This window comes from Opisthocomus hoazin, chromosome 4 (genome assembly GCF_030867145.1).
Source record: "Opisthocomus hoazin isolate bOpiHoa1 chromosome 4, bOpiHoa1.hap1, whole genome shotgun sequence".
Lineage (NCBI taxonomy): Eukaryota > Metazoa > Chordata > Aves > Opisthocomiformes > Opisthocomidae > Opisthocomus > Opisthocomus hoazin.
In genome coordinates, this window is record NC_134417.1 from 30,320,634 (window position 1) to 30,460,312 (window position 139,679).

Below are 139,679 nucleotides of genomic sequence, written 5' to 3' on the forward strand. Positions count from 1 at the left end.
AAACTTGAAATGTAGCTAGGGGTCCGTTCTGTGCGCCTCCGGCAGCCCTGCTCCGAAAATGCAACCGTCTGCTGGTAGCTCGCAGCCGTACCTGTCTAGCGGGGAAAGCTGTTGCTCTACCTCATGTGCCAATGGCACTGCTCACACAGAGGCAGAGAGACTGGGGCTGCTTGCTTGTCTTGTCACCTTAAACTTCAAACGTAGCTTTTGGGGGTCCGTGCCGGGAGCATCCAGCAGCCCTACTCTGAAAATGAAAACGTCTGCAGCTATCTCGCAGCCGTACGTGTCTAGCCTGGAAAGCTGTTGCTCAGCCTCATCTGCTCAAGGCACTGCTCGCACAGAGGCACAGAGACTGAGGCAGCTTGCTTGTCTTCCCTGCTCTAATGTCAAATGTATATAAGGGGGTCCGTGTTGGGGGCCTCCGGTAGCCCTGCTCTGAAAATGAAAACGTCTGCAGGTATCTTGCAGCCGTACGTGTCTAGCGGGGAAAGCTGTTGCTGAGCCTCACGTGCCAATGGCAGTGCTCGCACAGAGGCAGAGAGACTGGGGCTGCTTGCTTGTCTTGCCACCTCAAAATTCCAACATATCTTAGGGGGATCCTGCCTGGCGCCTCCGACAGCTGTGCTGCAAAAATTCGAATGTCTGCAGATAGCTAGAAGCCAGAAGGGGCTAGCCTGAAAAGCTGTTGCTCAGCCTCATCTGCCCATGGCACTGCTCGCACAGAGGCAGAGAGACTGGGGCTGCTTGCTTGTCTTGCCACCTCAAACTTCAAACGTAGCTTCGGGGAGGTCCGTACTGGGAGCCTCACGCAGCCCTCTGCTCCGAACATGCGAACGTCTGCAGATAGCTGGCAGCCAGAAAGAGCTTAGCCTGGAAAGCCGTTGCTCAGCCTCATCTGCCCATGGCACTGCTCGCACAGAGGCACAGAGACTGGAGCTGCTTGGTTGTCTTGCCACCTCAAACTTCAAACGTAGCTTTGCGGGTCCCTGGCGGGAGAAACCGGCAGCACTGCTCCGAAAATGCGAACGTCTGCAGATAGCTGGCAGCCAGAAAGAGCTAGCCTGGAAAGCTGTTGCTCAGCCTCATGTGCCCGTGGCACTTCTCGCACAGAGGCACAGAGACTGGGGCTGCTTGCTTGTCTTACCACCTCAAACTTCAAACGTAGCTTTGGGGAGGTCCGTGCTGGGAGCCTCAGGCAGCCCTGATCCGAAAGAGCTAGCAAGGAAAGCTGTTGCTCAGCCTCATCTGCCCATGGCACTGCTCGCACAGAGGCACAGAGACTGGGGCTGCTTGCTTGTCTTGCCACCTCAAACTTCAAACGTAGCTTTGGGGAGCTCCGTGCTGGGAGCCTCAGGCAGCACTGCTCAGAAAATGCGAACGTCTGCAGATAGCTGGCAGTCAGAAAGTGCTAGCCTGGAAAGCTGTTGCTCAGCCTCATGTGCCCGCGGCACTGCTCGCACAGAGGCACAGAGACTGGGGCTGCTTGCTTGTCTTGCCACCTCAAACTTCAAACGTATCTTTGGGGGGGGTCCATGGTGGTCACCTCCGGCAGCCCTGCTCTGAAAATGCGAATGTCTGCAGATAGCTGGCAGCCAGAAAGAGCTAGCCTGGAAAGCTGTTGCTCAGTCTCATGTGCCCATGGCACTGCTCGCACAGAGGCACAGTGACCTTGGCTGCTTGCTTGTCTTGCCACCTCAAACTTCAAACGCATCCTGGGAAAGGGGGGGTTCCCTGCCAAGCTCCTTCTGGCAGCCCTGCTCCAAAAATGCGAATGTCTGCAGATAGCTGGCAGCCAGAAAGAGCTAGCCTGGAAAGCTGTTTCTCTACCTCATGTGCCCGTGGCACTGCTAGCACAGAGGCACAGAGACTGGGGCTGATTGCTCGTCTTGCCACCTCAAACTTGAAACGTAGCTAGGGGTCCGTTCTGGGCGCCTCCGGCAGCCCTGCTCCGAAAATGCAACCGTCTGCTGGTAGCTGGCAGCCGTACCTGTCTAGCGGGGAAAGTTGTTGCTCTACCTCATGTGCCAATGGCACTGCTCGCACAGAGGCACAGAGACTGGGGCTGCTTGCTTGTCTTGTCACCTCAAACTTCAAACGTAGCTTTTGGGGGTCCGTGCCGGGAGCATCCAGCAGCCCTACTCTGAAAATGAAAACGTCTGCAGCTATCTCGCAGCCGTACGTGTCTAGCGGGGAAAGCTGTTGCTGAGCCTCGTGTGCCAATGGCACTGCTCGCACAGAGGCAGAGAGACTGGGGCTGCTTGCTTGTCTTACCACCTCAAACTTCAAACGTGTCCTCCGAATTGGGGAGTCCCTGCCAGGCTCGATTCGCAGCCCTGCTCCAAAGATGCGAACGTCTACTGGTAGTTGGCAGGTGAAGGGGCTAACATGGAAAGCTGTTTCTCAGCCTCATCTTCCAAAGGCACTTCTCGCACAGAGGCAGAGAGACTAAGGCTGCTTGCTTGTCTTGCCACCTCAAAATTCCAACATATCTTAGGGGGTACCAGCCTGGCGCCTCCGACAGCCGTGCTGCAAAATATCGAACGTCTGCAGGTAACTTGCAGCCAGAAGGGGCTAGCCTGGAAAGCTGTTGCTCAGCCTCATCTGCTCAAGGCACTGCTCCCACAGAGGCACAGATACTGGGGCAGCTTGCTTGTCTTCCCAGCACTAATGTGAAATGTATATAAGGGGGGGTCCGTGTCGGGGGCCTCCGGTAGCCCTGCTCTGAAAATGAAAACGTCTGCAGGTATCTTGCAGCCGTACGTGTCTAGCGGGGAAAGCTGTTGCTGAGCCTCACGTGCCAATGGCAGTGCTCGCACAGAGGCACAGAGACTGGGGCTGCTTGCTTGTCTTGCCACCTCAAACTTCAAACGCATCCTGGGAAAGGGGGGGTTCCCTGCCAAGCTCCTTCTGGCAGCCCTGCTCCGAAAATGCGAATGTCTGCAGATAGCTGGCAGCCAGAAAGAGCTAGCCTGGAAAGCTGTTTCTCTACCTCATTTGCCCGTGGCACTGCTAGCACAGAGGCACAGAGACTGGGGCTGATTGCTCGTCTTGCCACCTCAAACTTGAAACGTACCTAGGGGTCCGTTCTGGGCGCCTCCGGCAGCCCTGCTCCGAAAATGCAACCGTCTGCAGGTAGCTCGCAGCCGTACCTGTCTAGCGGGGAAAGCTGTTGCTCTACCTCATGTGCCAATGGCACTGCTCACACAGAGGCAGAGAGACTGGGGCTCCTTGCTTGTCTTACCACCTCAAACTTCAAACGCGTCCTCGGAATTGGGGAGTCCCTGCCAGACTCGATTCGCAGCCCTGCTCCAAAAATGCGAACGTCTACTGGTAGTTGGCAGGAGAAGGGGCTAGCATGGAAAGCTGTTTCTCAGCCTCATCTTCCAAAGGCACTGCTCGCACAGAGGCACAGAGACTGGGGCTGCTTGCTTGTCTTGCCACCTCAAAATTCCAACATATCTTAGGGGGTACCAGCCTGGCGCCTCCGACAGCCGTGCTGCAAAATATCGAACGTCTGCAGATAACTTGCAGCCAGAAGGGGCTAGCCTGGAAAGCTGTTGCTCAGCCTCATCTGCTCAAGGCACTGCTCGCACAGAGGCACAGAGACTGGGGCAGCTTGCTTGTCTTCCCTGCTCTAATGTCAAATGTATATAAGGGGGTCCGTGTCGGGGGCCTCCGGTAGCCCTGCTCTGAAAATGAAAACGTCTGCAGGTATCTTGCAGCCGTAAGTGTCTAGCGGGGAAAGCTGTTGCTGAGCCTCCTGTGCCAATGGCAGTGCTCGCACAGAGGCACAGAGACTGGGGCTGCTTGCTCGTCTTGCTACATCAAACTTGAAATGTAGCTAGGGTTTCGTTCTGGGCGCCTCCGGCAGCTCTGCTCCGAAAATGCAACGGTCTGCAGGTAGCTCGCAGCCGTACCCGTCTAGCGGGGAAAGCTGTTGCTCAGCCTCATGTGCACGTGGCACTGCTCGCACAGAGGCACAGAGACTGGGGCTGCTTGCTTGTCTTACCACCTCAAACTTCAAACGTAGCTTTGGGGAGGTCCGTGCTGGGAGCCTCAGGCAGCCCTGATCCGAAAGAGCTAGCAAGGAAAGCTGTTGCTCAGCCTCATCTGCCCATGGCACTGCTCGCACAGAGGCACAGAGACTGGGGCTGCTTGCTTGTCTTGCCACCTCAAACTTCAAACGTAGCTTTGGGGAGCTCCGTGCTGGGAGCCTCAGGCAGCACTGCTCAGAAAATGCGAACGTCTGCAGATAGCTGGCAGTCAGAAAGAGGTAGCCTGGAAAGCTGTTGCTCAGCCTCATGTGCCCGCGGCACTGCTCGCACAGAGGCACAGAGACTGGGGCTGCTTGCTTGTCTTGCCACCTCAAACTTCAAACGTATCTTTGGGGGGGGTCCATGGTGGTCACCTCCGGCAGCCCTGCTCTGAAAATGCGAATGTCTGCAGATAGCTGGCAGCCAGAAAGAGCTAGCCTGGAAAGCTGTTGCTCAGTCTCATGTGCCCATGGCACTGCTCGCACAGAGGCACAGTTACCTGGGCTGCTTGCTTGTCTTGCCACCTCAAACTTCAAACGCATCCTGGGAAAGGGGGGGTTCCCTGCCAAGCTCCTTCTGGCAGCCCTGCTCCAAAAATGCGAATGTCTGCAGATAGCTGGCAGCCAGAAAGAGCTAGCCTGGAAAGCTGTTGCTCAGCCTCATGTGCCCGCGGCACTGCTCGCACAGAGGCACAGAGACTGGGGCTGCTTGCTTGTCTTGCCACCTCAAACTTCAAACGTAGCTTTGGGGAGGTCCGTGCCGGGAGCCTGCGGCAGCCCTGCTCCGAAACTGCGAATGTCTGCAGATAGCTGGCAGGCAGAATGGGCTAGCCTGGAAAGCTGTTGCTCAGCCTCATCTGCCCATGGCAGTGCTCGCACAGAGGCACAGAGAATGGGGCTGCTTGCTTGTCTTGCCACCTCAAACTTCAAACGCATCCTGGGAAAGGGGGGATTCCCTGCCAAGCTCCTTCTGGCAGCCCTGCTCCGAAAATGCGAATGTCTGCAGATAGCTGGCAGCCAGAAAGAGCTAGCCTGGAAAGCTGTTTCTCTACCTCATTTGCCCGTGGCACTGCTAGCACAGAGGCACAGAGACTGGGGCTGATTGCTCGTCTTGCCACCTCAAACTTGAAACGTACCTAGGGGTCCGTTCTGGGCGCCTCCGGCAGCCCTGCTCCGAAAATGCAACCGTCTGCAGGTAGCTCGCAGCCGTACCTGTCTAGCGGGGAAAGCTGTTGCTCTACCTCATGTGCCAATGGCACTGCTCACACAGAGGCAGAGAGACTGGGGCTCCTTGCTTGTCTTACCACCTCAAACTTCAAACGCGTCCTCGGAATTGGGGAGTCCCTGCCAGACTCGATTCGCAGCCCTGCTCCAAAAATGCGAACGTCTACTGGTAGTTGGCAGGAGAAGGGGCTAGCATGGAAAGCTGTTTCTCAGCCTCATCTTCCAAAGGCACTGCTCGCACAGAGGCACAGAGACTGGGGCTGCTTGCTTGTCTTGCCACCTCAAAATTCCAACATATCTTAGGGGGTACCAGCCTGGCGCCTCCGACAGCCGTGCTGCAAAATATCGAACGTCTGCAGATAACTTGCAGCCAGAAGGGGCTAGCCTGGAAAGCTGTTGCTCAGCCTCATCTGCTCAAGGCACTGCTCGCACAGAGGCACAGAGACTGGGGCAGCTTGCTTGTCTTCCCTGCTCTAATGTCAAATGTATATAAGGGGGTCCGTGTCGGGGGCCTCCGGTAGCCCTGCTCTGAAAATGAAAACGTCTGCAGGTATCTTGCAGCCGTAAGTGTCTAGCGGGGAAAGCTGTTGCTGAGCCTCCTGTGCCAATGGCAGTGCTCGCACAGAGGCACAGAGACTGGGGCTGCTTGCTCGTCTTGCTACATCAAACTTGAAATGTAGCTAGGGTTTCGTTCTGGGCGCCTCCGGCAGCTCTGCTCCGAAAATGCAACGGTCTGCAGGTAGCTCGCAGCCGTACCCGTCTAGCGGGGAAAGCTGTTGCTCAGCCTCATGTGCACGTGGCACTGCTCGCACAGAGGCACAGAGACTGGGGCTGCTTGCTTGTCTTACCACCTCAAACTTCAAACGTAGCTTTGGGGAGGTCCGTGCTGGGAGCCTCAGGCAGCCCTGATCCGAAAGAGCTAGCAAGGAAAGCTGTTGCTCAGCCTCATCTGCCCATGGCACTGCTCGCACAGAGGCACAGAGACTGGGGCTGCTTGCTTGTCTTGCCACCTCAAACTTCAAACGTAGCTTTGGGGAGCTCCGTGCTGGGAGCCTCAGGCAGCACTGCTCAGAAAATGCGAACGTCTGCAGATAGCTGGCAGTCAGAAAGAGGTAGCCTGGAAAGCTGTTGCTCAGCCTCATGTGCCCGCGGCACTGCTCGCACAGAGGCACAGAGACTGGGGCTGCTTGCTTGTCTTGCCACCTCAAACTTCAAACGTATCTTTGGGGGGGGTCCATGGTGGTCACCTCCGGCAGCCCTGCTCTGAAAATGCGAATGTCTGCAGATAGCTGGCAGCCAGAAAGAGCTAGCCTGGAAAGCTGTTGCTCAGTCTCATGTGCCCATGGCACTGCTCGCACAGAGGCACAGTTACCTGGGCTGCTTGCTTGTCTTGCCACCTCAAACTTCAAACGCATCCTGGGAAAGGGGGGGTTCCCTGCCAAGCTCCTTCTGGCAGCCCTGCTCCAAAAATGCGAATGTCTGCAGATAGCTGGCAGCCAGAAAGAGCTAGCCTGGAAAGCTGTTTCTCTACCTCATGTGCCCGTGGCACTGCTAGCACAGAGGCACAGAGACTGGGGCTGATTGCTCGTCTTGCCACCTCAAACTTGAAACGTAGCTAGGGGTCCGTTCTGGGCGCCTCCGGCAGCCCTGCTCCGAAAATGCAACCGTCTGCTGGTAGCTGGCAGCCGTACCTGTCTAGCGGGGAAAGTTGTTGCTCTACCTCATGTGCCAATGGCACTGCTCGCACAGAGGCACAGAGACTGGGGCTGCTTGCTTGTCTTGTCACCTCAAACTTCAAACGTAGCTTTTGGGGGTCCGTGCCGGGAGCATCCAGCAGCCCTACTCTGAAAATGAAAACGTCTGCAGCTATCTCGCAGCCGTACGTGTCTAGCGGGGAAAGCTGTTGCTGAGCCTCGTGTGCCAATGGCACTGCTCGCACAGAGGCAGAGAGACTGGGGCTGCTTGCTTGTCTTACCACCTCAAACTTCAAACGTGTCCTCCGAATTGGGGAGTCCCTGCCAGGCTCGATTCGCAGCCCTGCTCCAAAGATGCGAACGTCTACTGGTAGTTGGCAGGTGAAGGGGCTAACATGGAAAGCTGTTTCTCAGCCTCATCTTCCAAAGGCACTTCTCGCACAGAGGCAGAGAGACTAAGGCTGCTTGCTTGTCTTGCCACCTCAAAATTCCAACATATCTTAGGGGGTACCAGCCTGGCGCCTCCGACAGCCGTGCTGCAAAATATCGAACGTCTGCAGGTAACTTGCAGCCAGAAGGGGCTAGCCTGGAAAGCTGTTGCTCAGCCTCATCTGCTCAAGGCACTGCTCCCACAGAGGCACAGATACTGGGGCAGCTTGCTTGTCTTCCCAGCACTAATGTGAAATGTATATAAGGGGGGGTCCGTGTCGGGGGCCTCCGGTAGCCCTGCTCTGAAAATGAAAACGTCTGCAGGTATCTTGCAGCCGTACGTGTCTAGCGGGGAAAGCTGTTGCTGAGCCTCACGTGCCAATGGCAGTGCTCGCACAGAGGCACAGAGACTGGGGCTGCTTGCTTGTCTTGCCACCTCAAACTTCAAACGCATCCTGGGAAAGGGGGGGTTCCCTGCCAAGCTCCTTCTGGCAGCCCTGCTCCGAAAATGCGAATGTCTGCAGATAGCTGGCAGCCAGAAAGAGCTAGCCTGGAAAGCTGTTTCTCTACCTCATTTGCCCGTGGCACTGCTAGCACAGAGGCACAGAGACTGGGGCTGATTGCTCGTCTTGCCACCTCAAACTTGAAACGTACCTAGGGGTCCGTTCTGGGCGCCTCCGGCAGCCCTGCTCCGAAAATGCAACCGTCTGCAGGTAGCTCGCAGCCGTACCTGTCTAGCGGGGAAAGCTGTTGCTCTACCTCATGTGCCAATGGCACTGCTCACACAGAGGCAGAGAGACTGGGGCTCCTTGCTTGTCTTACCACCTCAAACTTCAAACGCGTCCTCGGAATTGGGGAGTCCCTGCCAGACTCGATTCGCAGCCCTGCTCCAAAAATGCGAACGTCTACTGGTAGTTGGCAGGAGAAGGGGCTAGCATGGAAAGCTGTTTCTCAGCCTCATCTTCCAAAGGCACTGCTCGCACAGAGGCACAGAGACTGGGGCTGCTTGCTTGTCTTGCCACCTCAAAATTCCAACATATCTTAGGGGGTACCAGCCTGGCGCCTCCGACAGCCGTGCTGCAAAATATCGAACGTCTGCAGATAACTTGCAGCCAGAAGGGGCTAGCCTGGAAAGCTGTTGCTCAGCCTCATCTGCTCAAGGCACTGCTCGCACAGAGGCACAGAGACTGGGGCAGCTTGCTTGTCTTCCCTGCTCTAATGTCAAATGTATATAAGGGGGTCCGTGTCGGGGGCCTCCGGTAGCCCTGCTCTGAAAATGAAAACGTCTGCAGGTATCTTGCAGCCGTAAGTGTCTAGCGGGGAAAGCTGTTGCTGAGCCTCCTGTGCCAATGGCAGTGCTCGCACAGAGGCACAGAGACTGGGGCTGCTTGCTCGTCTTGCTACATCAAACTTGAAATGTAGCTAGGGTTTCGTTCTGGGCGCCTCCGGCAGCTCTGCTCCGAAAATGCAACGGTCTGCAGGTAGCTCGCAGCCGTACCCGTCTAGCGGGGAAAGCTGTTGCTCAGCCTCATGTGCACGTGGCACTGCTCGCACAGAGGCACAGAGACTGGGGCTGCTTGCTTGTCTTACCACCTCAAACTTCAAACGTAGCTTTGGGGAGGTCCGTGCTGGGAGCCTCAGGCAGCCCTGATCCGAAAGAGCTAGCAAGGAAAGCTGTTGCTCAGCCTCATCTGCCCATGGCACTGCTCGCACAGAGGCACAGAGACTGGGGCTGCTTGCTTGTCTTGCCACCTCAAACTTCAAACGTAGCTTTGGGGAGCTCCGTGCTGGGAGCCTCAGGCAGCACTGCTCAGAAAATGCGAACGTCTGCAGATAGCTGGCAGTCAGAAAGAGGTAGCCTGGAAAGCTGTTGCTCAGCCTCATGTGCCCGCGGCACTGCTCGCACAGAGGCACAGAGACTGGGGCTGCTTGCTTGTCTTGCCACCTCAAACTTCAAACGTATCTTTGGGGGGGGTCCATGGTGGTCACCTCCGGCAGCCCTGCTCTGAAAATGCGAATGTCTGCAGATAGCTGGCAGCCAGAAAGAGCTAGCCTGGAAAGCTGTTGCTCAGTCTCATGTGCCCATGGCACTGCTCGCACAGAGGCACAGTTACCTGGGCTGCTTGCTTGTCTTGCCACCTCAAACTTCAAACGCATCCTGGGAAAGGGGGGGTTCCCTGCCAAGCTCCTTCTGGCAGCCCTGCTCCAAAAATGCGAATGTCTGCAGATAGCTGGCAGCCAGAAAGAGCTAGCCTGGAAAGCTGTTTCTCTACCTCATGTGCCCGTGGCACTGCTAGCACAGAGGCACAGAGACTGGGGCTGATTGCTCGTCTTGCCACCTCAAACTTGAAACGTAGCTAGGGGTCCGTTCTGGGCGCCTCCGGCAGCCCTGCTCCGAAAATGCAACCGTCTGCTGGTAGCTGGCAGCCGTACCTGTCTAGCGGGGAAAGTTGTTGCTCTACCTCATGTGCCAATGGCACTGCTCGCACAGAGGCACAGAGACTGGGGCTGCTTGCTTGTCTTACCACCTCAAACTTCAAACGCGTCCTCCGAATTGGGGAGTCCCTGCCAGACTCGATTCGCATCCCTGCTCCAAAAATGCGAACGTCTACTGGTAGTTGGCAGGAGAAGGGGCTAGCATGGAAAGCTGTTTCTCAGCCTCATCTTCCAAAGGCACTGCTCGCACAGAGGCACAGAGACTGGGGCTGCTTGCTTGTCTTGCCACCTCAAAATTCCAACATATCTTAGGGGGATCCTGCCTGGCGCCTCCGACAGCCGTGCTGCAAAAATTCGAACGTCTGCAGATAGCTTGAAGCCAGAAGGGGTAGCCTGAAAAGCTGTTGCTCAGCCTCATCTGCCCATGGCACTGCTCGCACAGAGGCAGAGAGACTGGGGCTGCTTGCTTGTCTTCCCACCTCAAAATTCAAACGTAGCTTCGGGGATGTCCGTACTGGGAGCCTCAGGCAGCCCTCTGCTCCGAACATGTGAACGTCTGCAGATAGCTGGCAGCCAGAAAGAGCTTAGCCTGGAAAGCCGTTGCTCAGCCTCATCTGCCCATGCCACTGCTCGCACAGAGGCACAGAGACTGGAGCTGCTTGCTTGTCTTGCCACCTCAAACTTCAAACGTAGCTTTGCGGGTCCCTGGCGGGAGAAACCGGCAGCACTGCTCCGAAAATGCGAACGTCTGCAGATAGCTGGCAGCCAGAAAGAGCTAGCCTGGAAAGCTGTTTCTCTACCTCATTTGCCCGTGGCACTGCTAGCACAGAGGCACAGAGACTGGGGCTGATTGCTCGTCTTGCCACCTCAAACTTGAAACGTACCTAGGGGTCCGTTCTGGGCGCCTCCGGCAGCCCTGCTCCGAAAATGCAACCGTCTGCAGGTAGCTCGCAGCCGTACCTGTCTAGCGGGGAAAGCTGTTGCTCTACCTCATGTGCCAATGGCACTGCTCACACAGAGGCAGAGAGACTGGGGCTCCTTGCTTGTCTTACCACCTCAAACTTCAAACGCGTCCTCGGAATTGGGGAGTCCCTGCCAGACTCGATTCGCAGCCCTGCTCCAAAAATGCGAACGTCTACTGGTAGTTGGCAGGAGAAGGGGCTAGCATGGAAAGCTGTTTCTCAGCCTCATCTTCCAAAGGCACTGCTCGCACAGAGGCACAGAGACTGGGGCTGCTTGCTTGTCTTGCCACCTCAAAATTCCAACATATCTTAGGGGGTACCAGCCTGGCGCCTCCGACAGCCGTGCTGCAAAATATCGAACGTCTGCAGATAACTTGCAGCCAGAAGGGGCTAGCCTGGAAAGCTGTTGCTCAGCCTCATCTGCTCAAGGCACTGCTCGCACAGAGGCACAGAGACTGGGGCAGCTTGCTTGTCTTCCCTGCTCTAATGTCAAATGTATATAAGGGGGTCCGTGTCGGGGGCCTCCGGTAGCCCTGCTCTGAAAATGAAAACGTCTGCAGGTATCTTGCAGCCGTAAGTGTCTAGCGGGGAAAGCTGTTGCTGAGCCTCCTGTGCCAATGGCAGTGCTCGCACAGAGGCACAGAGACTGGGGCTGCTTGCTCGTCTTGCTACATCAAACTTGAAATGTAGCTAGGGTTTCGTTCTGGGCGCCTCCGGCAGCTCTGCTCCGAAAATGCAACGGTCTGCAGGTAGCTCGCAGCCGTACCCGTCTAGCGGGGAAAGCTGTTGCTCAGCCTCATGTGCACGTGGCACTGCTCGCACAGAGGCACAGAGACTGGGGCTGCTTGCTTGTCTTACCACCTCAAACTTCAAACGTAGCTTTGGGGAGGTCCGTGCTGGGAGCCTCAGGCAGCCCTGATCCGAAAGAGCTAGCAAGGAAAGCTGTTGCTCAGCCTCATCTGCCCATGGCACTGCTCGCACAGAGGCACAGAGACTGGGGCTGCTTGCTTGTCTTGCCACCTCAAACTTCAAACGTAGCTTTGGGGAGCTCCGTGCTGGGAGCCTCAGGCAGCACTGCTCAGAAAATGCGAACGTCTGCAGATAGCTGGCAGTCAGAAAGAGGTAGCCTGGAAAGCTGTTGCTCAGCCTCATGTGCCCGCGGCACTGCTCGCACAGAGGCACAGAGACTGGGGCTGCTTGCTTGTCTTGCCACCTCAAACTTCAAACGTATCTTTGGGGGGGGTCCATGGTGGTCACCTCCGGCAGCCCTGCTCTGAAAATGCGAATGTCTGCAGATAGCTGGCAGCCAGAAAGAGCTAGCCTGGAAAGCTGTTGCTCAGTCTCATGTGCCCATGGCACTGCTCGCACAGAGGCACAGTTACCTGGGCTGCTTGCTTGTCTTGCCACCTCAAACTTCAAACGCATCCTGGGAAAGGGGGGGTTCCCTGCCAAGCTCCTTCTGGCAGCCCTGCTCCAAAAATGCGAATGTCTGCAGATAGCTGGCAGCCAGAAAGAGCTAGCCTGGAAAGCTGTTTCTCTACCTCATGTGCCCGTGGCACTGCTAGCACAGAGGCACAGAGACTGGGGCTGATTGCTCGTCTTGCCACCTCAAACTTGAAACGTAGCTAGGGGTCCGTTCTGGGCGCCTCCGGCAGCCCTGCTCCGAAAATGCAACCGTCTGCTGGTAGCTGGCAGCCGTACCTGTCTAGCGGGGAAAGTTGTTGCTCTACCTCATGTGCCAATGGCACTGCTCGCACAGAGGCACAGAGACTGGGGCTGCTTGCTTGTCTTACCACCTCAAACTTCAAACGCGTCCTCCGAATTGGGGAGTCCCTGCCAGACTCGATTCGCATCCCTGCTCCAAAAATGCGAACGTCTACTGGTAGTTGGCAGGAGAAGGGGCTAGCATGGAAAGCTGTTTCTCAGCCTCATCTTCCAAAGGCACTGCTCGCACAGAGGCACAGAGACTGGGGCTGCTTGCTTGTCTTGCCACCTCAAAATTCCAACATATCTTAGGGGGATCCTGCCTGGCGCCTCCGACAGCCGTGCTGCAAAAATTCGAACGTCTGCAGATAGCTTGAAGCCAGAAGGGGTAGCCTGAAAAGCTGTTGCTCAGCCTCATCTGCCCATGGCACTGCTCGCACAGAGGCAGAGAGACTGGGGCTGCTTGCTTGTCTTCCCACCTCAAAATTCAAACGTAGCTTCGGGGATGTCCGTACTGGGAGCCTCAGGCAGCCCTCTGCTCCGAACATGTGAACGTCTGCAGATAGCTGGCAGCCAGAAAGAGCTTAGCCTGGAAAGCCGTTGCTCAGCCTCATCTGCCCATGCCACTGCTCGCACAGAGGCACAGAGACTGGAGCTGCTTGCTTGTCTTGCCACCTCAAACTTCAAACGTAGCTTTGCGGGTCCCTGGCGGGAGAAACCGGCAGCACTGCTCCGAAAATGCGAACGTCTGCAGATAGCTGGCAGCCAGAAAGAGCTAGCCTGGAAAGCTGTTGCTCAGCCTCATGTGCCCGTGGCACTTCTCGCACAGAGGCACAGAGACTGGGGCTGCTTGCTTGTCTTGCCACCTCAAACTTCAAACGTAGCTTTGGGGAGGTCCGTGTTGGGAGCCTCAGGCAGCCCTGATCCGAAAGACCTAGCCTGGAAAGCTCTTGCTCAGCCTCATCTGCCCATGGCACTGCTCGCACAGAGGCACAGAGACTGGGGCTGCTTGCTTGTCTTGCCACCTCAAACTTCAAACGTAGCTTTGGGGAGCTCCGTGCTGGGAGCCTCAGGCAGCACTGCTCAGAAAATGCGAACGTCTGCAGATAGCTGGTAGTCAGAAAGAGCTAGCCTGGAAAGCTGTTGCTCAGCCTCATGTGCCCGCGGCACTGCTCGCACAGAGGCACAGAGACTGGGGCCGCTTGCTTGTCTTACGACCTCAAACTTCAAACGTGTCCTCCGAATTGGGGAGTCCCTGCCAGACTCGATTCGCAGCCCTGCTCCAAAAATGCGAACGTCTACTGGTAGTTGGCAGGAGAAGGGGCTAGCATGGAAAGCTGTTTCTCAGCCTCATCTTCCAAAGGCACTGCTCGCACAGAGGCACAGAGACTGGGGCTGCTTGCTTGTCTTGCCACCTCAAAATTCCAACATATCTTAGGGGGTACCAGCCTGGCGCCTCCGACAGCCGTGCTGTAAAAAATCGAACGTCTGCAGATAACTTGCAGCCAGAAGGGGCTAGCCTGGAAAGCTGTTGCTCAGCCTCATCTGCTCAAGGCACTGCTCGCACAGAGGCACAGAGACTGGGGCAGCTTGCTTGTCTTCCCTGCTCTAATGTCAAATGTATATAAGGGGGTCCGTGTCGGGGGCCTCCGGTAGCCCTGCTCTGAAAATGAAAACGTCTGCAGGTATCTTGCAGCCGTAAGTGTCTAGCGGGAAAAGCTGTTGCTGAGCCTCCTGTGCCAATGGCAGTGCTCGCACAGAGGCACAGAGACTGGGGCTGATTGCTCGTCTTGCCACCTCAAACTTGAAACGTAGCTAGGGGTCCGTTCTGGGCGCCTCCGGCAGCCCTGCTCCGAAAATGCAACCGTCTGCTGGTAGCTGGCAGCCGTACCTGTCTAGCGGGGAAAGTTGTTGCTCTACCTCATGTGCCAATGGCACTGCTCGCACAGAGGCACAGAGACTGGGGCTGATTGCTCGTCTTGCCACCTCAAACTTGAAACGTAGCTAGGGGTCCGTTCTGGGCGCCTCCGGCAGCCCTGCTCCGAAAATGCAACCGTCTGCTGGTAGCTGGCAGCCGTACCTGTCTAGCGGGGAAAGTTGTTGCTCTACCTCATGTGCCAATGGCACTGCTCGCACAGAGGCACAGAGACTGGGGCTGCTTGCTTGTCTTGCCACCTCAAAATTCCAACATATCTTAGGGGGATCCTGCCTGGCGCCTCCGACAGCCATTCAGCAAAAATTCAAACGTCTGCAGATAGCTTGAAGCCAGAAGGGGCTAGCCTGAAAAGCTGTTGCTCAGCCTCATCTGCCCATGGCACTGCTCGCACAGAGGCACAGAGACTGGGGCTGCTTGCTTGTCTTGCCACCTCAAACTTCAAACGTAGATTTTGGGTGTCCATGGTGGTCATCTCCAGCACCCCTGCTCTGAAAATGCGAATGTCTGCAGATAGCTGGCAGCCAGAAAGAGCTAGCCTGGAAAGCTTTTGCTCAGTCTCATGTGCCCATGGCACTGCTCGCACAGAAGCACAGAGACTCGGGCTGCTTGCCTGTCTTGCCACGTCAAACTTCAAACGTAGCTTTGGGGAGGTCCGTGCCGGGAGCCTGCGGCAGCCCTGCTCTGAAACTGCGAATGTCTGCAGATAGCTGGCAGGCAGAATGGGCTAGCCTGGAAAGCTGTTGCTCAGCCTCATCTGCCCATGGCAGTGCTCGCACAGAGGCACAGAGAATGGGGCTGCTTGCTTGTCTTGCCACCTCAAACTTCAAACGTAGCTTTGGGGGGGTCCATGGTGGTCACCTCCGGCAGCCCTGCTCTGAAAATGCGAATGTCTGCAGATAGCTGGCAGCCAGAAAGAGCTAGCCTGGAAAGCTGTTGCTCAGTCTCATGTGCCCATGGCACTGCTCGCACAGAGGCACAGTGACCTGGGCTGCTTGCTTGTCTTGCCACCTCAAACTTCAAACGCATCCTGGGAAAGGGGGGGGTTCCCTGCCAAGCTCCTTCTGGCAGCCCTGCTCCGAAAATGCGAATGTCTGCAGATAGCTGGCAGCCAGAAAGAGCTAGCCTGGAAAGCTGTTTCTCTACCTCATGTGCCCGTGGCACTGCTAGCACAGAGGCACAGAGACTGGGGCTGATTGCTCGTCTTGCCACCTCAAACTTGAAACGTAGCTAGGGGTCCGTTCTGGGCGCCTCCGGCAGCCCTGCTCCGAAAATGCAACCGTCTGCTGGTAGCTCGCAACCGTACCTGTCTAGCGGGGAAAGCTGTTGCTCTACCTCATGTGCCAATGGCACTGCTCGCACAGAGGCACAGAGACTGGGGCTGCTTGCTTGTCTTGTCACCTCAAACTTCAAACGTAGCTTTTGGGGGTCCGTGCCGGGAGCATCCAGCAGCCCTACTCTGAAAATGAAAACGTCTGCAGCTATCTCGCAGCCGTACGTGTCTAGCGGGGAAAGCTGTTGCTGAGCCTCGTGTGCCAATGGCACTGCTCGCACAGAGGCAGAGAGACTGGGGCTGCTTGCTTGTCTTACCACCTCAAACTTCAAACGTGTCCTCCGAATTGGGGAGTCCCTGCCAGGCTCGATTCGCAGCCCTGCTCCAAAAATGCGAACGTCTACTGGTAGTTGGCAGGTGAAGGGGCTAACATGGAAAGCTGTTTCTCAGCCTCATCTTCCAAAGGCACTTCTCGCACAGAGGCAGAGAGACTAAGGCTGCTTGCTTGTCTTGCCACCTCAAAATTCCAACATATCTTAGGGGGTACCAGCCTGGCGCCTCCGACAGCCGTGCTGCAAAATATCGAACGTCTGCAGGTAACTTGCAGCCAGAAGGGGCTAGCCTGGAAAGCTGTTGCTCAGCCTCATCTGCTCTAGGCACTGCTCCCACAGAGGCACAGACACTTGGGCAGCTTGCTTGTCTTCCCAGCTCTAATGTCAAATGTATATAAGGGGGTCCGTGTTGGGGGCCTCCGGTAGCCCTGCTCTGAAAATGAAAACGTCTGCAGGTATCTTGCAGCCGTAACTGTCTAGGGGGGAAAGCTGTTGCTGAGCCTCATGTGCCAATGGCAGTGCTCGCACAGAGGCACAGAGACTGGGGCTGCTTGCTTGTCTTGCCACCTCAAAATTCCAACATATCTTAGGGGGATCCTGCCTGGCGCCTCCGACAGCCGTGCTGCAAAAATTCGAACGTCTGCAGATAGCTTGAAGCCAGAAGGGGTAGCCTGAAAAGCTGTTGCTCAGCCTCATCTGCCCATGGCACTGCTCGCACAGAGGCAGAGAGACTGGGGCTGCTTGCCTGTCTTGCCACGTCAAACTTCAAACGTAGCTTTGGGGAGGTCCGTGCCGGGAGCCTGCGGCAGCCCTGCTCCGAAACTGCGAATGTCTGCAGATAGCTGGCAGGCAGAATGGGCTAGCCTGGAAAGCTGTTGCTCAGCCTCATCTGCGCATGGGACTGCTCGCACAGAGGCACAGAGAATGGGGCTGCTTGCTTGTCTTGCCACCTCAAACTTCAAACGCATCCTGGGAAAGGGGGGGTTCCCTGCCAAGCTCCTTCTGGCAGCCCTGCTCCGGAAATGCGAATGTCTGCAGATAGCTGGCAGCCCGAAAGAGCTAGCCTGGAAAGCTGTTTCTCTACCTCATTTGCCCGTGGCACTGCTAGCACAGAGGCACAGAGACTGGGGCTGATTGCTCGTCTTGCCACCTCAAACTTGAAACGTACCTAGGGGTCCGTTCTGGGCGCCTCCGGCAGCCCTGCTCCGAAAATGCAACCGTCTGTAGGTAGCTTGCAGCCGTACCTGTCTAGCGGGGAAAGCTGTTGCTCTACCTCATGTGCCAATGGCACTGCTCACACAGAGGCAGAGAGACTGGGGCTGCTTGCTTGTCTTACCACCTCAAACTTCAAACGTGTCCTCGGAATTGGGGAGTCCCTGCCAGACTCGATTCGCAGCCCTGCTCCAAAAATGCGAACGTCTACTGGTAGTTGGCAGGAGAAGGGGCTAGCATGGAAAGCTGTTTCTCAGCCTCATCTTCCAAAGGCACTGCTCGCACAGAGGCACAGAGACTGGGGCTGCTTGCTTGTCTTGCCACCTCAGAATTCCAACATATCTTAGGGGGTACCAGCCTGGCGCCTCCGACAGCCGTGCTGCAAAATATCGAACGTCTGCAGATAACTTGCAGCCAGAAGGGGCTAGCCTGGAAAGCTGTTGCTCAGCCTCATCTGCTCAAGGCACTGCTCGCACAGAGGCACAGAGACTGGGGCAGCTTGCTTGTCTTCCCTGCTCTAATGTCAAATGTATATAAGGGGGTCCGTGTCGGGGGCCTCCGGTAGCCCTGCTCTGAAAATGAAAACGTCTGCAGGTATCTTGCAGCCGTAAGTGTCTAGCGGGGAAAGCTGTTGCTGAGCCTCCTGTGCCAATGGCAGTGCTCGCACAGAGGCACAGAGACTGGGGCTGCTTGCTCGTCTTGCTACATCAAACTTGAAATGTAGCTAGGGTTTCGTTCTGGGCGCCTCCGGCAGCTCTGCTCCGAAAATGCAACGGTCTGCAGGTAGCTCGCAGCCGTACCCGTCTAGCGGGGAAAGCTGTTGCTCAGCCTCATGTGCACGTGGCACTGCTCGCACAGAGGCAGAGAGACTGGGGCTGCTTGCTTGTCTTACCACCTCAAACTTCAAACGTAGCTTTGGGGAGGTCCGTGCTGGGAGCCTCAGGCAACCCTGATCCGAAAGAGCTAGCAAGGAAAGCTGTTGCTCAGCCTCATCTGCCCATGGCACTGCTCGCACAGAGGCACAGAGACTGGGGCTGCTTGCTTGTCTTAACACCTCAAACTTCAAACGTAGCTTTGGGGAGCTCCGTGCTGGGAGCCTCAGGCAGCACTGCTCAGAAAATGCGAACGTCTGCAGATAGCTGGCAGTCAGAAAGAGCTAGCCTGGAAAGCTGTTGCTCAGCCTCATGTGCCCGCGGCACTGCTCGCACAGAGGCACAGAGACTGGGGCTGCTTGCTTGTCTTGCCACCTCAAACTTCAAACGTATCTTTGGGGGGGTCCATGGTGGTCACCTCCGGCAGTCCTGCTCTGAAAATGCGAATGTCTGCAGATAGCTGGCAGCCAGAAAGAGCTAGCCTGGAAAGCTGTTGCTCAGTCTCATGTGCCCATGGCACTGCTCGCACAGAGGCACAGTGACCTGGTCTGCTTGCTTGTCTTGCACCTCAAACTTCAAAGGCATCCTGGGAAAGGGGGGGGGTTCCCTGCCAAGCTCCTTCTGGCAGCCCTGCTCCGAAAATGCGAATGTCTGCAGATAGCTGGCAGCCAGAAAGAGCTAGCCTGGAAAGCTGTTTCTCTACCTCATGTGCCCGTGGCACTGCTAGCACAGAGGCACAGAGACTGGGGCTGATTGCTCGTCTTGCCACCTCAAACTTGAAACGTACCTAGGGGTCCGTTCTGGGCGCCTCCGGCAGCCCTGCTCCGAAAATGCAACCGTCTGCTGGTAGCTCGCAGCCGTACCTGTCTAGCGGGGAAAGCTGTTGCTCTACCTCATGTGCCAATGGCACTGCTCGCACAGAGGCACAGAGACTGGGGCTGCTTGCTTGTCTTGTCACCTCAAACTTCAAACGTAGCTTTTGGGGGTCCGTGCCGGGAGCATCCAGCAGCCCTACTCTGAAAATGAAAACGTCTGCAGCTATCTCGCAGCCGTACGTGTCTAGCGGGGAAAGCTGTTGCTGAGCCTCGTGTGCCAATGGCACTGCTCGCACAGAGGCAGAGAGACTGGGGCTGCTTGCTTGTCTTACCACCTCAAACTTCAAACGTGTCCTCCGAATTGGGGAGTCCCTGCCAGGCTCGATTCGCAGCCCTGCTCCAAAAATGCGAACGTCTACTGGTAGTTGGCAGGTGAAGGGGCTAACATGGAAAGCTGTTTCTCAGCCTCATCTTCCAAAGGCACTTCTCGCACAGAGGCAGAGAGACTAAGGCTGCTTGCTTGTCTTGCCACCTCAAAATTCCAACATATCTTAGGGGGTACCAGCCTGGCGCCTCCGACAGCCGTGCTGCAAAATATCGAACGTCTGCAGGTAACTTGCAGCCAGAAGGGGCTAGCCTGGAAAGCTGTTGCTCAGCCTCATCTGCTCAAGGCACTGCTCGCACAGAGGCACAGATACTGGGGCAGCTTGCTTGTCCTCCCACCACTAATGTGAAATGTATATAAGGGGGGTCCGTGTCGGGGGCCTCCGGTAGCCCTGCTCTGAAAATGAAAACGTCTGCAGGTATCTTGCAGCCGTACGTGTCTAGCGGGGAAAGCTGTTGCTGAGCCTCCTGTGCCAATGGCAGTGCTCGCACAGAGGCACAGAGACTGGGGCTGCTTGCTTGTCTTGCCACCTCAAAATTCCAACATATCTTAGGGGGATCCTGCCTGGCGCCTCCGACAGCCATGCTGCAAAAATTCAACCGTCTGCAGATAGCTTGAAGCCAGAAGGGGCTAGCCTGAAAAGCTGTTGCTCAGCCTCATCTGCCCATGGCACTGCTCGCACAGAGGCACAGAGACTGGGGCTGCTTGCTTGTCTTGCCACCTCAAACTTCAAACGTAGATTTTGGGTGTCCATGGTGGTCATCTCCAGCACCCCTGCTCTGAAAATGCGAATGTCTGCAGATAGCTGGCAGCCAGAAAGAGCTAGCCTGGAAAGCTTTTGCTCAGTCTCATGTGCCCATGGCACTGCTCGCAGAGAAGCACAGAGACTCGGGCTGCTTGCCTGTCTTGCCACGTCGAACTTCAAACGTAGCTTTGGGGAGGTCCGTGCCGGGAGCCTGCGGCAGCCCTGCTCCGAAACTGCGAATGTCTGCAGATAGCTGGCAGGCAGAATGGGCTAGCCTGGAAAGCTGTTGCTCAGCCTCATCTGCCCATGGCAGTGCTCGCACAGAGGCACAGAGAATGGGGCTGCTTGCTTGTCTTGCCACCTCAAACTTCAAACGCATCCTGGGAAAGGGGGGGTTCCCTGCCAAGCTCCTTCTGGCAGCCCTGCTCCGAAAATGCAAATGTCTGCAGATAGCTGGCAGCCAGAAAGAGCTAGCCTGGAAAGCTGTTTCTCTACCTCATTTGCCCGTGGCACTGCTAGCACAGAGGCACAGAGACTGGGGCTGATTGCTCGTCTTGCCACCTCAAACTTGAAACGTACCTAGGGGTCCGTTGTGGGCGCCTCCGGCAGCCCTGCTCCGAAAATGCAACCGTCTGCAGGTAGCTCGCAGCCGTACCTGTCTAGCGGGGAAAGCTGTTGCTCTACCTCATGTGCCCATGGCACTGCTCACACAGAGGCAGAGAGACTGGGGCTGCTTGCTTGTCTTACCACCTCAAACTTCAAACGCGTCCTCCGAATTGGGGAGTCCCTGCCAGACTCGATTCGCAGCCCTGCTCCAAAAATGCGAACGTCTACTGGTAGTTGGCAGGAGAAGGGGCTAGCATGGAAAGCTGTTTCTCAGCCTCATCTTCCAAAGGCACTGCTCGCACAGAGGCCCAGAGACTGGGGCTGCTTGCTTGTCTTCCCTGCTCTAATGTCAAATGTATATAAGGGGGGGGTCCGTGTCGGGGGCCTCCGGTAGCCCTGCTCTGAAAATGAAAACGTCTGCAGGTATCTTGCAGCCGTAAGTGTCTAGCGGGGAAAGCTGTTGCTGAGCCTCCTGTGCCAATGGCAGTGCTCGCACAGAGGCACAGAGACTGGGGCTGCTTGCTCGTCTTGCTACACCAAACTTGAAATGTAGCTAGGGTTTCGTTCTGGGCGCCTCCGGCAGCTCTGCTCCGAAAATGCAACGGTCTGCAGGTAGCTCGCAGCCGTACCCGTCTAGCGGGGAAAGCTGTTGCTCAGCCTCATGTGCACGTGGCACTGCTCGCACAGAGGCACAGAGACTGGGGCTGCTTGCTTGTCTTGCCACCTCAAAATTCCAACATATCTTAGGGGGATCCTGCCTGGCGCCTCCGACAGCCGTGCTGCAAAAATTCGAACGTCTGCAGATAGCTTGAAGCCAGAAGGGGTAGCCTGAAAAGCTGTTGCTCAGCCTCATCTGCCCATGGCACTGCTCGCACAGAGGCAGAGAGACTGGGGCTGCTTGCTTGTCTTCCCACCTCAAAATTCAAACGTAACTTCGGGCATGTCCGTACTGGGAGCCTCAGGCAGCCCTCTGCTCTGAACATGTGAACGTCTGCAGATAGCTGGCAGCCAGAAAGAGCTTAGCCTGGAAAGCCGTTGCTCAGCCTCATCTGCCCATGGCACTGCTCGCACAGAGGCACAGAGACTGGAGCTGCTTGCTTGTCTTGCCACCTCAAACTTCAAACGTAGCTTTGCGGGTCCCTGGCGGGAGAAACCGGCAGCACTGCTCCGAAAATGCGAACGTCTGCAGATAGCTGGCAGCCAGAAAGAGCTAGCCTGGAAAGCTGTTGCTCAGCCTCATGTGCCCGTGGCACTTCTCGCACAGAGGCACAGAGACTGGGGCTGCTTGCTTGTCTTGCCACCTCAAACTTCAAACGTAGCTTTGGGGAGGTCCGTGTTGGGAGCCTCAGGCAGCCCTGATCCGAAAGACCTAGCCTGGAAAGCTCTTGCTCAGCCTCATCTGCCCATGGCAGTGCTCGCACAGAGGCACAGAGACTGGGGCTGCTTGCTTGTCTTGCCACCTCAAAATTCCAACATATCTTAGGGGGTACCAGCCTTGCGCCTCCGACAGCCGTGCTGTAAAAAATCGAACGTCTGCAGATAACTTGCAGCCAGAAGGGGCTAGCCTGGGAAGCTGTTGCTCAGCCTCATCTGCTCAAGGCACTGCTCGCACAGAGGCACAGAGACTGGGGCAGCTTGCTTGTCTTCCCTGCTCTAATGTCAAATGTATATAAGGGGGTCCGTGTCGGGGGCCTCCGGTAGCCCTGCTCTGAAAATGAAAACGTCTGCAGGTATCTTACAGCCGTGTCTAGCGGGGAAAGCTGTTGCTGAGCCTCCTGTGACAATGGCACTGCTCGCACAGAGGCACAGAGACTGGGGCTGCTTGCTTGTCTTACCACCTCAAACTTCAAACGTGTCCTCCGAATAGGGGAGTCCCTGCCAGGCTCGATTCGCAGCCCTGCTCCAAAAATGCGAACGTCTACTGGTAGTTGGCAGGTGAAGGGGCTAACATGGAAAGCTGTTTCTCAGCCTCATCTTCCAAAGGCACTTCTCGCACAGAGGCAGAGAGACTAAGGCTGCTTGCTTGTCTTGCCACCTCAAAATTCCAACATATCTTAGGGGGTACCAGCCTGGCGCCTCCGACAGCCGTGCTGCAAAATATCGAACGTCTGCAGGTAACTTGCAGCCAGAAGGGGCTAGCCTGGAAAGCTGTTGCTCAGCCTCATCTGCCCATGGCACTGCTCGCACAGAGGCACAGAGACTGGGGCTGCTTGCTTGTCTTGCCACCTCAAACTTCAAACGTAGCTTTGGGGAGGTCCGTGCTTGGAGCCTCAGGCAGCCCTGATCCGAAAGAGCTAGCAAGGAAAGCTGTTGCTCAGCCTCATCTGCCCATGGCACTGCTCGCACAGAGGCACAGAGACTGGGGCTGCTTGCTTGTCTTGCCACCTCAAACTTCAAACGTAGCTTTGGGAAGCTCCGTGCTGGGAGCCTCAGGCAGCACTGCTCCGAAAATGCGAACGTCTGCAGATAGCTGGCAGTCAGAAAGAGCTAGCCTGGAAAGCTGTTGCTCAGCCTCATGTGCCCGCGGCACTGCTCGCACAGAGGCACAGAGACTGGGGCTGCTTGCTTGTCTTGCCACCTCAAACTTCAAACGTAGATTTTGGGTGTCCATGGTGGTCATCTCCAGCACCCCTGCTCTGAAAATGCGAATGTCTGCAGATAGCTGGCAGCCAGAAAGAGCTAGCCTGGAAAGCTTTTGCTCAGTCTCATGTGCCCATGGCACTGCTCGCAGAGAAGCACAGAGACTCGGGCTGCTTGCCTGTCTTGCCACGTCGAACTTCAAACGTAGCTTTGGGGAGGTCCGTGCCGGGAGCCTGCGGCAGCCCTGCTCCGAAACTGCGAATGTCTGCAGATAGCTGGCAGGCAGAATGGGCTAGCCTGGAAAGCTGTTGCTCAGCCTCATCTGCCCATGGCAGTGCTCGCACAGAGGCACAGAGAATGGGGCTGCTTGCTTGTCTTGCCACCTCAAACTTCAAACGCATCCTGGGAAAGGGGGGGTTCCCTGCCAAGCTCCTTCTGGCAGCCCTGCTCCGAAAATGCAAATGTCTGCAGATAGCTGGCAGCCAGAAAGAGCTAGCCTGGAAAGCTGTTTCTCTACCTCATTTGCCCGTGGCACTGCTAGCACAGAGGCACAGAGACTGGGGCTGATTGCTCGTCTTGCCACCTCAAACTTGAAACGTACCTAGGGGTCCGTTCTGGGCGCCTCCGGCAGCCCTGCTCCGAAAATGCAACCGTCTGCAGGTAGCTCGCAGCCGTACCTGTCTAGCGGGGAAAGCTGTTGCTCTACCTCATGTGCCAATGGCACTGCTCACACAGAGGCAGAGAGACTGGGGCTGCTTGCTTGTCTTACCACCTCAAACTTCAAACGCGTCCTCCGAATTGGGGAGTCCCTGCCAGACTCGATTCGCAGCCCTGCTCCAAAAATGCGAACGTCTACTGGTAGTTGGCAGGAGAAGGGGCTAGCATGGGAAGCTGTTTCTCAGCCTCATCTTCCAAAGGCACTGCTCGCACAGAGGCACAGAGACTGGGGCTGCTTGCTTGTCTTGCCACCTCAAAATTCCAACATATCTTAGGGGGGACCAGCCTGGCGCCTCCGACAGCCGTGCTGTAAAAAATCGAACGGCTGCAGATAACTTGCAGCCAGAAGGGGCTAGCCTGGAAAGCTGTTGCTCAGCCTCATCTGCTCAAGGCACTGCTCGCACAGAGGCACAGAGACTGGGGCTGCTTGCTTGTCTTCCCTGCTCTAATGTCAAATGTATATAAGGGGGGGGTCCGTGTCGGGGGCCTCCGGTAGCCCTGCTCTGAAAATGAAAACGTCTGCAGGTATCTTGCAGCCGTAAGTGTCTAGCGGGGAAAGCTGTTGCTGAGCCTCCTGTGCCAATGGCAGTGCTCGCACAGAGGCACAGAGACTGGGGCTGCTTGCTCGTCTTGCTACACCAAACTTGAAATGTAGCTAGGGTTTCGTTCTGGGCGCCTCCGGCAGCTCTGCTCCGAAAATGCAACGGTCTGCAGGTAGCTCGCAGCCGTACCCGTCTAGCGGGGAAAGCTGTTGCTCAGCCTCATGTGCACGTGGCACTGCTCGCACAGAGGCACAGAGACTGGGGCTGCTTGCTTGTCTTGCCACCTCAAAATTCCAACATATCTTAGGGGGGACCAGCCTGGCGCCTCCGACAGCCGTGCTGCAAAAATTCGAACGTCTGCAGATAGCTTGAAGCCAGAAGGGGTAGCCTGAAAAGCTGTTGCTCAGCCTCATCTGCCCATGGCACTGCTCGCACAGAGGCACAGAGACTGGAGCTGCTTGCTTGTCTTGCCACCTCAAACTTCAAACGTAGCTTTGCGGGTCCCTGGCGGGAGAAACCGGCAGCACTGCTCCGAAAATGCGAACGTCTGCAGATAGCTGGCAGCCAGAAAGAGCTAGCCTGGAAAGCTGTTGCTCAGCCTCATGTGCCCGTGGCACTTCTCGCACAGAGGCACAGAGACTGGGGCTGCTTGCTTGTCTTGCCACCTCAAACTTCAAACGTAGCTTTGGGGAGGTCCGTGTTGGGAGCCTCAGGCAGCCCTGATCCGAAAGACCTAGCCTGGAAAGCTCTTGCTCAGCCTCATCTGCCCATGGCAGTGCTCGCACAGAGGCACAGAGACTGGGGCTGCTTGCTTGTCTTGCCACCTCAAAATTCCAACATATCTTAGGGGGTACCAGCCTTGCGCCTCCGACAGCCGTGCTGTAAAAAATCGAACGTCTGCAGATAACTTGCAGCCAGAAGGGGCTAGCCTGGGAAGCTGTTGCTCAGCCTCATCTGCTCAAGGCACTGCTCGCACAGAGGCACAGAGACTGGGGCAGCTTGCTTGTCTTCCCTGCTCTAATGTCAAATGTATATAAGGGGGTCCGTGTCGGGGGCCTCCGGTAGCCCTGCTCTGAAAATGAAAACGTCTGCAGGTATCTTACAGCCGTAAGTGTCTAGCGGGGAAAGCTGTTGCTGAGCCTCCTGTGACAATGGCAGTGGAGGCACAGAGGCACAGAGACTGGGGCTGCTTGCTTGTCTTACCACCTCAAACTTCAAACGTGTCCTCCGAATAGGGGAGTCCCTGCCAGGCTCGATTCGCAGCCCTGCTCCAAAAATGCGAACGTCTACTGGTAGTTGGCAGGTGAAGGGGCTAACATGGAAAGCTGTTTCTCAGCCTCATCTTCCAAAGGCACTTCTCGCACAGAGGCAGAGAGACTAAGGCTGCTTGCTTGTCTTGCCACCTCAAAATTCCAACATATCTTAGGGGGGACCAGCCTGGCGCCTCCGACAGCCGTGCTGCAAAATATCGAACGTCTGCAGGTAACTTGCAGCCAGAAGGGGCTAGACTGGAAAGCTGTTGCTCAGCCTCATCTGCCCATGGCACTGCTCGCACAGAGGCACAGAGACTGGGGCTGCTTGCTTGTCTTGCCACCTCAAACTTCAAACGTAGCTTTGGGGAGCTCCGTGCTGGGAGCCTCAGGCAGCACTGCTCCGAAAATGCGAACGTCTGCAGATAGCTGGCAGTCAGAAAGAGCTAGCCTGGAAAGCTGTTGCTCAGCCTCATGTGCCCGCGGCACTGCTCGCACAGAGGCACAGAGACTGGGGCTGCTTGCTTGTCTTGCCACCTCAAACTTCAAACGTATCTTTGGGGGGGTCCATGGTGGTCACCTCCGGCAGCCCTGCTCTGAAAATGTGAATGTCTGCAGATAGCTGGAAGCCAGAAAGAGCTAGCCTGGAAAGCTGTTGCTCAGCGTCATGTGCACGTGGCACTGCTCGCACAGAGGCACAGTGACCTGGGCTGCTTGCTTGTCTTGCCACCTCAAACTTCAAACGCATCCTGGGAAAGGGGGGAGTTCCCTGCCAAGCTCCTTCTGGCAGCCCTGCTCCGAAAATGCGAATGTCTGCAGATAGCTGGCAGCCAGAAAGAGCTAGCCTGGAAAGCTGTATCTCTACCTCATGTGCCCGTGGCACTGCTAGCACAGAGGCACAGAGACTGGGGCTGATTGCTCGTCTTGCCACCTCAAACTTGACACGTAGCTAGGGGTCCGTTCTGGGCGCCTCCGGCAGCCCTGCTCCGAAAATGCAACCGTCTGCTGGTAGCTCGCAGCCGTACCTGTCTAGCGGGGAAAGCTGTTGCTCTACCTCATGTGCCAATGGCACTGCTCGCACAGAGGCACAGAGACTGGGGCTGCTTGCTTGTCTTGTCACCTCAAACTTCAAACGTAGCTTTTGGGGGTCCGTGCCGGGAGCATCCAGCAGAACTACTCTGAAAATGAAAACGTCTGCAGCTATCTCGCAGCCGTACGTGTCTAGCGGGGAAAGCTGTTGCTGAGCCTCGTGTGCCAATGGCACTGCTCGCACAGAAGCAGAGAGACTGGGGCTGCTTGCTTGTCTTGCCACCTCAAACTTCAAACGTGTCCTCCGAATTGGGGAGTCCCTGCCAGACTCGATTCGCAGCCCTGCTCCAAAAATGCGAACGTCTACTGGTAGTTGGCAGGAGAAGGGGCTAGCATGGAAAGCTGTTTCTCAGCCTCATCTTCCAAAGGCACTGCTCGCACAGAGGCACAGAGACTGGGGCTGCTTGCTTGTCTTGCCACCTCAAAATTCCAACATATCTTAGGGGGTACCAGCCTGGCGCCTCCGACAGCCGTGCTGTAAAACATCGAACGTCTGCAGATAACTTGCAGCCAGAAGGGGCTAGCCTGGAAAGCTGTTGCTCAGCCTCATCTGCTCAAGGCACTGCTCGCACAGAGGCACAGAGACTGGGGCAGCTTGCTTGTCTTCCCTGCTCTAATGTGAAATGTATATAAGGGGGTCCGTGTCGGGGGCCTCCGGTAGCCCTGCTCTGAAAATGAAAACGTTTGCAGGTATCTTGCAGCTGTACGTGTCTAGCGGGGAAAGCTGTTGCTGAGCCTCATGTGCCAATGGCAGTGCTCGCACAGAGGCACAGAGACTGGGGCTGCTTGCTTGTCTTGCCACCTCAAACTTCAAACGTAGCTTTGGGGAGGTCCGTGCTGGGAGCCTCAGGCAGCACTGCTCCGAAAATGCGAACGTCTGCAGATAGCTGGCAGCCAGAAAGAGCTAGCCTGGAAAGCTGTTGCTCAGCCTCATTTGCCCGTGGCACTGCTCGCACAGAGGCACAGACACTGGGGCTGCTTGCTTGTCTTGCCACCTCAAACTTCAAACGTAGCTTTGGGGAAGTCCGTGCTGGGAGCCTCAGGCAGCACTGCTCCGAAAATGCGAACGTCTGCAGATAGATGGCAGTCAGAAAGAGCTAGCCTGGAAAGCTGTTGCTCAGCCTCATGCGCCTGTGGCACTGCTCGCACAGAGGCACAGAGACTGGGGCTGCTTGCTTGTCTTGCCACCTCAAACTTCAAACGTAGCCTGGGAATGGGGGTGTTCCCTGCCAGGCTCATTCCAGCAGCCCTGCTCCGAAAATGCAAACGTCTGTAGATAGCAGGCAGCCAGAAGGGTCTAGCCTGCTAAACTGTTGCTGAGCCTAATCTGCCCATGGCACTGATCGCACAGAAGCACAGAGACTGGGACTGATTTCTTGTCTTGTCACATCAAACTTCCAACATAGCATAGTGGGTCTGTGCCATGTGCATCTAGCAGCCCTGCTCCGAAAATGCGAACGTCTGAAGATAGCTGGCAGCCAGAAGGGGCTAGCTTGAAAAGCTGTTGCTCAGCCTCATCTGCCCATGGCACTGCTCGCACAGAGGCACAGAGACTGGGGCTGCTTGCTTGTCTTGCCACCTCAAACTTCAAAAGTATCTTTGCGGGTCCGTGGCGGGAGCAACAGGCAGCCCTGCTCCGAAAATCCGAACGTCTGCAGAGAGCTGGCAGCCAGAAAGAGCTAGCCTGGAAAGCTCTTGCTCAGCCTCATCTGCCCATGGCACTGCTCGCACAGAGGCACATAGACTGAAGCTGCTTGCTTGTCTTGCCACCTCAAACTTCATAAGTATCTTTGCAGGTCCGTGGCTGGAGCAACCGGCAGCCCTGCTCCGAAAATCCGACGGTCTGCAGAGAGCTGGCAGCCAGAAAGAGCTAGCCTGGAAAGCTCTTGCTCAGCCTCATCTGCCCATGGCACTGCTCGCACAGAGGCACAAGAGACTGGGGCTGCTTGCTTGTCTTGCCACCTCAAAGTTCAAACGTAGCTTTGAGGTTTTCCGTGCTGGGAGCCTCAGGCAAAACTGCTCCGAAAATGCGAACGTCTGCATATAGCTGGCAGCCAGAAAGAGCTAGCCTGCAAAGCAGTTGCTCAGCCTCATGTGCCCGTGGCACTGCTCGCACAGAGGCACAGAGACTGGGGCTGCTTGCTTGTCTTGCCACCTCAAACTTCAAAAGTGACCTGGAAATGGGGGTGTTCCCTGCCAGGCTCCTTTCGCAGCCCTGCTACAAGAATCCGAACGTCTGCAGATAGCTGGCAGCCAGAAGGGTCTAGCCTGGAATGCTATTTCTCAGCCTCATCTTCCAAAGGCACTGCTCGCACAGAGGCACAGACTGGAGCTGCTTGCTTGTCTTGCCACGTCAAACTTCAAAGGTAGCTTTGGGGGATCCCTGCCACGCTCCTTTCGCAGCCCTGCTCTGAAAATGCGAATGTCTGCAGATAGCTGGCAGCCTGCAAGAGCTAGCCTAGAAAGCTCTTGCTCAGCCTCATGTGCCCGTGGCACTGCTCGCACAGAGGCACAGAGACTGGGGCTGCTTGCTTGTCTTGCCACCTCAAACTTCAAACGTAGCATGGGAATGCGGGTGTTCCCGGCGAGGCTCCTTCCGGCAGCCCTGCTCCGAAAATGCAAACGTCTGCAGATAGCAGGCAGCCAGAAGGGTCTAGCCTGCTAAACTGTTGCTGAGCCTAATCTGACCATGGCACTGCTCGCACAGAGGCACAGAGACTGGGGCAGCTTGCTTGTCTTCCCAGCTCTAATGTCAAATGTATATAAGGGGGTCCGTGTTGGGGGCCTCCGGTAGCCCTGCTCTGAAAATGAAAACGTCTACAGGTATCTTACAGCCGTACGTGTCTAGCGGGGAAAGCTGTTGCTGAGCCTCATGTGCCAATGGCAGTGCTCGCACAGAGGCACAGAGACTGGAGCTGCTTGCTTGTCTTGCCACCTCAAACTTCAAACGTAGCTTTGCGGGTCCCTGGCGGGAGAAACCGGCAGCACTGCTCCGAAAATGCGAACGTCTGCAGATAGCTGGCAGCCAGAAAGAGCTAGCCTGGAAAGCTGTTTCTCTACCTCATGTGCCCGTGGCACTGCTAGCACAGAGGCACAGAGACTGGGGCTGATTGCTCGTTTTGCCACCTCAAACTTGAAACGTAGCTAGGGCTCCGTTCTGGGCACCTCCGGCAGCCCTGCTCCGAAAATGAAAATGTCTGCAGCTATCTTGCAGCCGTACGTGTCTAGCGGGGAAAGCTGTTGCTGAGCCTCGTGTGCCAATGGCACTGCTCGCACAGAGGCAGAGAGACTGGGGCTGCTTGCTTGTCTTACCACCTCAAACTTCAAACGTGTCCTCCGAATTGGGGAGTCCCTGCCAGGCTCGATTCGCAGCCCTGCTCCAAAAATGCGAACGTCTACTGGTAGTTGGCAGGAGAAGGGGCTAGCATGGAAATCTGTTTCTCAGCCTCATCTTCCAAAGGCACTTCTCGCACAGAGGCAGAGAGACTGGGGCTGCTTGCTTGTCTTGCCACCTCAAAATTCCAACATATCTTAGGGGGTACCAGCCTGGCGCCTCCGACAGCCGTGCTGAAAAATATCGAACGTCTGCAGATAACTTGCAGCCAGAAGGGGCTAGCCTGGAAAGCTGTTGCTCAGCCTCATCTGCTCAAGGCACTGCTCCCACAGAGGCACAGATACTGGGGCAGCTTGCTTGTCTTCCCAGCTCTAATGTGAAATGTATATAAGGGGGGGTCCGTGTCGGGGGCCTCCGGTAGCCCTGCTCTGAAAACGAAAACGTCTGCAGGTATCTTGCAGCTGTACGTGTCTAGCGGGGAAAGGTGTTGCTGAGCCTCATGTGCCAATGGCACTGCTCGCACAGAGGCACAGAGACTGGGGCTGCTTGCTTGTCTTGCCACCTCAAAATTCCAACATATCTTAGGGGGATCCTGCCTGGCGCCTCCAACAGCCCTTCAGCAAAAATTCATACGTCTGCAGATAGCTTGAAGCCAGAAGGGGCTAGCCTGAAAATCTGTTGCTCAGCCTCATCTGCCCATGGCACTGCTCGCACAGAGGCACAGAGACTGGGGCTGCTTGCTTGTCTTGCCACCTCAAACTTCAAACGTAGCTTTGGGGAGGTCCGTGCTGGGAGCCTCAGGCAGCACTGCTCAGAAAATGCAAACGTCTGCAGATAGCAGGCAGTCAGAAAGATCTAGCCTGGAAAGCTGTTTCTCTACCTCATGTGCCCGTGGCACTGCTAGCACAGAGGCACAGAGACTGGGGCTGATTGCTCGTCTTGCCACCTCAAACTTGAAACGTAGCTAGGGCTCCGTTCTGGGCTCCTCCGGCAGCCCTCCTCCGAAAATGCAACCGTCTGCAGGTAGCTCGCAGCCGTACGTGTCTAGCGGGGAAAGCTGTTGCTGTACCTCATGTGCCAATGGCACTGCTCGCACAGAGGCACAGAGACTGGGGCTGCTTGCTTGTCTTGCCACCTCAAACTTCAAACGTAGCCTGGGAAAGATAGTGTACCTGCCAGGCTCCTTTCGCAGCCCTGCACTTGAAATGCTAATGTCTGCAGATAGCTGGCAGCCAGAAGGGGCTATCCTGGAAAGCTGTTGCTCAGCCTCATCTGCCCATGGCACTGCTCACACAGAGGCACAGAGACTGGGGCTGCTTGCTTGTCTTGTCACCTGAAACTTAAAACGTAGCTTTGGGGGGTCCGTGCCGGGAGCATCCAGCAGCCCTACTCTGAAAATGAAAACGTCTGCAGCTATCTCGCAGCCGTACGTGTCTAGCGGGGAAAGCTGTTGCTGAGCCTCGTGTGCCCATGGCACTGCTCGCACAGAGGCAGAGAGACTGGGGCTGCTTGCTTGTCTTACCACCTCAAACTTCAAACGTGTCCTCCGAATTGGGGAGTCCCTGCCAGACTCGATTCGCAGCCCTGCTCCAAAAATGCGAACGTCTACTGGTAGTTGGCAGGAGAAGGGGCTAGCATGGAAAGCTGTTTCTCAGCCTCATCTTCCAAAGGCACTGCTCGCACAGAGGCACAGCGACTGGGGCAGCTTGCCTGTCTTCCCAGCTCTAATGTCAAATGTATATAAGGGGGTCCGTGTCGGGGGCATCTGGTAGCCCTGCTCTGAAAATGAAAACGTCTGCAGGTATCTTGCAGCCGTACGTGTCTAGCGGGGAAAGCTGTTGCTGAGCCTCTTGTGCCAATGGCAGTGCTCGCACAGAGGCACAGAGACTGGGGCTGCTTGCTCGTCTTGCTACATCAAACTTGAAATGTAGCTAGGGTTTCGTTCTGGGCGCCTCCGGCAGCTCTGCTCCGAAAATGCAACGGTCTGCCGGTAGCTCGCAGACGTAGCCGTCTAGCGGGGAAAGCTGTTGCTCAGCCTCATGTCCACGTGGCACTGCTCGCACAGAGTCAGAGAGACACTGGCTGCTTGCTTGTCTTACCACCTCAAACTTCAAACGTAGCTTTGGGGAGGTCCGTGCTGGGAGCCTCAGGCAGCCCTGATCCGAAAGAGCTAGCAAGGAAAGCTGTTGCTCAGCCTCATGTGCCCATGGGACTGCTCGCACAGAGGCAAAGAGACTGGGGCTGCTTACTTGTCTTGCCACCTCAAACTTCAAACGTAGCTTTGGGGAGGTCCGTGCTGGGAGCCTCAGGCAGCACTGCTCCGAAAATGCGAACGTCTGCAGATAGCTGGCAGCCAGAAAGAGCTAGCCTGGAAAGCTGTTGCTCAGCCTCATGTGCCCATGGCACTGCTCGCACAGAGGCACAGAGACTGGATCTGCTTGCTTGTCTTGCCACGTCAAACTTCAAACGTAGCTTTGGGGGATCCCTGCCACGCTCCTTTCGCAGCCCTGCTCTGAAAATGCGAATGTCTGCAGATAGCTGGCAGCCAGAAAGAGCTAGCCTAGAAAGCTCTTGCTCAGCCTCATGTGCCCGTGGCACTGCTCGCACAGAGGCACAGAGACTGGGGCTGCTTGCTTGTCTTGCCACCTCAAGCTTCAAAGGTAGTTTGAGGGTCCGTGATCGTCACCTCCGGCAGCAGCGCTGTGAAAATGCGAATGTCTGCAGATAGCTGGCAGGCAGAATGGGCTAGCCTGGAAAGCTGTTGCTCAGCCTCATGTGCCCGTGGCACTGCTCGCACAGAGGCACAGAGACTGGGGCTGCTTGCTTGTCTTGCCACCTCAAACTTCAAACGCAGCCTGGGAATGCGGGTGTTCCCGGCGAGGCTCCTTCCGGCAGCCCTGCTCCGAAAATGCAAACGTCTGCAGATAGCAGGCAGCAAGAAGGGTCTAGCCTGCTAAACTGTTGCTGACCCTAATCTGCCCATGGCTCTGCTCGCACAGAGGCACAGAGACTGGAGCTGCTTGCTTGTCTTGCCACCTCAAACTTCAAACGTGTCCTCGGAATTGGGGAGTCCCTGCCAGGCTCGATTCGCAGATTCAAACGTAGCTTTGGGGAGGTCCGTGCTGGGAGCCTCAGGCACCTCTCTGCTCTGAAAATGCGAACGTCTGCAGATAGATGTCAGCAAGAAAGAGCTAGCCTGGAAAGCCGTTGCTCAGCCTCATCTGCCCATGGCACTGATCGCACAGAGGCACAGAGACTGGATCTGCTTGCTTGTCTTGCCACATCAAACTTCAAACGTAGCTTTGGGGTGGTCCGTGCTGGGAGCCTCAGGCAGCCCTGATCCGAAAGACCTAGCCTGGAAAGCTCTTGCTCAGCCTCATGTGGCTGTGGCACTGCTCGCACAGAGGCACAGAGACTGGGGCTGCTGGCTTGTCTTGCCACCTCAAACTTCAAACGTAGCTTTGGGGAAGTACGTGCTGGGAGCCACAGGCAGAACTGCTCCGAAAATGCGAACGTCTGCAGATAGATGGCAGTCAGAAAGAGCTAGCCAGGAAAGCTGTTGCTCAGCCTCATGCGCCTGTGGCACTGCTCGCACAGAGGCACAGAGACTGGGGCTGCTTGCTTGTCTTGCCACCTCAAACTTGAAACGTAGCTTTGGGGTGTCCATGGTGGTCACCTCCGGCAGCCCTGCTCTGAAAATGCGAATGTCTGCAGATACCTGGCAGCCAGAAGGGTCTAGCCTGGAAAGCTGTTGCTCAGCCTCATGTGCCCGTGGCACTGCTCGCACAGAGGCACAGAGACTGTGGCTGCTTGCTTGTCTTGCCACCTCAAACTTCAAACGTAGCCTGGGAATGGGGATGTTCCCTGCCAGGCTCCTTCCGGCAGCCCTGCTCCGAAAATGCAAACGTCTGCAGATAGCAGGCAGCCAGAAGGGTCTAGCCTGCTAAACTGTTGCTGAGCCTAATCTGCCCATGGCACTGATCGCACAGAACCACAGAGACTGGGACTGATTTCTTGTCTTGTCACATCAAACTTCCAACATAGCATAGTGGGTCTGTGCCGTGTGCATCTAGCAGCCCTGCTCCGAAAATGCGAACGTCTGAAGATAGCTGGCAGCCAGAAGGGGCTAGCTTGAAAAGCTGTTGCTCAGCCTCATCTGCCCATGGCACTGCTCGCACAGAGGCACAGAGACTGGGGCTGCTTGCTTGTCTTGCCACCTCAAACTTCAAAAGTATCTTTGCGGGTCCGTGGCGGGAGCAACCGGCAGCCCTGCTCCGAAAATCCGAACGTCTGCAGAGAGCTGGCAGCCAGAAAGAGCTAGCCTGGAAAGCTCTTGCTCAGCGTCATCTGCCCATGGCACTGCTCGCACAGAGGCACAAGAGACTGGGGCTGCTTGCTTGTCTTGCCACCTCAAACTTCAAACGTAGCTTTGGTGGGGTCCGTGGTGGTCACCTCCGGCAGCCCTGCTCTGAAAATGCGAATGTCTGCAGATAGCTGGCAGCCAGAAAGAGCTAGCCTGGAAAGCTGTTGCTGAGCCTCATCTGCCCATGGCACAGCTCGCACAGAGGCACAGAGACTGGGGCTGCTTGCTTGTCTTACCACCTCAAACTTCAAACGTAGCTTTGGGGAGGTCCGTGCTGGGAGCCTCAGGCAGCCCTGATCCGAAAGAGCTAGCAAGGAAAGCTGTTGCTCAGCCTCGTTTGCCCATGGAACTGCTCGCACAGAGGCAAAGAGACTGGGGCTGCTTGCTTGTCTTACCAACTCAAACTTCAAACGTGTCCTCGGAATGGGGGAGTCCCTAACTGGCTCGATTCGCAGCCCTGCTCCAAAAATGCAAACGTCTGCTGGTAGGTGGCAGGAGAAGGGGCTAGCCTGGAAAGCTATTTCTCAGCCTCATCTTCCAAAGGCGCTGCTCGCACAGAGGCACAGAGACTGGGGCTGCTTGCTTGTCTTGCCACCTCAAACTTCAAACGTAGACCGCGATTGGGGGGGGTTCCCTGCCAGGCTCCTTCCGGCAGCCCTGCTCCGAAAATGCAAACGTCTGCAGATAGCAGGCAGCCAGAAGGGTTTAGCCTGCTAAACTGTTGCTGAGCCTAATCTGACCATGGCACTGCTCGCACAGAGGCACAGAGACTGGGTCTGCTTGCTTGTCTTGCCACCTCAAACTTCCAACGTAGCTTTGGGGAGGTCCGTGCTGGGAGCCTCAGGCAGCAATGCTCCGAAAATGCGAACATCTGCAGATAGCTGGCAGCCAGAAACAGCTAGCCTGGAAAGCTGTTGCTCAGCCTCATGTGCCTATGGCACTGCTCGCACAGAGGCACAGAGACTGGGGCTGATTGCTCGTCTTGCCACCTCAAACTTGAAACGTAGCTAGGGGTCCGTTCTGGGTGCCTCCGGCAGCCCTGCTCCGAAAATGCAACCGTCTGCTGATAGCTCGCAGGCGTACCTGTCTAGCGGGGAAAGCTGTTGCTCTACCTCATGTGCCAATGGCACTGCTCGCACAGAGGCACAGAGACTGGGGCTGCTTGCTTGTCTTGTCACCTGAAACTTCAAACGTAGCTTTGGGGGGGCCGTGCCGGGAGCATCCAGCAGCCCTACTCTGAAAATGAAAACGTCTGCAGCTATCTCGCAGCCGTACGTGTCTAGGGGAGAAAACTGTTGCTCAGCCTCGTGTGCCCATGGCACTGCTCGCACAGAGGCAGAGAGACTGGGGCTGCTTGCTTGTCTTACCACCTCAAACTTCAAACGTGTCCTCCGAATTGGGGAGTCCCTGCCAGACTCGATTCGCAGCCCTGCTCCAAAAATGCGAACGTCTACTGGTAGTTGGCAGGAGAAGGAGCTAGCATGGAAAGCTGTTTCTCAGCCTCATCTTCCAAAGGCACTGCTCGCACAGAGGCACAGAGACTGGGGCTGCTTGCTTGTCTTGCCACCTCAAACTTCAAACGTAGCTTTGGGGAGGTCCGTGCTGGGAGCCTCAGGCAGCACTGCTCCGAAAATGCGAACGTCTGCAGATAGCTGGCAGCCAGAAAGAGCTAGCCTGGAAAGCTGTTGCTCAGCCTCATTTGCCCGTGGCACTGCTCGCACAGAGGCAGAGAGACTGAGGCTGCTTGCTTGTCTTGCCACCTGAAACTTCAAACGTGGCCTGGAAATGGGGGTATTCCCTGCCAGGCTCTTTTCGCAACCCTGCTACAAGAATCCGAACGTCTGCAGTTACCTGGCAGCCAGAAGGGTCTAGCCTGGAAAGCTGTTGCTCAGCCTCATCTGCCCATGGCACTGCTCGTACAGAGGCACAGAGACTGGGGCTGCTTGCTTGTCTTGCCACCTCAAACTTCAAACGTAGCTTTGGGTATCCCTGCAACGCTCTTTTCGCAGCCCTGCTCTGAAAATGCGAATGTCTGCAGATAGCTGGCAGCCAGAAAGAGCTAGCCTGGAAAGCTGTTGCTCAGCCTCATGTGCCCGTGGCACTGCTCACACAGACGCACAGAGACTGGGGCTGCTCATCTTGTCACCTGAAACTTGAAACGTAACTAGGGGTCCGTTCTGGGCTCCTCCGGCAGCCCTGCTCCGAAAATGCAAACGTCTGCAAGTAGCTCGAAGCCGTACCTGTCTAGCGGGGAAACTGTTGCTCAGCCTCATCTGCCCATGGCACTGCTCGCACAGAGGCAGAGAGACTGGGGCTGCTTGCTTGTCTTACCACCTCAAACTTCAAACGTGTCCTCCGAATTGGGGAGTCCCTGCCAGACTCGATTCGCAGCCCTGCTCCAAAAATGCGAACGTCTACTGGTAGTTGGCAGGAGAAGGAGCTAGCATGGAAAGCTGTTTCTCAGCCTCATCTTCCAAAGGCACTGCTCGCACAGAGGCACAGAGACTGGGGCTGCTTGCTTGTCTTGCCACCTCAAACTTCAAACGTAGCTTTGGGGAGGTCCGTGCTGGGAGCCTCAGGCACCTCTCTGCTCCGAAAATGCGAACGTCTGCAGATAGATGGCAGCCAGAAAGAGCTAGCCTGGAAAGCCGTTGCTCAGCCTTATCTGCCCATGGCACTGCTCGCACAGAGGCACAGAGACTGGATCTGCTTGCTTGTCTTGCCACATCAAACTTCAAACGTAGCTTTGGGGTGGTCCGTGCTGGGAGCCTCAGGCAGCCCTGATCCGAAAGACCTAGCCTGGAAAGCTGTTGCTCAGCCTCATGTGGCCATGGCACTGCTCGCACAGAGGCACAGAGACTGGGGCTGCTTGCTTGTCTTGCCACCTCAAACTTCAAAAGTAGCTTTGGGGAGGTCCGTGCTGGGAGCCTCAGGCAGCACTGCTCGAAAATGCGAACGTCTGCAGATAGATGGCAGTCAGAAAGAGCTAGTCTGGAAAGCTGTTGCTCAGCCTCATCTGCCCATGGCACTGCTCGCACAGAGGCACATAGACTGGGGCTGCTTGCTTGTGTTGCCACCTCAAACTTCAAACGTAGCTTTGGGGAGGTCCGTGCTGGGAGCCTCAGGCAGCACTGCTCAGAAAATGCGAACGTCTGCAGATAGATGGCAGCAGAAAGAGCTAGCCTGGAAAGCTGTTGCTCAGCCTCATGTGCCTGTGGCACTGCTCGCACAGAGGCACAGAGACTGGGGCTGCTTGCTTGTCTTGCCACCTCAAACTTGAAACGTAGCTTTGGGGTGTCCATGGTGGTCACCTCCGGCAGCCCTGCTCTGAAAATGCGAATGTCTGCAGATACCTGGCAGCCAGAAGTGTCTAGCCTGGAAAGATGTTGCTCAGCCTCATGTGCCCGTGGCACTGCTCGCACAGAGGCACAGAGACTGTGGCTGCTTGCTTGTCTTGCCACCTCAAACTTCAAACGTAGCCTGGGAATGGGGGTGTTCCCTGCCAGGCTCCTTCCGGCAGCCCTGCTCCGAAAATGCAAACGTCTGTAGATAGCAGGCAGCCAGAAGGGTCTAGCCTGCTAAACTGTTGCTGAGCCTAATCTGCCCATGGCACTGATCGCACAGAAGCACAGAGACTGGGACTGATTTCTTGTCTTGTCACATCAAACTTCCAACATAGCATAGTGGGTCTGTGCCGTGTGCATCTAGCAGCCCTGCTCCGAAAATGCGAACGTCTGAAGATAGCTGGCAGCCAGAAGGGGCTAGCTTGAAAAGCTGTTGCTCAGCCTCATCTGCCCATGGCACTGCTCGCACAGAGGCACAGAGACTGGGGCTGCTTGCTTGTCTTGCCACCTCAAACTTCAAAAGTATCTTTGCGGGTCCGTGGCGGGAGCAACCGGCAGCCCTGCTCCGAAAATCCGAACGTCTGCAGAGAGCTGGCAGCCAGAAAGAGCTAGCCTGGAAAGCTCTTGCTCAGCCTCATCTGCCCATGGCACTGCTCGCACAGAGGCACATAGACTGGGGCTGCTTGCTTGTGTTGCCACCTCAAACTTCAAACGTAGCTTTGGGGAGGTGCGTGCTGGGAGCCTCAGGCAGCACTGCTCGAAAATGCGAACGTCTGCAGATAGATGGCAGCAGAAAGCGCTAGCCTGGAAAGCTGTTGCTCAGCCTCATGTGCCTGTGGCACTGCTCGCACAGAGGCACAGAGACTGGGGCTGCTTGCTTGTCTTGCCACCTCAAACTTCAAACGTAGCCCGGCAATGAGGGTGTTCCCGGCGAGGCTCCTTCCGGCAGCCCTGCTCCGAAAATGCAAACGTCTGCAGATAGCAGGCAGCCAGAAGGGTCTACCCTGCTAAACTGTTGCTGAGCCTGATCTGCCCATGGCACTGATCGCACAGAAGCACAGAGACTGGGACTGATTGCTTGTCTTGTCACATCAAACTTCAAACGTAGATTTTGGGAGGTCCGTGCTGGGAGCCTCAGGCAGCCCTGATCCGAAAGACCTAGCCTGGAAAGCTCTTGCTCAGCCTCATCTGCCCATGGCACTGCTCGCACAGAGGCACAGAGACTGGGGCTGCTTGCTTGTCTTGCCACCTCAAACTTCAAACGTAGCTTTGGGGAAGTCCGTGCTGGGAGCCTCAGGCAGCACTGCTCCGAAAATGCGAACGTCTGCAGATAGATGGCAGTCAGAAAGAGCTAGCCTGGAAAGCTGTTTCTCAGCCTCATGCGCCTGTGGCACTGCTCGCACAGAGGCACAGAGACTGGGGCTGCTTGCTTGTCTTGCCACCTCAAACTTGAAACGTAGCTTTGGGGTGTCCATGGTGGTCACCTCCGGCAGCCCTGCTCTGAAAATGCGAATGTCTGCAGATACCTGGCAGCCAGAAGGGTCTAGCCTGGAAAGCTGTTGCTCAGCCTCATGTGCCCGTGGCACTGCTCGCACAGAGGCACAGAGACTGTGGCTGCTTGCTTGTCTTGCCACCTCAAACTTCAAACGTAGCCTGGGAATGGGGGTGTTCCCTGCCAGGCTCCTTCCGGCAGCCCTGCTCCGAAAATGCAAACGTCTGTAGATAGCAGGCAGCCAGAAGGGTCTAGCCTGCTAAACTGTTGCTGAGCCTAATCTGCCCATGGCACTGATCGCACAGAAGCACAGAGACTGGGACTGATTTCTTGTCTTGTCACATCAAACTTCCAACATAGCATAGTGGGTCTGTGCCGTGTGCATCTAGCAGCCCTGCTCCGAAAATGCGAACGTCTGAAGATAGCTGGCAGCCAGAAGGGGCTAGCTTGAAAAGCTGTTGCTCAGCCTCATCTGCCCATGGCACTGCTCGCACAGAGGCACAGAGACTGGGGCTGCTTGCTTGTCTTGCCACCTCAAACTTCAAAAGTATCTTTGCGGGTCCGTGGCGGGAGCAACCGGCAGCCCTGCTCCGAAAATCCGAACGTCTGCAGAGAGCTGGCAGCCAGAAAGAGCTACCCTGGAAAGCTCTTGCTCAGCGTCATCTGCCCATGGCACTGCTCGCACAGAGGCACAAGAGACTGGGGCTGATTGCTCGTCTTGCCACCTCAAACTTGAAACATAGCTAGGGGTTTGTTCTGGGCGCCTCCGGCAGCCCTGCTCCGAAAATGCAACCGTCTGCTGGTAGCTCGCAGCCGTACCTGTCTAGCGGGGAAAGCTGTTGCTCTACCTCATGTGCCAATGGCACTGCTCGCACAGAGGCACAGAGACTGGGGCTGCTTGCTTGTCTTGTCACCTGAAACTTCAAACGTAGTTTTGGGGGGCCCGTGCCGGGAGCATCCAGCAGCCCTACTCTGAAAATGAAAACGTCTGCAGCTATCTCGCAGCCGTACGTGTCTAGGGGGGAAAGTTGTTGCTGAGCCTCGTGTGCCCATGGCACTGCTCGCACAGAGGCAGAGAGACTGGGGCTGCTTGCTTGTCTTGCCACCTCAAAATTCCAACATATCTTAGGGGGTACCAGCCTGGCGCCTCCGACAGCCGTGCTGCAAAATATCGAACGTCTGCAGATAACTTGCAGCCAGAAGGGGCTAGCCTGGAAAGCTGTTGCTCAGCCTCATCTGCTCAAGGCACTGCTCGCACAGAGGCACAGAGACTGGGGCAGCTTGCTTGTCTTCCCTGCTCTAATGTCAAATGTATATAAGGGGGTCCGTGTCGGGGGCCTCCGGTAGCCCTGCTCTGAAAATGAAAACGTCTGCAGGTATCTTGCAGCCGTACGTGTCTAGCGCGGAAAGCTGTTGCTGAGCCTCATGTGCCAATGGCAGTGCTCGCACAGAGGCACAGAGACTGGGACTGCTTGCTCGTCTTGCTACATCAAACTTGAAATGTAGCTAGGGTTTCGTTCTGGGCGCCTCCGGCAGCTCTGCTCCGAAAATGCAACGGTCTGCAGGTAGCTCGCAGACGTACCCGTCTAGCGGGGAAAGCTGTTGCTCAGCCTCATGTGCACGTGGCACTGCTCGCACAGAGGCAGAGACACTGGGGCTGCTTGCTTGTCTTACCACCTCAAACTTCAAACGTAGCTTTGGGGAGGTCCGTGCTGGGAGCCTCAGGCAGCCCTGATCCGAAAGACCTAGCCTGGAAAGCTCTTGCTCAGCCTCATCTGCCCATGGCACTGCTCGCACAGAGGCACAGAGACTGGGGCTGCTTGCTTGTCTTGCCACCTCAAACTTCAAACGTAGCTTTGGGGAGGTCCGTGCTGGGAGCCTCAGGCAGCACTGCTCCGAAAATGCGAACGTCTGCAGATAGATGGCAGTCAGAAAGAGCTAGCCTGGAAAGCTGTTTCTCAGCCTCATGCGCCTGTGGCACTGCTCGCACAGAGGCACAGAGACTGTGGCTGCTTGCTTGTCTTGCCACCTCAAACTTCAAACGTAGCCTGGGAATGGGGGTGTTCCCTGCCAGGCTCCTTCCGGCAGCCCTGCTCCGAAAATGCAAACGTCTGTAGATAGCAGGCAGCCAGAAGGGTCTAGCCTGCTAAACTGTTGCTGAGCCTAATCTGCCCATGACACTGATCGCACAGAAGCACAGAGACTGGGACTGATTTCTTGTCTTGTCACATCAAACTTCCAACATAGCATAGTGGGTCTGTGCCGTGTGCATCTAGCAGCCCTGCTCCGAAAATGCGAACGTCTGAAGATAGCTGGCAGCCAGAAGGGGCTAGCTTGAAAAGCTGTTGCTCAGCCTCATCTGCCCATGGCACTGCTCGCACAGAGGCACAGAGACTGGGGCTGCTTGCTTGTCTTGCCACCTCAAACTTCAAAAGTATCTTTGCGGGTCCGTGGCGGGAGCAACCGGCAGCCCTGCTCCGAAAATTCGAACGTCTGCAGAGAGCTGGCAGCCAGAAAGAGCTACCCTGGAAAGCTCTTGCTCAGCGTCATCTGCCCATGGCACTGCTCGCACAGAGGCACAAGAGACTGGGGCTGATTGCTCGTCTTGCCACCTCAAACTTGAAACATAGCTAGGGGTTTGTTCTGGGCGCCTCCGGCAGCCCTGCTCCGAAAATGCAACCGTCTGCTGGTAGCTCGCAGCCGTACCTGTCTAGCGGGGAAAGCTGTTGCTCTACCTCATGTGCCAATGGCACTGCTCGCACAGAGGCACAGAGACTGGGGCTGCTTGCTTGCCTTGTCACCTGAAACTTCAAACGTAGCTTTGGGGGGCCCGTGCCGGGAGCATCCAGCAGCCCTACTCTGAAAATGAAAACGTCTGCAGCTATCTCGCAGCCGTACGTGTCTAGGGGGGAAAGCTGTTGCTGAGCCTCGTGTGCCCATGGCACTGCTCGCACAGAGGCAGAGAGACTGGGGCTGCTTGCTTGTCTTGCCACCTCAAAATTCCAACATATCTTAGGGGGTACCAGCCTGGCGCCTCCGACAGCCGTGCTGCAAAATATCGAACGTCTGCAGATAACTTGCAGCCAGAAGGGGCTAGCCTGGAAAGCTGTTGCTCAGCCTCATCTGCTCAAGGCACTGCTCCCACAGAGGCACAGAGACTGGGGCAGCTTGCTTGTCTTCCCTGCTCTAATGTCAAATGTATATAAGGGGGTCCGTGTCGGGGGCCTCCGGTAGCCCTGCTCTGAAAATGAAAACGTCTGCAGGTATCTTGCAGCCGTACGTGTCTAGCGCGGAAAGCTGTTGCTGAGCCTCATGTGCCAATGGCAGTGCTCGCACAGAGGCACAGAGACTGGGGCTGCTTGCTCGTCTTGCTACATCAAACTTGAAATGTAGCTAGGGTTTCGTTCTGGGCGCCTCCGGCAGCTCTGCTCCGAAAATGCAACGGTCTGCAGGTAGCTCGCAGCCGTACCCGTCTAGCGGGGAAAGCTGTTGCTCAGCCTCATGTGCACGTGGCACTGCTCGCACAGAGGCAGAGAGACTGGGGCTGCTTGCTTGTCTTACCACCTCAAACTTCAAACGTAGCTTTGGGGAGGTCCGTGCTGGGAGCCTCAGGCAGCACTGCTCCGAAAATGCGAACGTCTGCAGATAGCTGGCAGCCAGAAAGAGCTAGCCTGGAAAGCTGTTGCTCAGCCTCATGTGCCCGTGGCACTGCTCGCACAGAGGCACAGAGACTGGGGCTGCTTGCTTGTCTTGCCACCTCAAACTTCAAATGTATATTTGCGGGTCCCTGGCGGGAGCAACCGGCAGCCCTGCTCCGAAAATCCGAACGTCTGCAGAGAGCTGGCAGCCAGAAAGAGCTAGCCTGGAAAGCTGTTGCTCAGCCTCATGTGCCCGTGGCACTGCTCGCACAGAGGCACATAGACTGGGGCTGCTTGCTTGTCTTGCCACCTCAAACTTCAAACGTGTCCTCGGAATTGGGGAGTCCCTGCAAGGCTCGATTCGCAGATTCAAACGTAGCTTTGGGGAGGTCCGTGCTGGGAGCCTCAGGCACCTCTCTGCTCCGAAAATGCGAACGTCTGCAGATAGATGGCAGCCAGAAAGAGCTAGCCTGGAAAGCCGTTGCTCAGCCTCATCTCCCATGGCACTGCTCGCAATGAGGCACAGAGACTGGATCTGCTTGCTTGTCTTGCCACATCAAACTTCAAACGTAGCTTTGGGGTGGTCCGTGATGGGAGCCTCAGGCAGCCCTGATCCGAAAGACCTAGCCTGGAAAGCTGTTGCTCAGCCTCATGTGGCCATGGCACTGCTCGCACAGAGGCACAGAGACTGGGGCTGCTTGCTTGTCTTGCCACCTCAAACTTCAAACGTAGCTTTGGGGAGGTCCGTGCTGGGAGCCTCAGGCAGCACTGCTCGAAAATGCGAACCTCTGCAGATAGATGGCAGTCAGAAAGAGCTAGCCTGGAAAGCTGTTGCTCAGCCTCATGCGCCTGTGGCACTGCTCGCACAGAGGCACAGAGACTGGATGTGCTTGCTTGTCTTGCCACCTCAAACTTGAAACGTAGCTTTGGGGTGTCCATGGTGGTCACCTCCGGCAGCCCTGCTCTGAAAATGCGAATGTCTGCAGATACCTGGCAGCCAGAAGGGTCTAGCCTGGAAAGCTGTTGCTCAGCCTCATGTGCCCGTGGCACTGCTCGCACAGAGGCACAGAGACTGTGGCTGCTTGCTTGTCTTGCCACCTCAAACTTCAAACGTAGCCTGGGAATGGGGGTGTTCCCTGCCAGGCTCCTTCCGGCAGCCCTGCTCCGAAAATGCAAATGTCTGTAGATAGCAGGCAGCCAGAAGGGTCTAGCCTGCTAAACTGTTGCTGAGCCTAATCTGCCCATGGCACTGATCGCACAGAAGCACAAAGACTGGGACTGATTTCTTGTCTTGTCACATCAAACTTCCAACATAGCATAGTGGGTCTGTGCCGTGTGCATCTAGCAGCCCTGCTCCGAAAATGCGAACGTCTGAAGATAGCTGGCAGCCAGAAGGGGCTAGCTTGAAAAGCTGTTGCTCAGCCTCATCTGCCCATGGCACTGCTCGCACAGAGGCACAGAGACTGGGGCTGCTTGCTTGTCTTGCCACCTCAAACTTCAAAAGTATCTTTGCGGGTCCGTGGCGGGAGCAACCGGCAGCCCTGCTCCGAAAATCCGAACGTCTGCAGAGAGCTGGCAGCCAGAAAGAGCTAGCCTGGAAAGCTCTTGCTCAGCGTCATCTGCCCATGGCACTGCTCGCACAGAGGCACAAGAGACTGGGGCTGATTGCTTGTCTTACCACCTCAAACTTGAAACATAGCTAGGGGTCCGTTCTGGGCGCCTCCGGCAGCCCTGCTCCGAAAATGCAACCGTCTGCTGGTAGCTCGCAGCCGTACCTGTCTAGCGGGGAAAGCTGTTGCTCTACCTCATGTGCCAATGGCACTGCTCGCACAGAGGCACAGAGACTGGGGCTGCTTGCTTGTCTTGTCACCTGAAACTTCAAACGTAGCTTTGGGGGGGCCGTGCCGGGAGCATCCAGCAGCCCTACTCTGAAAATGAAAACGTCTGCAGCTATCTCGCAGCCGTACGTGTCTAGGGGGGAAAGCTGTTGCTGAGCCTCGTGTGCCCATGGCACTGCTCGCACAGAGGCAGAGAGACTGGGGCTGCTTGCTTGTCTTGCCACCTCAAAATTCCAGCATATCTTAGGGGGTACCAGCCTGGCGCCTCCGACAGCCGTGCTGCAAAATATCGAACGTCTGCAGATAACTTGCAGCCAGAAGGGGCTAGCCTGGAAAGCTGTTGCTCAGCCTCATCTGCTCAAGGCACTGCTCGCACAGAGGCACAGAGACTGGGGCAGCTTGCTTGTCTTCCCTGCTCTAATGTCCAATGTATATAAGGGGGTCCGTGTCGGGGGCCTCCGGTAGCCCTGCTCTGAAAATGAAAACGTCTGCAGGTATCTTGCAGCCGTACGTGTCTAGCGGGGAAAGCTGTTGCTGAGCCTCATGTGCCAATGGCAGTGCTCGCACAGAGGCACAGAGACTGGGGCTGCTTGCTCGTCTTGCTACATCAAACTTGAAATGTAGCTAGGGTTTCGTTCTGGGCGCCTCCGGCAGCTCTGATCCGAAAATGCAACGGTCTGCAGGTAGCTCGCAGACGTACCCGTCTAGCGGGGAAAGCTGTTGCTCAGCCTCATGTGCACGTGGCACTGCTCGCACAGAGGCAGAGAGACTGGGGCTGCTTGCTTGTCTTACCACCTCAAACTTCAAACGTAGCTTTGGGGAGGTCCGTGCTGGGAGCCTCAGGTAGCCCTGATCCGAAAGAGCTAGCAAGGAAAGCTGTTGCTCAGCCTCATGTGCCCATGGGACTGCTCGCACAGAGGCAAAGAGACTGGGGCTGCTTACTTGTCTTTCCACCTCAAACTTCAAACGTAGCTTTGGGGAGGTCCGTGCTGGGAGCCTCAGGCAGCACTGCTCCGAAAATGCGAACGTCTGCAGACAGCTGGCAGCCAGAAAGAGCTAGCCTGGAAAGCTGTTGCTCAGCCTCATGTGCCTATGGCACTGCTCGCACAGAGGCACAGAGACTGGGGCTGCTTGCTTGTCTTGCCACCTCAAAATTCCAACATATCTTAGGGGGTACCAGCTTGGCGCCTCCGACAGCCGTGCTGTAAAAAATCGAACGTCTGCAGATAACTTGCAGCCAGAAGGGGCTAGCCTGGAAAGCTGTTGCTCATCCTCATCTGCTCAAGGCACTGCTCGCACAGAGGCACAGAGACTGGGGCAGCTTGCTTGTCTTCCCTGCTCTAATGTCAAATGTATATAAGGGGGTCCGTGTCGGGGGCCTCCGGTAGCCCTGCTCTGAAAATGAAAACGTCTGCAGGTATCTTGCAGCCGTACGTGTCTAGCGGGGAAAGCTGTTGCTGAGCCTCCTGTGCCAATGGCAGTGCTCGCACAGAGGCACAGAGACTGGGGCTGCTTGCTCGTCTTGCTACATCAAACTTGAAATGTAGCTAGGGTTTCGTTCTGGGCGCCTCCGGCAGCTCTGATCCGAAAATGCAACGGTCTGCAGGTAGCTCGCAGACGTACCCGTCTAGCGGGGAAAGCTGTTGCTCAGCCTCATGTGCACGTGGCACTGCTCGCACAGAGGCAGAGAGACTGGGGCTGCTTGCTTGTCTTACCACCTCAAACTTCAAACGTAGCTTTGGGGAGGTCCGTGCTGGGAGCCTCAGGTAGCCCTGATCCGAAAGAGCTAGCAAGGAAAGCTGTTGCTCAGCCTCATGTGCCCATGGGACTGCTCGCACAGAGGCAAAGAGACTGGGGCTGCTTACTTGTCTTTCCACCTCAAACTTCAAACGTAGCTTTGGGGAGGTCCGTGCTGGGAGCCTCAGGCAGCACTGCTCCGAAAATGCGAACGTCTGCAGACAGCTGGCAGCCAGAAAGAGCTAGCCTGGAAAGCTGTTGCTCAGCCTCATGTGCCTATGGCACTGCTCGCACAGAGGCACAGAGACTGGGGCTGCTTGCTTGTCTTGCCACCTCAAAATTCCAACATATCTTAGGGGGTACCAGCTTGGCGCCTCCGACAGCCGTGCTGTAAAAAATCGAACATCTGCAGATAACTTGCAGCCAGAAGGGGCTAGCCTGGAAAGCTGTTGCTCATCCTCATCTGCTCAAGGCACTGCTCGCACAGAGGCACAGAGACTGGGGCAGCTTGCTTGTCTTCCCTGCTCTAATGTCAAATGTATATAAGGGGGTCCGTGTCGGGGGCCTCCGGTAGCCCTGCTCTGAAAATGAAAACGTCTGCAGGTATCTTGCAGCCGTACGTGTCTAGCGGGGAAAGCTGTTGCTGAGCCTCCTGTGCCAATGGCAGTGCTCGCACAGAGGCACAGAGACTGGGGCTGCTTGCTCGTCTTGCTACATCAAACTTGAAATGTAGCTAGGGTTTCGTTCTGGGCGCCTCCGGCAGCTCTGATCCGAAAATGCAACGGTCTGCAGGTAGCTCGCAGACGTACCCGTCTAGCGGGGAAAGCTGTTGCTCAGCCTCATGTGCACGTGGCACTGCTCGCACAGAGGCAGAGAGACTGGGGCTGCTTGCTTGTCTTACCACCTCAAACTTCAAACGTAGCTTTGGGGAGGTCCGTGCTGGGAGCCTCAGGTAGCCCTGATCCGAAAGAGCTAGCAAGGAAAGCTGTTGCTCAGCCTCATGTGCCCATGGGACTGCTCGCACAGAGGCAAAGAGACTGGGGCTGCTTACTTGTCTTTCCACCTCAAACTTCAAACGTAGCTTTGGGGAGGTCCGTGCTGGGAGCCTCAGGCAGCACTGCTCCGAAAATGCGAACGTCTGCAGATAGCTGGCAGTCAGAAAGAGCTAGCCTGGAAAGCTGTTGCTCAGCCTCATGTGCCTATGGCACTGCTCGCACAGAGGCACAGAGACTGGGGCTGCTTGCTTGTCTTGCCACCTCAAAATTCCAACATATCTTAGGGGGTACCAGCTTGGCGCCTCCGACAGCCGTGCTGTAAAAAATCGAACGTCTGCAGATAACTTGCAGCCAGAAGGGGCTAGCCTGGAAAGCTGTTGCTCATCCTCATCTGCTCAAGGCACTGCTCGCACAGAGGCACAGAGACTGGGGCAGCTTGCTTGTCTTCCCTGCTCTAATGTCAAATGTATATAAGGGGGTCCGTGTCGGGGGCCTCCGGTAGCCCTGCTCTGAAAATGAAAACGTCTGCAGGTATCTTGCAGCCGTACGTGTCTAGCGGGGAAAGCTGTTGCTGAGCCTCATGTGCCAATGGCAGTGCTCGCACAGAGGCACAGAGACTGGGGCTGCTTGCTCGTCTTGCTACATCAAACTTGAAATGTAGCTAGGGTTTCGTTCTGGGCGCCTCCGGCAGCTCTGCTCCGAAAATGCAACGTTCTGCAGGTAGCTCGCAGACGTACCCGTCTAGCGGGGAAAGCTGTTGCTCAGCCTCATGTGCACGTGGCACTGCTCGCACAGAGGCAGAGAGACTGGGGCTGCTTGCTTGTCTTACCACCTCAAACTTCAAACGTAGCTTTGGGGAGGTCCGTGCTGGGAGCCTCAGGCACCTCTCTGCTCCGAAAATGCGAACGTCTGCAGATAGATGGCAGCCAGAAAGAGCTAGCCTGGAAAGCCGTTGCTCAGCCTCATCTGCCCATGGCACTGCTCGCACAGAGACTGGATCTGCTTGCTTGTCTTGCCACATCAAACTTCAAACGTAGCTTTGGGGTGGTCCGTGCTGGGAGCCTCAGGCAGCCCTCATCCGAAAGACCTAGCCTGGAAAGCTGTTGCTCAGCCTCATGTGGCCATGGCACTGCTCGCACAGAGGCACAGAGACTGGGGCTGCTTGCTTGTCTTGCCACCTCAAACTTCAAACGTAGCTTTGGGGAGGTCCGTGCTGGGAGCCTCAGGCAGCACTGCTCGAAAATGCGAACGTCTGCAGATAGATGGCAGTCAGAAAGAGCTAGTCTGGAAAGCTGTTGCTCAGCCTCATGTGGCTGTGGCACTGCTCGCACAGAGGCACAGAGAATGGGGCTGCTTGCTTGTGTTGCCACCTCAGACTTCAAACGTAGCTTTGGGGAGGTCCGTGCTGGGAGCCTCAGGCAGCACTGCTCGAAAATGCGAACGTCTGCAGATAGATGGCAGCAGAAAGAGCTAGCCTGGAAAGCTGTTGCTCAGCCTCATGTGCCTGTGGCACTGCTCGCACAGAGGCACAGAGACTGGGGCTGCTTGCTTGTCTTGCCACCTCAAACTTCAAACGTAGCCTGGGAATGAGGGTTTTCCCGGCGAGGCTCCTTCCGGCAGCCCTGCTCCGAAAATGCAAACGTCTGCAGATAGCAGGCAGCCAGAAGGGTCTAGCCTGCTAAACTGTTGCTGAGCCTGATCTGCCCATGGCACTGATCGCACAGAAGCACAGAGACTGGGACTGATTGCTTGTCTTGTCACATCAAACTTCAAACGTAGATTTGGGGAGGTCCGTGCTGGGAGCCTCAGGCAGCCCTGATCCGAAAGACCTAGCCTGGAAAGCTCTTGCTCAGCCTCATCTGCCCATGGCACTGCTCGCACAGAGGCACAGAGACTGGGGCTGCTTGCTTGTCTTGCCACCTCAAACTTCAAACGTAGCTTTGGGGAAGTCCGTGCAGGGAGCCTCAGGCAGCACTGCTCCGAAAATGCGAACGTCTGCAGATAGATGGCAGTCAGAAAGAGCTAGCCTGGAAAGCTGTTGCTCAGCCTCATGCGCCTGTGGCACTGCTCGCACAGAGGCACAGAGACTGGATGTGCTTGCTTGTCTTGCCACCTCAAACTTGAAACGTAGCTTTGGGGTGTCCATGGTGGTCACCTCCGGCAGCCCTGCTCTGAAAATGCGAATGTCTGCAGATACCTGGCAGCCAGAAGGGTCTAGCCTGGAAAGCTGTTGCTCAGCCTCATGTGCCCGTGGCACTGCTCGCACAGAGGCACAGAGACTGTGGCTGCTTGCTTGTCTTGCCACCTCAAACTTGAAACATAGCTAGGGGTCCGTTCTGGGCGCCTCCGGCAGCCCTGCTCTGAAAATGCAACCGTCTGCTGGTAGCTCGCAGCCGTACCTGTCTAGCGGGGAAAGCTGTTGCTCTACCTCATGTGCCAATGGCACTGCTCGCACAGAGGCACAGAGACTGTGGCTGCTTGCTTGTCTTGCCACCTCAAACTTCAAACGTAGCCTGGGAATGGGGGTGTTCCCTGCCAGGCTCCTTCCGGCAGCCCTGCTCCGAAAATGCAAACGTCTGTAGATAGCAGGCAGCCAGAAGGGTCTAGCCTGCTAAACTGTTGCTGAGCCTAATCTGCCCATGGCACTGATCGCACAGAAGCACAGAGACTGGGACTGATTTCTTGTCTTGTCACATCAAACTTCCAACATAGCATAGTGGGTCTGTGCCGTGTGCATCTAGCAGCCCTGCTCCGAAAATGCGAACGTCTGAAGATAGCTGGCAGCCAGAAGGGGCTAGCTTGAAAAGCTGTTGCTCAGCCTCATCTGCCCATGGCACTGCTCGCACAGAGGCACAGAGACTGGGGCTGCTTGCTTGTCTTGCCACCTCAAACTTCAAAAGTATCTTTGCGGGTCCGTGGCGGGAGCAACCGGCAGCCCTGCTCCAAAAATCCGAACGTCTGCAGAGAGCTGGCAGCCAGAAAGAGCTACCCTGGAAAGCTCTTGCTCAGCCTCATCTGCCCATGGCACTGCTCGCACAGAGGCACATAGACTGGGGCTGCTTGCTTGTGTTGCCACCTCAAACTTCAAATGTAGCTTTGGGGAGGTCCGTGCTGGGAGCCTCAGGCAGCACTGCTCGAAAATGCGAACGTCTGCAGATAGATGGCAGCAGAAAGAGCTAGCCTGGAAAGCTGTTGCTCAGCCTCATGTGCCTGTGGCACTGCTCGCACAGAGGCACAGAGACTGGGGCTGCTTGCTTGTCTTGCCACCTCAAACTTCAAACGTAGCCTGGGAATGAGGGTGTTCCCGGCGAGGCTCCTTCCGGCAGCCCTGCTCCGAAAATGCAAACGTCTGCAGATAGCAGGCAGCCAGAAGGGTCTAGCCTGCTAAACTGTTGCTGAGCCTGATCTGCCCATGGCACTGATCGCACAGAAGCACAGAGACTGGGACTGATTGCTTGTCTTGTCACATCAAACTTCAAACGTAGATTTGGGGAGGTCCGTGCTGGGAGCCTCAGGCAGCCCTGATCCGAAAGACCTAGCCTGGAAAGCTCTTGCTCAGCCTCATCTGCCCATGGCACTGCTCGCACAGAGGCACAGAGAATGGGGCTGCTTGCTTGTCTTGCCACCTCAAACTTCAAACGTAGCTTTGGGGAAGTCCGTGCTGGGAGCCTCAGGCAGCACTGCTCCGAAAATGCGAACGTCTGCAGATAGATGGCAGTCAGAAAGAGCTAGCCTGGAAAGCTGTTGCTCAGCCTCATGCGCCTGTGGCACTGCTCGCACAGAGGCACAGAGACTGGGGCTGCTTGCTTGTCTTGCCACCTCAAACTTGAAACGTAGCTTTGGGGTGTCCATGGTGGTCACCTCCGGCAGCCCTGCTCTGAAAATGCGAATGTCTGCAGATACCTGGCAGCCAGAAGGGTCTAGCCTGGAAAGCTGTTGCTCAACCTCATGTGCCCGTGGCACTGCTCGCACAGAGGCACAGAGACTGTGGCTGCTTGCTTGTCTTGCCATCTCAAACTTCAAACGTAGCCTGGGAATGGGGGTGTTCCCTGCCAGGCTCCTTCCGGCAGCCCTGCTCCGAAAATGCAAACGTCTGTAGATAGCAGGCAGCCAGAAGGGTCTAGCCTGCTAAACTGTTGCTGAGCCTAATCTGCCCATGGCACTGATCGCACAGAAGCACAGAGACTGGGACTGATTTCTTGTCTTGTCACATCAAACTTCCAACATAGCATAGTGGGTCTGTGCCGTGTGCATCTAGCAGCCCTGCTCCGAAAATGCGAACGTCTGAAGATAGCTGGCAGCCAGAAGGGGCTAGCTTGAAAAGCTGTTGCTCAGCCTCATCTGCCCATGGCACTGCTCGCACAGAGGCACAGAGACTGGGGCTGCTTGCTTGTCTTGCCACCTCAAACTTCAAAAGTATCTTTGCGGGTCCGTGGCGGGAGCAACCGGCAGCCCTGCTCCGAAAATCCGAACGTCTGCAGAGAGCTGGCAGCCAGAAAGAGCTAGCCTGGAAAGCTCTTGCTCAGCGTCATCTGCCCATGGCACTGCTCGCACAGAGGCACAAGAGACTGGGGCTGATTGCTCGTCTTGCCACCTCAAACTTGAAACATAGCTAGGGGTCCGTTCTGGGCGCCTCCGGCAGCCCTGCTCCGAAAATGCAACCGTCTGCTGGTAGCTCGCAGCCGTACCTGTCTAGCGGGGAAAGCTGTTGCTCTACCTCATGTGCCAATGGCACTGCTCGCACAGAGGCACAGAGACTGGGGCTGCTTGCTTGCCTTGTCACCTGAAACTTCAAACGTAGCTTTGGGGGGGCCGTGCCGGGAGCATCCAGCAGCCCTACTCTGAAAATGAAAACGTCTGCAGCTATCTCGCAGCCGTACGTGTCTAGGGGGGAAAGCTGTTGCTGAGCCTCGTGTGCCCATGGCACTGCTCGCACAGAGGCAGAGAGACTGGGGCTGCTTGCTTGTCTTGCCACCTCAAAATTCCAACATATCTTAGGGGGTACCAGCCTGGCGCCTCCGACAGCCGTGCTGCAAAATATCGAACGTCTGCAGATAACTTGCAGCCAGAAGGGGCTAGCCTGGAAAGCTGTTGCTCAGCCTCATCTGCTCAAGGCACTGCTCGCACAGAGGCACAGAGACTGGGGCAGCTTGCTTGTCTTCCCTGCTCTAATGTCAAATGTATATAAGGGGGTCCGTGTCGGGGGCCTCCGGTAGCCCTGCTCTGAAAATGAAAACGTCTGCAGGTATCTTGCAGCCGTACGTGTCTAGCCTGGAAAGCTGTTGCTGAGCCTCATGTGCCAATGGCAGTGCTCGCACAGAGGCACAGAGACTGGGGCTGCTTGCTCGTCTTGCTACATCAAACTTGAAATGTAGCTAGGGTTTCGTTCTGGGCGCCTCCGGCAGCTCTGCTCCGAAAATGCAACGGTCTGCAGGTAGCTCGCAGACGTACCCGTCTAGCGGGGAAAGCTGTTGCTCAGCCTCATGTGCACGTGGCACTGCTCGCACAGAGGCAGAGAGACTGGGGCTGCTTGCTTGTCTTACCACCTCAAACTTCAAACGTAGCTTTGGGGAGGTCCGTGCTGGGAGCCTCAGGTAGCCCTGATCCGAAAGAGCTAGCAAGGAAAGCTGTTGCTCAGCCTCATGTGCCCATGGGACTGCTCGCACAGAGGCAAAGAGACTGGGGCTGCTTACTTGTCTTTCCACCTCAAACTTCAAACGTAGCTTTGGGGAGGTCCGTGCTGGGAGCCTCAGGCAGCACTGCTCCGAAAATGCGAACGTCTGCAGATAGCTGGCAGCCAGAAAGAGCTAGCCTGGAAAGCTGTTGCTCAGCCTCATGTGCCCGTGGCACTGCTCGCACAGAGGCACAGAGACTGGGGCTGCTTGCTTGTCTTGCCACCTCAAACTTCAAATGTATATTTGCGGGTCCCTGGCGGGAGAAACCGGCAGCCCTGCTCTGAAAATCCGAACGTCTGCACAGAGCTGGCAGCCAGAAAGAGCTAGCCTGGAAAGCTGTTGCTCAGCCTCATCTGCCCATGGCACTGCTCGCACAGAGGCACATAGACTGGGGCTGCTTGCTTGTCTTGCCACCTCAAACTTCAAACGTGTCCTCGGAATTGGGGAGTCCCTGCAAGGCTCGATTCGCAGATTCAAACGTAGCTTTGGGGAGGTCCGTGCTGGGAGCCTCAGGCACCTCTCTGCTCCGAAAATGCGAACGTCTGCAGATAGATGGCAGCCAGAAAGAGCTAGCCTGGAAAGCCGTTGCTCAGCCTCATCTGCCCATGGCACTGCTCGCACAGAGGCACAGAGACTGGATCTGCTTGCTTGTCTTGCCACATCAAACTTCAAACGTAGCTTTGGGGTGGTCCGTGCTGGGAGCCTCAGGCAGCACTGCTCGAAAATGCGAACGTCTGCAGATAGATGGCAGTCAGAAAGAGCTAGTCTGGAAAGCTGTTGCTCAGCCTCATGTGGCTGTGGCACTGCTCGCACAGAGGCACAGAGAATGGGGCTGCTTGCTTGTGTTGCCACCTCAGACTTCAAACGTAGCTTTGGGGAGGTCCGTGCTGGGAGCCTCAGGCAGCACTGCTCGAAAATGCGAACGTCTGCAGATAGATGGGAGTCAGAAAGAGCTAGCCTGGAAAGCTGTTGCTCAGCCTCATGCGCCTGTGGCACTGCTCGCACAGAGGCACAGAGACTGGATGTGCTTGCTTGTCTTGCCACCTCAAACTTGAAACGTAGCTTTGGGGTGTCCATGGTGGTCACCTCCGGCAGCCCTGCTCTGAAAATGCGAATGTCTGCAGATACCTGGCAGCCAGAAGGGTCTAGCCTGGAAAGCTGTTGCTCAGCCTCATGTGCCCGTGGCACTGCTCGCACAGAGGCACAGAGACTGTGGCTGCTTGCTTGTCTTGCCACCTCAAACTTCAAACGTAGCCTGGGAATGGGGGTGTTCCCTGCCAGGCTCCTTCCGGCAGCCCTGCTCCGAAAATGCAAACGTCTGTAGATAGCAGGCAGCCAGAAGGGTCTAGCCTGTTAAACTCTTGCTGAGCCTAATCTGCCCATGGCACTGATCGCACAGAAGCACAGAGACTGGGACTGATTTCTTGTCTTGTCACATCAAACTTCCAACATAGCATAGTGGGTCTGTGCCGTGTGCATCTAGCAGCCCTGCTCCGAAAATGCGAACGTCTGAAGATAGCTGGCAGCCAGAAGGGGCTAGCTTGAAAAGCTGTTGCTCAGCCTCATCTGCCCATGGCACTGCTCGCACAGAGGCACAGAGACTGGGGCTGCTTGCTTGTCTTGCCACCTCAAACTTCAAAAGTATCTTTGCGGGTCCGTGGCGGGAGCAACCGGCAGCCCTGCTCCGAAAATCCGAACGTCTGCAGAGAGCTGGCAGCCAGAAAGAGCTAGCCTGGAAAGCTCTTGCTCAGCGTCATCTGCCCATGGCACTGCTCGCACAGAGGCACAAGAGACTGGGGCTGATTGCTCGTCTTGCCACCTCAAACTTGAAACATAGCTAGGGGTCCGTTCTGGGCGCCTCCGGCAGCCCTGCTCCGAAAATGCAACCGTCTGCTGGTAGCTCGCAGCCGTACCTGTCTAGCGGGGAAAGCTGTTGCTCAGCCTCATGTGCCAATGGCACTGCTCGCACAGAGGCACAGAGACTGTGGCTGCTTGCTTGTCTTGCCACCTCAAACTTCAAACGTAGCCTGGGAATGGGGGTGTTCCCTGCCAGGCTCCTTCCGGCAGCCCTGCTCCGAAAATGCAAACGTCTGTAGATAGCAGGCAGCCAGAAGGGTCTAGCCTGCTAAACTGTTGCTGAGCCTAATCTGCCCATGGCACTGATCGCACAGAAGCACAGAGACTGGGACTGATTTCTTGTCTTGTCACATCAAACTTCCAACATAGCATAGTGGGTCTGTGCCGTGTGCATCTAGCAGCCCTGCTCCGAAAATGCGAACGTCTGAAGATAGCTGGCAGCCAGAAGGGGCTAGCTTGAAAAGCTGTTGCTCAGCCTCATCTGCCCATGGCACTGCTCGCACAGAGGCACAGAGACTGGATCTCCTTGCTTGTCTTGCCACATCAAACTTCAAACGTAGCTTTGGGGTGGTCCGTGCTGGGAGCAACCGGCAGCCCTGCTCCGAAAATCCGAACGTCTGCAGAGAGCTGGCAGCCAGAAAGAGCTAGCCTGGAAAGCTGTTGCTCAGCCTCATCTGCCCATGGCACTGCTCGCACAGAGGCACATAGACTGGGGCTGCTTGCTTGTGTTGCCACCTCAAACTTCAAACGTAGCTTTGGGGAGGTCCGTGCTGGGAGCCTCAGGCAGCACTGCTCGAAAATGCGAACGTCTGCAGATAGATGGCAGCAGAAAGAGCTAGCCTGGAAAGCTGTTGCTCAGCCTCATGTGCCTGTGGCACTGCTCGCACAGAGGCACAGAGACTGGGGCTGCTTGCTTGTCTTGCCACCTCAAACTTCAAACGTAGCCTGGGAATGAGGGTGTTCTCGGCGAGGCTCCTTCCGGCAGCCCTGCTCCGAAAATGCAAACGTCTGCAGATAGCAGGCAGCCAGAAGGGTCTAGCCTGCTAAACTGTTGCTGAGCCTGATCTGCCCATGGCACTGATCGCACAGAAGCACAGAGACTGGGACTGATTGCTTGTCTTGTCACATCAAACTTCAAACGTAGATTTGGGGAGGTCCGTGCTGGGAGCCTCAGGCAGCCCTGATCCGAAAGACCTAGCCTGGAAAGCTCTTGCTCAGCCTCATCTGCCCATGGCACTGCTCGCACAGAGGCACAGAGACTGGGGCTGCTTGCTTGTCTTGCCACCTCAAACTTCAAACGTAGCTTTGGGGAAGTCCGTGCAGGGAGCCTCAGGCAGCACTGCTCCGAAAATGCGAACGTCTGCAGATAGATGGCAGTCAGAAAGAGCTAGCCTGGAAAGCTGTTGCTCAGCCTCATGCGCCTGTGGCACTGCTCGCACAGAGGCACAGAGACTGGATGTGCTTGCTTGTCTTGCCACCTCAAACTTGAAACGTAGCTTTGGGGAGGTCCATGGTGGTCACCTCCGGCAGCCCTGCTCTGAAAATGCGAAAGTCTGCAGATACCTGGCAGCCAGAAGGGTCTAGCCTGGAAAGCTGTTGCTCAGCCTCATGTGCCCGTGGCACTGCTCGCACAGAGGCACAGAGACTGTGGCTGCTTGCTTGTCTTGCCACCTCAAACTTGAAACATAGCTAGGGGTCCGTTCTGGGCGCCTCCGGCAGCCCTGCTCTGAAAATGCAACCGTCTGCTGGTAGCTCGCAGCCGTACCTGTCTAGCGGGGAAAGCTGTTGCTCAGCCTCATGTGCCAATGGCACTGCTCGCACAGAGGCACAGAGACTGTGGCTGCTTGCTTGTCTTGCCACCTCAAACTTCAAACGTAGCCTGGGAATGGGGGTGTTCCCTGCCAGGCTCCTTCCGGCAGCCCTGCTCCGAAAATGCAAACGTCTGTAGATAGCAGGCAGCCAGAAGGGTCTAGCCTGCTAAACTGTTGCTGAGCCTAATCTGCCCATGGCACTGATCGCACAGAAGCACAGAGACTGGGACTGATATCTTGTCTTGTCACATCAAACTTCCAACATAGCATAGTGGGTCTGTGCCGTGTGCATCTAGCAGCCCTGCTCCGAAAATGCGAACGTCTGCAGAGAGCTGGCAGCCAGAAAGAGCTACCCTGGAAAGCTCTTGCTCAGCCTCATCTGCCCATGGCACTGCTCGCACAGAGGCACATAGACTGGGGCTGCTTGCTTGTGTTGCCACCTCAAACTTCAAATGTAGCTTTGGGGAGGTCCGTGCTGGGAGCCTCAGGCAGCACTGCTCGAAAATGCGAACGTCTGCAGATAGATGGCAGCAGAAAGAGCTAGCCTGGAAAGCTGTTGCTCAGCCTCATGTGCCTGTGGCACTGCTCGCACAGAGGCACAGAGACTGGGGCTGCTTGCTTGTCTTGCCACCTCAAACTTCAAACGTAGCCTGGGAATGAGGGTGTTCCCGGCGAGGCTCCTTCCGGCAGCCCTGCTCCGAAAATGCAAACGTCTGCAGATAGCAGGCAGCCAGAAGTGTCTAGCCTGCTAAACTGTTGCTGAGCCTGATCTGCCCATGGCACTGATCGCACAGAAGCACAGAGACTGGGACTGATTGCTTGTCTTGTCACATCAAACTTCAAACGTAGATTTGGGGAGGTCCGTGCTGGGAGCCTCAGGCAGCCCTGATCCGAAAGACCTAGCCTGGAAAGCTCTTGCTCAGCCTCATCTGCCCATGGCACTGCTCGCACAGAGGCACAGAGACTGGGGCTGCTTGCTTGTCTTGCCACCTCAAACTTGAAACGTAGCTTTGGGGTGTCCATGGTGGTCACCTCCGGCAGCCCTGCTCTGAAAATGCGAATGTCTGCAGATACCTGGCAGCCAGAAGGGTCTAGCCTGGAAAGCTGTTGCTCAGCCTCATGTGCCCGTGGCACTGCTCGCACAGAGGCACAGAGACTGTGGCTGCTTGCTTGTCTTGCCACCTCAAACTTCAAACGTAGCCTGGGAATGGGGGTGTTCCCTGCCAGGCTCCTTCCGGCAGCCCTGCTCCGAAAATGCAAACGTCTGTAGATAGCAGGCAGCCAGAAGGGTCTAGCCTGCTAAACTGTTGCTGAGCCTAATCTGCCCATGGCACTGATCGCACAGAAGCACAAAGACTGGGACTGATTTCTTGTCTTGTCACATCAAACTTCCAACATAGCATAGTGGGTCTGTGCCGTGTGCATCTAGCAGCCCTGCTCCGAAAATGCGAACGTCTGAAGATAGCTGGCAGCCAGAAGGGGCTAGCTTGAAAAGCTGTTGCTCAGCCTCATCTGCCCATGGCACTGCTCGCACAGAGGCACAGAGACTGGGGCTGCTTGCTTGTCTTGCCACCTCAAACTTCAAAAGTATCTTTGCGGGTCCGTGGCGGGAGCAACCGGCAGCCCTGCTCCGAAAATCCGAACGTCTGCAGAGAGCTGGCAGCCAGAAAGAGCTAGCCTGGAAAGCTCTTGCTCAGCGTCATCTGCCCATGGCACTGCTCGCACAGAGGCACAAGAGACTGGGGCTGATTGCTTGTCTTACCACCTCAAACTTGAAACATAGCTAGGGGTCCGTTCTGGGCGCCTCCGGCAGCCCTGCTCCGAAAATGCAACCGTCTGCTGGTAGCTCGCAGCCGTACCTGTCTAGCGGGGAAAGCTGTTGCTCTACCTCATGTGCCAATGGCACTGCTCGCACAGAGGCACAGAGACTGGGGCTGCTTGCTTGTCTTGTCACCTGAAACTTCAAACGTAGCTTTGGGGGGGCCGTGCCGGGAGCATCCAGCAGCCCTACTCTGAAAATGAAAACGTCTGCAGCTATCTCGCAGCCGTACGTGTCTAGGGGGGAAAGCTGTTGCTGAGCCTCGTGTGCCCATGGCACTGCTCGCACAGAGGCAGAGAGACTGGGGCTGCTTGCTTGTCTTGCCACCTCAAAATTCCAACATATCTTAGGGGGTACCAGCCTGGCGCCTCCGACAGCCGTGCTGCAAAATATCGAACGTCTGCAGATAACTTGCAGCCAGAAGGGGCTAGCCTGGAAAGCTGTTGCTCAGCCTCATCTGCTCAAGGCACTGCTCGCACAGAGGCACAGAGACTGGGGCAGCTTGCTTGTCTTCCCTGCTCTAATGTCAAATGTATATAAGGGGGTCCGTGTCGGGGGCCTCCGGTAGCCCTGCTCTGAAAATGAAAACGTCTGCAGGTATCTTGCAGCCGTACGTGTCTAGCGGGGAAAGCTGTTGCTGAGCCTCATGTGCCAATGGCAGTGCTCGCACAGAGGCACAGAGACTGGGGCTGCTTGCTCGTCTTGCTACATCAAACTTGAAATGTAGCTAGGGTTTCGTTCTGGGCGCCTCCGGCAGCTCTGATCCGAAAATGCAACGGTCTGCAGGTAGCTCGCAGACGTACCCGTCTAGCGGGGAAAGCTGTTGCTCAGCCTCATGTGCACGTGGCACTGCTCGCACAGAGGCAGAGAGACTGGGGCTGCTTGCTTGTCTTACCACCTCAAACTTCAAACGTAGCTTTGGGGAGGTCCGTGCTGGGAGCCTCAGGTAGCCCTGATCCGAAAGAGCTAGCAAGGAAAGCTGTTGCTCAGCCTCATGTGCCCATGGGACTGCTCGCACAGAGGCAAAGAGACTGGGGCTGCTTACTTGTCTTTCCACCTCAAACTTCAAACGTAGCTTTGGGGAGGTCCGTGCTGGGAGCCTCAGGCAGCACTGCTCCGAAAATGCGAACGTCTGCAGACAGCTGGCAGCCAGAAAGAGCTAGCCTGGAAAGCTGTTGCTCAGCCTCATGTGCCTATGGCACTGCTCGCACAGAGGCACAGAGACTGGGGCTGCTTGCTTGTCTTGCCACCTCAAAATTCCAACATATCTTAGGGGGTACCAGCTTGGCGCCTCCGACAGCCGTGCTGTAAAAAATCGAACGTCTGCAGATAACTTGCAGCCAGAAGGGGCTAGCCTGGAAAGCTGTTGCTCATCCTCATCTGCTCAAGGCACTGCTCGCACAGAGGCACAGAGACTGGGGCAGCTTGCTTGTCTTCCCTGCTCTAATGTCAAATGTATATAAGGGGGTCCGTGTCGGGGGCCTCCGGTAGCCCTGCTCTGAAAATGAAAACGTCTGCAGGTATCTTGCAGCCGTACGTGTCTAGCGGGGAAAGCTGTTGCTGAGCCTCCTGTGCCAATGGCAGTGCTCGCACAGAGGCACAGAGACTGGGGCTGCTTGCTCGTCTTGCTACATCAAACTTAAAATGTAGCTAGGGTTTCGTTCTGGGCGCCTCCGGCAGCTCTGATCCGAAAATGCAACGGTCTGCAGGTAGCTCGCAGACGTACCCGTCTAGCGGGGAAAGCTGTTGCTCAGCCTCATGTGCACGTGGCACTGCTCGCACAGAGGCAGAGAGACTGGGGCTGCTTGCTTGTCTTACCACCTCAAACTTCAAACGTAGCTTTGGGGAGGTCCGTGCTGGGAGCCTCAGGTAGCCCTGATCCGAAAGAGCTAGCAAGGAAAGCTGTTGCTCAGCCTCATGTGCCCATGGGACTGCTCGCACAGAGGCAAAGAGACTGGGGCTGCTTACTTGTCTTTCCACCTCAAACTTCAAACGTAGCTTTGGGGAGGTCCGTGCTGGGAGCCTCAGGCAGCACTGCTCCGAAAATGCGAACGTCTGCAGACAGCTGGCAGCCAGAAAGAGCTAGCCTGGAAAGCTGTTGCTCAGCCTCATGTGCCTATGGCACTGCTCGCACAGAGGCACAGAGACTGGGGCTGCTTGCTTGTCTTGCCACCTCAAAATTCCAACATATCTTAGGGGGTACCAGCTTGGCGCCTCCGACAGCCGTGCTGTAAAAAATCGAACGTCTGCAGATAACTTGCAGCCAGAAGGGGCTAGCCTGGAAAGCTGTTGCTCATCCTCATCTGCTCAAGGCACTGCTCGCACAGAGGCACAGAGACTGGGGCAGCTTGCTTGTCTTCCCTGCTCTAATGTCAAATGTATATAAGGGGGTCCGTGTCGGGGGCCTCCGGTAGCCCTGCTCTGAAAATGAAAACGTCTGCAGGTATCTTGCAGCCGTACGTGTCTAGCGGGGAAAGCTGTTGCTGAGCCTCCTGTGCCAATGGCAGTGCTCGCACAGAGGCACAGAGACTGGGGCTGCTTGCTCGTCTTGCTACATCAAACTTGAAATGTAGCTAGGGTTTCGTTCTGGGCGCCTCCGGCAGCTCTGATCCGAAAATGCAACGGTCTGCAGGTAGCTCGCAGACGTACCCGTCTAGCGGGGAAAGCTGTTGCTCAGCCTCATGTGCACGTGGCACTGCTCGCACAGAGGCAGAGAGACTGGGGCTGCTTGCTTGTCTTACCACCTCAAACTTCAAACGTAGCTTTGGGGAGGTCCGTGCTGGGAGCCTCAGGTAGCCCTGATCCGAAAGAGCTAGCAAGGAAAGCTGTTGCTCAGCCTCATGTGCCCATGGGACTGCTCGCACAGAGGCAAAGAGACTGGGGCTGCTTACTTGTCTTTCCACCTCAAACTTCAAACGTAGCTTTGGGGAGGTCCGTGCTGGGAGCCTCAGGCAGCACTGCTCCGAAAATGCGAACGTCTGCAGATAGCTGGCAGTCAGAAAGAGCTAGCCTGGAAAGCTCTTGCTCAGCCTCATGTGCCTATGGCACTGCTCGCACAGAGGCACAGAGACTGGGGCTGCTTGCTTGTCTTGCCACCTCAAAATTCCAACATATCTTAGGGGGTACCAGCTTGGCGCCTCCGACAGCCGTGCTGTAAAAAATCGAACGTCTGCAGATAACTTGCAGCCAGAAGGGGCTAGCCTGGAAAGCCGTTGCTCAGCCTCATCTGCCCATGGCACTGCTCGCACAGAGACTGGATCTGCTTGCTTGTCTTGCCACATCAAACTTCAAACGTAGGTTTGGGGTGGTCCGTGCTGGGAGCCTCAGGCAGCCCTGATCCGAAAGACCTAGCCTGGAAAGCTGTTGCTCAGCCTCATGTGGCCATGGCACTGCTCGCACAGAGGCACAGAGACTGGGGCTGCTTGCTTGTCTTGCCACCTCAAACTTCAAACGTAGCTTTGGGGAGGTCCGTGCTGGGAGCCTCAGGCAGCACTGCTCGAAAATGCGAACGTCTGCAGATAGATGGCAGTCAGAAAGAGCTAGTCTGGAAAGCTGTTGCTCAGCCTCATGTGGCTGTGGCACTGCTCGCACAGAGGCACAGAGAATGGGGCTGCTTGCTTGTGTTGCCACCTCAGACTTCAAACGTAGCTTTGGGGAGGTCCGTGCTGGGAGCCTCAGGCAGCACTGCTCGAAAATGCGAACGTCTGCAGATAGATGGCAGCAGAAAGAGCTAGCCTGGAAAGCTGTTGCTCAGCCTCATGTGCCTGTGGCACTGCTCGCACAGAGGCACAGAGACTGGGGCTGCTTGCTTGTCTTGCCACCTCAAACTTAAAACGTAGACTGGGAATGCGGGTGTTCCCGGCGAGGCTCCTTCCGGCAGCCCTGCTCCGAAAATGCAAACGTCTGCAGATAGCAGGCAGCCAGAAGGGTCTAGCCTGCTAAACTGTTGCTGAGCCTGATCTGCCTAATGGCACTGATCGCACAGAAGCACAGAGACTGGGACTGATTGCTTGTCTTGTCACATCAAACTTCAAACGTAGATTTGGGGAGGTCCGTGCTGGGAGCCTCAGGCAGCCCTGATCCGAAAGACCTAGCCTGGAAAGCTCTTGCTCAGCCTCATCTGCCCATGGCACTGCTCGCACAGAGGCACAGAGACTGGGGCTGCTTGCTTGTCTTGCCACCTCAAACTTCAAACGTAGCTTTGGGGAAGTCCGTGCAGGGAGCCTCAGGCAGCACTGCTCAGAAAATGCGAACGTCTGCAGATAGATGGCAGTCAGAAAGAGCTAGCCTGGAAAGCTGTTGCTCAGCCTCATGCGCCTGTGGCACTGCTCGCACAGAGGCACAGAGACTGGATGTGCTTGCTTGTCTTGCCACCTCAAACTTGAAACGTAGCTTTGGGGTGTCCATGGTGGTCACCTCCGGCAGCCCTGCTCTGAAAATGCGAATGTCTGCAGATACCTGGCAGCCAGAAGGGTCTAGCCTGGAAAGCTGTTGCTCAGCCTCATGTGCCCGTGGCACTGCTCGCACAGAGGCACAGAGACTGTGGCTGCTTGCTTGTCTTGCCACCTCAAACTTGAAACATAGCTAGGGGTCCGTTCTGGGCGCCTCCGGCAGCCCTGCTCTGAAAATGCAACCGTCTGCTGGTAGCTCGCAGCCGTACCTGTCTAGCGGGGAAAGCTGTTGCTCTACCTCATGTGCCAATGGCACTGCTCGCACAGAGGCACAGAGACTGTGGCTGCTTGCTTGTCTTGCCACCTCAAACTTCAAACGTAGCCTGGGAATGGGGGTGTTCCCTGCCAGGCTCCTTCCGGCAGCCCTGCTCCGAAAATGCAAACGTCTGTAGATAGCAGGCAGCCAGAAGGGTCTAGCCTGCTAAACTGTTGCTGAGCCTAATCTGCCCATGGCACTGATCGCACAGAAGCACAGAGACTGGGACTGATTTCTTGTCTTGTCACATCAAACTTCCAACATAGCATAGTGGGTCTGTGCCGTGTGCATCTAGCAGCCCTGCTCCGAAAATGCGAACGTCTGAAGATAGCTGGCAGCCAGAAGGGGCTAGCTTGAAAAGCTGTTGCTCAGCCTCATCTGCCCATGGCACTGCTCGCACAGAGGCACAGAGACTGGGGCTGCTTGCTTGTCTTGCCACCTCAAACTTCAAAAGTATCTTTGCGGGTCCGTGGCGGGAGCAACCGGCAGCCCTGCTCCAAAAATCCGAACGTCTGCAGAGAGCTGGCAGCCAGAAAGAGCTACCCTGGAAAGCTCTTGCTCAGCCTCATCTGCCCATGGCACTGCTCGCACAGAGGCACATAGACTGGGGCTGCTTGCTTGTGTTGCCACCTCAAACTTCAAATGTAGCTTTGGGGAGGTCCGTGCTGGGAGCCTCAGGCAGCACTGCTCGAAAATGCGAACGTCTGCAGATAGATGGCAGCAGAAAGAGCTAGCCTGGAAAGCTGTTGCTCAGCCTCATGTGCCTGTGGCACTGCTCGCACAGAGGCACAGAGACTGGGGCTGCTTGCTTGTCTTGCCACCTCAAACTTCAAACGTAGCCTGGGAATGAGGGTGTTCCCGGCGAGGCTCCTTCCGGCAGCCCTGCTCCGAAAATGCAAACGTCTGCAGATAGCAGGCAGCCAGAAGGGTCTAGCCTGCTAAACTGTTGCTGAGCCTGATCTGCCCATGGCACTGATCGCACAGAAGCACAGAGACTGGGACTGATTGCTTGTCTTGTCACATCAAACTTCAAACGTAGATTTGGGGAGGTCCGTGCTGGGAGCCTCAGGCAGCCCTGATCCGAAAGACCTAGCCTGGAAAGCTCTTGCTCAGCCTCATCTGCCCATGGCACTGCTCGCACAGAGGCACAGAGAATGGGGCTGCTTGCTTGTCTTGCCACCTCAAACTTCAAACGTAGCTTTGGGGAAGTCCGTGCTGGGAGCCTCAGGCAGCACTGCTCCGAAAATGCGAACGTCTGCAGATAGATGGCAGCCAGAAAGAGCTAGCCTGGAAAGCTGTTGCTCAGCCTCATGCGCCTGTGGCACTGCTCGCACAGAGGCACAGAGACTGGGGCTGCTTGCTTGTCTTGCCACCTCAAACTTGAAACGTAGCTTTGGGGTGTCCATGGTGGTCACCTCCGGCAGCCCTGCTCTGAAAATGCGAATGTCTGCAGATACCTGGCAGCCAGAAGGGTCTAGCCTGGAAAGATGTTGCTCAGCCTCATGTGCCCGTGGCACTGCTCGCACAGAGGCACAGAGACTGTGGCTGCTTGCTTGTCTTGCCACCTCAAACTTCAAACGTAGCCTGGGAATGGGGGTGTTCCCTGCCAGGCTCCTTCCGGCAGCCCTGCTCCGAAAATGCAAACGTCTGTAGATAGCAGGCAGCCAGAAGGGTCTAGCCTGCTAAACTGTTGCTGAGCCTAATCTGCCCATGGCACTGATCGCACAGAAGCACAGAGACTGGGACTGATTTCTTGTCTTGTCACATCAAACTTCCAACATAGCATAGTGGGTCTGTGCCGTGTGCATCTAGCAGCCCTGCTCCGAAAATGCGAACGTCTGAAGATAGCTGGCAGCCAGAAGGGGCTAGCTTGAAAAGCTGTTGCTCAGCCTCATCTGCCCATGGCACTGCTCGCACAGAGGCACAGAGACTGGGGCTGCTTGCTTGTCTTGCCACCTCAAACTTCAAAAGTATCTTTGCGGGTCCGTGGCGGGAGCAACCGGCAGCCCTGCTCCGAAAATCCGAACGTCTGCAGAGAGCTGGCAGCCAGAAAGAGCTAGCCTGGAAAGCTCTTGCTCAGCGTCATCTGCCCATGGCACTGCTCGCACAGAGGCACAAGAGACTGGGGCTGATTGCTCGTCTTGCCACCTCAAACTTGAAACATAGCTAGGGGTCCGTTCTGGGCGCCTCCGGCAGCCCTGCTCCGAAAATGCAACCGTCTGCTGGTAGCTCGCAGCCGTACCTGTCTAGCGGGGAAAGCTGTTGCTCTACCTCATGTGCCAATGGCACTGCTCGCACAGAGGCACAGAGACTGGGGCTGCTTGCTTGCCTTGTCACCTGAAACTTCAAACGTAGCTTTGGGGGGGCCGTGCCGGGAGCATCCAGCAGCCCTACTCTGAAAATGAAAACGTCTGCAGCTATCTCGCAGCCGTACGTGTCTAGGGGGGAAAGCTGTTGCTGAGCCTCGTGTGCCCATGGCACTGCTCGCACAGAGGCAGAGAGACTGGGGCTGCTTGCTTGTCTTGCCACCTCAAAATTCCAACATATCTTAGGGGGTACCAGCCTGGCGCCTCCGACAGCCGTGCTGCAAAATATCGAACGTCTGCAGATAACTTGCAGCCAGAAGGGGCTAGCCTGGAAAGCTGTTGCTCAGCCTCATCTGCTCAAGGCACTGCTCGCACAGAGGCACAGAGACTGGGGCAGCTTGCTTGTCTTCCCTGCTCTAATGTCAAATGTATATAAGGGGGTCCGTGTCGGGGGCCTCCGGTAGCCCTGCTCTGAAAATGAAAACGTCTGCAGGTATCTTGCAGCCGTACGTGTCTAGCGGGGAAAGCTGTTGCTGAGCCTCATGTGCCAATGGCAGTGCTCGCACAGAGGCACAGAGACTGGGGCTGCTTGCTCGTCTTGCTACATCAAACTTGAAATGTAGCTAGGGTTTCGTTCTGGGCGCCTCCGGCAGCTCTGCTCCGAAAATGCAACGGTCTGCAGGTAGCTCGCAGACGTACCCGTCTAGCGGAGAAAGCTGTTGCTCAGCCTCATGTGCACGTGGCACTGCCCGCACAGAGGCAGAGAGACTGGGGCTGCTTGCTTGTCTTACCACCTCAAACTTCAAACGTAGCTTTGGGGAGGTCCGTGCTGGGAGCCTCAGGTAGCCCTGATCCGAAAGAGCTAGCAAGGAAAGCTGTTGCTCAGCCTCATGTGCCCATGGGACTGCTCGCACAGAGGCAAAGAGACTGGGGCTGCTTACTTGTCTTTCCACCTCAAACTTCAAACGTAGCTTTGGGGAGGTCCGTGCTGGGAGCCTCAGGCAGCACTGCTCCGAAAATGCGAACGTCTGCAGATAGCTGGCAGCCAGAAAGAGCTAGCCTGGAAAGCTGTTGCTCAGCCTCATGTGCCCGTGGCACTGCTCGCACAGAGGCACAGAGACTGGGGCTGCTTGCTTGTCTTGCCACCTCAAACTTCAAATGTATATTTGCGGGTCCCTGGCGGGAGAAACCGGCAGCCCTGCTCTGAAAATCCGAACGTCTGCAGAGAGCTGGCAGCCAGAAAGAGCTAGCCTGGAAAGCTGTTGCTCAGCCTCATCTGCCCATGGCACTGCTCGCACAGAGGCACATAGACTGGGGCTGCTTGCTTGTCTTGCCACCTCAAACTTCAAACGTGTCCTCGGAATTGGGGAGTCCCTGCAAGGCTCGATTCGCAGATTCAAACGTAGCTTTGGGGAGGTCCGTGCTGGGAGCCTCAGGCACCTCTCTGCTCCGAAAATGCGAACGTCTGCAGATAGATGGCAGCCAGAAAGAGCTAGCCTGGAAAGCCGTTGCTCAGCCTCATCTGCCCATGGCACTGCTCGCACAGAGGCACATAGACTGGATCTCCTTGCTTGTCTTGCCACATCAAACTTCAAACGTAGCTTTGGGGTGGTCCGTGCTGGGAGCCTCAGGCAGCACTGCTCGAAAATGCGAACGTCTGCAGATAGATGGCAGTCAGAAAGAGCTAGTCTGGAAAGCTGTTGCTCAGCCTCATGTGGCTGTGGCACTGCTCGCACAGAGGCACAGAGAATGGGGCTGCTTGCTTGTGTTGCCACCTCAGACTTCAAACGTAGCTTTGGGGAGGTCCGTGCTGGGAGCCTCAGGCAGCACTGCTCGAAAATGCGAACGTCTGCAGATAGATGGGAGTCAGAAAGAGCTAGCCCGGAAAGCTGTTGCTCAGCCTCATGCGCCTGTGGCACTGCTCGCACAGAGGCACAGAGACTGGATGTGCTTGCTTGTCTTGCCACCTCAAACTTGAAACGTAGCTTTGGGGTGTCCATGGTGGTCACCTCCGGCAGCCCTGCTCTGAAAATGCGAATGTCTGCAGATACCTGGCAGCCAGAAGTGTCTAGCCTGGAAAGCTGTTGCTCAGCCTCATGTGCCCGTGGCACTGCTCGCACAGAGGCACAGAGACTGTGGCTGCTTGCTTGTCTTGCCACCTCAAACTTCAAACGTAGCCTGGGAATGGGGGTGTTCCCTGCCAGGCTCCTTCCGGCAGCCCTGCTCCGAAAATGCAAACGTCTGTAGATAGCAGGCAGCCAGAAGGGTCTAGCCTGTTAAACTGTTGCTGAGCGTAATCTGCCCATGGCACTGATCGCACAGAAGCACAGAGACTGGGACTGATTTCTTGTCTTGTCACATCAAACTTCCAACATAGCATAGTGGGTCTGTGCCGTGTGCATCTAGCAGCCCTGCTCCGAAAATGCGAACGTCTGAAGATAGCTGGCAGCCAGAAGGGGCTAGCTTGAAAAGCTGTTGCTCAGCCTCATCTGCCCATGGCACTGCTCGCACAGAGGCACAGAGACTGGGGCTGCTTGCTTGTCTTGCCACCTCAAACTTCAAAAGTATCTTTGCGGGTCCGTGGCGGGAGCAACCGGCAGCCCTGCTCCGAAAATCCGAACGTCTGCAGAGAGCTGGCAGCCAGAAAGAGCTAGCCTGGAAAGCTCTTGCTCAGCGTCATCTGCCCATGGCACTGCTCGCACAGAGGCACAAGAGACTGGGGCTGATTGCTCGTCTTGCCACCTCAAACTTGAAACATTGCTAGGGGTCCGTTCTGGGCGCCTCCGGCAGCCCTGCTCCGAAAATGCAACCGTCTGCTGGTAGCTCGCAGCCGTACCTGTCTAGCGGGGAAAGCTGTTGCTCTACCTCATGTGCCAATGGCACTGCTCGCACAGAGGCACAGAGACTGTGGCTGCTTGCTTGTCTTGCCACCTCAAACTTCAAACGTAGCCTGGGAATGGGGGTGTTCCCTGCCAGGCTCCTTCCGGCAGCCCTGCTCCGAAAATGCAAACGTCTGTAGATAGCAGGCAGCCAGAAGGGTCTAGCCTGCTAAACTGTTGCTGAGCCTAATCTGCCCATGGCACTGATCGCACAGAAGCACAGAGACTGGGACTGATTTCTTGTCTTGTCACATCAAACTTCCAACATAGCATAGTGGGTCTGTGCCGTGTGCATCTAGCAGCCCTGCTCCGAAAATGCGAACGTCTGAAGATAGCTGGCAGCCAGAAGGGGCTAGCTTGAAAAGCTGTTGCTCAGCCTCATCTGCCCATGGCACTGCTCGCACAGAGGCACAGAGACTGGATCTCCTTGCTTGTCTTGCCACATCAAACTTCAAACGTAGCTTTGGGGTGGTCCGTGCTGGGAGCAACCGGCAGCCCTGCTCCGAAAATCCGAACGTCTGCAGAGAGCTGGCAGCCAGAAAGAGCTAGCCTGGAAAGCTCTTGCTCAGCCTCATCTGCCCATGGCACTGCTCGCACAGAGGCACATAGACTGGGGCTGCTTGCTTGTGTTGCCACCTCAAACTTCAAACGTAGCTTTGGGGAGGTCCGTGCTGGGAGCCTCAGGCAGCACTGCTCGAAAATGCGAACGTCTGCAGATAGATGGCAGCAGAAAGAGCTAGCCTGGAAAGCTGTTGCTCAGCCTCATGTGCCTGTGGCACTGCTCGCACAGAGGCACAGAGACTGGGGCTGCTTGCTTGTCTTGCCACCTCAAACTTCAAACGTAGCCTGGGAATGAGGGTGTTCCCGGCGAGGCTCCTTCCGGCAGCCCTGCTCCGAAAATGCAAACGTCTGCAGATAGCAGGCAGCCAGAAGGGTCTAGCCTGCTAAACTGTTGCTGAGCCTGATCTGCCCATGGCACTGATCGCACAGAAGCACAGAGACTGGGACTGATTGCTTGTCTTGTCACATCAAACTTCAAACGTAGATTTGGGGAGGTCCGTGCTGGGAGCCTCAGGCAGCCCTGATCCGAAAGACCTAGCCTGGAAAGCTCTTGCTCAGCCTCATCTGCCCATGGCACTGCTCGCACAGAGGCACAGAGACTGGGGCTGCTTGCTTGTCTTGCCACCTCAAACTTCAAACGTAGCTTTGGGGAAGTCCGTGCTGGGAGCCTCAGGCAGCACTGCTCCGAAAATGCGAACGTCTGCAGATAGATGGCAGTCAGAAAGAGCTAGCCTGGAAAGCTGTTGCTCAGCCTCATGTGGCTGTGGCACTGCTCGCACAGAGGCACAGAGACTGGGGCTGCTGGCTTGTCTTGCCACCTCAAACTTGAAACGTAGCTTTGGGGTGTCCATGGTGGTCACCTCCGGCAGCCCTGCTCTGAAAATGCGAATGTCTGCAGATACCTGGCAGCCAGAAGGGTCTAGCCTGGAAAGATGTTGCTCAGCATCATGTGCCCGTGCCACTGCTCGCACAGAGGCACAGAGACTGTGGCTGCTTGCTTGTCTTGCCACCTCAAACTTCAAACGTAGCCTGGGAATGGGGGTGTTCCCTGCCAGGCTCCTTCCGGCAGCCCTGCTCCGAAAATGCAAACGTCTGTAGATAGCAGGCAGCCAGAAGGGTCTAGCCTGCTAAACTGTTGCTGAGCCTAATCTGCCCATGGCACTGATCGCACAGAAGCACAGAGACTGGGACTGATTTCTTGTCTTGTCACATCAAACTTCCAACATAGCATAGTGGGTCTGTGCCGTGTGCATCTAGCAGCCCTGCTCCGAAAATGCGAACGTCTGAAGATAGCTGGCAGCCAGAAGGGGCTAGCTTGAAAAGCTGTTGCTCAGCCTCATCTGCCCATGGCACTGCTCGCACAGAGGCACAGAGACTGGGGCTGCTTGCTTGTCTTGTCACCTGAAACTTCAAACGTAGCTTTGAGGGGGGCCGTGCCGGGAGCATCCAGCAGCCCTACTCTGAAAATGAAAACGTCTGCAGCTATCTCGCAGCCGTACGTGTCTAGGGGGGAAAGCTGTTGCTGAGCCTCGTGTGCCCATGGCACTGCTCGCACAGAGGCAGAGAGACTGGGGCTGCTTGCTTGTCTTGCCACCTCAAAATTCCAACATATCTTAGGGGGTACCAGCCTGGCGCCTCCGACAGCCGTGCTGCAAAATATCGAACGTCTGCAGATAACTTGCAGCCAGAAGGGGCTAGCCTGGAAAGCTGTTGCTCAGCCTCATCTGCTCAAGGCACTGCTCGCACAGAGGCACAGAGACTGGGGCAGCTTGCTTGTCTTCCCTGCTCTAATGTCAAATGTATATAAGGGGGTCCGTGTCGGGGGCCTCCGGTAGCCCTGCTCTGAAAATGAAAACGTCTGCAGGTATCTTGCAGCCGTACGTGTCTAGCGGGGAAAGCTGTTGCTGAGCCTCATGTGCCAATGGCAGTGCTCGCACAGAGGCACAGAGACTGGGGCTGCTTGCTCGTCTTGCTACATCAAACTTGAAATGTAGCTAGGGTTTCGTTCTGGGCGCCTCCGGCAGCTCTGCTCCGAAAATGCAACGGTCTGCAGGTAGCTCGCAGACGTACCCGTCTAGCGGGGAAAGCTGTTGCTCAGCCTCATGTGCCCATGGGACTGCTCGCACAGAGGCAAAGAGACTGGGGCTGCTTACTTGTCTTTCCACCTCAAACTTCAAACGTAGCTTTGGGGAGGTCCGTGCTGGGAGCCTCAGGCAGCACTGCTCCGAAAATGCGAACGTCTGCAGATAGCTGGCAGCCAGAAAGAGCTAGCCTGGAAAGCTGTTGCTCAGCCTCATGTGCCCGTGGCACTGCTCGCACAGAGGCACAGAGACTGGGGCTGCTTGCTTGTCTTGCCACCTCAAACTTCAAATGTATATTTGCGGGTCCCTGGCGGGAGCAACCGGCAGCCCTGCTCCGAAAATCCGAACGTCTGCAGAGAGCTGGCAGCCAGAAAGAGCTAGCCTGGAAAGCTGTTGCTCAGCCTCATCTGCCCATGGCACTGCTCGCACAGAGGCACAGAGACTGGATCTGCTTGCTTGTCTTGCCACCTCAAACTTGAAACGTAGCTTTGGGGTGTCCATGGTGGTCACCTCCGGCAGCCCTGCTCTGAAAATGCGAAAGTCTGCAGATACCTGGCAGCCAGAAGGGTCTAGCCTGGAAAGCTGTTGCTCAGCCTCATGTGCCCGTGGCACTGCTCGCACAGAGGCACAGAGACTGTGGCTGCTTGCTTGTCTTGCCACCTCAAACTTGAAACATAGCTAGGGGTCCGTTCTGGGCGCCTCCGGCAGCCCTGCTCTGAAAATGCAACCGTCTGCTGGTAGCTCGCAGCCGTACCTGTCTAGCGGGGAAAGCTGTTGCTCAGCCTCATGTGCCAATGGCACTGCTCGCACAGAGGCACAGAGACTGTGGCTGCTTGCTTGTCTTGCCACCTCAAACTTCAAACGTAGCCTGGGAATGGGGGTGTTCCCTGCCAGGCTCCTTCCGGCAGCCCTGCTCCGAAAATGCAAACGTCTGTAGATAGCAGGCAGCCAGAAGGGTCTAGCCTGCTAAACTGTTGCTGAGCCTAATCTGCCCATGGCACTGATCGCACAGAAGCACAGAGACTGGGACTGATTTCTTGTCTTGTCACATCAAACTTCCAACATAGCATAGTGGGTCTGTGCCGTGTGCATCTAGCAGCCCTGCTCCGAAAATGCGAACGTCTGCAGAGAGCTGGCAGCCAGAAAGAGCTACCCTGGAAAGCTCTTGCTCAGCCTCATCTGCCCATGGCACTGCTCGCACAGAGGCACATAGACTGGGGCTGCTTGCTTGTGTTGCCACCTCAAACTTCAAATGTAGCTTTGGGGAGGTCCGTGCTGGGAGCCTCAGGCAGCACTGCTCGAAAATGCGAACGTCTGCAGATAGATGGCAGCAGAAAGAGCTAGCCTGGAAAGCTGTTGCTCAGCCTCATGTGCCTGTGGCACTGCTCGCACAGAGGCACAGAGACTGGGGCTGCTTGCTTGTCTTGCCACCTCAAACTTCAAACGTAGCCTGGGAATGAGGGTGTTCCCGGCGAGGCTCCTTCCGGCAGCCCTGCTCCGAAAATGCAAACGTCTGCAGATAGCAGGCAGCCAGAAGGGTCTAGCCTGCTAAACTGTTGCTGAGCCTGATCTGCCCATGGCACTGATCGCACAGAAGCACAGAGACTGGGACTGATTGCTTGTCTTGTCACATCAAACTTCAAACGTAGATTTGGGGAGGTCCGTGCTGGGAGCCTCAGGCAGCCCTGATCCGAAAGACCTAGCCTGGAAAGCTCTTGCTCAGCCTCATCTGCCCATGGCACTGCTCGCACAGAGGCACAGAGACTGGGGCTGCTTGCTTGTCTTGCCACCTCAAACTTCAAACGTAGCTTTGGGGAAGTCCGTGCTGGGAGCCTCAGGCAGCACTGCTCCGAAAATGCGAACGTCTGCAGATAGATGGCAGTCAGAAAGAGCTAGCCTGGAAAGCTGTTGCTCAGCCTCATGCGCCTGTGGCACTGCTCGCACAGAGGCACAGAGACTGGGGCTGCTTGCTTGTCTTGCCACCTCAAACTTGAAACGTAGCTTTGGGGTGTCCATGGTGGTCACCTCCGGCAGCCCTGCTCTGAAAATGCGAATGTCTGCAGATACCTGGCAGCCAGAAGGGTCTAGCCTGGAAAGATGTTGCTCAGCCTCATGTGCCCGTGGCACTGCTCGCACAGAGGCACAGAGACTGTGGCTGCTTGCTTGTCTTGCCACCTCAAACTTCAAACGTAGCCTGGGAATGGGGGTGTTCCCTGCCAGGCTCCTTCCGGCAGCCCTGCTCCGAAAATGCAAACGTCTGTAGATAGCAGGCAGCCAGAAGGGTCTAGCCTGCTAAACTGTTGCTGAGCCTAATCTGCCCATGGCACTGATCGCACAGAAGCACAGAGACTGGGACTGATTTCTTGTCTTGTCACATCAAACTTCCAACATAGCATAGTGGGTCTGTGCCGTGTGCATCTAGCAGCCCTGCTCCGAAAATGCGAACGTCTGAAGATAGCTGGCAGCCAGAAGGGGCTAGCTTGAAAAGCTGTTGCTCAGCCTCATCTGCCCATGGCACTGCTCGCACAGAGGCACAGAGACTGGGGCTGCTTGCTTGTCTTGCCACCTCAAACTTCAAAAGTATCTTTGCGGGTCCGTGGCGGGAGCAACCGGCAGCCCTGCTCCGAAAATCCGAACGTCTGCAGAGAGCTGGCAGCCAGAAAGAGCTAGCCTGGAAAGCTCTTGCTCAGCGTCATCTGCCCATGGCACTGCTCGCACAGAGGCACAAGAGACTGGGGCTGATTGCTCGTCTTGCCACCTCAAACTTGAAACATAGCTATGGGTCCGTTCTGGGCGCCTCCGGCAGCCCTGCTCCGAAAATGCAACCGTCTGCTGGTAGCTCGCAGCCGTACCTGTCTAGCGGGGAAAGCTGTTGCTCTACCTCATGTGCCAATGGCACTGCTCGCACAGAGGCACAGAGACTGGGGCTGCTTGCTTGCCTTGTCACCTGAAACTTCAAACGTAGCTTTGGGGGGGCCGTGCCGGGAGCATCCAGCAGCCCTACTCTGAAAATGAAAACGTCTGCAGCTATCTCGCAGCCGTACGTGTCTAGGGGGGAAAGCTGTTGCTGAGCCTCGTGTGCCCATGGCACTGCTCGCACAGAGGCAGAGAGACTGGGGCTGCTTGCTTGTCTTGCCACCTCAAAATTCCAACATATCTTAGGGGGTACCAGCCTGGCGCCTCCGACAGCCGTGCTGCAAAATATCGAACGTCTGCAGATAACTTGCAGCCAGAAGGGGCTAGCCTGGAAAGCTGTTGCTCAGCCTCATCTGCTCAAGGCACTGCTCGCACAGAGGCACAGAGACTGGGGCAGCTTGCTTGTCTTCCCTGCTCTAATGTCAAATGTATATAAGGGGGTCCGTGTCGGGGGCCTCCGGTAGCCCTGCTCTGAAAATGAAAACGTCTGCAGGTATCTTGCAGCCGTACGTGTCTAGCCTGGAAAGCTGTTGCTGAGCCTCATGTGCCAATGGCAGTGCTCGCACAGAGGCACAGAGACTGGGGCTGCTTGCTCGTCTTGCTACATCAAACTTGAAATGTAGCTAGGGTTTCGTTCTGGGCGCCTCCGGCAGCTCTGCTCCGAAAATGCAACGGTCTGCAGGTAGCTCGCAGACGTACCCGTCTAGCGGGGAAAGCTGTTGCTCAGCCTCATGTGCACGTGGCACTGCCCGCACAGAGGCAGAGAGACTGGGGCTGCTTGCTTGTCTTACCACCTCAAACTTCAAACGTAGCTTTGGGGAGGTCCGTGCTGGGAGCCTCAGGTAGCCCTGATCCGAAAGAGCTAGCAAGGAAAGCTGTTGCTCAGCCTCATGTGCCCATGGGACTGCTCGCACAGAGGCAAAGAGACTGGGGCTGCTTACTTGTCTTTCCACCTCAAACTTCAAACGTAGCTTTGGGGAGGTCCGTGCTGGGAGCCTCAGGCAGCACTGCTCCGAAAATGCGAACGTCTGCAGATAGCTGGCAGCCAGAAAGAGCTAGCCTGGAAAGCTGTTGCTCAGCCTCATGTGCCCGTGGCACTGCTCGCACAGAGGCACAGAGACTGGGGCTGCTTGCTTGTCTTGCCACCTCAAACTTCAAATGTATATTTGCGGGTCCCTGGCGGGAGAAACCGGCAGCCCTGCTCTGAAAATCCGAACGTCTGCACAGAGCTGGCAGCCAGAAAGAGCTAGCCTGGAAAGCTGTTGCTCAGCCTCATCTGCCCATGGCACTGCTCGCACAGAGGCACATAGACTGGGGCTGCTTGCTTGTCTTGCCACCTCAAACTTCAAACGTGTCCTCGGAATTGGGGAGTCCCTGCAAGGCTCGATTCGCAGATTCAAACGTAGCTTTGGGGAGGTCCGTGCTGGGAGCCTCAGGCACCTCTCTGCTCCGAAAATGCGAACGTCTGCAGATAGATGGCAGCCAGAAAGAGCTAGCCTGGAAAGCCGTTGCTCAGCCTCATCTGCCCATGGCACTGCTCGCACAGAGGCACAGAGACTGGATCTCCTTGCTTGTCTTGCCACATCAAACTTCAAACGTAGCTTTGGGGTGGTCCGTGCTGGGAGCCTCAGGCAGCACTGCTCCGAAAATGCGAACGTCTGCAGATAGATGGCAGTCAGAAAGAGCTAGTCTGGAAAGCTGTTGCTCAGCCTCATGTGGCTGTGGCACTGCTCGCACAGAGGCACAGAGAATGGGGCTGCTTGCTTGTGTTGCCACCTCAGACTTCAAACGTAGCTTTGGGGAGGTCCGTGCTGGGAGCCTCAGGCAGCACTGCTCGAAAATGCGAACGTCTGCAGATAGATGGGAGTCAGAAAGAGCTAGCCTGGAAAGCTGTTGCTCAGCCTCATGCGCCTGTGGCACTGCTCGCACAGAGGCACAGAGACTGGATGTGCTTGCTTGTCTTGCCACCTCAAACTTGAAACGTAGCTTTGGGGTGTCCATGGTGGTCACCTCCGGCAGCCCTGCTCTGAAAATGCGAATGTCTGCAGATACCTGGCAGCCAGAAGTGTCTAGCCTGGAAAGCTGTTGCTCAGCCTCATGTGCCCGTGGCACTGCTCGCACAGAGGCACAGAGACTGGATCTGCTTGCTTGTCTTGCCACCTCAAACTTCAAACGTAGCCTGGGAATGGGGGTGTTCCCTGCCAGGCTCCTTCCAGCAGCCCTGCTCCGAAAATGCAAACGTCTGTAGATAGCAGGCAGCCAGAAGGGTCTAGCCTGTTAAACTGTTGCTGAGCCTAATCTGCCCATGGCACTGATCGCACAGAAGCACAGAGACTGGGACTGATTTCTTGTCTTGTCACATCAAACTTCCAACATAGCATAGTGGGTCTGTGCCGTGTGCATCTAGCAGCCCTGCTCCGAAAATGCGAACGTCTGAAGATAGCTGGCAGCCAGAAGGGGCTAGCTTGAAAAGCTGTTGCTCAGCCTCATCTGCCCATGGCACTGCTCGCACAGAGGCACAGAGACTGGGGCTGCTTGCTTGTCTTGCCACCTCAAACTTCAAAAGTATCTTTGCGGGTCCGTGGCGGGAGCAACCGGCAGCCCTGCTCCGAAAATCCGAACGTCTGCAGAGAGCTGGCAGCCAGAAAGAGCTAGCCTGGAAAGCTCTTGCTCAGCGTCATCTGCCCATGGCACTGCTCGCACAGAGGCACAAGAGACTGGGGCTGATTGCTCGTCTTGCCACCTCAAACTTGAAACATTGCTAGGGGTCCGTTCTGGGCGCCTCCGGCAGCCCTGCTCCGAAAATGCAACCGTCTGCTGGTAGCTCGCAGCCGTACCTGTCTAGCGGGGAAAGCTGTTGCTCTACCTCATGTGCCAATGGCACTGCTCGCACAGAGGCACAGAGACTGTGGCTGCTTGCTTGTCTTGCCACCTCAAACTTCAAACGTAGCCTGGGAATGGGGGTGTTCCCTGCCAGGCTCCTTCCGGCAGCCCTGCTCCGAAAATGCAAACGTCTGTAGATAGCAGGCAGCCAGAAGGGTCTAGCCTGCTAAACTGTTGCTGAGCCTAATCTGCCCATGGCACTGATCGCACAGAAGCACAGAGACTGGGACTGATTTCTTGTCTTGTCACATCAAACTTCCAACATAGCATAGTGGGTCTGTGCCGTGTGCATCTAGCAGCCCTGCTCCGAAAATGCGAACGTCTGAAGATAGCTGGCAGCCAGAAGGGGCTAGCTTGAAAAGCTGTTGCTCAGCCTCATCTGCCCATGGCACTGCTCGCACAGAGGCACAGAGACTGGATCTCCTTGCTTGTCTTGCCACATCAAACTTCAAACGTAGCTTTGGGGTGGTCCGTGCTGGGAGCAACCGGCAGCCCTGCTCCGAAAATCCGAACGTCTGCAGAGAGCTGGCAGCCAGAAAGAGCTAGCCTGGAAAGCTCTTGCTCAGCCTCATCTGCCCATGGCACTGCTCGCACAGAGGCACATAGACTGGGGCTGCTTGCTTGTGTTGCCACCTCAAACTTCAAACGTAGCTTTGGGGAGGTCCGTGCTGGGAGCCTCAGGCAGCACTGCTCGAAAATGCGAACGTCTGCAGATAGATGGCAGCAGAAAGAGCTAGCCTGGAAAGCTGTTGCTCAGCCTCATGTGCCTGTGGCACTGCTCGCACAGAGGCACAGAGACTGGGGCTGCTTGCTTGTCTTGCCACCTCAAACTTCAAACGTAACCTGGGAATGAGGGTGTTCCCGGCGAGGCTCCTTCCGGCAGCCCTGCTCCGAAAATGCAAACGTCTGCAGATAGCAGGAAGCCAGAAGGGTCTAGCCTGCTAAACTGTTGCTGAGCCTGATCTGCCCATGGCACTGATCGCACAGAAGCACAGAGACTGGGACTGATTGCTTGTCTTGTCACATCAAACTTCAGACGTAGATTTGGGGAGGTCCGTGCTGGGAGCCTCAGGCAGCCCTGATCCGAAAGACCTAGCCTGGAAAGCTCTTGCTCAGCCTCATCTGCCCATGGCACTGCTCGCACAGAGGCACAGAGACTAGGGCTGCTTGCTTGTCTTGCCACCTCAAACTTCAAACGTAGCCTGGGAATGGGGGTGTTCCCTGCCAGGCTCCTTCCGGCCGCCCTTCTCCGAAAATACAAACGTCTGCAGATAGCTTGCAGCCAGAAGGAGCTACCCTGGAAAGCTCTTGCTCAGCCTCATCTGCCCATGGCACTGCTCACACAGACGCACAGAGACTGGGGCTGATTGCTCGTCTTGCCACCTCAAACTTGAAACGTAGCTAGGGGTCCGTTCTGGGCGCCTCCGGCAGCCCTGCTCCGAAAATGCAACCGTCTGCTGGTAGCTCGCAGCAGTACCTGTCTAGCGGGGAAAGCTGTTGCTCTACCTCATGTGCCAATGGCACTGCTCGCACAGAGGCACAGAGACTGTGGCTGCTTGCTTGTCTTGCCACCTCAAACTTCAAACGTAGCCTGGGAATGGGGGTGTTCCCTGCCAGGCTCCTTCCGGCAGCCCTGCTCCGAAAATGCAAACGTCTGTAGATAGCAGGCAGCCAGAAGGGTCTAGCCTACTAAACTGTTGCTGAGCCTAATCTGCCCATGGCACTGATCGCACAGAAGCACAGAGACTGGGACTGATTTCTTGTCTTGTCACATCAAACTTCCAACATAGCATAGTGGGTCTGTGCCGTGTGCATCTAGCAGCCCTGCTCCGAAAATGCGAACGTCTGAAGATAGCTGGCAGCCAGAAGGGGCTAGCTTGAAAAGCTGTTGCTCAGCCTCATCTGCCCATGGCACTGCTCGCACAGAGGCACAGAGACTGGGGCTGCTTGCTTGTCTTGCCACCTCAAACTTCAAAAGTATCTTTGCGGGTCCGTGGCGGGAGCAACCGGCAGCCCTGCTCCGAAAATCCGAACGTCTGCAGAGAGCTGGCAGCCAGAAAGAGCTAGCCTGGAAAGCTCTTGCTCAGCGTCATCTGCCCATGGCACTGCTCGCACAGAGGCACAAGAGACTGGGGCTGATTGCTCGTCTTGCCACCTCAAACTTGAAACATAGCTAGGGGTCCGTTCTGGGCGCCTCCGGCAGCCCTGCTCCGAAAATGCAACCGTCTGCTGGTAGCTCGCAGCCGTACCTGTCTAGCGGGGAAAGCTGTTGCTCTACCTCATGTGCCAATGGCACTGCTCGCACAGAGGCACAGAGACTGGGGCTGCTTGCTTGTCTTGTCACCTGAAACTTCAAACGTAGCTTTGGGGGGGGCCGTGCCGGGAGCATCCAGCAGCCCTACTCTGAAAATGAAAACGTCTGCAGCTATCTCGCAGCCGTACGTGTCTAGGGGGGAAAGCTGTTGCTGAGCCTCGTGTGCCAATGGCACTGCTCGCACAGAGGCAGAGAGACTGGGGCTGCTTGCTTGTCTTGCCACCTCAAAATTCCAACATATCTTAGGGGGTACCAGCCTGGCGCCTCCGACAGCCGTGCTGCAAAATATCGAACGTCTGCAGATAACTTGCAGCCAGAAGGGGCTAGCCTGGAAAGCTGTTGCTCAGCCTCATCTGCTCAAGGCACTGCTCGCACAGAGGCACAGAGACTGGGGCAGCTTGCTTGTCTTCCCTGCTCTAATGTCAAATGTATATAAGGGGGTCCGTGTCGGGGGCCTCCGGTAGCCCTGCTCTGAAAATGAAAACGTCTGCAGGTATCTTGCAGCTGTACGTGTCTAGCGGGGAAAGCTGTTGCTGAGCCTCATGTGCCAATGGCAGTGCTCGCACAGAGGCACAGAGACTGGGGCTGCTTGCTCGTCTTGCTACATCAAACTTGAAATGTAGCTAGGGTTTCGTTATGGGCGCCTCCGGCAGCTCTGCTCCGAAAATGCAACGGTCTGCAGGTAGCTCGCAGACGTACCCGTCTAGCGGGGAAAGCTGTTGCTCAGCCTCATGTGCCCATGGGACTGCTCGCACAGAGGCAAAGAGACTGGGGCTGCTTACTTGTCTTTCCACCTCAAACTTCAAACGTAGCTTTGGGGAGGTCCGTGCTGGGAGCCTCAGGCAGCACTGCTCCGAAAATGCGAACGTCTGCAGATAGCTGGCAGCCAGAAAGAGCTAGCCTGGAAAGCTGTTGCTCAGCCTCATGTGCCCGTGGCACTGCTCGCACAGAGGCACAGAGACTGGATGTGCTTGCTTGTCTTGCCACCTCAAACTTCAAACGTGTCCTCGGAATTGGGGAGTCCCTGCAAGGCTCGATTCGCAGATTCAAACGTAGCTTTCGGGAGGTCCGTGCTGGGAGCCTCAGGCACCTCTCTGCTCCGAAAATGCGAACGTCTGCAGATAGATGGCAGCCAGAAAGAGCTAGCCTGTAAAGCCGTTGCTCAGCCTCATCTGCCCATGGCACTGCTCGCACAGAGGCACAGAGACTGGATCTGCTTGCTTGTCTTGCCACATCAAACTTCAAACGTAGCTTTGGGGTGGTCCGTGCTGGGAGCCTCAGGCAGCCCTGATCCGAAAGACCTAGCCTGGAAAGCTGTTGCTCAGCCTCATGTGGCCATGGCACTGCTCGCACAGAGGCACAGAGACTGGGGCTGCTTGCTTGTCTTGCCACCTCAAACTTCAAAAGTATCTTTGCGGGTCCGTGGCGGGAGCAACCGGCAGCCCTGCTCCGAAAATCCGAACGTCTGCAGAGAGCTGGCAGCCAGAAAGAGCTAGCCTGGAAAGCTCTTGCTCAGCGTCATCTGCCCATGGCACTGCTCGCACAGAGGCACAAGAGACTGGGGCTGATTGCTCGTCTTGCCACCTCAAACTTGAAACATTGCTAGGGGTCCGTTCTGGGCGCCTCCGGCAGCCCTGCTCCGAAAATGCAACCGTCTGCTGGTAGCTCGCAGCAGTACCTGTCTAGCGGGGAAAGCTGTTGCTCTACCTCATGTGCCAATGGCACTGCTCGCACAGAGGCACAGAGACTGTGGCTGCTTGCTTGTCTTGCCACCTCAAACTTCAAACGTAGCCTGGGAATGGGGGTGTTCCCTGCCAGGCTCCTTCCGGCAGCCCTGCTCCGAAAATGCAAACGTCTGTAGATAGCAGGCAGCCAGAAGGGTCTAGCCTGCTAAACTGTTGCTGAGCCTAATCTGCCCATGGCACTGATCGCACAGAAGCACAGAGACTGGGACTGATTTCTTGTCTTGTCACATCAAACTTCCAACATAGCATAGTGGGTCTGTGCCGTGTGCATCTAGCAGCCCTGCTCCGAAAATGCGAACGTCTGAAGATAGCTGGCAGCCAGAAGGGGCTAGCTTGAAAAGCTGTTGCTCAGCCTCATCTGCCCATGGCACTGCTCGCACAGAGGCACAGAGACTGGATCTCCTTGCTTGTCTTGCCACATCAAACTTCAAACGTAGCTTTGGGGTGGTCCGTGCTGGGAGCAACCGGCAGCCCTGCTCCGAAAATCCGAACGTCTGCAGAGAGCTGGCAGCCAGAAAGAGCTAGCCTGGAAAGCTCTTGCTCAGCCTCATCTGCCCATGGCACTGCTCGCACAGAGGCACATAGACTGGGGCTGCTTGCTTGTGTTGCCACCTCAAACTTCAAACGTAGCTTTGGGGAGGTCCGTGCTGGGAGCCTCAGGCAGCACTGCTCGAAAATGCGAACGTCTGCAGATAGATGGCAGCAGAAAGAGCTAGCCTGGAAAGCTGTTGCTCAGCCTCATGTGCCTGTGGCACTGCTCGCACAGAGGCACAGAGACTGGGGCTGCTTGCTTGTCTTGCCACCTCAAACTTCAAACGTAACCTGGGAATGAGGGTGTTCCCGGCGAGGCTCCTTCCGGCAGCCCTGCTCCGAAAATGCAAACGTCTGCAGATAGCAGGCAGCCAGAAGGGTCTACCCTGCTAAACTGTTGCTGAGCCTGATCTGCCCATGGCACTGATCGCACAGAAGCACAGAGACTGGGACTGATTGCTTGTCTTGTCACATCAAACTTCAAACGTAGATTTGGGGAGGTCCGTGCTGGGAGCCTCAGGCAGCCCTGATCCGAAAGACCTAGCCTGGAAAGCTCTTGCTCAGCCTCATCTGCCCATGGCACTGCTCGCACAGAGGCACAGAGACTAGGGCTGCTTGCTTGTCTTGCCACCTCAAACTTCAAACGTAGCCTGGGAATGGGGGTGTTCCCTGCCAGGCTCCTTCCGGCCGCCCTTCTCCGAAAATACAAACGTCTGCAGATAGCTTGCAGCCAGAAGGAGCTACCCTGGAAAGCTCTTGCTCAGCCTCATCTGCCCATGGCACTGCTCACACAGACGCACAGAGACTGGGGCTGATTGCTCGTCTTGCCACCTCAAACTTGAAACGTAGCTAGGGGTCCGTTCTGGGCGCCTCCGGCAGCCCTGCTCCGAAAATGCAACCGTCTGCTGGTAGCTCGCAGCCGTACCTGTCTAGCGGGGAAAGCTGTTGCTCTACCTCATGTGCCAATGGCACTGCTCGCACAGAGGCACAGAGACTGTGGCTGCTTGCTTGTCTTGCCACCTCAAACTTCAAACGTAGCCTGGGAATGGGGGTGTTCCCTGCCAGGCTCCTTCCGGCAGCCCTGCTCCGAAAATGCAAACGTCTGTAGATAGCAGGCAGCCAGAAGGGTCTAGCCTGCTAAACTGTTGCTGAGCCTAATCTGCCCATGGCACTGATCGCACAGAAGCACAGAGACTGGGACTGATTTCTTGTCTTGTCACATCAAACTTCCAACATAGCATAGTGGGTCTGTGCCGTGTGCATCTAGCAGCCCTGCTCCGAAAATGCGAACGTCTGAAGATAGCTGGCAGCCAGAAGGGGCTAGCTTGAAAAGCTGTTGCTCAGCCTCATCTGCCCATGGCACTGCTCGCACAGAGGCACAGAGACTGGGGCTGCTTGCTTGTCTTGCCACCTCAAACTTCAAAAGTATCTTTGCGGGTCCGTGGCGGGAGCAACCGGCAGCCCTGCTCCGAAAATCCGAACGTCTGCAGAGAGCTGGCAGCCAGAAAGAGCTAGCCTGGAAAGCTCTTGCTCAGCGTCATCTGCCCATGGCACTGCTCGCACAGAGGCACAAGAGACTGGGGCTGATTGCTCGTCTTGCCACCTCAAACTTGAAACATAGCTAGGGGTCCGTTCTGGGCGCCTCCGGCAGCCCTGCTCCGAAAATGCAACCGTCTGCTGGTAGCTCGCAGCCGTACCTGTCTAGCGGGGAAAGCTGTTGCTCTACCTCATGTGCCAATGGCACTGCTCGCACAGAGGCACAGAGACTGGGGCTGCTTGCTTGTCTTGTCACCTGAAACTTCAAACGTAGCTTTGGGGGGGACCGTGCCGGGAGCATCCAGCAGCCCTACTCTGAAAATGAAAACGTCTGCAGCTATCTCGCAGCCGTACGTGTCTAGGGGGGAAAGCTGTTGCTGAGCCTCGTGTGCCAATGGCACTGCTCGCACAGAGGCAGAGAGACTGGGGCTGCTTGCTTGTCTTGCCACCTCAAAATTCCAACATATCTTAGGGGGTACCAGCCTGGCGCCTCCGACAGCCGTGCTGCAAAATATCGAACGTCTGCAGATAACTTGCAGCCAGAAGGGGCTAGCCTGGAAAGCTGTTGCTCAGCCTCATCTGCTCAAGGCACTGCTCGCACAGAGGCACAGAGACTGGGGCAGCTTGCTTGTCTTCCCTGCTCTAATGTCAAATGTATATAAGGGGGTCCGTGTCGGGGGCCTCCGGTAGCCCTGCTCTGAAAATGAAAACGTCTGCAGGTATCTTGCAGCCGTACGTGTCTAGCGGGGAAAGCTGTTGCTGAGCCTCATGTGCCAATGGCAGTGCTCGCACAGAGGCACAGAGACTGGGGCTGCTTGCTCGTCTTGCTACATCAAACTTGAAATGTAGCTAGGGTTTCGTTCTGGGCGCCTCCGGCAGCTCTGCTCCGAAAATGCAACGGTCTGCAGGTAGCTCGCAGACGTACCCGTCTAGCGGGGAAAGCTGTTGCTCAGCCTCATGTGCCCATGGGACTGCTCGCACAGAGGCAGAGAGACTGGGGCTGCTTGCTTGTCTTACCACCTCAAACTTCAAACGTAGCTTTGGGGAGGTCCGTGCTGGGAGCCTCAGGTAGCCCTGATCCGAAAGAGCTAGCAAGGAAAGCTGTTGCTCAGCCTCATGTGCCTATGGCACTGCTCGCACAGAGGCACAGAGACTGGGGCTGCTTGCTTGTCTTGCCACCTCAAACTTGAAACGTAGCTTTGGGGTGTCCATGGTGGTCACCTCCGACAGCTCTGCTCTGAAAATGCGAATGTCTGCAGATACCTGGCAGCCAGAAGGGTCTAGCCTGGAAAGCTGTTGCTCAGCCTCATGTGCCCGTGGCACTGCTCGCACAGAGGCACAGAGACTGGGGCTGCTTGCTTGTCTTACCACCTCAAACTTCAAACGTAGTTTTGGGGAGGTCCGTGCTGGGAGCCTCAGGTAGCCCTGATCCGAAAGAGCTAGCAAGGAAAGCTGTTGCTCAGCCTCATGTGCCCATGGGACTGCTCGCACAGAGGCAAAGAGACTGGGGCTGCTTACTTGTCTTTCCACCTCAAACTTCAAACGTAGCTTTGGGGAGGTCCGTGCTGGGAGCCTCAGGCAGCACTGCTCCGAAAATGCGAACGTCTGCAGATAGCTGGCAGCCAGAAAGAGCTAGCCTGGAAAGCTGTTGCTCAGCCTCATGTGCCCGTGGCACTGCTCGCACAGAGGCACATAGACTGGGGCTGCTTGCTTGTCTTGCCACCTCAAACTTCAAACGTGTCCTCGGAATTGGGGAGTCCCTGCAAGGCTCGATTCGCAGATTCAAACGTAGCTTTGGGGAGGTCCGTGCTGGGAGCCTCAGGCACCTCTCTGCTCCGAAAATGCGAACGTCTGCAGATAGATGGCAGCCAGAAAGAGCTAGCCTGTAAAGCCGTTGCTCAGCCTCATCTGCCCATGGCACTGCTCGCACAGAGGCACAGAGACTGGATCTGCTTGCTTGTCTTGCCACATCAAAATTCAAACGTAGCTTTGGGGTGGTCCGTGCTGGGAGCCTCAGGCAGCCCTGATCCGAAAGACCTAGCCTGGAAAGCTGTTGCTCAGCCTCATGTGGCCATGGCACTGCTCGCACAGAGGCACAGAGACTGGGGCTGCTTGCTTGTCTTGCCACCTCAAACTTCAAACGTAGCTTTGGGGAGGTCCGTGCTGGGAGCCTCAGGCAGCACTGCTCGAAAATGCGAACGTCTGCAGATAGATGGCAGTCAGAAAGAGCTAGTCTGGAAAGCTGTTGCTCAGCCTCATGTGGCTGTGACACTGCTCGCACAGAGGCACAGAGACTGTGGCTGCTTGCTTGTCTTGACACCTCAAACTTCAAAAGTAGCCTGGGAATGGGGGTGTTCCCTGCCAGGCTCCTTCCGGCAGCCCTGCTCCGAAAATGCAAACGTCTGTAGATAGCAGGCAGCCAGAAGGGTCTAGCCTGCTAAACTGTTGCTGAGCCTAATCTGCCCATGGCACTGATCGCACAGAAGCACAGAGACTGGGACTGATTTCTTGTCTTGTCACATCAAACTTCCAACATAGCATAGTGGGTCTGTGCCGTGTGCATCTAGCAGCCCTGCTCCGAAAATGCGAACGTCTGAAGATAGCTGGCAGCCAGAAGGGGCTAGCTTGAAAAGCTGTTGCTCAGCCTCATCTGCCCATGGCACTGCTCGCACAGAGGCAGAGAGACTGGGGCTGCTTGCTTGTCTTGCCACCTCAAACTTCAAAAGTATCTTTGCGGGTCCGTGGCGGGAGCAACCGGCAGCCCTGCTCCGAAAATGAAAACGTCTGCAGATAGCTGGCAGCCAGAAAGAGCTAGCCTGGAATGCTGTTGCTCAGCCTCATGTGCCTATGGCACTGCTCGCACAGAGGCCCAGAGACTGGGGCTGCTTGCTTGTCTTGCCACCTCAAAATTCCAACATATCTTAGGGGGTACCAGCTTGGCGCCTCCGACAGCCGTGCTGTAAAAAATCGAACGTCTGCAGATAACTTGCAGCCAGAAGGGGCTAGCCTGGAAAGCTTTTGCTCATCCTCATCTGCTCAAGGCACTGCTCGCACAGAGGCACAGAGACTGGGGCAGCTTGCTTGTCTTCCCTGCTCTAATGTCAAATGTATATAAGGGGGTCCGTGTCGGGGGCCTCCGGTAGCCCTGTTCTGAAAATGAAAACGTCTGCAGGTATCTTGCAGCTGTACGTGTCTAGCGGGGAAAGCTGCTGCTGAGCCTCATGTGCCAATGGCAGTGCTCGCACAGAGGCACAGAGACTGGGGCTGCTTGCTCGTCTTGCTACATCAAACTTGAAATGTAGCTAGGGTTTCGTTCTGGGCGCCTCCGGCAGCTCTGCTCCGAAAATGCAACGGTCTGCAGGTAGCTCGCAGACGTACCCGTCTAGCGGGGAAAGCTGTTGCTCAGCCTCATGTGCACGTGGCACTGCTCGCACAGAGGCACAGAGACTGTGGCTGCTTGCTTGTCTTGCCACCTCAAACTTCAAACGTGTCCTCGGAATTGGGGAGTCCCTGCAAGGCTCGATTCGCAGATTCAAACGTAGCTTTGGGGAGGTCCGTGCTGGGAGCCTCAGGCACCTCTCTGCTCCGAAAATGCGAACGTCTGCAGATAGATGGCAGCCAGAAAGAGCTAGCCTGTAAAGCCGTTGCTCAGCCTCATCTGCCCATGGCACTGCTCGCACAGAGGCACAGAGACTGGATCTGCTTGCTTGTCTTGCCACATCAAACTTCAAACGTAGCTTTGGGGTGGTCCGTGCTGGGAGCCTCAGGCAGCCCTGATCCGAAAGACCTAGCCTGGAAAGCTGTTGCTCAGCCTCATGTGGCCATGGCACTGCTCGCACAGAGGCACAGAGACTGGGGCTGCTTGCTTGTCTTGCCACCTCAAACTTCAAAAGTATCTTTGCGGGTCCGTGGCGGGAGCAACCGGCAGCCCTGCTCCGAAAATCCGAACGTCTGCAGAGAGCTGGCAGCCAGAAAGAGCTAGCCTGGAAAGCTCTTGCTCAGCGTCATCTGCCCATGGCACTGCTCGCACAGAGGCACAAGAGACTGGGGCTGATTGCTCGTCTTGCCACCTCAAACTTGAAACATTGCTAGGGGTCCGTTCTGGGCGCCTCCGGCAGCCCTGCTCCGAAAATGCAACCGTCTGCTGGTAGCTCGCAGCAGTACCTGTCTAGCGGGGAAAGCTGTTGCTCTACCTCATGTGCCAATGGCACTGCTCGCACAGAGGCACAGAGACTGTGGCTGCTTGCTTGTCTTGCCACCTCAAACTTCAAACGTAGCCTGGGAATGGGGGTGTTCCCTGCCAGGCTCCTTCCGGCAGCCCTGCTCCGAAAATGCAAACGTCTGTAGATAGCAGGCAGCCAGAAGGGTCTAGCCTGCTAAACTGTTGCTGAGCCTAATCTGCCCATGGCACTGATCGCACAGAAGCACAGAGACTGGGACTGATTTCTTGTCTTGTCACATCAAACTTCCAACATAGCATAGTGGGTCTGTGCCGTGTGCATCTAGCAGCCCTGCTCCGAAAATGCGAACGTCTGAAGATAGCTGGCAGCCAGAAGGGGCTAGCTTGAAAAGCTGTTGCTCAGCCTCATCTGCCCATGGCACTGCTCGCACAGAGGCACAGAGACTGGATCTCCTTGCTTGTCTTCCCACATCAAACTTCAAACGTAGCTTTGGGGTGGTCCGTGCTGGGAGCAACCGGCAGCCCTGCTCCGAAAATCCGAACGTCTGCAGAGAGCTGGCAGCCAGAAAGAGCTAGCCTGGAAAGCTCTTGCTCAGCCTCATCTGCCCATGGCACTGCTCGCACAGAGGCACAGAGACTGGATCTGCTTGCTTGTCTTGCCACATCAAACTTCAAACGTAGCTTTGGGGTGGTCCGTGCTGGGAGCCTCAGGCAGCCCTGATCCGAAAGACCTAGCCTGGAAAGCTGTTGCTCAGCCTCATGTGGCCATGGCACTGCTCGCACAGAGGCACAGAGACTGGGGCTGCTTGCTTGTCTTGCCACCTCAAACTTCAAACGTAGCTTTGGGGAGGTCCGTGCTGGGAGCCTCAGGCAGCACTGCTCGAAAATGCGAACGTCTGCAGATAGATGGCAGTCAGAAAGAGCTAGTCTGGAAAGCTGTTGCTCAGCCTCATGTGGCTGTGGCACTGCTCGCACAGAGGCACAGAGAATGGGGCTGCTTGCTTGTGTTGCCACCTCAGACTTCAAAAGTAGCTTTGGGGAGGTCCGTGCTGGGAGCCTCAGGCAGCACTGCTCGAAAATGCGAACGTCTGCAGATAGATGGCAGCAGAAAGAGCTAGCCTGGAAAGCTGTTGCTCAGCCTCATGTGCCTGTGGCACTGCTCGCACAGAGGCACAGAGACTGGGACTGCTTGCTTGTCTTGCCACCTCAAACTTCAAATGTATATTTGCGGGTCCCTGGCGGGAGCAACCGACAGCCCTGCTCCGAAAATCCGAACGTCTGCAGAGAGCTGGCAGCCAGAAAGAGCTAGCCTGAAAGCTGTTGCTCAGCCTCATCTGCCCATGGCACTGCTCGCACAGAGGCACATAGACTGGGGCTGCTTGCTTGTCTTGCCACCTCAAACTTCAAACGTGTCCTCGGAATTGGGGAGTCCCTGCAAGGCTCGATTCGCAGATTCAAACGTAGATTTGGGGATGTCCGTGCTGGGAGCCTCAGGCACCTCTCTGCTCCGAAAATGCGAACGTCTGCAGATAGATGGCAGCCAGAAAGAGCTAGCCTGGAAAGCCGTTGCTCAGCCTCATCTGCCCATGGCACTGCTCGCACAGAGGCACAGAGACTGGAGCTGCTTGCTTGTCTTGCCACATCAAACTTCAAACGTAGCTTTGGGGTGGTCCGTGCTGGGAGCCTCAGGCAGCCCTGATCCGAAAGACCTAGCCTGGAAAGCTGTTGCTCAGCCTCATGTGGCCATGGCACTGCTCGCACAGAGGCACAGAGACTGGGGCTGCTTGCTTGTCTTGCCACCTCAAACTTCAAACGTAGCCTGGGAATGAGGGTGTTCCCGGCGAGGCTCCTTCCGGCAGCCCTGCTCCGAAAATGCAAACGTCTGCAGATAGCAGGCAGCCAGAAGGGTCTAGCCTGCTAAACTGTTGCTGAGCCTGATCTGCCCATGGCACTGATCGCACAGAAGCACAGAGACTGGGACTGATTGCTTGTCTTGTCACATCAAACTTCAAACGTAGATTTGGGGAGGTCCGTGCTGGGAGCCTCAGGCAGCCCTGATGCGAAAGACCTAGCCTGGAAAGCTCTTGCTCAGCCTCCTCTGCCCATGGCGCTGCTCGCACAGAGGCACAGAGACTGGGGCTGCTTGCTTGTCTTGCCACCTCAAACTTCAAACGTAGCTTTGGGGAAGTCCGTGCTGGGAGCCTCAGGCAGCACTGCTCCGAAAATGCGAACGTCTGCAGATAGATGGCAGTCAGAAAGAGCTAGCCTGGAAAGCTGTTGCTCAGCCTCATGCGCCTGTGGCACTGCTCGCACAGAGGCACAGAGACTGGATGTGCTTGCTTGTCTTGCCACCTCAAACTTGAAACGTAGCTTCGGGGTGTCCATGGTGGTAACCTCCGGCAGCCCTGCTCTGAAAATGCGAATGTCTGCAGATACCTGGCAGCCAGAAGGGTCTAGCCTGGAAAGCTGTTGCTCAGCCTCATGTGCCCGTGGCACTGATCGCACAGAAGCACAGAGACTGGGACTGATTGCTTGTCTTGTCACATCAAACTTCAAACGTAGATTTTGGGAGGTCCGTGCTGGGAGCCTCAGGCAGCCCTGATCCGAAAGACCTAGCCTGGAAAGCTCTTGCTCAGCCTCATCTGCCCATGGCACTGCTCGCACAGAGGCACAGAGACTGGGGCTGCTTGCTTGTCTTGCCACCTCAAACTTCAAACGTAGCTTTGGGGAAGTCCGTGCTGGGAGCCTCAGGCAGCACTGCTCCGAAAATGCGAACGTCTGCAGATAGATGGCAGTCAGAAAGAGCTAGCCTGGAAAGCTGTTGCTCAGCCTCATGTGGCTGTGGCACTGCTCGCACAGAGGCACAGAGACTGGGGCTGCTGGCTTGTCTTGCCACCTCAAACTTGAAACGTAGCTTTGGGGTGTCCATGGTGGTCACCTCCGGCAGCCCTGCTCTGAAAATGCGAATGTCTGCAGATACCTGGCAGCCAGAAGGGTCTAGCCTGGAAAGATGTTGCTCAGCCTCATGTGCCCGTGCCACTGCTCGCACAGAGGCACAGAGACTGTGGCTGCTTGCTTGTCTTGCCACCTCAAACTTCAAACGTAGCCTGGGAATGGGGGTGTTCCCTGCCAGGCTCCTTCCGGCAGCCCTGCTCCGAAAATGCAAACGTCTGTAGATAGCAGGCAGCCAGAAGGGTCTAGCCTGCTAAACTGTTGCTGAGCCTAATCTGCCCATGGCACTGATCGCACAGAGGCACAGAGACTGGGACTGATTTCTTGTCTTGTCACATCAAACTTCCAACATAGCATAGTGGGTCTGTGCCGTGTGCATCTAGCAGCCCTGCTCCGAAAATGCGAACGTCTGAAGATAGCTGGCAGCCAGAAGGGGCTAGCTTGAAAAGCTGTTGCTCAGCCTCATCTGCCCATGGCACTGCTCGCACAGAGGCACAGAGACTGGGGCTGCTTGCTTGTCTTGCCACCTCAAACTTCAAAAGTATCTTTGCGGGTCCGTGGCGGGAGCAACCGGCAGCCCTGCTCCGAAAATCCGAACGTCTGCAGAGAGCTGGCAGCCAGAAAGAGCTAGCCTGGAAAGCTCTTGCTCAGCGTCATCTGCCCATGGCACTGCTCGCACAGAGGCACAAGAGACTGGGGCTGATTGCTCGTCTTGCCACCTCAAACTTGAAACATAGCTAGGGGTCCGTTCTGGGCGCCTCCGGCAGCCCTGCTCCGAAAATGCAACCGTCTGCTGGTAGCTCGCAGCCGTACCTGTCTAGCGGGGAAAGCTGTTGCTCTACCTCATGTGCCAATGGCACTGCTCGCACAGAGGCACAGAGACTGGGGCTGCTTGCTTGTCTTGTCACCTGAAACTTCAAACGTAGCTTTGGGGAGGGCCGTGCCGGGAGCATCCAGCAGCCCTACTCTGAAAATGAAAACGTCTGCAGCTATCTCGCAGCCGTACGTGTCTAGGGGGGAAAGCTGTTGCTGAGCCTCGTGTGCCCATGGCACTGCTCGCACAGAGGCAGAGAGACTGGGGCTGCTTGCTTGTCTTGCCACCTCAAAATTCCAACATATCTTAGGGGGTACCAGCCTGGCGCCTCCGACAGCCGTGCTGCAAAATATCGAACGTCTGCAGATAACTTGCAGCCAGAAGGGGCTAGCCTGGAAAGCTGTTGCTCAGCCTCATCTGCTCAAGGCACTGCTCGCACAGAGGCACAGAGACTGGGGCAGCTTGCTTGTCTTCCCTGCTCTAATGTCAAATGTATATAAGGGGGTCCGTGTCGGGGGCCTCCGGTAGCCCTGCTCTGAAAATGAAAACGTCTGCAGGTATCTTGCAGCCGTACGTGTCTAGCGGGGAAAGCTGTTGCTGAGCCTCATGTGCCAATGGCAGTGCTCGCACAGATTCACAGAGACTGGGGCTGCTTGCTTGTCTTGCCACCTCAAACTTCAAACGTAGCTTTGGGGAGGTCCGTGCTGGGAGCCTCAGGCAGCACTGCTCGAAAATGCGAACGTCTGCAGATAGATGGCAGTCAGAAAGAGCTAGTCTGGAAAGCTGTTGCTCAGCCTCATGTGGCTGTGGCACTGCTCGCACAGAGGCACAGAGAATGGGGCTGCTTGCTTGTGTTGCCACCTCAGACTTCAAACGTAGCTTTGGGGAGGTCCGTGCTGGGAGCCTCAGGCAGCACTGCTCGAAAATGCGAACGTCTGCAGATAGATGGCAGCAGAAAGAGCTAGCCTGGAAAGCTGTTGCTCAGCCTCATGTGCCTGTGGCACTGCTCGCACAGAGGCACAGAGACTGGGGCTGCTTGCTTGTCTTGCCACCTCAAACTTCAAACGTAGCCTGGGAATGAGGGTGTTCCCGGCGAGGCTCCTTCCGGCAGCCCTGCTCCGAAAATGCAAACGTCTGCAGATAGCAGGCAGCCAGAAGGGTCTAGCCTGCTAAACTGTTGCTGAGCCTGATCTGCCCATGGCACTGATCGCACAGAAGCACAGAGACTGGGACTGATTGCTTGTCTTGTCACATCAAACTTCAAACGTAGATTTGGGGAGGTCCGTGCTGGGAGCCTCAGGCAGCCCTGATGCGAAAGACCTAGCCTGGAAAGCTCTTGCTCAGCCTCCTCTGCCCATGGCGCTGCTCGCACAGAGGCACAGAGACTGGGGCTGCTTGCTTGTCTTGCCACCTCAAACTTCAAACGTAGCTTTGGGGAAGTCCGTGCTGGGAGCCTCAGGCAGCACTGCTCCGAAAATGCGAACGTCTGCAGATAGATGGCAGTCAGAAAGAGCTAGCCTGGAAAGCTGTTGCTCAGCCTCATGCGCCTGTGGCACTGCTCGCACAGAGGCACAGAGACTGGATGTGCTTGCTTGTCTTGCCACCTCAAACTTGAAACGTAGCTTTGGGGTGTCCATGGTGGTAAACTCCGGCAGCCCTGCTCTGAAAATGCGAATGTCTGCAGATACCTGGCAGCCAGAAGGGGCTAGCCTGGAAAGTTGTTGCTCAGCCTCATCTGCCCGTGGCACTGTTCGCACAGAGGCACAGAGACTGGGGCTGCTTGCTTGTCTTGCCACCTCAAACTTCAAACGTAGCTTTGGGGAAGTCCGTGCTGGGAGCCTCAGGCAGCACTGCTCCGAAAATGCGAACGTCTGCAGATAGATGGCAGTCAGAAAGAGCTAGCCTGGAAAGCTGTTGCTCAGCCTCATGTGGCTGTGGCACTGCTCGCACAGAGGCACAGAGACTGGGGCTGCTGGCTTGTCTTGCCACCTCAGACTTGAAGCGTAGCTTTGGGGTGTCCATGGTGGTCACCTCCGGCAGCCCTGCTCTGAAAATGCGAATGTCTGCAGATACCTGGCAGCCAGAAGGGTCTAGCCTGGAAAGATGTTGCTCAGCCTCATGTGCCCGTGCCACTGCTCGCACAGAGGCACAGAGACTGTGGCTGCTTGCTTGTCTTGCCACCTCAAACTTCAAACGTAGCCTGGGAATGGGGGTGTTCCCTGCCAGGCTCCTTCCGGCAGCCCTGCTCCGAAAATGCAAACGTCTGTAGATAGCAGGCAGCCAGAAGGGTCTAGCCTGCTAAACTGTTGCTGAGCCTAATCTGCCCATGGCACTGATCGCACAGAAGCACAGAGACTGGGACTGATTTCTTGTCTTGTCACATCAAACTTCCAACATAGCATAGTGGGTCTGTGCCGTGTGCATCTAGCAGCCCTGCTCCGAAAATGCGAACGTCTGAAGATAGCTGGCAGCCAGAAGGGGCTAGCTTGAAAAGCTGTTGCTCAGCCTCATCTGCCCATGGCACTGCTCGCACAGAGGCACAGAGACTGGGGCTGCTTGCTTGTCTTGCCACCTCAAACTTCAAAAGTATCTTTGCGGGTCCGTGGCGGGAGCAACCGGCAGCCCTGCTCCGAAAATCCGAACGTCTGCAGAGAGCTGGCAGCCAGAAAGAGCTAGCCTGGAAAGCTCTTGCTCAGCGTCATCTGCCCATGGCACTGCTCGCACAGAGGCACAAGAGACTGGGGCTGATTGCTCGTCTTGCCACCTCAAACTTGAAACATAGCTAGGGGTCCGTTCTGGGCGCCTCCGGCAGCCCTGCTCCGAAAATGCAACCGTCTGCTGGTAGCTCGCAGCCGTACCTGTCTAGCGGGGAAAGCTGTTGCTCTACCTCATGTGCCAATGGCACTGCTCGCACAGAGGCACAGAGACTGGGGCTGCTTGCTTGTCTTGTCACCTGAAACTTCAAACGTAGCTTTGGGGGGGGCCGTGCCGGGAGCATCCAGCAGCCCTACCCTGAAAATGAAAACGTCTGCAGCTATCTCGCAGCCGTACGTGTCTAGGGGGGAAAGCTGTTGCTGAGCCTCGTGTGCCCATGGCACTGCTCGCACAGAGGCAGAGAGACTGGGGCTGCTTGCTTGTCTTGCCACCTCAAAATTCCAACATATCTTAGGGGGTACCAGCCTGGCGCCTCCGACAGCCGTGCTGCAAAATATCGAACGTCTGCAGATAACTTGCAGCCAGAAGGGGCTAGCCTGGAAAGCTGTTGCTCAGCCTCATCTGCTCAAGGCACTGCTCGCACAGAGGCACAGAGACTGGGGCAGCTTGCTTGTCTTCCCTGCTCTAATGTCAAATGTATATAAGGGGGTCCGTGTCGGGGGCCTCCGGTAGCCCTGCTCTGAAAATGAAAACGTCTGCAGGTATCTTGCAGCCGTACGTGTCTAGCGGGGAAAGCTGTTGCTGAGCCTCATGTGCCAATGGCAGTGCTCGCACAGAGGCACAGAGACTGGGGCTGCTTGCTCGTCTTGCTACATCAAACTTGAAATGTAGCTAGGGTTTCGTTCTGGGCGCCTCCGGCAGCTCTGCTCCGAAAATGCAACGGTCTGCAGGTAGCTCGCAGACGTACCCGTCTAGCGGGGAAAGCTGTTGCTCAGCCTCATGTGCCCATGGGACTGCTCGCACAGAGGCAAAGAGACTGGGGCTGCTCACTTGTCTTTCCACCTCAAACTTCAAACGTAGCTTTGGGGAGGTCCGTGCTGGGAGCCTCAGGCAGCACTGCTCCGAAAATGCGAACGTCTGCAGATAGCTGGCAGCCAGAAAGAGCTAGCCTGGAAAGCTGTTGCTCAGCCTCATGTGCCCGTGGCACTGCTCGCACAGAGGCACAGAGACTGGGGCTGCTTGCTTGTCTTGCCACCTCAAACTTCAAATGTATATTTGCGGGTCCCTGGCGGGAGCAACCGGCAGCCCTGCTCCGAAAATCCGAACGTCTGCAGAGAGCTGGCAGCCAGAAAGAGCTAGCCTGGAAAGCTGTTGCTCAGCCTCATGTGCCCATGGCACTGCTCGCACAGAGGCACAGAGACTGGGGCTGCTTGCTTGTCTTGCCACCTCAAACTTCAAACGTGTCCTCGGAATTGGGGAGTCCCTGCAAGGCTCGATTCGCAGATTCAAACGTAGCTTTGGGGAGGTCCGTGCTGGGAGCCTCAGGCACCTCTCTGCTCCGAAAATGCGAACGTCTGCAGATAGATGGCAGCCAGAAAGAGCTAGCCTGTAAAGCCGTTGCTCAGCCTCATCTGCCCATGGCACTGCTCGCACAGAGGCACAGAGACTGGATCTGCTTGCTTGTCTTGCCACATCAAACTTCAAACGTAGCTTTGGGGTGGTCCGTGCTGGGAGCCTCAGGCAGCCCTGATCCGAAAGACCTAGCCTGGAAAGCTGTTGCTCAGCCTCATGTGGCCATGGCACTGCTCGCACAGAGGCACAGAGACTGGGGCTGCTTGCTTGTCTTGCCACCTCAAACTTCAAACGTAGCTTTGGGGAGGTCCGTGCTGGGAGCCTCAGGCAGCACTGCTCGAAAATGCGAACGTCTGCAGATAGATGGCAGTCAGAAAGAGCTAGTCTGGAAAGCTGTTGCTCAGCCTCATGTGGCTGTGGCACTGCTCGCACAGAGGCACAGAGAATGGGGCTGCTTGCTTGTGTTGCCACCTCAGACTTCAAACGTAGCTTTGGGGAGGTCCGTGCTGGGAGCCTCAGGCAGCACTGCTCGAAAATGCGGACGTCTGCAGATAGATGGCAGCAGAAAGAGCTAGCCTGGAAAGCTGTTGCTCAGCCTCATGTGCCTGTGGCACTGCTCGCACAGAGGCACAGAGACTGGGACTGCTTGCTTGTCTTGCCACCTCAAACTTCAAATGTATATTTGCGGGTCCCTGGCGGGAGCAACCGACAGCCCTGCTCCGAAAATCCGAACGTCTGCAGAGAGCTGGCAGCCAGAAAGAGCTAGCCTGGAAAGCTGTTGCTCAGCCTCATCTGCCCATGGCACTGCTCGCACAGAGGCACATAGACTGGGGCTGCTTGCTTGTCTTGCCACCTCAAACTTCAAACGTGTCCTCGGAATTGGGGAGTCCCTGCAAGGCTCGATTCGCAGATTCAAACGTAGATTTGGGGATGTCCGTGCTGGGAGCCTCAGGCACCTCTCTGCTCCGAAAATGCGAACGTCTGCAGATAGATGGCAGCCAGAAAGAGCTAGCCTGGAAAGCCGTTGCTCAGCCTCATCTGCCCATGGCACTGCTCGCACAGAGGCACAGAGACTGGATCTGCTTGCTTGTCTTGCCACATCAAACTTCAAAAGTAGCTTTGGGGTGGTCCGTGCTGGGAGCCTCAGGCAGCCCTGATCCGAAAGACCTAGCCTGGAAAGCTGTTGCTCAGCCTCATGTGGCCATGGCACTGCTCGCACAGAGGCACAGAGACTGGGGCTGCTTGCTTGTCTTGCCACCTCAAACTTCAAACGTAGCTTTGGGGAGGTCCGTGCTGGGAGCCTCAGGCAGCACTGCTCGAAAATGCGAACGTCTGCAGATAGATGGCAGTCAGAAAGAGCTAGTCTGGAAAGCTGTTGCTCAGCCTCATGTGGCTGTGGCACTGCTCGCACAGAGGCACAGAGAATGGGGCTGCTTGCTTGTGTTGCCACCTCAGACTTCAAACGTAGCTTTGGGGAGGTCCGTGCTGGGAGCCTCAGGCAGCACTGCTCGAAAATGCGAACGTCTGCAGATAGATGGCAGCAGAAAGAGCTAGCCTGGAAAGCTGTTGCTCAGCCTCATGTGCCTGTGGCACTGCTCGCACAGAGGCACAGAGACTGGGGCTGCTTGCTTGTCTTGCCACCTCAAACTTCAAACGTAGCCTGGGAATGAGGGTGTTCCCGGCGAGGCTCCTTCCGGCAGCCCTGCTCCGAAAATGCAAACGTCTGCAGATAGCAGGCAGCCAGAAGGGTCTAGCCTGCTAAACTGTTGCTGAGCCTGATCTGCCCATGGCACTGATCGCACAGAAGCACAGAGACTGGGACTGATTGCTTGTCTTGTCACATCAAACTTCAAACGTAGATTTGGGGAGGTCCGTGCTGGGAGCCTCAGGCAGCCCTGATGCGAAAGACCTAGCCTGGAAAGCTCTTGCTCAGCCTCGTCTGCCCATGGCACTGCTCGCACAGAGGCACAGAGACTGGGGCTGCTTGCTTGTCTTGCCACCTCAAACTTCAAACGTAGCTTTGGGGAAGTCCGTGCTGGGAGCCTCAGGCAGCACTGCTCCGAAAATGCGAACGTCTGCAGATAGATGGCAGTCAGAAAGAGCTAGCCTGGAAAGCTGTTGCTCAGCCTCATGCGCCTGTGGCACTGCTCGCACAGAGGCACAGAGACTGGATGTGCTAGCTTGTCTTGCCACCTCAAACTTGAAACGTAGCTTTGGGGTGTCCATGGTGGTAACCTCCGGCAGCCCTGCTCTGAAAACGCGAATGTCTGCAGATACCTGGCAGCCAGAAGGGTCTAGCCTGGAAAGCTGTTGCTCAGCCTCATGTGCCCGTGGCACTGATCGCACAGAAGCACAGAGACTGGGACTGATTGCTTGTCTTGTCACATCAAACTTCAAACGTAGATTTGGGGAGGTCCGTGCTGGGAGCCTCAGGCAGCCCTGATCCGAAAGACCTAGCCTGGAAAGCTCTTGCTCAGCCTCATGTGGCCATGGCACTGCTCGCACAGAGGCACAGAGACTGGGGCTGCTTGCTTGTCTTGCCACCTCAAACTTCAAACGTAGCTTTGGGGAAGTCCGTGCTGGGAGCCTCAGGCAGCACTGCTCCGAAAATGCGAACGTCTGCAGATAGATGGCAGTCAGAAAGAGCTAGCCTGGAAAGCTGTTGCTCAGCCTCATGTGGCTGTGGCACTGCTCGCACAGAGGCACAGAGACTGGGGCTGCTGGCTTGTCTTGCCACCTCAAACTTGAAACGTAGCTTTGGGGTGTCCATGGTGGTCACCTCCGGCAGCCCTGCTCTGAAAATGCGAATGTCTGCAGATACCTGGCAGCCAGAAGGGTCTAGCCTGGAAAGATGTTGCTCAGCCTCATGTGCCCGTGCCACTGCTCGCACAGAGGCACAGAGACTGTGTCTGCTTGCTTGTCTTGCCACCTCAAACTTCAAACGTAGCCTGGGAATGGGGGTGTTCCCTGCCAGGCTCCTTCCGGCAGCCCTGCTCCGAAAATGCAAACGTCTGTAGATAGCAGGCAGCCAGAAGGGTCTAGCCTGCTAAACTGTTGCTGAGCCTAATCTGCCCATGGCACTGATCGCACAGAGGCACAGAGACTGGGACTGATTTCTTGTCTTGTCACATCAAACTTCCAACATAGCATAGTGGGTCTGTGCCGTGTGCATCTAGCAGCCCTGCTCCGAAAATGCGAACGTCTGAAGATAGCTGGCAGCCAGAAGGGGCTAGCTTGAAAAGCTGTTGCTCAGCCTCATCTGCCCATGGCACTGCTCGCACAGAGGCACAGAGACTGGGGCTGCTTGCTTGTCTTGCCACCTCAAACTTCAAAAGTATCTTTGCGGGTCCGTGGCGGGAGCAACCGGCAGCCCTGCTCCGAAAATCCGAACGTCTGCAGAGAGCTGGCAGCCAGAAAGAGCTAGCCTGGAAAGCTCTTGCTCAGCGTCATCTGCCCATGGCACTGCTCGCACAGAGGCACAAGAGACTGGGGCTGATTGCTCGTCTTGCCACCTCAAACTTGAAACATAGCTAGGGGTCCGTTCTGGGCGCCTCCGGCAGCCCTGCTCCGAAAATGCAACCGTCTGCTGGTAGCTCGCAGCCGTACCTGTCTAGCGGGGAAAGCTGTTGCTCTACCTCATGTGCCAATGGCACTGCTCGCACAGAGGCACAGAGACTGGGGCTGCTTGCTTGTCTTGTCACCTGAAACTTCAAACGTAGCTTTGGGGAGGGCCGTGCCGGGAGCATCCAGCAGCCCTACTCTGAAAATGAAAACGTCTGCAGCTATCTCGCAGCCGTACGTGTCTAGGGGGGGAAGCTGTTGCTGAGCCTCGTGTGCCCATGGCACTGCTCGCACAGAGGCAGAGAGACTGGGGCTGCTTGCTTGTCTTGCCACCTCAAAATTCCAACATATCTTAGGGGGTACCAGCCTGGCGCCTCCGACAGCCGTGCTGCAAAATATCGAACGTCTGCAGATAACTTGCAGCCAGAAGGGGCTAGCCTGGAAAGCTGTTGCTCAGCCTCATCTGCTCAAGGCACTGCTCGCACAGAGGCACAGAGACTGGGTCAGCTTGCTTGTCTTCCCTGCTCTAATGTCAAATGTATATAAGGGGGTCCGTGTCGGGGGCCTCCGGTAGCCCTGCTCTGAAAATGAAAACGTCTGCAGGTATCTTGCAGCCGTACGTGTCTAGCGGGGAAAGCTGTTGCTGAGCCTCATGTGCCAATGGCAGTGCTCGCACAGAGGCACAGAGACTGGGGCTGCTTGCTCGTCTTGCTACATCAAACTTGAAATGTAGCTAGGGTTTCGTTCTGGGCGCCTCCGGCAGCTCTGCTCCGAAAATGCAACGGTCTGCAGGTAGCTCGCAGACGTACCCGTCTAGCGGGGAAAGCTGTTGCTCAGCCTCATGTGCCCATGGGACTGCTCGCACAGAGGCAAAGAGACTGGGGCTGCTTACTTGTCTTTCCACCTCAAAATTCAAACGTAGCTTTGGGGAGGTCCGTGCTGGGAGCCTCAGGCAGCACTGCTCCGAAAATGCGAACGTCTGCAGATAGCTGGCAGCCAGAAAGAGCTAGCCTGGAAAGCTGTTGCTCAGCCTCATGTGCCCGTGGCACTGCTCGCACAGAGGCACAGAGACTGGGGCTGCTTGCTTGTCTTGCCACATCAAACTTCAAATGTATATTTGGGGAGGTCCGTGCTGGGAGCCTCAGGCAGCCCTGATCCGAAAGACCTAGCCTGGAAAGCTGTTGCTCAGCCTCATGTGGCCATGGCACTGCTCGCACAGAGGCACAGAGACTGGGGCTGCTTGCTTGTGTTGCCACCTCAGACTTCAAACGTAGCTTTGGGGAGGTCCGTGCTGGGAGCCTCAGGCAGCACTGCTCGAAAATGCGAACGTCTGCAGATAGATGGCAGCAGAAAGAGCTAGCCTGGAAAGCTGTTGCTCAGCCTCATGTGCCTGTGGCACTGCTCGCACAGAGGCACAGAGACTGGGGCTGCTTACTTGTCTTTCCACCTCAAAATTCAAACGTAGCTTTGGGGAGGTCCGTGCTGGGAGCCTCAGGCAGCACTGCTCCGAAAATGCGAACGTCTGCAGATAGCTGGCAGCCAGAAAGAGCTAGCCTGGAAAGCCGTTGCTCAGCCTCATCTGCCCATGGCACTGCTCGCACAGAGGCACAGAGACTGGATCTGCTTGCTTGTCTTGCCACCTCAAACTTCAAACGTATCCTGGGAATGAGGGTGTTCCCGGCGAGGCTCCTTCCGGCAGCCCTGCTCCGAAAATGCAAACGTCTGCAGATAGCAGGCAGCCAGAAGGGTCTAGCCTGCTAAACTGTTGCTGAGCCTGATCTGCCCATGGCACTGATCGCACAGAAGCACAGAGACTGGGACTGATTTCTTGTCTTGTCACATCAAACTTCAAACGTAGATTTGGGGAGGTCCGTGCTGGGAGCCTCAGGCAGCCCTGATGCGAAAGACTTAGCCTGGAAAGCTCTTGCTCAGCCTCATCTGCCCATGGCACTGCTCGCACAGAGGCACAGAGACTGGGGCTGCTTGCTTGTCTTGCCACCTCAAACTTCAAACGTAGCTTTGGGGAAGTCCGTGCTGGGAGCCTCAGGCAGCACTGCTCCGAAAATGCGAACGTCTGCAGATAGATGGCAGTCAGAAAGAGCTAGCCTGGAAAGCTGTTGCTCAGCCTCATGCGCCTGTGGCACTGCTCGCACAGAGGCACAGAGACTGGATGTGCTTGCTTGTCTTGCCACCTCAAACTTGAAACGTAGCTTTGGGGTGTCCATGGTGGTCACCTCCGGCAGCCCTGCTCTGAAAATGCGAATGTCTGCAGATACCTGGCAGCCAGAAGGGTCTAGCCTGGAAAGCTGTTGCTCAGCCTCATGTGCCCGTGGCACTGATCGCACAGAAGCACAGAGACTGGGACTGATTTCTTGTCTTGTCACATCAAACTTCCAACATAGCATAGTGGGTCTGTGCCGTGTGCATCTAGCAGCCCTGCTCCGAAAATGCGAACGTCTGAAGATAGCTGGCAGCCAGAAGGGGCTAGCTTGCAAAGCTGTTGCTCAGCCTCATCTGCCCATGGCACTGCTCGCACAGAGGCACAGAGACTGGGGCTGCTTGCTTGTCTTGCCACCTCAAACTTCAAACGTAGCTTTGCGGGTCCGTGGCGGGAGCAACCGGCAGCCCTGCTCCGAAAATCCGAACGTCTGCAGAGAGCTGGCAGCCAGAAAGAGCTAGCCTGGAAAGCTCTTGCTCAGCCTCATCTGCCCATGGCACTGCTCGCACAGAGGCACATAGACCTGGGCTGCTTGCTTGTGTTGCACCTCAAACTTCAAACGTAGCTTTGGGGAGGTCCGTGCTGGGAGCCTCAGGCAGCACTGCTCGAAAATGCGAACGTCTGCAGATAGATGGCAGCAGAAAGAGCCAGCCTGGAAAGCTGTTGCTCAGCCTCATGTGCCTGTGGCACTGCTCGCACAGAGGCACAGAGACTGGGGCTGCTTGCTTGTGTTGCCACCTCAAACTTCAAACGTAGCCTGGGAATGAGGGTGTTCCCGGCGAGGCTCCTTCCGGCAGCCCTGCTCCGAAAATGCAAACGTCTGCAGATAGCAGGCAGCCAGAAGGGTCTACCCTGCTAAACTGTTGCTGAGCCTGATCTGCCCATGGCACTGATCGCACAGAAGCACAGAGACTGGGACTGATTGCTTGTCTTGTCACATCAAACTTCAAACGTAGATTTGGGGAGGTCCGTGCTGGGAGCCTCAGGCAGCCCTGATCCGAAAGACCTAGCCTGGAAAGCTCTTGCTCAGCCTCATCTGCCCATGGCACTGCTCGCACAGAGGCACAGAGACTAGGGCTGCTTGCTTGTCTTGCCACCTCAAACTTCAAACGTAGCCTGGGAATGGGGGTGTTCCCTGCCAGGCTCCTTCCGGCCGCCCTTCTCCGAAAATACAAACGTCTGCAGATAGCTTGCAGCCAGAAGGAGCTAGCCTGGAAAGCTCTTGCTCAGCCTCATCTGCCCATGGCACTGCTCACACAGAGGCACAAGAGACTGGGGCTGATTGCTCGTCTTGCCACCTCAAACTTGAAACGTAGCTAGGGGTCCGTTCTGGGCGCCTCCGGCAGCCCTGCTCCGAAAATGCAACCGTCTGCCGGTAGCTCGCAGCCGTACCTGTCTAGCGGGGAAAGCTGTTGCTCAGCCTCATGTGCCAATGGCACTGCTCGCACAGAGGCACAGAGACTGTGGCTGCTTGCTTGTCTTGCCACCTCAAACTTCAAACGTAGCCTGGGAATGGGGGTGTTCCCTGCCAGGCTCCTTCCTGCAGCCCTGCTCCGAAAATGCAAACGTCTGTAGATAGCAGGCAGCCAGAAGGGTCTAGCCTGCTAAAGTGTTGCTGAGCCTAATCTGCCCATGGCACTGATCGCACAGAAGCACAGAGACTGGGACTGATTTCTTGTCTTGTCACATCAAACTTCCAACATATCATAGTGGGTCTGTGCCGTGTGCATCTAGCAGCCCTGCTCCGAAAATGCGAACGTCTGAAGATAGCTGGCAGCCAGAAGGGGCTAGCTTGAAAAGCTGTTGCTCAGCCTCATCTGCCCATGGCACTGCTCGCACAGAGGCACAGAGACTGGGGCTGCTTGCTTGTCTTGCCACCTCAAACTTCAAAAGTACCTTTGCGGGTCCGTGGCGGGAGCAACCGGCAGCCCTGCTCCGAAAATCCGAACGTCTGCAGAGAGCTGGCAGCCAGAAAGAGCTAGCCTGGAAAGCTCTTGCTCAGCCTCATCTGCTCATGGCACTGCTCGCACAGAGGCACAAGAGACTGGGGCTGATTGCTCGTCTTGCCACCTCAAACTTGAAACATAGCTAGGGGTCCGTTCTGGGCGCCTCCGGCAGCCCTGCTCCGAAAATGCAACCGTCTGCTGGTAGCTCGCAGCCGTACCTGTCTAGCGGTGAAAGCTGTTGCTCTACCTCATGTGCCAATGGCACTGCTCGCACAGAGGCACAGAGACTGGGGCTGCTTGCTTGCCTTGTCACCTGAAACTTCAAACGTAGCTTTGGGGGGGCCGTGCCGGGAGCATCCAGCAGCCCTACTCTGAAAATGAAAACGTCTGCAGCTATCTCGCAGCCGTACGTGTCTAGGGGGGAAAGCTGTTGCTGAGCCTCGTGTGCCCATGGCACTGCTCGCACAGAGGCAGAGAGACTGGGGCTGCTTGCTTGTCTTACCACCTCAAACTTCAAACGTGTCCCCCGAATTGGGGAGTCCCTGCCAGACTCGATTCGCAGCCCTGCTCCCAAAATGCGAACGTCTACTGGTATTTGGCAGGAGAAGGGGCTAGCATGGAAAGCTGTTTCTCAGCCTCATGTTCCAAAGGCACTGCTCGCACAGAGGCCCAGAGACTGGGGCTGCTTGCTTGTCTTGCCACCTCAAAATTCCAACATATCTTAGGGGGTACCAGCCTGGCGCCTCCGACAGCCGTGCTGTAAAAAATCGAACGTCTGCAGATAACTTGCAGCCAGAAGGGGCTAGCCTGGAAAGCTGTTGCTCAGCCTCATCTGCCAATGGCACTGCTCGCACAGAGGCACAGAGACTGGGTCAGCTTGCTTGTCTTCCCTGCTCTAATGTCAAATGTATATAAGGGGGTCCGTGTCGGGGGCCTCCGGTAGCCCTGCTCTGAAAATGAAAACGTCTGCAGGTATCTTGCAGCCGTACGTGTCTAGCGGGGAAAGCTGTTGCTGAGCCTCATGTGCCAATGGCAGTGCTCGCACAGAGGCACAGAGACTGGGGCTGCTTGCTCGTCTTGCTACATCAAACTTGAAATGTAGCTAGGGTTTCGTTCTGGGCGCCTCCGGCAGCTCTGCTCCGAAAATGCAACGGTCTGCAGGTAGCTCGCAGACGTACCCGTCTAGCGGGGAAAGCTGTTGCTCAGCCTCATGTGCACGTGGCACTGCTCGCACAGAGGCAGAGAGACTGGGGCTGCTTGCTTGTCTTACCACCTCAAACTTCAAACGTAGCTTTGGGGAGGTCCGTGCTGGGAGCCTCAGGTAGCCCTGATCCGAAAGAGCTAGCAAGGAAAGCTGTTGCTCAGCCTCATGTGCCCATGGGACTGCTCGCACAGAGGCAAAGAGACTGGGGCTGCTTACTTGTCTTTCCACCTCAAACTTCAAACGTAGCTTTGGGGAGGTCCGTGCTGGGAGCCTCAGGCAGCACTGCTCCGAAAATGCGAACGTCTGCAGATAGCTGGCAGCCAGAAAGAGCTAGCCTGGAAAGCTGTTGCTCAGCCTCATGTGCATATGGCACTGCTCGCACAGAGGCACAGAGACTGGGGCTGCTTGCTTGTCTTGCCACCTCAAAATTCCAACATATCTTAGGGGGTACCAGCTTGGCGCCTCCGACAGCCGTGCTGTAAAAAATCGAACGTCTGCAGATAACTTGCAGCCAGAAGGGGCTAGCCTGGAAAGCTGTTGCTCATCCTCATCTGCTCAAGGCACTGCTCGCACAGAGGCACAGAGACTGGGGCAGCTTGCTTGTCTTCCCTGCTCTAATGTCAAATGTCTATAAGGGGGTCCGTGTCGGGGGCCTCCGGTAGCCCTGCTCTGAAAATGAAAACGTCTGCAGGTATCTTGCAGCCGTACGTGTCTAGCGGGGAAAGCTGTTGCTGAGCCTCATGTGCCAATGGCAGTGCTCGCACAGAGGCACAGAGACTGGGGCTGCTTGCTTGTCTTGCCACCTCAAACTTCAAATGTATATTTGCGGGTCCCTGGCGGGAGCAACCGGCAGCCCTGCTCCGAAAATCCGAACGTCTGCAGAGAGCTGGCAGCCAGAAAGAGCTAGCCTGGAAAGCTGTTGCTCAGCCTCATCTGCCCATGGCACTGCTCGCAGAAAGGCACATAGACTGGGGCTGCTTGCTTGTCTTGCCACCTGAAACTTCAAGCGTGTCCTCGGAATTGGGGAGTCCCTGCAAGGCTCGATTCGCAGATTCAAACGTAGCTTTGGGGAGGTCCGTGCTGGGAGCCTCAGGCAGCACTGCTCCGAAAATGCGAACGTCTGCAGATAGATGGCAGCCAGAAAGAGCTAGCCTGTAAAGCCGTTGCTCAGCCTCATCTGCCCATGGCACTGCTCGCACAGAGGCACAGAGACTGGGGCTGCTTGCTTGTCTTGCCACCTCAAACTTGAAACGTAGCTTTGGGGTGTCCATGGTGGTCACCTCCGGCAGCCCTGCTCTGAAAATGCGAATGTCTGCAGATACCTGGCAGCCAGAAGGGTCTAGCCTGGAAAGCTGTTGCTCAGCCTCATGTGCCTATGGCACTGCTCGCACAGAGGCACAGAGACTGGGGCTGCTTGCTTGTCTTGCCACCTCAAAATTCCAACATATCTTAGGGGGTACCAGCTTGGCGCCTCCGACAGCCGTGCTTTAAAAAATCGAACGTCTGCAGATAACTTGCAGCCAGAAGGGGCTAGCCTGGAAAGCTGTTGCTCATCCTCACCTGCTCAAGGCACTGCTCGCACAGAGGCACAGAGACTGGGGCTGCTTGCTCGTCTTGCTACATCAAACTTGAAATGTAGCTAGGGTTTCGTTCTGGGCGCCTCCGGCAGCTCTGCTCCGAAAATGCAACGGTCTGCAGGTAGCTCGCAGACGTACCCGTCTAGCGGGGAAAGCTGTTGCTCAGCCTCATGTGCACGTGGCACTGCTCGCACAGAGGCACAGAGACTGGGGCTGCTTGCTTGTCTTACCACCTCAAACTTCAAACGTAGCTTTGGGGAGGTCCGTGCTGGGAGCCTCAGGCAGCCCTGATCCGAAAGAGCTAGCAAGGAAAGCTGTTGCTCAGCCTCATGTGCCCATGGGACTGCTCGCACAGAGGCAAAGAGACTGGGGCTGCTTACTTGTCTTTCCACCTCAAACTTCAAACTTAGCTTTGGTGAGGTCCGTGCTGGGAGCCTCAGGCAGCACTGCTCCGAAAATGCGAACGTCTGCAGATAGCTGGCAGCCAGAAAGAGCTAGCCTGGAAAGCTGTTGCTCAGCCTCATGTGCCCGTGGCACTGCTCGCACAGAGGCACAGAGACTGGGGCTGCTTGCTTGTCTTGCCACCTCAAACTTCAAATGTATATTTGCGGGTCCCTGGCGGGAGCAACCGGCAGCCCTGCTCCGAAAATCCGAACGTCTGCAGAGAGCTGGCAGCCAGAAAGAGCTAGCCTGGAAAGCTGTTGCTCAGCCTCATCTGCCCATGGCACTGCTCGCACAGAGGCACATAGACTGGGGCTGCTTGCTTGTCTTGCCACCTGAAACTTCAAGCGTGTCCTCGGAATTGGGGAGTCCCTGCAAGGCTCGATTCGCAGATTCAAACGTAGCTTTGGGGAGGTCCGTGCTGGGAGCCTCAGGCAGCACTGCTCCGAAAATGCGAACGTCTGCAGATAGATGGCAGCCAGAAAGAGCTAGCCTGTAAAGCCGTTGCTCAGCCTCATCTGCCCATGGCACTGCTCGCACAGAGGCACAGAGACTGGATCTGCTTGCTTGTCTTGCCACATCAAACTTCAAATGTAGCTTTGGCGAGGTCCGTGCTGGGAGCCTCAGGCAGCCCTGATCCGAAAGATCTAGCCTGGAAAGCTGTTGCTCAGCCTCATGTGGCTGTGGCACTGCTCGCACAGAGGCACAGAGACTGGGGCTGCTTTCTTGTCTTGCCACCTCAAACTTCAAACGTAGCTTTGGGGAGGTCCGTGCTGGGAGCCTCAGGCAGCACTGCTCGAAAATGCAAACGTCTGCAGATAGATGACAGTCAGAAAGAGCTAGTCTGGAAAGCTGTTGCTCAGCCTCATGTGGCTGTGGCACTGCTCGCACAGAGGCACAGAGAATGGGGCTGCTTGCTTGTGTTGCCACCTCAGACTTCAAACGTAGCTTTGGGGAGGTCCGTGCTGGGAGCCTCAGGCAGCACTGCTCGAAAATGCGAACGTCTGCAGATAGACGGCAGCAGAAAGAGCTAGCCTGGAAAGCTGTTGTTCAGCCTCATGTGTCTGTGGCACTGCTCGCACAGAGGCACAGAGACTGTGGCTGCTTGCTTGTCTTGCCACCTCAAACTTCAAACGTAGCCTGGGAATGAGGGTGTTCCCGGCGAGGCTCCTTCCGGCAGCCCTGCTCCGAAAATGCAAAAGTCTGCAGATAGCAGGCAGCCAGAAGGGTCTAGCCTGCTAAACTGTTGCTGAGCCTGATCTGCCCATGGCACTGATCGCACAGAAGCACAGAGACTGGGACTGATTGCTTGTCTTGTCACATCAAACTTCAAACGTAGATTTGGGGAGGTCCGTGCTGGGAGCCTCAGGTAGCCCTGATCCGAAAGACCTAGCCTGGAAAGCTCTTGCTCAGCCTCATCTGCCCATGGCACTGCTCGCACAGAGGCACAGAGACTGGGGCTGCTTGCTTGTCTTGCCACCTCAAACTTCAAACGTAGCTTTGGGGAAGTCCGTGCTGGGAGCCTCAGGCAGCACTGCTCTGAAAATGCGAATGTCTGCAGATACCTGGCAGCCAGAAGGAGCTAGCCTGGAAAGCTGTTGCTCAGCCTCATGTGCCCGTGGCACTGCTCGCACAGAGGCACAGAGACTGTGGCTGCTTGCTTGTCTTGCCACCTCAAACTTCAAAAGTAGCCTGGGAATGGGGGTGTTCCCTGCCAGGCTCCTTCCGGCAGCCCTGCTCCGCAAATGCAAACGTCTGTAGATAGCAGGCAGCCAGAAGGGTCTAGCCTGCTAAACTGTTGCTGAGCCTAATCTGCCCATGGCACTGATCGCACAGAAGCACAGAGACTGGGACTGATTTCTTGTCTTGTCACATCAAACTTCCAACATAGCATAGTGGGTCTGTGCCGTGTGCATCTAGCAGCCCTGCTCCGAAAATGCGAACGTCTGAAGATAGCTGGCAGCCAGAAGGGGCTAGCTTGAAAAGCTGTTGCTCAGCCTCATCTGCCCATGGCACTGCTCGCACAGAGGCACAGAGACTGGGGCTGCTTGCTTGTCTTGCCACCTCAAACTTCAAAAGTATCTTTGCGGGTCCGTGGCGGGAGCAACCGGCAGCCCTGCTCCGAAAATCCGAACGTCTGCAGCGAGCTGGCAGCCAGAAAGAGCTAGCCTGGAAAGCTCTTGCTCAGCGTCATCTGCCCATGGCACTGCTCGCACAGAGGCACAAGAGACTGGGGCTGATTGCTCGTCTTGCCACCTCAAACTTGAAACATAGCTAGGGGTCCGTTCTGGGCGCCTCCGGCAGCCCTGCTCCGAAAATGCAACCGTCTGCTGGTAGCTCGCAGCCGTACCTGTCTAGCGGGGAAAGCTGTTGCTCTACCTCATGTGCCAATGGCACTGCTCGCACAGAGGCACAGAGACTGGGGCTGCTTGCTTGTCTTGTCACCTGAAACTTCAAACGTAGCTTTGGGGGGGCCGTGCCGGGAGCATCCAGCAGCCCTACTCTGAAAATGAAAACGTCTGCAACTATCTCGCAGCCGTACGTGTCTAGGGGGGAAAGCTGTTGCTGAGCCTCCTGTGCCCATGGCACTGCTCGCACAGAGGCAGAGAGACTGGGGCTGCTTGCTTGTCTTACCACCTCAAACTTCAAACGTGTCCTCCGAATTGGGGAGTCCCTGCCAGACTCGATTCGCAGCCCTGCTCCAAAAATGCGAACGTCTACTGGTAGTTGCCAGGAGAAGGGGCTAGCATGGAAAGCTGTTTCTCAGCCTCATCTTCCAAAGGCACTGCTCGCACAGAGGCACAGAGACTGGGGCTGCTTGCTTGTCTTGCCACCTCAAAATTCCAACATATCTTAGGGGGTACCAGCCTGGCGCCTCCGACAGCCGTGCTGTAAAAAATCAAACGTCTGCAGATAAATTGCAGCCAGAAGGGGCTAGCCTGGAAAGCTGTTGCTCAGCCTCATCTGCTCAAGGCACTGCTCGCACAGAGGCACAGAGACTGGGGCAGCTTGCTTGTCTTCCCTGCTCTAATGTCAAATGTATATAAGGGGGTCCGTGTCGGGGGCCTCCGGTAGCCCTGCTCTGAAAATGAAAACGTCTGCAGGTATCTTGCAGCCGTACGTGTCTAGCGGGGAAAGCTGTTGCTGAGCCTCATGTGCCAATGGCAGTGCTCGCACAGAGGCACAGAGACTGGGGCTGCTTGCTCGTCTTGCTACATCAAACTTGAAATGTAGCTAGGGTTTCGTTCTGGGCGCCTCCGGCAGCTCTGCTCCGAAAATGCAACGGTCTGCAGGTAGCTCGCAGACGTACCCGTCTAGCGGGGAAAGCTGTTGCTCAGCCTCATGTGCACGTGGCACTGCTCGCACAGAGGCAGAGAGACTGGGGCTGCTTGCTTGTCTTACCACCTCAAACTTCAAACGTAGCTTTGGGGAGGTCCGTGCTGGGAGCCTCAGGTAGCCCTGATCCGAAAGAGCTAGCAAGGAAAGCTGTTGCTCAGCCTCATGTGCCCATGGGACTGCTCGCACAGAGGCACAGAGACTGGGGCTGCTTACTTGTCTTTCCACCTCAAACTTCAAACGTAGCTTTGGGGAGGTCCGTGCTGGGAGCCTCAGGCAGCACTGCTCCGAAAATGCGAACGTCTGCAGATAGCTGGCAGCCAGAAAGAGCTAGCCTGGAAAGCTGTTGCTCAGCCTCATGTGCCTATGGCACTGCTCGCACAGAGGCACAGAGACTGGGGCTGCTTGCTTGTCTTGCCACCTCAAAATTCCAACATATCTTAGGGGGTACCAGCCTGGCGCCTCCGACAGCCGTGCTGTAAAAAATCGAACGTCTGCAGATAACTTGCAGCCAGAAGGGGCTAGCCTGGAAAGCTGTTGCTCAGCCTCATCTGCTCAAGGCACTGCTCGCACAGAGGCACAGAGACTGGGGCAGCTTGCTTGTCTTCCCTGCTCTAATGTCAAATGTATATAAGGGGGTCCGTGTCGGGGGCCTCCGGTAGCCCTGCTCTGAAAATGAAAACGTCTGCAGGTATCTTGCAGCCGTACGTGTCCAGCGGGGAAAGCTGTTGCTGAGCCTCATGTGCCAATGGCAGTGCTCGCACAGAGGCACAGAGACTGGGGCTGCTTGCTCGTCTTGCTACATCAAACTTGAAATGTAGCTAGGGTTTCGTTCTGGGCGCCTCCGGCAGCTCTGCTCCGAAAATGCAACGGTCTGCAGGTAGCTCGCAGACGTACCCGTCTAGCGGGGAAAGCTGTTGCTCAGCCTCATGTGCACGTGGCACTGCTCGCACAGAGGCAGAGAGACTGGGGCTGCTTGCTTGCCTTACCACCTCAAACTTCAAACGTAGCTTTGGGGAGGTCCGTGCTGGGAGCCTCAGGTAGCCGTGATCCGAAAGAGCTAGCAAGGAAAGCTGTTGCTCAGCCTCATGTGCCCATGGGACTGCTCGCACAGAGGCAAAGAGACTGGGGCTGCTTACTTGTCTTTCCACCTCAAACTTCAAACGTAGCTTTGGGGAGGTCCGTGCTGGGAGCCTCAGACAGCACTGCTCCGAAAATGAAAACGTCTGCAGATAGCTGGCAGCCAGAAAGAGCTAGCCTGGAAAGCTGTTGCTCAGCCTCATGTGCCTATGGCACTGCTCGCACAGAGGCACAGAGACTGGGGCTGCTTGCTTGTCTTGCCACCTCAAAATTCCAACATATCTTAGGGGGTACCAGCTTGGCGCCTCCGACAGCCGTGCTGCAAAAATCGAACGTCTGCAGATAACTTGCAGCCAGAAGGGGCTAGCCTGGAAAGCTGTTGCTCATCCTCATCTGCTCAAGGCACTGCTCGCACAGAGGCACAGAGACTGGGGCAGCTTGCTTGTCTTCCCTGCTCTAATGTCAAATGTATATAAGGGGGTCCGTGTCGGGGGGCCTCCGGTAGCCCTGCTCTGAAAATGAAAACGTCTGCAGGTATCTTGCAGCCGTACGTGTCTAGCGGGGAAAGCTGTTGCTGAGCCTCATGTGCCAATGGCAGTGCTCGTACAGAGGCACAGAGACTGGGGCTGCTTGCTCGTCTTGCTACATCAAACTTGAAATGTAGCTAGGGTTTCGTTCTGGGCGCCTCCGGCAGCTCTGCTCCGAAAATGCAACGGTCTGCAGGTAGCTCGCAGACGTACCCGTCTAGCGGGGAAAGCTGTTGCTCAGCCTCATGTGCACGTGGCACTGCTCGCACAGAGGCAGAGAGACTGGGGCTGCTTGCTTGTCTTACCACCTCAAACTTCAAACGTAGCTTTGGGGAGGTCCGTGCTGGGAGCCTCAGGTAGCCCTGATCCGAAAAAGCTAGCAAGGAAAGCTGTTGCTCAGCCTCATGTGCCCATGGTACTGCTCGCACAGAGGCAAAGAGACTGGGGCTGCTTACTTGTCTTTCCACATCAAACTTCAAACGTAGCTTTGGGAAGGTCCGTGCTGGGAGCCTCAGGCAGCACTGCTCCGAAAATGCGAACGTCTGCAGATAGCTGGCAGCCAGAAAGAGCTAGCCTGGAAAGCTGTTGCTCAGCCTCATGTGCCCGTGGCACTGCTCGCACAGAGGCACAGAGACTGGGGCTGCTTGCTTGTCTTGCCACCTCAAACTTCAAATGTATATTTGCGGGTCCCTGGCGGGAGCAACCGGCAGCCCTGCTCCGAAAATCCGAACGTCTGCAGAGAGCTGGCAGCCAGAAAGAGCTAGCCTGGAAAGCTGTTGCTCAGCCTCATCTGCCCATGGCACTGCTCGCACAGAGGCACATAGACTGGGGCTGCTTGCTTGTCTTGCCACCTCAAACTTCAAACGTGTCCTCGGAATTGGGGAGTCCCTGCAAGGCTCGATTCGCAGATTCAAACGTAGCTTTGGGGAGTTCCGTGCTGGGAGCCTCAGGCACCTCTCTGCTCAGAAAATGCGAACGTCTGCAGATAGATGGCAGCCAGAAAGAGCTAGCCTGGAAAGCCGTTGCTCAGCCTCATCTGCCCATGGCACTGCTCGCACAGAGGCACAGAGACTGGATCTGCTTGCTTGTCTTGCCACCTCAAACTTCAAACGTAGCTTTGGGGTGGTCCGTGCTGGGAGCCTCAGGCAGCCCTGATCCGAAAGACCTAGCCTGGAAAGCTGTTGCTCAGCCTCATGTGGCTGTGGCACTGCTCGCACAGAGGCACAGAGAATGGGGCTGCTTGCTTCTGTTGCCACCTCAAACTTCAAACGTAGCTTTGGGGAGGTCCGTGCTGGGAGCGTCAGACAGCACTGCTCGAAAATGCGAACGTCTGCAGATAGATGGCAGCAGAAAGAGCTAGCCTGGAAAGCTGTTGCTCAGCCTCATGTGCCTGTGGCACTGCTCGCACAGAGGCACAGAGACTGTGGCTGCTTGCTTGTCTTGCCACCTCAAACTTCAAACGTAGCCTGGGAATGAGGGTGTTCCCGGCGAGGCTCCTTCCGGCAGCCCTGCTCCGAAAATGCAAACGTCTGCAGATAGCAGGCAGCCAGAAGGGTCTAGCCTGCTAAACTGTTGCTGAGCCTGATCTGCCCATGGCACTGATCGCACAGAAGCACAGAGACTGGGACTGATTGCTTGTCTTGTCACATCAAACTTCAAACGTAGATGTGGGGAGGTCTGTGCTGGGAGCCTCAGGCAGCCCTGATCCGAAAGACCTAGCCTGGAAAGCTGTTGCTCAGCCTCATGCGCCTGTGGCACTGCTCGCACAGAGGCACAGAGACTGGATGTGCTTGCTTGTCTTGCCACCTCAAACTTGAAACGTAGCTTTGGGGTGTCCATGGTGGTCACCTCCGGCAGACCTGCTCTGAAAATGCGAATGTCTGCAGATACCTGGCAGCCAGAAGGGTCTAGCCTGGAAAGCTGTTGCTCATCCTCATCTGCTCAAGGCACTGCTCGCACAGAGGCACAGAGACTGGGGCAGCTTGCTTGTCTTCCCTGCTCTAATGTCAAATGTATATAAGGGGGTCCGTGTCGGGGGCCTCCGGTAGCCCTGCTCTGAAAATGAAAACGTCTGCAGGTATCTTGCAGCCGTACGTGTCTAGCGGGGAAAGCTGTTGCTGAGCCTCATGTGCCAATGGCAGTGCTCGCACAGAGGCACAGAGACTGGGGCTGCTTGCTCGTCTTGCTACATCAAACTTGAAATGTAGCTAGGGTTTCGTTCTGGGCGCCTCCGGCAGCTCTGCTCCGAAAATGCAACGGTCTGCAGGTAGCTCGCAGACGTACCCGTCTAGCGGGGAAAGCTGTTGCTCAGCCTCATGTGCACGTGGCACTGCTCGCACAGAGGCAGAGAGACTGGGGCTGCTTGCTTGTCTTACCACCTCAAACTTCAAACGTAGCTTTGGGGAGGTCCGTGCTGGGAGCCTCAGGTAGCCCTGATCCGAAAGAGCTAGCAAGGAAAGCTGTTGCTCAGCCTCATGTGCCTATGGCACTGCTCGCACAGAGGCACAGAGACTGGGGCTGCTTGCTTGTCTTGCCACCTCAAACTTGAAACGTAGCTTTGGGGTGTCCATGGTGGTCACCTCCGGCAGCCCTGCTCTGAAAATGCGAATGTCTGCAGATACCTGGCAGCCAGAAGGGTCTAGCCTGGAAAGCTGTTGCTCAGCCTCATGTGCCCGTGGCACTGCTCGCACAGAGGCACAGAGACTGTGGCTGCTTGCTTGTCTTGCCACCTCAAACTTCAAAAGTAGCCTGGGAATGGGGGTGTTCCCTGCCAGGCTCCTTCCGGCAGCCCTGCTCCGAAAATGCAAACGTCTGTAGATAGCAGGCAGCCAGAAGGGTCTAGCCTGCTAAACTGTTGCTGAGCCTAATCTGCCCATGGCACTGATCGCACAGAAGCACAGAGACTGGGACTGATTTCTTGTCTTGTCACATCAAACTTCCAACATAGCATAGTGGGTCTGTGCCGTGTGCATCTAGCAAACCTGCTCCGAAAATGCGAAAGTCTGAAGATAGCTGGCAGCCAGAAGGGGCTAGCTTGAAAAGCTGTTGCTCAGCCTCATCTGCCCATGGCACTGCTCGCACAGAGGCACAGAGACTGGGGCTGCTTGCTTGTCTTGCCACCTCAAACTTCAAAAGTATCTTTGCGGGTCCGTGGCGGGAGCAACCGGCAGCCCTGCTCCGAAAATGAAAACGTCTGCAGATAGCTGGCAGCCAGAAAGAGCTAGCCTGGAAAGCTGTTGCTCAGCCTCATGTGCCTATGGCACTGCTCGCACAGAGGCCCAGAGACTGGGGCTGCTTGCTTGTCTTGCCACCTCAAAATTCCAACATATCTTAGGGGGTACCAGCTTGGCGCCTCCGACAGCCGTGCTGTAAAAAATCGAACGTCTGCAGATAACTTGCAGCCAGAAGGGGCTAGCCTGGAAAGCTTTTGCTCATCCTCATCTGCTCAAGGCACTGCTCGCACAGAGGCACAGAGACTGGGGCAGCTTGCTTGTCTTCCCTGCTCTAATGTCAAATGTATATAAGGGGGTCCGTGTCGGGGGCCTCCGGTAGCCCTGTTCTGAAAATGAAAACGTCTGCAGGTATCTTGCAGCCGTACGTGTCTAGCGGGGAAAGCTGCTGCTGAGCCTCATGTGCCAATGGCAGTGCTCGCACAGAGGCACAGAGACTGGGGCTGCTTGCTCGTCTTGCTACATCAAACTTGAAATGTAGCTAGGGTTTCGTTCTGGGCGCCTCCGGCAGCTCTGCTCCGAAAATGCAACGGTCTGCAGGTAGCTCGCAGACGTACCCGTCTAGCGGGGAAAGCTGTTGCTCAGCCTCATGTGCACGTGGCACTGCTCGCACAGAGGCAGAGAGACTGGGGCTGCTTGCTTGTCTTACCACCTCAAACTTCAAACGTAGTTTTGGGGAGGTCCGTGCTGGGAGCCTCAGGTAGCCCTGATCCGAAAGAGCTAGCAAGGAAAGCTGTTGCTCAGCCTCATGTGCCCATGGGACTGCTCGCACAGAGGCAAAGAGACTGGGGCTGCTTACTTGTCTTTCCACCTCAAACTTCAAACGTAGCTTTGGGGAGGTCCGTGCTGGGAGCCTCAGGCAGCACTGCTCCGAAAATGCGAACGTCTGCAGATAGCTGGCAGCCAGAAAGAGCTAGCCTGGAAAGCTGTTGCTCAGCCTCATGTGCCCGTGGCACTGCTCGCACAGAGGCACATAGACTGGGGCTGCTTGCTTGTCTTGCCACCTCAAACTTCAAACGTGTCCTCGGAATTGGGGAGTCCCTGCAAGGCTCGATTCGCAGATTCAAACGTAGCTTTGGGGAGGTCCGTGCTGGGAGCCTCAGGCACCTCTCTGCTCCGAAAATGCGAACGTCTGCAGATAGATGGCAGCCAGAAAGAGCTAGCCTGGAAAGCCGTTGCTCAGCCTCATGTGGCCATGGCACTGCTCGCACAGAGGCACAGAGACTGGGGCTGCTTGCTTGTCTTGCCACCTCAAACTTCAAACGTAGCTTTGGGGAGGTCCGTGCTGGGAGCCTCAGGCAGCACTGCTCGAAAATGCGAACGTCTGCAGATAGATGGCAGTCAGAAAGAGCTAGTCTGGAAAGCTGTTGCTCAGCCTCATGTGGCTGTGACACTGCTCGCACAGAGGCACAGAGACTGTGGCTGCTTGCTTGTCTTGCCACCTCAAACTTCAAAAGTAGCCTGGGAATGGGGGTGTTCCCTGCCAGGCTCCTTCCGGCAGCCCTGCTCCGAAAATGCAAACGTCTGTAGATAGCAGGCAGCCAGAAGGGTCTAGCCTGCTAAACTGTTGCTGAGCCTAATCTGCCCATGGCACTGATCGCACAGAAGCACAGAGACTGGGACTGATTTCTTGTCTTGTCACATCAAACTTCCAACATAGCATAGTGGGTCTGTGCCGTGTGCATCTAGCAAACCTGCTCCGAAAATGCGAAAGTCTGAAGATAGCTGGCAGCCAGAAGGGGCTAGCTTGAAAAGCTGTTGCTCAGCCTCATCTGCCCATGGCACTGCTCGCACAGAGGCACAGAGACTGGGGCTGCTTGCTTGTCTTGCCACCTCAAACTTCAAAAGTATCTTTGCGGGTCCGTGGCGGGAGCAACCGGCAGCCCTGCTCCGAAAATGAAAACGTCTGCAGATAGCTGGCAGCCAGAAAGAGCTAGCCTGGAATGCTGTTGCTCAGCCTCATGTGCCTATGGCACTGCTCGCACAGAGGCCCAGAGACTGGGGCTGCTTGCTTGTCTTGCCACCTCAAAATTCCAACATATCTTAGGGGGTACCAGCTTGGCGCCTCCGACAGCCGTGCTGTAAAAAATCGAACGTCTGCAGATAACTTGCAGCCAGAAGGGGCTAGCCTGGAAAGCTTTTGCTCATCCTCATCTGCTCAAGGCACTGCTCGCACAGAGGCACAGAGACTGGGACAGCTTGCTTGTCTTCCCTGCTCTAATGTCAAATGTATATAAGGGGGTCCGTGTCGGGGGCCTCCGGTAGCCCTGTTCTGAAAATGAAAACGTCTGCAGGTATCTTGCAGCTGTACGTGTCTAGCGGGGAAAGCTGCTGCTGAGCCTCATGTGCCAATGGCAGTGCTCGCACAGAGGCACAGAGACTGGGGCTGCTTGCTCGTCTTGCTACATCAAACTTGAAATGTAGCTAGGGTTTCGTTCTGGGCGCCTCCGGCAGCTCTGCTCCGAAAATGCAACGGTCTGCAGGTAGCTCGCAGACGTACCCGTCTAGCGGGGAAAGCTGTTGCTCAGCCTCATGTGCACGTGGCACTGCTCGCACAGAGGCAGAGAGACTGGGGCTGCTTGCTTGTCTTACCACCTCAAACTTCAAACGTAGTTTTGGGGAGGTCCGTGCTGGGAGCCTCAGGTAGCCCTGATCCGAAAGAGCTAGCAAGGAAAGCTGTTGCTCAGCCTCATGTGCCCATGGGACTGCTCGCACAGAGGCAAAGAGACTGGGGCTGCTTACTTGTCTTTCCACCTCAAACTTCAAACGTAGCTTTGGGGAGGTCCGTGCTGGGAGCCTCAGGCAGCACTGCTCCGAAAATGCGAACGTCTGCAGATAGCTGGCAGCCAGAAAGAGCTAGCCTGGAAAGCTGTTGCTCAGCCTCATGTGCCCGTGGCACTGCTCGCACAGAGGCAGAGAGACTGGGGCTGCTTGCTTGTCTTGCCACCTAAAACTTCAAACGTGTCCTCGGAATTGGGGAGTCCCTGCCAGGCTCGATTCGCAGATTCAAACGTAGCTTTGGGGAGGTCCGTGCTGGGAGCCTCAGGCACCTCTCTGCTCCGAAAATGCGAACGTCTGCAGATAGATGGCAGCCAGAAAGAGCTAGCCTGGAAAGCCGTTGCTCAGCCTCATCTGCCCATGGCACTGCTCGCACCGAGGCACAGAGACTGGATCTGCTTGCTAGTCTTGCCACATCAAAATTCAAACGTAGCTTTGGTGAGGTCCGTGCTGGGAGCCTCAGGCAGCCCTGATCCGAAAGACCTAGCCTGGAAAGCTGTTGCTCAGCCTCATGTGGCCATGGCACTGCTCGCACAGAGGCACAGAGACTGGGGCTGCTTGCTTGTCTTGCCACCTCAAACTTCAAACGTAGCTTTGGGGAGGTCCGTGCTGGGAGCCTCAGGCAGCACTGCTCGAAAATGCGAACGTCTGCAGATAGATGGCAGTCAGAAAGAGCTAGTCTGGAAAGCTGTTGCTCAGCCTCATGTGGCTGTGGCACTGCTCGCACAGAGGCACAGAGAATGGGGCTGCTTGCTTGTGTTGCCACCTCAAACTTCAAACGTAGCTTTGGGGAGGTCCGTGCTGGGAGCCTCAGGCAGCACTGCTCGAAAATGCGAACGTCTGCAGATAGATGGCAGCAGAAAGAGCTAGCCTGGAAAGCTGTTGCTCAGCCTCATGTGCCCATGGGACTGCTCGCACAGAGGCACAGAGACTGGGGCTGCTTACTTGTCTTTCCACCTCAAACTTCAAACGTAGCTTTGGGGAGGTCCGTGCTGGGAGCCTCAGGCAGCACTGCTCCGAAAATGCGAACATCTGCAGATAGCTGGCAGCCAGAAAGAGCTAGCCTGGAAAGCTGTTGCTCAGCCTCATGTGCCTATGGCACTGCTCGCACAGAGGCACAGAGACTGGGGCTGCTTGCTTGTCTTGCCACCTCAAACTTCAAAAGTAGCCTGGGAATGGGGATGTTCCCTGCCAGGCTCCTTCCGGCAGCCCTGCTCCGAAAATGCAAACGTCTGTAGATAGCAGGCAGCCAGAAGGGTCTAGCCTGCTAAACTGTTGCTGAGCCTGATCTGCCCATGGCACTGATCGCACAGAAGCACAGAGACTGGGACTGATTGCTTGTCTTGTCACATCAAACTTCAAACGTAGATCTGGGGAGGTCCGTGCTGGGAGCCTCAGGCAGCCCTGATCCGAAAGACCTAGCCTGGAAAGCCGTTGCTCAGCCTCATCTGCCCATGGCACTGCTCGCACAGAGGCACAGAGACTGGATCTGTTTGCTAGTCTTGCCACATCAAAATTCAAACATAGCTTTGGGGAGGTCCGTGCTGGGAGCCTCAGGCAGCCCTGATCCGAAAGACCTAGCCTGGAAAGCTGTTGCTCAGCCTCATGTGGCCATGGCACTGCTCGCACAGAGGCACAGAGACTGGGGCTGCTTGCTTGTCTTGCCACCTCAAACTTCAAACGTAGCTTTGGGGAGGTCCGTGCTGGGAGCCTCAGGCAGCACTGCTCGAAAATGCGAACGTCTGCAGATAGATGGCAGTCAGAAAGAGCTAGTCTGGAAAGCTGTTGCTCAGCCTCATGTGGCTGTGACACTGCTCGCACAGAGGCACAGAGACTGTGGCTGCTTGCTTGTCTTGCCACCTCAAACTTCAAAAGTAGCCTGGGAATGGGGGTGTTCCCTGCCAGGCTCCTTCCGGCAGCCCTGCTCCGAAAATGCAAACGTCTGTAGATAGCAGGCAGCCAGAAGGGTCTAGCCTGCTAAACTGTTGCTGAGCCTAATCTGCCCATGGCACTGATCGCACAGAAGCACAGAGACTGGGACTGATTTCTTGTCTTGTCACATCAAACTTCCAACATAGCATAGTGGGTCTGTGCCGTGTGCATCTAGCAAACCTGCTCCAAAAATGCGAAAGTCTGAAGATAGCTGGCAGCCAGAAGGGGCTAGCTTGAAAAGCTGTTGCTCAGCCTCATCTGCCCATGGCACTGCTCGCACAGAGGCACAGAGACTGGGGCTGCTTGCTTGTCTTGCCACCTCAAACTTCAAAAGTATCTTTGCGGGTCCGTGGCGGGAGCAACCGGCAGCCCTGCTCCGAAAATGAAAACGTCTGCAGATAGCTGGCAGCCAGAAAGAGCTAGCCTGGAATGCTGTTGCTCAGCCTCATGTGCCTATGGCACTGCTCGCACAGAGGCCCAGAGACTGGGGCTGCTTGCTTGTCTTGCCACCTCAAAATTCCAACATATCTTAGGGGGTACCAGCTTGGCGCCTCCGACAGCCGTGCTGTAAAAAATCGAACGTCTGCAGATAACTTGCAGCCAGAAGGGGCTAGCCTGGAAAGCTTTTGCTCATCCTCATCTGCTCAAGGCACTTCTCGCACAGAGGCACAGAGACTGGGACAGCTTGCTTGTCTTCCCTGCTCTAATGTCAAATGTATATAAGGGGGTCCGTGTCGGGGGCCTCCGGTAGCCCTGTTCTGAAAATGAAAACGTCTGCAGGTATCTTGCAGCTGTACGTGTCTAGCGGGGAAAGCTGCTGCTGAGCCTCATGTGCCAATGGCAGTGCTCGCACAGAGGCACAGAGACTGGGGCTGCTTGCTCGTCTTGCTACATCAAACTTGAAATGTAGCTAGGGTTTCGTTCTGGGCGCCTCCGGCAGCTCTGCTCCGAAAATGCAACGGTCTGCAGGTAGCTCGCAGACGTACCCGTCTAGCGGGGAAAGCTGTTGCTCAGCCTCATGTGCACGTGGCACTGCTCGCACAGAGGCAGAGAGACTGGGGCTGCTTGCTTGTCTTACCACCTCAAACTTCAAACGTAGCTTTGGGGAGGTCCGTGCTGCGAGCCTCATGTAGCCCTGATCCGAAAGAGCTAGCAAGGAAAGCTGTTGCTCAGCCTCATGTGCCCATGGGACTGCTCGCACAGAGGCAAAGAGACTGGGGCTGCTTACTTGTCTTTCCACCTCAAACTTCAAACGTAGCTTTGGGGAGGTCCGTGCTGGGAGCCTCAGGCAGCACTGCTCCGAAAATGCGAACGTCTGCAGATAGCTGGCAGCCAGAAAGAGCTAGCCTGGAAAGCTGTTGCTCAGCCTCATGTGCCCGTGGCACTGCTCGCACAGAGGCAGAGAGACTGGGGCTGCTTGCTTGTCTTGCCACCTAAAACTTCAAACGTGTCCTCGGAATTGGGGAGTCCCTGCCAGGCTCGATTCGCAGATTCAAACGTAGCTTTGGGGAGGTCCGTGCTGGGAGCCTCAGGCACCTCTCTGCTCCGAAAATGCGAACGTCTGCAGATAGATGGCAGCCAGAAAGAGCTAGCCTGGAAAGCCGTTGCTCAGCCTCATCTGCCCATGGCACTGCTCGCACCGAGGCACAGAGACTGGATCTGCTTGCTAGTCTTGCCACATCAAAATTCAAACGTAGCTTTGGGGAGGTCCGTGCTGGGAGCCTCAGGCAGCCCTGATCCGAAAGACCTAGCCTGGAAAGCTGTTGCTCAGCCTCATGTGGCCATGGCACTGCTCGCACAGAGGCACAGAGACTGGGGCTGCTTGCTTGTCTTGCCACCTCAAACTTCAAACGTAGCTTTGGGGAGGTCCGTGCTGGGAGCCTCAGGCAGCACTGCTCGAAAATGCGAACGTCTGCAGATAGATGGCAGTCAGAAAGAGCTAGTCTGGAAAGCTGTTGCTCAGCCTCATGTGGCTGTGGCACTGCTCGCACAGAGGCACAGAGAATGGGGCTGCTTGCTTGTGTTGCCACCTCAAACTTCAAACGTAGCTTTGGGGAGGTCCGTGCTGGGAGCATCAGGCAGCACTGCTCGAAAATGCGAACGTCTGCAGATAGATGGCAGCAGAAAGAGCTAGCCTGGAAAGCTGTTGCTCAGCCTCATGTGCCCATGGGACTGCTCGCACAGAGGCACAGAGACTGGGGCTGCTTACTTGTCTTTCCACCATAAACTTCAAACGTAGCTTTGGGGAGGTCCGTGCTGGGAGCCTCAGGCAGCACTGCTCCGAAAATGCGAACATCTGCAGATAGCTGGCAGCCAGAAAGAGCTAGCCTGGAAAGCTGTTGCTCAGCCTCATGTGCCTATGGCACTGCTCGCACAGAGGCACAGAGACTGGGGCTGCTTGCTTGTCTTGCCACCTCAAACTTCAAAAGTAGCCTGGGAATGGGGATGTTCCCTGCCAGGCTCCTTCCGGCAGCCCTGCTCCGAAAATGCAAACGTCTGTAGATAGCAGGCAGCCAGAAGGGTCTAGCCTGCTAAACTGTTGCTGAGCCTGATCTGCCCATGGCACTGATCGCACAGAAGCACAGAGACTGGGACTGATTGCTTGTCTTGTCACATCAAACTTCAAACGTAGATCTGGGGAGGTCCGTGCTGGGAGCCTCAGGCAGCCCTGATCCGAAAGACCTAGCCTGGAAAGCCGTTGCTCAGCCTCATCTGCCCATGGCACTGCTCGCACAGAGGCACAGAGACTGGATCTGTTTGCTAGTCTTGCCACATCAAAATTCAAACATAGCTTTGGGGAGGTCCGTGCTGGGAGCCTCAGGCAGCCCTGATCCGAAAGACCTAGCCTGGAAAGCTGTTGCTCAGCCTCATGTGGCCATGGCACTGCTCGCACAGAGGCACAGAGACTGGGGCTGCTTGCTTGTCTTGCCACCTCAAACTTCAAACGTAGCTTTGGGGAGGTCCGTGCTGGGAGCCTCAGGCAGCACTGCTCGAAAATGCGAACGTCTGCAGATAGATGGCAGTCAGAAAGAGCTAGTCTGGAAAGCTGTTGCTCAGCCTCATGTGGCTGTGACACTGCTCGCACAGAGGCACAGAGACTGTGGCTGCTTGCTTGTCTTGCCACCTCAAACTTCAAAAGTAGCCTGGGAATGGGGGTGTTCCCTGCCAGGCTCCTTCCGGCAGCCCTGCTCCGAAAATGCAAACGTCTGTAGATAGCAGGCAGCCAGAAGGGTCTAGCCTGCTAAACTGTTGCTGAGCCTAATCTGCCCATGGCACTGATCGCACAGAAGCACAGAGACTGGGACTGATTTCTTGTCTTGTCACATCAAACTTCCAACATAGCATAGTGGGTCTGTGCCGTGTGCATCTAGCAAACCTGCTCCAAAAATGCGAAAGTCTGAAGATAGCTGGCAGCCAGAAGGGGCTAGCTTGAAAAGCTGTTGCTCAGCCTCATCTGCCCATGGCACTGCTCGCACAGAGGCACAGAGACTGGGGCTGCTTGCTTGTCTTGCCACCTCAAACTTCAAAAGTATCTTTGCGGGTCCGTGGCGGGAGCAACCGGCAGCCCTGCTCCGAAAATGAAAACGTCTGCAGATAGCTGGCAGCCAGAAAGAGCTAGCCTGGAATGCTGTTGCTCAGCCTCATGTGCCTATGGCACTGCTCGCACAGAGGCCCAGAGACTGGGGCTGCTTGCTTGTCTTGCCACCTCAAAATTCCAACATATCTTAGGGGGTACCAGCTTGGCCCCTCCGACAGCCGTGCTGTAAAAAATCGAACGTCTGCAGATAACTTGCAGCCAGAAGGGGCTAGCCTGGAAAGCTTTTGCTCATCCTCATCTGCTCAAGGCACTGCTCGCACAGAGGCACAGAGACTGGGGCAGCTTGCTTGTCTTCCCTGCTCTAATGTCAAATGTATATAAGGGGGTCCGTGTCGGGGGCCTCCGGTAGCCCGGTTCTGAAAATGAAAACGTCTGCAGGTATCTTGCAGCTGTACGTGTCTAGCGGGGAAAGCTGCTGCTGAGCCTCATGTGCCAATGGCAGTGCTCGCACAGAGGCACAGAGACTGGGGCTGCTTGCTCGTCTTGCTACATCAAACTTGAAATGTAGCTAGGGTTTCGTTCTGGGCGCCTCCGGCAGCTCTGCTCCGAAAATGCAACGGTCTGCAGGTAGCTCGCAGACGTACCCGTCTAGCGGGGAAAGCTGTTGCTCAGCCTCATGTGCACGTGGCACTGCTCGCACAGAGGCAGAGAGACTGGGGCTGCTTGCTTGTCTTACCACCTCAAACTTCAAACGTAGTTTTGGGGAGGTCCGTGCTGGGAGCCTCAGGTAGCCCTGATCCGAAAGAGCTAGCAAGGAAAGCTGTTGCTCAGCCTCATGTGCCCATGGGACTGCTCGCACAGAGGCAAAGAGACTGGGGCTGCTTACTTGTCTTTCCACCTCAAACTTCAAACGTAGCTTTGGGGAGGTCCGTGCTGGGAGCCTCAGGCAGCACTGCTCCGAAAATGCGAACGTCTGCAGATAGCTGGCAGCCAGAAAGAGCTAGCCTGGAAAGCTGTTGCTCAGCCTCATGTGCCCGTGGCACTGCTCGCACAGAGGCAGAGAGACTGGGGCTGCTTGCTTGTCTTGCCACCTAAAACTTCAAACGTGTCCTCGGAATTGGGGAGTCCCTGCCAGGCTCGATTCGCAGATTCAAACGTAGCTTTGGGGAGGTCCGTGCTGGGAGCCTCAGGCACCTCTCTGCTCCGAAAATGCGAACGTCTGCAGATAGATGGCAGCCAGAAAGAGCTAGCCTGGAAAGCCGTTGCTCAGCCTCATCTGCCCATGGCACTGCTCGCACCGAGGCACAGAGACTGGATCTGCTTGCTAGTCTTGCCACATCAAAATTCAAACGTAGCTTTGGGGAGGTCCGTGCTGGGAGCCTCAGGCAGCCCTGATCCGAAAGACCTAGCCTGGAAAGCTGTTGCTCAGCCTCATGTGGCCATGGCACTGCTCGCACAGAGGCACAGAGACTGGGGCTGCTTGCTTGTCTTGCCACCTCAAACTTCAAACGTAGCTTTGGGGAGGTCCGTGCTGGGAGCCTCAGGCAGCACTGCTCGAAAATGCGAACGTCTGCAGATAGATGGCAGTCAGAAAGAGCTAGTCTGGAAAGCTGTTACTCAGCCTCATGTGGCTGTGGCACTGCTCGCACAGAGGCACAGAGAATGGGGCTGCTTGCTTGTGTTGCCACCTCAAACTTCAAACGTAGCTTTGGGGAGGTCCGTGCTGGGAGCCTCAGGCAGCACTGCTCGAAAATGCGAACGTCTGCAGATAGATGGCAGCAGAAAGAGCTAGCCTGGAAAGCTGTTGCTCAGCCTCATGTGCCCATGGGACTGCTCGCACAGAGGCACAGAGACTGGGGCTGCTTACTTGTCTTTCCACCTCAAACTTCAAACGTAGCTTTGGGGAGGTCCGTGCTGGGAGCCTCAGGCAGCACTGCTCCGAAAATGCGAACATCTGCAGATAGCTGGCAGCCAGAAAGAGCTAGCCTGGAAAGCTGTTGCTCAGCCTCATGTGCCTATGGCACTGCTCGCACAGAGGCACAGAGACTGGGGCTGCTTGCTTGTCTTGCCACCTCAAACTTCAAAAGTAGCCTGGGAATGGGGGTGTTCCCTGCCAGGCTCCTTCCGGCAGCCCTGCTCCGAAAATGCAAACGTCTGTAGATAGCAGGCAGCCAGAAGGGTCTAGCCTGCTAAACTGTTGCTGAGCCTGATCTGCCCATGGCACTGATCGCACAGAAGCACAAAGACTGGGACTGATTGCTTGTCTTGTCACATCAAACTTCAAACGTAGATCTGGGGAGGTCCGTGCTGGGAGCCTCAGGCAGCCCTGATCCGAAAGACCTAGCCTGGAAAGCTGTTGCTCAGCCTCATGCGCCTGTGGCACTGCTCGCACAGAGGCACAGAGACTGGATGTGCTTGCTTGTCTTGCCACCTCAAACTTGAAACGTAGCTTTGGGGTGTCCATGGTGGTCACCTCCGGCAGCCCTGCTCTGAAAATGCGAATGTCTGCAGATACCTGGCAGCCAGAAGGGTCTAGCCTGGAAAGCTGTTTCTCATCCTCATCTGCTCAAGGCACTGCTCGCACAGAGGCACAGAGACTGGGGCAGCTTGCTTGTCTTCCCTGCTCTAATGTCAAATGTATATAAGGGGGTCCGTGTCGGGGGCCTCCGGTAGCCCTGCTCTGAAAATGAAAACGTCTGCAGGTATCTTGCAGCCGTACGTGTCTAGCGGGGAAAGCTGTTGCTGAGCCTCATGTGCCAATGGCAGTGCTCGCACAGAGGCACAGAGACTGGGGCTGCTTGCTCGTCTTGCTACATCAAACTTGAAATGTAGCTAGGGTTTCGTTCTGGGCGCCTCCGGCAGCTCTGCTCCGAAAATGCAACGGTCTGCAGGTAGCTCGCAGACGTACCCGTCTAGCGGGGAAAGCTGTTGCTCAGCCTCATGTGCACGTGGCACTGCTCGCACAGAGGCAGAGAGACTGGGGCTGCTTGCTTGTCTTACCACCTCAAACTTCAAACGTAGCTTTGGGGAGGTCCGTGCTGGGAGCCTCAGGTAGCCCTGATCCGAAAGAGCTAGCAAGGAAAGCTGTTGCTCAGCCTCATGTGCCTATGGCACTGCTCGCACAGAGGCACAGAGACTGGGGCTGCTTGCTTGTCTTGCCACCTCAAACTTGAAACGTAGCTTTGGGGTGTCCATGGTGGTCACCTCCGGCAGCCCTGCTCTGAAAATGCGAATGTCTGCAGATACCTGGCAGCCAGAAGGGTCTAGCCTGGAAAGCTGTTGCTCAGCCTCATGTGCCCGTGGCACTGCTCGCACAGAGGCACAGAGACTGGGGCTGCTTGCTTGTCTTGCCACCTCAAACTTCAAAAGTAGCCTGGGAATGGGGGTGTTCCCTGCCAGGCTCCTTCCGGCAGCCCTGCTCCGAAAATGCAAACGTCTGTAGATAGCAGGCAGCCAGAAGGGTCTAGCCTGCTAAACTGTTGCTGAGCCTAATCTGCCCATGGCACTGATCGCACAGAAGCACAGAGACTGGGACTGATTTCTTGTCTTGTCACATCAAACTTCCAACATAGCATAGTGGGTCTGTGCCGTGTGCATCTAGCAGCCCTGCTCCGAAAATGCGAAAGTCTGAAGATAGCTGGCAGCCAGAAGGGGCTAGCTTGAAAAGCTGTTGCTCAGCCTCATCTGCCCATGGCACTGCTCGCACAGAGGCACAGAGACTGGGGCTGCTTGCTTGTCTTGCCACCTCAAACTTCAAAAGTATCTTTGCGGGTCCGTGGCGGGAGCAACCGGCAGCTCTGCTCCGAAAATGAAAACGTCTGCAGATAGCTGGCAGCCAGAAAGAGCTAGCCTGGAAAGCTGTTGCTCAGCCTCATGTGCCTATGGCACTGCTCGCACAGAGGCCCAGAGACTGGGGCTGCTTGCTTGTCTTGCCACCTCAAAATTCCAACATATCTTATGGGGTACCAGCTTGGCGCCTCCGACAGCCGTGCTGTAAAAAATCGAACGTCTGCAGATAACTTGCAGCCAGAAGGGGCTAGCCTGGAAAGCTTTTGCTCATCCTCATCTGCTCAAGGCACTGCTCGCACAGAGGCACAGAGACTGGGGCAGCTTGCTTGTCTTCCCTGCTCTAATGTCAAATGTATATAAGGGGGTCCGTGTCGGGGGCCTCCGGTAGCCCTGTTCTGAAAATGAAAACGTCTGCAGGTATCTTGCAGCCGTACGTGTCTAGCGGGGAAAGCTGCTGCTGAGCCTCATGTGCCAATGGCAGTGCTCGCACAGAGGCACAGAGACTGGGGCTGCTTGCTCGTCTTGCTACATCAAACTTGAAATGTAGCTAGGGTTTCGTTCTGGGCGCCTCCGGCAGCTCTGCTCCGAACATGCAACGGTCTGCAGGTAGCTCGCAGACGTACCCGTCTAGCGGGGAAAGCTGTTGCTCAGCCTCATGTGGCCATGGCACTGCTCGCACAGAGGCAGAGAGACTGGGGCTGCTTGCTTGTCTTGCCACCTCAAACTTCAAACGTAGCTTTGGGGAGGTCCGTGCTGGGAGCCTCAGGCAGCACTGCTCGAAAATGCGAACGTCTGCAGATAGATGGCAGTCAGAAAGAGCTAGTCTGGAAAGCTGTTGCTCAGCCTCATGTGGCTGTGGCACTGCTCGCACAGAGGCACAGAGAATGGGGCTGCTTGCTTGTGTTGCCACCTCAAACTTCAAACGTAGCTTTGGGGAGGTCCGTGCTGGGAGCCTCAGGCAGCACTGCTCGAAAATGCGAACATCTGCAGATAGCTGGCAGCCAGAAAGAGCTAGCCTGGAAAGCTGTTGCTCAGCCTCATGTGCCTATGGCACTGCTCGCACAGAGGCACAGAGACTGGAGCTGCTTGCTTGTCTTGCCACCTCAAACTTCAAAAGTAGCCTGGGAATGGGGGTGTTCCCTGCCAGGCTCCTTCCGGCAGCCCTGCTCCGAAAATGCAAACGTCTGTAGATAGCAGGCAGCCAGAAGGGTCTAGCCTGCTAAACTGTTGCTGAGCCTGATCTGCCCATGGCACTGATCGCACAGAAGCACAGAGACTGGGACTGATTGCTTGTCTTGTCACATCAAACTTCAAACGTAGATCTGGGGAGGTCCGTGCTGGGAGCCTCAGGCAGCCCTGATCCGAAAGACCTAGCCTGGAAAGCTGTTGCTCAGCCTCATGCGCCTGTGGCACTGCTCGCACAGAGGCACAGAGACTGGATGTGCTTGCTTGTCTTGCCACATCAAACTTGAAACGTAGCTTTGGGGTGTCCATGGTGGTCACCTCCGGCAGACCTGCTCTGAAAATGCGAATGTCTGCAGATACCTGGCAGCCAGAAGGGTCTAGCCTGGAAAGCTGTTGCTCATCCTCATCTGCTCAAGGCACTGCTCGCACAGAGGCACAGAGACTGGGGCAGCTTGCTTGTCTTCCCTGCTCTAATGTCAAATGTATATAAGGGGGTCCGTGTCGGGGGCCTCCGGTAGCCCTGCTCTGAAAATGAAAACGTCTGCAGGTATCTTGCAGCCGTACGTGTCTAGCGGGGAAAGCTGTTGCTGAGCCTCATGTGCCAATGGCAGTGCTCGCACAGAGGCACAGAGACTGGGGCTGCTTGCTCGTCTTGCTACATCAAACTTGAAATGTAGCTAGGGTTTCGTTCTGGGCGCCTCCGGCAGCTCTGCTCCGAAAATGCAACGGTCTGCAGGTAGCTCGCAGACGTACCCGTCTAGCGGGGAAAGCTGTTGCTCAGCCTCATGTGCACGTGGCACTGCTCGCACAGAGGCAGAGAGACTGGGGCTGCTTGCTTGTCTTACCACCTCAAACTTCAAACGTAGCTTTGGGGAGGTCCGTGCTGGGAGCCTCAGGTAGCCCTGATCCGAAAGAGCTAGCAAGGAAAGCTGTTGCTCAGCCTCATGTGCCTATGGCACTGCTCGCACAGAGGCACAGAGACTGGGGCTGCTTGCTTGTCTTGCCACCTCAAACTTGAAACGTAGCTTTGGGGTGTCCATGGTGGTCACCTCCGACAGCTCTGCTCTGAAAATGCGAATGTCTGCAGATACCTGGCAGCCAGAAGGGTCTAGCCTGGAAAGCTGTTGCTCAGCCTCATGTGCCCGTGGCACTGCTCGCACAGAGGCACAGAGACTGGGGCTGCTTGCTTGTCTTACCACCTCAAACTTCAAACGTAGTTTTGGGGAGGTCCGTGCTGGGAGCCTCAGGTAGCCCTGATCCGAAAGAGCTAGCAAGGAAAGCTGTTGCTCAGCCTCATGTGCCCATGGGACTGCTCGCACAGAGGCAAAGAGACTGGGGCTGCTTACTTGTCTTTCCACCTCAAACTTCAAACGTAGCTTTGGGGAGGTCCGTGCTGGGAGCCTCAGGCAGCACTGCTCCGAAAATGCGAACGTCTGCAGATAGCTGGCAGCCAGAAAGAGCTAGCCTGGAAAGCTGTTGCTCAGCCTCATGTGCCCGTGGCACTGCTCGCACAGAGGCACATAGACTGGGGCTGCTTGCTTGTCTTGCCACCTCAAACTTCAAACGTGTCCTCGGAATTGGGGAGTCCCTGTAAGGCTCGATTCGCAGATTCAAACGTAGCTTTGGGGAGGTCCGTGCTGGGAGCCTCAGGCACCTCTCTGCTCCGAAAATGCGAACGTCTGCAGATAGATGGCAGCCAGAAAGAGCTAGCCTGTAAAGCCGTTGCTCAGCCTCATCTGCCCATGGCACTGCTCGCACAGAGGCACAGAGACTGGATCTGCTTGCTTGTCTTGCCACATCAAAATTCAAACGTAGCTTTGGGGTGGTCCGTGCTGGGAGCCTCAGGCAGCCCTGATCCGAAAGACCTAGCCTGGAAAGCTGTTGCTCAGCCTCATGTGGCCATGGCACTGCTCGCACAGAGGCACAGAGACTGGGGCTGCTTGCTTGTCTTGCCACCTCAAACTTCAAACGTAGCTTTGGGGAGGTCCGTGCTGGGAGCCTCAGGCAGCACTGCTCGAAAATGCGAACGTCTGCAGATAGATGGCAGTCAGAAAGAGCTAGTCTGGAAAGCTGTTGCTCAGCCTCATGTGGCTGTGACACTGCTCGCACAGAGGCACAGAGACTGTGGCTGCTTGCTTGTCTTGACACCTCAAACTTCAAAAGTAGCCTGGGAATGGGGGTGTTCCCTGCCAGGCTCCTTCCGGCAGCCCTGCTCCGAAAATGCAAACGTCTGTAGATAGCAGGCAGCCAGAAGGGTCTAGCCTGCTAAACTGTTGCTGAGCCTAATCTGCCCATGGCACTGATCGCACAGAAGCACAGAGACTGGGACTGATTTCTTGTCTTGTCACATCAAACTTCCAACATAGCATAGTGGGTCTGTGCCGTGTGCATCTAGCAGCCCTGCTCCGAAAATGCGAACGTCTGAAGATAGCTGGCAGCCAGAAGGGGCTAGCTTGAAAAGCTGTTGCTCAGCCTCATCTGCCCATGGCACTGCTCGCACAGAGGCAGAGAGACTGGGGCTGCTTGCTTGTCTTGCCACCTCAAACTTCAAAAGTATCTTTGCGGGTCCGTGGCGGGAGCAACCGGCAGCCCTGCTCCGAAAATGAAAACGTCTGCAGATAGCTGGCAGCCAGAAAGAGCTAGCCTGGAATGCTGTTGCTCAGCCTCATGTGCCTATGGCACTGCTCGCACAGAGGCCCAGAGACTGGGGCTGCTTGCTTGTCTTGCCACCTCAAAATTCCAACATATCTTAGGGGGTACCAGCTTGGCGCCTCCGACAGCCGTGCTGTAAAAAATCGAACGTCTGCAGATAACTTGCAGCCAGAAGGGGCTAGCCTGGAAAGCTTTTGCTCATCCTCATCTGCTCAAGGCACTGCTCGCACAGAGGCACAGAGACTGGGGCAGCTTGCTTGTCTTCCCTGCTCTAATGTCAAATGTATATAAGGGGGTCCGTGTCGGGGGCCTCCGGTAGCCCTGTTCTGAAAATGAAAACGTCTGCAGGTATCTTGCAGCTGTACGTGTCTAGCGGGGAAAGCTGCTGCTGAGCCTCATGTGCCAATGGCAGTGCTCGCACAGAGGCACAGAGACTGGGGCTGCTTGCTCGTCTTGCTACATCAAACTTGAAATGTAGCTAGGGTTTCGTTCTGGGCGCCTCCGGCAGCTCTGCTCCGAAAATGCAACGGTCTGCAGGTAGCTCGCAGACGTACCCGTCTAGCGGGGAAAGCTGTTGCTCAGCCTCATGTGCACGTGGCACTGCTCGCACAGAGGCAGAGAGACTGGGGCTGCTTGCTTGTCTTACCACCTCAAACTTCAAACGTAGTTTTGGGGAGGTCCGTGCTGGGAGCCTCAGGTAGCCCTGATCCGAAAGAGCTAGCAAGGAAAGCTGTTGCTCAGCCTCATCTGCCCGTGGCACTGCTCGCACAGAGGCACAGAGACTGTGGCTGCTTGCTTGTCTTGCCACCTCAAACTTCAAAAGTAGCCTGGGAATGGGGGTGTTCCCTGCCAGGCTCCTTCCGGCAGCCCTGCTCCGAAAATGCAAACGTCTGTAGATAGCAGGCAGCCAGAAGGGTCTAGCCTGCTAAACTGTTGCTGAGCCTAATCTGCCCATGGCACTGATCGCACAGAAGCACAGAGACTGGGACTGATTTCTTGTCTTGTCACATCAAACTTCCAACATAGCATAGTGGGTCTGTGCCGTGTGCATCTAGCAAACCTGCTCCGAAAATGCGAAAGTCTGAAGATAGCTGGCAGCCAGAAGGGGCTAGCTTGAAAAGCTGTTGCTCAGCCTCATCTGCCCATGGCACTGCTCGCACAGAGGCAGAGAGACTGGGGCTGCTTGCTTGTCTTACCACCTCAAACTTCAAACGTAGTTTTGGGGAGGTCCGTGCTGGGAGCCTCAGGTAGCTCTGATCCGAAAGAGCTAGCAAGGAAAGCTGTTGCTCAGCCTCATGTGCCCATGGGACTGCTCGCACAGAGGCAAAGAGACTGGGGCTGCTTACTTGTCTTTCCACCTCAAACTTCAAACGTAGCTTTGGGGAGGTCCGTGCTGGGAGCCTCAGGCAGCACTGCTCCGAAAATGCGAACGTCTGCAGATAGCTGGCAGCCAGAAAGAGCTAGCCTGGAAAGCTGTTGCTCAGCCTCATGTGCCCGTGGCACTGCTCGCACAGAGGCACAGAGACTGGGGCTGCTTGCTTGTCTTGCCACCTCAAACTTCAAATGTATATTTGCGGGTCCCTGGCGGGAGCAACCGGCAGCCCTGCTCCGAAAATCCGAACGTCTGCAGAGAGCTGGCAGCCAGAAAGAGCTAGCCTGGAAAGCTGTTGCTCAGCCTCATGTGCCCATGGCACTGCTCGCACAGAGGCAGAGAGACTGGGGCTGCTTGCTTGTCTTACCACCTCAAACTTCAAACGTAGTTTTGGGGAGGTCCGTGCTGGGAGCCTCAGGTAGCCCTGATCCGAAAGAGCTAGCAAGGAAAGCTGTTGCTCAGCCTCATCTGCCCATGGCACTGCTCGCACCGAGGCACAGAGACTGGATCTGCTTGCTAGTCTTGCCACATCAAAATTCAAACGTAGCTTTGGGGAGGTCCGTGCTGGGAGCCTCAGGCAGCCCTGATCCGAAAGACCTAGCCTGGAAAGCTGTTGCTCAGCCTCATGTGGCCATGGCACTGCTCGCACAGAGGCACAGAGACTGGGGCTGCTTGCTTGTCTTGCCACCTCAAACTTCAAACGTAGCTTTGGGGAGGTCCGTGCTGGGAGCCTCAGGCAGCACTGCTCGAAAATGCGAACGTCTGCAGATAGATGGCAGTCAGAAAGAGCTAGTCTGGAAAGCTGTTGCTCAGCCTCATGTGGCTGTGGCACTGCTCGCACAGAGGCACAGAGAATGGGGCTGCTTGCTTGTGTTGCCACCTCAGACTTCAAACGTAGCTTTGGGGAGGTCCGTGCTGGGAGCCTCAGGCAGCACTGCTCGAAAATGCGAACGTCTGCAGATAGATGGCAGCAGAAAGAGCTAGCCTGGAAAGCTGTTGCTCAGCCTCATGTGCCCATGGGACTGCTCGCACAGAGGCACAGAGACTGGGGCTGCTTACTTGTCTTTCCACCTCAAACTTCAAACGTAGCTTTGGGGAGGTCCGTGCTGGGAGCCTCAGGCAGCACTGCTCCAAAAATGCGAACATCTGCAGATAGCTGGCAGCCAGAAAGAGCTAGCCTGGAAAGCTGTTGCTCAGCCTCATGTGCCTATGGCACTGCTCGCACAGAGGCACAGAGACTGGGGCTGCTTGCTTGTCTTGCCACCTCAAACTTCAAAAGTAGCCTGGGAATGGGGGTGTTCCCTGCCAGGCTCCTTCCGGCAGCCCTGCTCCGAAAATGCAAACGTCTGTAGATAGCAGGCAGCCAGAAGGGTCTAGCCTGCTAAACTGTTGCTGAGCCTGATCTGCCCATGGCACTGATCGCACAGAAGCACAGAGACTGGGACTGATTGCTTGTCTTGTCACATCAAACTTCAAACGTAGATCTGGGGAGGTCCGTGCTGGGAGCCTCAGGCAGCCCTGATCCGAAAGACCTAGCCTGGAAAGCTGTTGCTCAGCCTCATGCGCCTGTGGCACTGCTCGCACAGAGGCACAGAGACTGGATGTGCTTGCTTGTCTTGCCACCTCAAACTTGAAACGTAGCTTTGGGGTGTCCATGGTGGTCACCTCCGGCAGCCCTGCTCTGAAAATGCGAATGTCTGCAGATACCTGGCAGCCAGAAGGGTCTAGCCTGGAAAGCTGTTGCTCATCCTCATCTGCTCAAGGCACTGCTCGCACAGAGGCACAGAGACTGGGGCAGCTTGCTTGTCTTCCCTGCTCTAATGTCAAATGTATATAAGGGGGTCCGTGTCGGGGGCCTCCGGTAGCCCTGCTCTGAAAATGAAAACGTCTGCAGGTATCTTGCAGCCGTACGTGTCTAGCGGGGAAAGCTGTTGCTGAGCCTCATGTGCCAATGGCAGTGCTCGCACAGAGGCACAGAGACTGGGGCTGCTTGCTCGTCTTGCTACATCAAACTTGAAATGTAGCTAGGGTTTCGTTCTGGGCGCCTCCGGCAGCTCTGCTCCGAAAATGCAACGGTCTGCAGGTAGCTCGCAGACGTACCCGTCTAGCGGGGAAAGCTGTTGCTCAGCCTCATGTGCACGTGGCACTGCTCGCACAGAGGCAGAGAGACTGGGGCTGCTTGCTTGTCTTACCACCTCAAACTTCAAACGTAGCTTTGGGGAGGTCCGTGCTGGGAGCCTCAGGTAGCCCTGATCCGAAAGAGCTAGCAAGGAAAGCTGTTGCTCAGCCTCATGTGCCTATGGCACTGCTCGCACAGAGGCACAGAGACTGGGGCTGCTTGCTTGTCTTGCCACCTCAAACTTGAAACGTAGCTTTGGGGTGTCCATGGTGGTCACCTCCGGCAGCCCTGCTCTGAAAATGCGAATGTCTGCAGATACCTGGCAGCCAGAAGGGTCTAGCCTGGAAAGCTGTTGCTCAGCCTCATGTGCCCGTGGCACTGCTCGCACAGAGGCAAAGAGACTGGGGCTGCTTACTTGTCTTTCCACCTCAAACTTCAAACGTAGCTTTGGGGAGGTCCGTGCTGGGAGCCTCAGGCAGCACTGCTCCGAAAATGCGAACGTCTGCAGATAGCTGGCAGCCAGAAAGAGCTAGCCTGGAAAGCTGTTGCTCAGCCTCATGTGCCCGTGGCACTGCTCGCACAGAGGCACATAGACTGGGGCTGCTTGCTTGTCTTGCCACCTCAAACTTCAAACGTGTCCTCGGAATTGGGGAGTCCCTGCAAGGCTCGATTCGCAGATTCAAACGTAGCTTTGGGGAGGTCCGTGCTGGGAGCCTCAGGCACCTCTCTGCTCCGAAAATGCGAACGTCTGCAGATAGATGGCAGCCAGAAAGAGCTAGCCTGTAAAGCCGTTGCTCAGCCTCATCTGCCCATGGCACTGCTCGCACAGAGGCACAGAGACTGGATCTGCTTGCTTGTCTTGCCACATCAAAATTCAAACGTAGCTTTGGGGTGGTCCGTGCTGGGAGCCTCAGGCAGCCCTGATCCGAAAGACCTAGCCTGGAAAGCTGTTGCTCAGCCTCATGTGGCCATGGCACTGCTCGCACAGAGGCACAGAGACTGGGGCTGCTTGCTTGTCTTGCCACCTCAAACTTCAAACGTAGCTTTGGGGAGGTCCGTGCTGGGAGCCTCAGGCAGCACTGCTCGAAAATGCGAACGTCTGCAGATAGATGGCAGTCAGAAAGAGCTAGTCTGGAAAGCTGTTGCTCAGCCTCATGTGGCTGTGACACTGCTCGCACAGAGGCACAGAGACTGTGGCTGCTTGCTTGTCTTGACACCTCAAACTTCAAAAGTAGCCTGGGAATGGGGGTGTTCCCTGCCAGGCTCCTTCCGGCAGCCCTGCTCCGAAAATGCAAACGTCTGTAGATAGCAGGCAGCCTGAAGGGTCTAGCCTGCTAAACTGTTGCTGAGCCTAATCTGCCCATGGCACTGATCGCACAGAAGCACAGAGACTGGGACTGATTTCTTGTCTTGTCACATCAAACTTCCAACATAGCATAGTGGGTCTGTGCCGTGTGCATCTAGCAGCCCTGCTCCGAAAATGCGAACGTCTGAAGATAGCTGGCAGCCAGAAGGGGCTAGCTTGAAAAGCTGTTGCTCAGCCTCATCTGCCCATGGCACTGCTCGCACAGAGGCAGAGAGACTGGGGCTGCTTGCTTGTCTTGCCACCTCAAACTTCAAAAGTATCTTTGCGGGTCCGTGGCGGGAGCAACCGGCAGCCCTGCTCCGAAAATGAAAACGTCTGCAGATAGCTGGCAGCCAGAAAGAGCTAGCCTGGAATGCTGTTGCTCAGCCTCATGTGCCTATGGCACTGCTCGCACAGAGGCCCAGAGACTGGGGCTGCTTGCTTGTCTTGCCACCTCAAAATTCCAACATATCTTATGGGGTACCAGCTTGGCCCCTCCGACAGCCGTGCTGTAAAAAATCGAACGTCTGCAGATAACTTGCAGCCAGAAGGGGCTAGCCTGGAAAGCTTTTGCTCATCCTCATCTGCTCAAGGCACTGCTCGCACAGAGGCACAGAGACTGGGGCAGCTTGCTTGTCTTCCCTGCTCTAATGTCAAATGTATATAAGGGGGTCCGTGTCGGGGGCCTCCGGTAGCCCTGTTCTGAAAATGAAAACGTCTGCAGGTATCTTGCAGCCGTACGTGTCCAGCGGGGAAAGCTGCTGCTGAGCCTCATGTGCCAATGGCAGTGCTCGCACAGAGGCACAGAGACTGGGGCTGCTTGCTCGTCTTGCTACATCAAACTTGAAATGTAGCTAGGGTTTCGTTCTGGGCGCCTCCGGCAGCTCTGCTCCGAAAATGCAACGGTCTGCAGGTAGCTCGCAGACGTACCCGTCTAGCGGGGAAAGCTGTTGCTCAGCCTCATGTGCACGTGGCACTGCTCGCACAGAGGCAGAGAGACTGGGGCTGCTTGCTTGTCTTACCACCTCAAACTTCAAACGTAGTTTTGGGGAGGTCCGTGCTGGGAGCCTCAGGTAGCCCTGATCCGAAAGAGCTAGCAAGGAAAGCTGTTGCTCAGCCTCATGTGCCCATGGGACTGCTCGCACAGAGGCAAAGAGACTGGGGCTGCTTACTTGTCTTTCCACCTCAAACTTCAAACGTAGCTTTGGGGAGGTCCGTGCTGGGAGCCTCAGGCAGCACTGCTCCGAAAATGCGAACGTCTGCAGATAGCTGGCAGCCAGAAAGAGCTAGCCTGGAAAGCTGTTGCTCAGCCTCATGTGCCCGTGGCACTGCTCGCACAGAGGCACATAGACTGGGGCTGCTTGCTTGTCTTGCCACCTCAAACTTCAAAAGTGTCCTCGGAATTGGGGAGTCCCTGCAAGGCTCGATTCGCAGATTCAAACGTAGCTTTGGGGAGGTCCGTGCTGGGAGCCTCAGGCACCTCTCTGCTCCGAAAATGCGAACGTCTGCAGATAGATGGCAGCCAGAAAGAGCTAGCCTGTAAAGCCGTTGCTCAGCCTCATCTGCCCATGGCACTGCTCGCACAGAGGCACAGAGACTGGATCTGCTTGCTTGTCTTGCCACATCAAAATTCAAACGTAGCTTTGGGGTGGTCCGTGCTGGGAGCCTCAGGCAGCCCTGATCCGAAAGACCTAGCCTGGAAAGCTGTTGCTCAGCCTCATGTGGCCATGGCACTGCTCGCACAGAGGCACAGAGACTGGGGCTGCTTGCTTGTCTTGCCACCTCAAACTTCAAACGTAGCTTTGGGGAGGTCCGTGCTGGGAGCCTCAGGCAGCACTGCTCGAAAATGCGAACGTCTGCAGATAGATGGCAGTCAGAAAGAGCTAGTCTGGAAAGCTGTTGCTCAGCCTCATGTGGCTGTGACACTGCTCGCACAGAGGCACAGAGACTGTGGCTGCTTGCTTGTCTTGACACCTCAAACTTCAAAAGTAGCCTGGGAATGGGGGTGTTCCCTGCCAGGCTCCTTCCGGCAGCCCTGCTCCGAAAATGCAAACGTCTGTAGATAGCAGGCAGCCTGAAGGGTCTAGCCTGCTAAACTGTTGCTGAGCCTAATCTGCCCATGGCACTGATCGCACAGAAGCACAGAGACTGGGACTGATTTCTTGTCTTGTCACATCAAACTTCCAACATAGCATAGTGGGTCTGTGCCGTGTGCATCTAGCAGCCCTGCTCCGAAAATGCGAACGTCTGAAGATAGCTGGCAGCCAGAAGGGGCTAGCTTGAAAAGCTGTTGCTCAGCCTCATCTGCCCATGGCACTGCTCGCACAGAGGCAGAGAGACTGGGGCTGCTTGCTTGTCTTGCCACCTCAAACTTCAAAAGTATCTTTGCGGGTCCGTGGCGGGAGCAACCGGCAGCCCTGCTCCGAAAATGAAAACGTCTGCAGATAGCTGGCAGCCAGAAAGAGCTAGCCTGGAATGCTGTTGCTCAGCCTCATGTGCCTATGGCACTGCTCGCACAGAGGCCCAGAGACTGGGGCTGCTTGCTTGTCTTGCCACCTCAAAATTCCAACATATCTTATGGGGTACCAGCTTGGCCCCTCCGACAGCCGTGCTGTAAAAAATCGAACGTCTGCAGATAACTTGCAGCCAGAAGGGGCTAGCCTGGAAAGCTTTTGCTCATCCTCATCTGCTCAAGGCACTGCTCGCACAGAGGCACAGAGACTGGGGCAGCTTGCTTGTCTTCCCTGCTCTAATGTCAAATGTATATAAGGGGGTCCGTGTCGGGGGCCTCCGGTAGCCCTGTTCTGAAAATGAAAACGTCTGCAGGTATCTTGCAGCCGTACGTGTCCAGCGGGGAAAGCTGCTGCTGAGCCTCATGTGCCAATGGCAGTGCTCGCACAGAGGCACAGAGACTGGGGCTGCTTGCTCGTCTTGCTACATCAAACTTGAAATGTAGCTAGGGTTTCGTTCTGGGCGCCTCCGGCAGCTCTGCTCCGAAAATGCAACGGTCTGCAGGTAGCTCGCAGACGTACCCGTCTAGCGGGGAAAGCTGTTGCTCAGCCTCATGTGCACGTGGCACTGCTCGCACAGAGGCAGAGAGACTGGGGCTGCTTGCTTGTCTTACCACCTCAAACTTCAAACGTAGTTTTGGGGAGGTCCGTGCTGGGAGCCTCAGGTAGCCCTGATCCGAAAGAGCTAGCAAGGAAAGCTGTTGCTCAGCCTCATGTGCCCATGGGACTGCTCGCACAGAGGCAAAGAGACTGGGGCTGCTTACTTGTCTTTCCACCTCAAACTTCAAACGTAGCTTTGGGGAGGTCCGTGCTGGGAGCCTCAGGCAGCACTGCTCCGAAAATGCGAACGTCTGCAGATAGCTGGCAGCCAGAAAGAGCTAGCCTGGAAAGCTGTTGCTCAGCCTCATGTGCCCGTGGCACTGCTCGCACAGAGGCACATAGACTGGGGCTGCTTGCTTGTCTTGCCACCTCAAACTTCAAAAGTGTCCTCGGAATTGGGGAGTCCCTGCAAGGCTCGATTCGCAGATTCAAACGTAGCTTTGGGGAGGTCCGTGCTGGGAGCCTCAGGCACCTCTCTGCTCCGAAAATGCGAACGTCTGCAGATAGATGGCAGCCAGAAAGAGCTAGCCTGTAAAGCCGTTGCTCAGCCTCATCTGCCCATGGCACTGCTCGCACAGAGGCACAGAGACTGGATCTGCTTGCTTGTCTTGCCACATCAAAATTCAAACGTAGCTTTGGGGTGGTCCGTGCTGGGAGCCTCAGGCAGCCCTGATCCGAAAGACCTAGCCTGGAAAGCTGTTGCTCAGCCTCATGTGGCCATGGCACTGCTCGCACAGAGGCACAGAGACTGGGGCTGCTTGCTTGTCTTGCCACCTCAAACTTCAAACGTAGCTTTGGGGAGGTCCGTGCTGGGAGCCTCAGGCAGCACTGCTCGAAAATGCGAACGTCTGCAGATAGATGGCAGTCAGAAAGAGCTAGTCTGGAAAGCTGTTGCTCAGCCTCATGTGGCTGTGACACTGCTCGCACAGAGGCACAGAGACTGTGGCTGCTTGCTTGTCTTGACACCTCAAACTTCAAAAGTAGCCTGGGAATGGGGGTGTTCCCTGCCAGGCTCCTTCCGGCAGCCCTGCTCCGAAAATGCAAACGTCTGTAGATAGCAGGCAGCCAGAAGGGTCTAGCCTGCTAAACTGTTGCTGAGCCTAATCTGCCCATGGCACTGATCGCACAGAAGCACAGAGACTGGGACTGATTTCTTGTCTTGTCACATCAAACTTCCAACATAGCATAGTGGGTCTGTGCCGTGTGCATCTAGCAGCCCTGCTCCGAAAATGCGAACGTCTGAAGATAGCTGGCAGCCAGAAGGGGCTAGCTTGAAAAGCTGTTGCTCAGCCTCATCTGCCCATGGCACTGCTCGCACAGAGGCACAGAGACTGGGGCTGCTTGCTTGTCTTGCCACCTCAAACTTCAAAA